Below are 106,386 nucleotides of genomic sequence, written 5' to 3' on the forward strand. Positions count from 1 at the left end.
TTTATTAGTTTGTGCTTCTCCGATCATTTTAACAATACAATCACCTTCTTGTGATTCCAGCTAGTGGTGTAAGAGTGAGCAACAAGACATATGTGGAGATTAATGGTGTGTCTGCCTGCTTTAGAAGATTCAACGCCACACATCAAATAGGATGCAATTGTAAGGAAGTGTTTTTCATATATAATACTGGCTTTAAAGCTAGAGGTAGTCCTTTGATGAAGCAGTTTGTATCCTTTACTGGAATATTATATCTAATTTTGTAGAGCTGTTAACAAGCTACAGAAGTAGCAAGCATTGTATGAAGAATCTTTTTATACACAAGCCTTTTGTAAGTTACAATAATTTTGTATAATTAATAGTCTTTATTGAAACATTCAATCCTTTCAAAAAATTTTCTTGTAGCTAAAGCATCTGGGAATGTAGGAGTTGTTTACTATGTAGAATCTACAGATGATATCGACTACATTGTCAACACAGCAAACCAGGCACCATATGCTATCCTAATGGGCCCTAAACTTTTTACACTGTAAGTATACAGTCACTGGCTGTCCTTATGGCCCCCGGCTGTTTACACTGTACGTATACAGTTGGTGGCTGTCCTGATGTGTCCCCGACTGTTTACACTGTACGTATACATTTGGTGACTGCCCTAATGGCCCCCGACTGTTTACACTGTATGTATACAGTCACTGACTGTCCTAATGGGCCCCCTAAATGTTTACACTGTAAGTATACAGTCACTGGCTGTCCTTATGGCCCCCGGCTGTTTACACTGTACGTATACAGTTGGTGACTGTCCTGATGAATCCCCCGGCTGTTTACACTGTTAGTATATTAGTCACTGTCAGATACTCCTATTCTCAATTGGGCCACAGATAATGGAGCTTTTGGTTAATATTTTTTTTATCCCTGTGTTGATGAAACATTATTTGTCTTGTTATCTTAAAATTAGCAAAATTGATGTAAAACTGAATCAGGTAACCTTTGTCTTGTGGTAAGTATTTTGTTAGTGGAAAATAAATACACTTGTTCTAAATACATTGATTTTCAATTGAACTTTTTTTTCAAAAAGATAACACATTATAATGATTATTATGGATGATGAGTTTTATTTTGACAGAAATGGATCCCAGTTACGTTTTTTATATATTAACTAAATTTAAAGAATTTGTAAGCAGTGAAACAATATAAGATTCACAACTAAAAGCTGTCTCTTTATTTCATCATAGGACAAATGTACAAAATTTATGGAACTCCGGAAAGATCAATGGAATGATGGTCATTCATTTGGACACAACTCCCATTCCAGATGCATTCTCTCCGGACACCACCTGTCCGAATGACCAGTATGGTAAGTGATCATCTAGCCAGACAGTTTGTAAAACTACAGCAATTCTGTAGATCACAGCAGGCTAACTCCCTTAATGATGTCATAGTTTACTGGGTGAAGTACCACCTTCCTAGTTACATTACATCATAATAAATTTAACATTACTCTACTGAGATACAAATTTTATTTTTTCCTTTCTCTGTTCTCCTAAAGTTCATCATCTCTCTGGCATCAACTCGGGCCAATAGCCATCATGGCTGACTTGTAATTTATATGAATAGAACATGATGGCATGAAGGACTAATAAGTTATTCAAATAAATGACCTCGGTCTACTTTCAAGATCATGTTGGCAGATGTATTGAAAGTCAAAAAACGAGTTCTTTGGTTACCCTTGACTTCCCCCAACTCCATTTGGTCGATGATGCTGGGATGAATGGCTATCAAATTTGTTAATAGTTAGCATAAATGATCTTGATAATTTCAAAAGTCATGGGAATCAGAAAATATTAACTCCGAATCTTTCACTTGGAGAAGCTGTAGTCAGGTGCTTTAGAATATAAGGTCCCATTAATTTGATGATATTTCAAGAAGTTATTGTTAATGAGTTAAATCCATCAACATAGGTCAGATGGCTTATTTACAAGATTTGTTAATTAAAGCTGGTGTTTAGATGGATGATCCGCTGCAACAAAGTATATATTGGGCTCAAGTATCAATGTGGATTGTGAAAGGACTGATTAGTTTATGCCATATCATGACATCTGTCGGCAAGTCCAGCATCTGTGTCTGTCGGCTTTTTAATAGCAATTGCTACTACTCAAAAGAACAGATTTTTTACCAAATTTGATCAGGAGCATCCTTTGGGGAAGGGGAACCATGTTTACATAAATTGTGGTTATGACTAGAGAGGCGGGGCCCTTAGGGCAAATAGAGCAATTTCTTTAAGATCCTTTTCCTTCTGTAGAAATAATTGGATTTTGTCAAAATTTTGTGCAGTTTTCCTTCGATAAAAAGGAATCAGTTTTGTGCGAACAGTTGGTCAGAATGCCCTGGGGCAGAAGGGTTGGTGTACAATAAGGGAAATAGAGCAAATTCGTTAAAATCAGTCTTTTGTAGGAAAGTCAGTATTATGTCCCAATTAGGTCTTGAGCATGCTTGGATGAGAAGAATTTAATTTTTTTTAGATTGTTGGAAATTTGTATAATGGTTGTATTATATACAGTCGCTGAATAACTTTTGTCTTCTTTTGTGATGCAGGTCTTTACCATGGTAACAGTAATTATAGCAACTGTAGACAGGGAGAGTGGAACTTTAATGGAAATAGCATGATGTTCCAGGACTATGCTTTCCCTATCTTTGTCATGAAGGATAAGTCTGAAGTGAATTACCTTATACATGATGTACGTATGGTAGAAATAATCATGTCCTATACAAAAAGTACAAAATAACAGAGTCCTATAAAATCACATACAAAGTCACAACCCTACACAAAATTATGGAAACCTTTGCAAAGTTACAGAACCCCACTTAAAATTACAGAAACCTTTACAAAGCCACAGAACCCCACACAAACTTACAGAAACCTTTGCAAAGTCACAGAACCCCACACAAAATTACAGAAAACATTACAAAGTCACAGAAACCCTACACAAAATTACAGAAACCTTTACAAAGTCACAGAAACCCACACAAAATTACAGAAACCTTTACAAAGTCACAGAAACCCACACAAAATTACAGAAACCTTTACAAAGTCACAGAACCCCACACAAAATTACAGAAACCTTTACAAAGCCACAGAAACCCACACAAAATTACAGAAACTTTTACAAAGTCACAGAACCTCTCACAAAATTACAGTCCCACTCAAAATAACAAAGTTCTGTAAAATTACAGAAAACATTACAAAGTCACAGAAACCCTACACAAAATTACAGAAACCTTTACAAAGTCACAGAAACCCACACAAAATTACAGAAACCTTTACAAAGTCACAGAAACCCACACAAAATTACAGAAACTTTTACAAAGTCACAGAACTGACACAAAATTACAGAAACCTTTACAAAGTTACAGAACCCCACACAAAATTACAGAAACCTTTACAAAGTCACAGAACCCCACACGAAATTACAGAAACCTTCACAAAGCCACAGAACTGACACAAAATTACAGAAACCTTTACAAAGTCACAGAACCAACACAAAATTATAGAAACCTTTACAAAGCCACAGAACCTCACACAAACTTATAGAAACTTTTTAAAAGTCACAGAACCCCACACGACATTATAGAAACCTTTACAAAGCCACAAAACTGTCACAAAATTACAGAAACCTTTAAAAAGCCACAGAACCAACACAAAATTACAGAAACCTTTACAAAGCCACAGAACCCCACACAAAATTACAGAAAACATTACAAAGTCACAGAAACCCACACAAAATTACAGAAACCTTTACAAAGCCACAGAACCCCACACAAAATTACAGAAAACATTACAAAGTCACAGAAACCCACACAAAATTACAGAAACCTTTACAAAGCCACAGAACCCCCACACAAATTAAAATTACTTAGTCCTGAAACAAAATGACAGAATTTCTACACAAAATCACAGAGTCCTGAACAAGATACATGCATATGTTGCAATCCAATATGTAAATTGAATTTTGTGCTACCAACAGTATAATTAAATTTTTGGGGAGTTCCAATACGTATATTTCAAGAAATCAATCCTCAGATTTCAGAAAAGTTGTTTATAGACAATTCAACAAAGGTACATATATAAGGCAGCTCTCTGAGGGATTAATGGAATATTCCAAATTTTGGATGGATATCAAATTCATGTCAGTAGTATTTATATATAATGGCACACGAATAAGAAACAAGATCGTTTGTATAATAACATCACAGATCAATAACACTAAAATTTCATATTAATTTCAGTGCTTTGAGAAGTTTAATAAGCCTCTCACCAAGGGACATCCAAGGGATTACCCTCTCTGTGCTGTGGAATTAAAGGTATACTGTGCAATGAAATGCTTGGTTGAAGCTGTTTGAATAGTTAATTCAGTGTTCCAAACTATGAAAACAAAACGAATGCTCTTTTTTACCATGTGATCCATATTAAGTATAAGATATGACAGATGTCAGGTAATTCAGTTGTTGATCAAGTTAGATTCACATAACAATCTGAGACAGTACTGTTAAAATAATAAGTCTAAAGCGATTTGTCAAATTGTGAATGGGCTGTGTTTCTAGGACAGTATGTCTGGATCCAAAGATTCTGTGACCTGTATCCGTCGTAACAACATGCAAGTGAATCTCAACCCTGAGACCTACTGTGATCCCTTGGGAGATAACAATATTGTAGCTCCCCTGAAGGCCGTACCCAGTACAAAGGATTATCCAGCAAACTCGGTCATAGTGGCAGCTGCTAGGGTAAGAAGGATCATTTTACATAGACAAGGTTCATAATTCTCTTATGAAATTGAACCAAATGTAAGATTCTGTTTTTCACATAATTTCAGTTACAGTGGAAATGACCATGCTTGAGATATGAATATTTGACCTGTTTAGAGAGGGTTCAATTTGTAGAAGTGACCTGATGGTCAGCTTGTACGAAAGTGTTACCAACTAATATATTTGCATACACACAAATCATTAGTGTTTCCTGTGTAGCATTACCTTGTAAGTGAAGAATTATATAACAAAACATAACCAATTATTTCATTTTCAGATGGATACGTTTTCCATGTTTGAAAATGAATACCCTGGAGCTGACAGTCATGTGACAGGTATTGTGGCACTACTTGCTGTGGCGGAGGCCATTGGTAAAGTGAAGGAGCGCATCATCCAGCAAAACAACTCCAAGGATATTCTATTTACCTTCTTGCAAGGGGTGAGTGTTTAACAGTTCAGGGCTATGCCTAAGGTTTAGGAACTGTATGTTCTCCACTGAGTGACATTTATCAAGTATGTTTAAACCTTTCCTGTCAGTTTTCCTATTGGTCAAGTACAAAAGAGTATTGATTAAAAATTAAGTGAAATAAGACAACATGGTGCCACAATATTGGTAATGAAGGGAATTTAATTTAGGTTTGCCGACTGACATGATGAATTTCAAAACTTTTCTTCACTATTACAGACAACAAGAAAATTGATCCAAAGGTTCTTTATTGTATATTGATTGACACAATGTTTAAGTCAGTTTGATTTCGTTTGTGAAATGACTTGTAAGACAGTCCTGTTGAAATTAAGTTGTCTGTCAGTTTGATTTGGTTTGTGAAATGACTTGTAAGGCAGTCCTGTTGAAATTAAGTTGTCTGTCAGTTTGATTTGGTTTGTTAAATGACTTGTAAGACAGTCCTGTTGAAATTAAGTTGTCTGTCAGTTTGATTTGGTTTGTTAAATGACTTGTAAGACAGTCCTGTTGAAATTAAGTTGTCTGTCAGTTTGATTTCGTTTGTGAAATGACTTGTAAGACAGTCCTGTTGAAATTAAGTTGTCTGTCAGTTTGATTTGGTTTGTTAAATGACTTGTAAGGCAGTCCTGTTGAAATTAAGTTGTCAAACTCAAAACCTCAAGTAATCCAAACTGACCAATACAATTGACCAAAAGGTTTGAAATGATTTCATAATGTGAGGTTATAACTTTTCCATAATATTACTATAAAAGCTAGGAATCCTACAGCTGACCTTCAATGGTAGTAACACTTTTTTGTCATCAAGGATTGTACAAGAGACGTAAGTTTCCGGGGCAGTCTGTAACAATGATTGTATCTCTGATTCAGGAGGCTTTTGATTACATTGGAAGCAGTCGAATTGTGTATGACATGGAAAATAAAAAGTTCCCTCAGGAGCCAGTTTCAGGCGAGACACACGTTCACCCTATAAACCTCGAGCACATCTCTCACTTTGTGGAGGTCAACCAGCTTGGTCTTCGTGACAAAGGCAAGTTGTGGATTCACACAGATCCTATCAGTGTGGACAGCAGCAGGACTATTTCTGATGAGGTGAGTTTTCATTATATTACTCTGAATCTATATTTTCAGTTATTAGAAAATGATCAATCATCAGGGTCAAAACTTCAAATAAAAAAAAACTTTCATTACATGTTTCTAAAACGCAGGTTATTATTAGAGCAAACTCTTCAGGTCCAGATTGGATATATTCAACAAAGAATTATGCGTGTCCATTGAGCAAGAGTTTGGCATATTAAGAAGATGTGATTTGCTATTAGATCTGCAAATTTTTAGGTCACCTGACCGAAGGGTCTGAAACTTACCTGAAATGATCGTGACATGATCCTGACCAAAGTTTGTTAATTTCGGGTTGGTCTGAAATTCAACATGGCCGTCATCTTGAAAACACATTTTCGACTTCTTCTCAAGTTCAAAATTTGAAATCTTGTATATTATGTCAGATGACCGTTAAGGCCCATGGGCCTCTTGTTTAACTTCAAATTAGGCTCAGTAAGTGTAATTGGTCCTAAACAAATTATGAGTCTATGCTGCATTCAAGATTGACAACATCATGTAAATTATGCGATTGCTACTTTTCTATAAGGGGTTTATGTACTGGTTTAGGTGCTCTGCCTGCTAGTTCTCTCAATGTGATATTGTACTCAGTTGTTTTTATAAACCATTGGTTTTCTAGTTGTTACTAAAGTACAGGAGTTGTCTTTACTGTATATGACAAAATAAGCACTTATTGTTTTCCCTTTTGTTTGTGTAGATTAATGAGATGATAAAAAACATCACAGATATAGCAGGACAAGTGGACTTAGACCTCGGTGAAACGGCTGCTACCAAACCTCTACCTCCATCTTCTGTCCAGCGATTCCTCAAGAAAAGGCAGTTCCCAGCTATTGTCATCACTGATCATGAGAACGAATTTACTAATAAGTATGAAAGTTACTCTCTATAATTGAGACATTTTTGCGTAACCCAGTTGTACTAATCAGTATGACAACGGCTCTGTAAAACTGAGGCACTTTTGGGTAACCCAGTTGTACTGATAAATATTACAACCTCATTCTGTAATTGAGGCACTTTTGGGTAACCCAGTTGTACTGATAAATATTACAACCTCATTCTGTAATTGAGGCACTTTTGGGTAACCCAGTTGTACTGATAAATATTACAACCTCTCTCTGTAATTGAGGCACTTTTGGGTAACCCAGTTGTACTGATAAATATTACAACCTCTCTCTGTAATTGAGGCACTTTTGGGTAACCCAGTTGTACTGATAAATATTACAACCTCATTCTGTAATTGAGGCACTTTTGGGTAACCCAGTTGTACTGATAAATATTACAACCTCTCTCTGTAATTGAGGCACTTTTGGGTAACCCAGTTGTACTGATAAATATTACAACCTCTCTCTGTAATTGAGGCACTTTTGGGTAACCCAGTTGTACTGATAAATATTACAACCTCTCTCTGTAATTGAGGCACTTTTACGTAACCAAGTTGAAATAATTTTAGCGAACTGTTCATCTTTTACATATTATACAAATTTGATGGAAAATGTATTCTAAACATTAAATGGCTATTGATGGTTATCTTAAATAAAATTGTCTGATTATTTTTCATGTGATGGGTTTTCTATCTCATTTAAAGTTACAAATATAGCTATTATTAGCCTTTCAGTAATTTCAGAACCTACTTTGATCATGGATTTTTATTGATGTTTACCCAAGAACAAAAGAAAAACAATAAAAAAAAGAAAATGTTCCAAAATAACCAAAACAGCTGTCACAGAATGTAGCACCCCTGTCACTCGTTGATTGTCATAAATTTATTTCTCAATATTTTTGTTGATTGTCTTGTCTTTGAATAATCTATGAATATTTTGTAGAATGTCTTTTAATAATTTCTCAATATTTTTGTGGAATGTCATTAAATAAATTCTCAATATTTTTGTGGAATGTCATTAAATAAATTCTCAATATTTTCGTGGAATGTCATTAAATAAATTCTCAATATTTTTGTGGAATATCATTAAATAAATTCTCAATATTTTTGTGGAATATCATTAAATAAATTCTCAATATTTTCGTTGATTGTCAGTGCTTTTGGTCATGTTTATTTATTGTTAGACACAAATTTAACTGTTGCCCTTGTGTGACAGGTACTACAACAGCAGATTTGACCGTGCAGTGACCATACAGGCCGATACATCTGATTATGATATACCTACAGAACAAGCAAAACAACTCACCAAGGTGGCCACCACTGTGGCTAGGTCACTCTTCCTCCTGGCAACAGGCGAGAATGCCACTGACATTGAGGCTGATGTAACAAAGGTATGTAACAATGCGTTTGATTGGCTGTATGTAAATACTCGCTTGAGTAGCTGGTAAATTATTGAGGAGATTACCTAGGTTGAATTATACAATGAATTCATTAATATACCATGTGAAGAATCTCCTGCTTGTCATATTTCATCAGACATTGATGGCGAGAATTAACAAATACATACTGCAGGTTGACTTCATCATCTTTTTTCACTCATATTGAGGCTTGCAGTACTCATCACTTAATTGTGAAAGGTGAAGTAAGAAAAATATTCCTGTTATAGCTGGTTATTTCTGCAAAAATGATAGTTTCACTTATTCCTGAGTATAACACATGTGAATATTGAGCATTGACAAGTCCATTAGTTTTAAATTAGTTTCTATGGCTCGTAAGAAGGTTAAATTGTTTAAGATCTCAAACCATTCTCTGTGATAGGAAACTGTGTAAGATCTCAAACCATTCTCTGTGATAGGAAACTGTGTAAGATCTCAAACCATTCTCTGTGATAGGAAACTGTGTAAGATCTCAAACTATTCTCTGTGATAGGAAACTGTGTAAGATCTCAAACCATTCTCTGTGATAGGAAACTGTGTAAGATCTCAAACTATTCTCTGTGATAGGAAACTGTGTAAGATCTCAAACCATTCTCTGTGATAGGAAACTGTGTAAGATCTCAAACCAATCTCTGTGATAGGAAACTGTGTAAGATCTCGAACCATTCTCTGTGATAGGAAACTGTGTAAGATCTCAAACCATTCTCTGTGATAGGAAACTGTGTAAGATCTCAAACCATTCTCTGTGATAGGAAACTGTGTAAGATCTCAAACCATTCTCTGTGATAGGAAACTGTGTAAGATCTCAAACCATTCTCTGTGATAGGAAACTGTGTAAGATCTCAAACCATTCTCTGTGATAGGAAACTGTGTAAGATCTCAAACCATTCTCTGTGATAGGAAACTGTGTAAGATCTCAAACCAATCTCTGTGATAGGAAACTGTGTAAGATCTCAAACCATTCTCTGTGATAGGAAACTGTGTAAGATCTCAAACCATTCTCTGTGATAGGAAACTGTGTAAGATCTCAAATCATTCTCTGTGATAGGAAACTGTGTAAGATCTCAAACCATTCTCTGTGAGGGGAAACTGTGTAAGATCTCAAACCAATCTCTGTGATAGGAAACTGTGTAAGATCTCGAACCATTCTCTGTGATAGGAAACTGTGTAAGATCTCAAACCATTCTCTGTGATAGGAAACTGTGTAAGATCTCAAACCATTCTCTGTGATAGGAAACTGTGTAAGATCTCAAATCATTCTCTGTGATAGGAAACTGTGTAAGATCTCAAACCATTCTCTGTGATAGGAAACTGTGTAAGATCTCAAACCATTCTCTGTGATAGGAAACTGTGTAAGATCTCAAACCATTCTCTGTGATAGGAAACTGTGTAAGATCTCGAACCATTCTCTGTGATAGGAAAGTGAATTTCATAATATAATAATTAATTTTGAAGAGAATCAAACAAAGTTAATTTAAAAGCATATCGAGTGTCTCTACTTTTTTGAGAAATATAGCTTTATTTCTCTGTACAAGACAAAGTGTTATAACCAAACCTGTAATATACCTACATCTAGGAGTGACCATCCCCCACAAATAATTCAGATTCTTCATTTTCGTTCACAGTTTACTATTAACTAAACTTTGTTAGTTTATTGCAAATTGTAAAAAGTTTTAGTCTAGCTCTAATCAGACAAAGTACAAGTGCTCGGCCAATGAGACTTGGGGCATGTGTAAATGTTAACTGTACAGGTAGAGTTGGTGATATTTTAATAATTTTGGTGTGTTTCTAGAAAAATTTTGTAAATTTTGAGAAATATAGTAATCTTTTAAAACAGCGTTGTGGTTATCAATAGTACATTAAATCCAGTAAATAAAGCATGTTTATTGTGATTGTATGGCAAGGAGAAGGGGAACACATGAGGTAAAAAATTGTGATTCTCGTTGTAATGTCTTTACAACTTACACGTAGTCTTGTGAAATAATTGAATACATAATAGTTTTTGATATCAGTAAATACTGTCCAAATTTATAAACCGTGCATTTTCCTTTCACAGGTACACCATATGCTGTATTGTTTCCTGGTCAACAAAAGCTGCGACCTTTTCCAGGAAATCATTGAGGAAGAAAACTTGAACACTCTATGTGAGACCACACTTTATTTCAATATGTCAAACCTCTTTGTAGTAAGGCTAAAAATTCAATAACATTGCAACTTTGATGATATTTTGATCGGAGTGTAATATGAGCCACCATTCCTTAGTACATTATATGTTGACGAGATGTCAGTCCTGACTGATACTAGGCATACCTTAACAATATCAATAAACTTGGTTAACACTCTATTAATAGTGATGATAACACTGTATTGGTATGTTTTAGTGGAAAGTTCTACACCCTATCCATTCTATGTGGGAGTTACCGCCACCGATAACCATGTGACCAGTCTGACAAAGCGCCTGTTAAGTCTGTATACAGGAGATCGACAGGAGAAAGTTATAAAGAAGGACTGTAATGTTCCAGAAAAATACAAGGTAGGAATATTGTGATGACCACTGCATTCTTCATTAAATTCAGTGACCCAGTGAGTCTGAATGTTTTTTATTGTCAAATGATTTTTACCTTGTTTGCAGTTAATAGTGCGAATTCCTCCCTAAAAAGATTTTTAGTGACCCGTGCAATGTCTGCATTCAGGCAGTGTTTTATATAAATTATAGAAGGGTGATACCTGTAAATCGTACATTGATAGAAAAAACGAACATTATCTGCTTAATTTCAAATGTTAAAAAATGGTCTGATTAGAAAAAATGAAAATGGCAACCATCTTGGATTTAGCAGGTAAAGATAATCAGTGGTATTTTTGTAAAGGAATGTTCAAATTTCTTATCATTAAGAGCAAATGCAAAGATGAGAAGAGAAAAGAAGGCAAAAGATATGAATGAATCTGCATACAGTTTGCAAACAATTTTTTTTCATACCCCAATGAAACTAAAAAAAATTACATCAATGCTTAACTATACTACCGAAGAAAAGAAACGCAAGTTCAGTTTTGGTGATATAACTTTTTTATCCGTAGACAAAATGTTGTGAAATTTGACACATAAATACCTCAGTGTACTGTCTAAATAATCGTCGGTTTAAATTCGGTCAACCATGACCACGGATGACGCTGCACGATTTGAACAGATTTTCCAACAAAGCGTGTGTACGTAGCACTACCACATGCTATCAACTTGAAAACCATACCAAATCCAAGTTTTGAACAGCACACATCCAGTGCACAACATTTCATTCCAAGGCGATTAAAAAGCAGCATGCCGTGAATGTCCGAAGTTGATAGGGGTAGGGCTTTTGCCGAATTCTACAGGGCCAATCACAACATCTCGTCGCCAAGCAATTTGAAGTCCATGAGTCAACAATAGCTCGATTAGTTGGGCGTCTCAGGGCCATGGGAAGATTAGCTGACCGTCCAAGGAGCAGATGTCCACGCCCCATCAAGATCAGGGCATATGTCTCTCACACCTATGTTACCGATTTCAGACAGCGACAGAGACGGCAAGTCATATTGTAGGCACTCATGGTCGCAGTGTGTGTACAAGAACAGTTAGGAATCGGTTGCGGGAGTTCAATTTAAGGCCATGACGTCCCTACATTGGTCCTCAACTTACACCCAGGCGACGTTAATGTCGAATGCAATGCTGCATTCACATGCACCAAATTGGATATGCCCGCTGGAGACTCGTATTATTCACGGACGAGTCTCGGTTCACGTACAGATCAGGTGGGCGTAAACGTTGCTATCGACGTCGCGGTGAGCGATATTTTAACACATGCGTTAAAGAAAACGACAGATTCCGGGGAGGGTCTGTTATGGTATGGACGGGGATTTCTCATGGTGTGAAAACACTTCTTGTGATCATCCAAGGCAATCTTACAGCCGTCCGATATCGGGATCAGGTCCTCATTCCTCATGTCCTTCCATTAATCCAAGTGCGAAACCTTACGATGCAAGAGGATAATAAGAGGCTAGGGTTTGTCGTAACTTCCTCAACCAAAACAATGTCCCAGTACTCAACTGGCCACCCTACAGTCCAGATCTGTCCCCGATCGAGCATTTGTGGGACGAGCTGGACAGGAGGCTCAGGAAGCATGTCAACGTCCCAAACAACAGCTCATGCAGGCCCTTCTTCAGGAGTGGAATAACATCCCACAAAGGACCATAAACAATTTGATGGGGTCAATGGTAAGGAGAGTTAGAACAGCGACTGCAGCTTGAGGTGGGCACAAACGCTATTGATTTTGATCAGGAAATGACGTAGGGTATCCACGTTTTAAACGCTATCCATGCCAATGCCATCTGTGTTAAGACAACAGAACTTGTCAAATTTTAATCAGTAATGAGGAATTGATATAAACATCTTAACAATGATATGATCATCCATAAAACATTTGAAATATTTACCACCAGACAAAAACTTGCGTTTCTTTTTTCCGTTAGTATACATTTTTAGCCCACCAGCATCAGATGTTGGGCTGTTAAAATCGTCTTGCATTTGCCATCCATTCATTGGTTTGAACAATTGTTGTTATCACTATTTTTTGAGAAATATTAGATGGATCTTCCTTTAATGTCATTTGAAGGTTCCTCATGGTTTGTGGTTGTGTTTTTTTTTCTATTTTGATACTGATTTGAATATCAAAATTGTTGCCAGGCAGCCATCTTGGGTTTAACACAGATACATGTAGTTGTGCGTCTTAGAGGATCAGTTGGTATTTACATGAAATATATAATCAATAGGCAAGCTACACTGCTCTCAAACAGTTCTTGTTTTAAATATATTGTCAATAGACAAGCTATGCTACTCTCCTACAAAAGAAAAGACCTTGATCGTTTTTCAAGGTCAGAGGGGTCAAATTTGTTAAAACATTAAAACAACTTCTTCTGACATACCAAAAGGCACAGAAGCAAGGTATTTGGGTTTCTAGGATGAAGCCAGACATAGTTTACAAAAAGAAATGACCTTGACCTTTACTCGATGTCACTGAATTTAAGTTTGTTAAAACCTTTAAGCAACTTCTTTTGACTATCCAAAAGGCAAAGAAGCATGACATTTGCCAGATGGGTTCCTAGGAAGAAGATGACTGACATTTGCTAAGAGAAATGACCTAGACCCATATTGATGGTCCTAGATCAAATTTATGAAACCTGACAAAGATTTCTGTGGTAAACCAAAAGTCTGAGAAGCATGGAAAGGTGTTTCTAGGTCAAAGCCCAACAAATTTTGAGAAAAATTAGATCTGGCAGTTACTTAAAATTCAGGACATACTTGTCACTGTTAAGAGGTGAGTATTAGAAGCTCATTATTGTTGAAATTGGTTAAAATTGATTGGATGTGCCCACTTTGTATGCCAATGGTTTATATGTCAATATATTTGTGATATGAACACCTGATTCTTTCATAATGTTGAAGTGTATATGAATATGTGTTTTCTATGAGTAAGTATAATTTTCTGTATCATAGGTGTACGAGTACACATGGATGGAAGGGCAGAAACAACCTGACAGTGAAAAACGTAATGGATTCTGTATGCGAAGCACTGTTAAGCTCACAACAGCAAAATCTCCAGCCTTCGATCTCACAGGTTTGTTTCCTGATCTGTAGGGTAAGGGGAGATAATTCTTTAGTCCACAATGCCATTCAGCATGACCTTGTGTCAAATCGCTTCTGAGTACCTTATACATGAATATAAACGTTTAACATAATTAAGATTACACTATGATGCTAATTGTGTGCAATATTTCCATGTTAATTGTGTACAATATTTCCATGTTAATTGTGTACAATATTTCCATGTTAATTGTGTGTACAATATTTCTATGTTAATTGTGTACAAAATTTCCATTTTATTGTGTACAATATTTCCATGTTAAAGATGTGTACAATATTTCCATGTTAATTGTGTACAAAATTTCCATGTTAATTGTGTACAAAATTTCCATGTTAATTGTGTACAATATTTCCATGTTAAAGATGTGTACAATATTTCCATGTTAATTGTGTACAAAATTTCCATGTTAATTGTGTGTGCAATATTTCCATGTTAATTGTGTGTACAATATTTCCATGTTAAAGATGTGTACAATATTTCCATGTTAATTGTGTACAATATTTCCATGTTAATTGTGTGTACAATATTTCCATGTTAATTGTGTACAATATTTCCATGTTAATTATGTGTACAATATTTCCATGTTAATTGTGTACAATATTTCCATGTTAATTGTGTGTACAATATTTCCATGCTAATTGTGTGTACAATATTTCCATGTTAACTGTGTGTACAAAATTTCCATGTTAAGTTAGTGCTGAATATTTCTGTAATTTCTTTATGTAGATAATGATATAGATAGTATTCCAGTGGACAGAGAGGTGCGTCAGGATGCTAAGGGCCTGGTGCTAACATTTATCCCCAGTGAACAAATGGAGGTATGTAGAATCTTGTTTTTAGGTTTTTCTTTGTATATCTTCACCACTGACACTCGAGCACTGACAAAATTCTTTCACAGTGTCTAAATTTCTATGAATTGCATTCATAATTTTTAATAAAAAATAACAATTTAATCTCCTGTGGAGTTCAACAAGTCTATTGTACAAGATCTAAAGGTTTAGATATTATAAATCTTGTGGTGGTGCTAGCTGTACACGAAGGGCCTGATGCTAACATTTATGCATAATGATATAGATAGTTTAGTGGTGGTGCTAGCTGTACACGAAGGGCCTGGTGCTAACATTTATACATAATGATATAGATAGTTGTGTGGTGGTGGTGCTAGCTGTACAGGAAGGGCCTTGTGCTAACATTTATACCTAATGATATAGATAGTTGTGTGGTGGTGGTGCTAGCTGTACAGGAAGGGCCTTGTGCTAACATTTATACATAATGATATAGATAGTTGTGTGGTTCACAATAGTCATCACAATTCACTTCTAAAGTTTCAGAGAAAATAGTCTGATTAATTCCTTTAGAAAACTAATCAGAACTGGTCATAAAATGTGTAGATACCTGTACTCTTCAACAAGGTGTTTATGATGACAGATGTAATATTAACATGTTGATACGCTTCACTGGTCAACTGTCTGTTTATGGTGATGGAGAATAAATGGTGACATGTTGATACGCTTCACTGGTCAACTGTCTGTTGATGGTGATGGAGAATAAATGGTGACATGTAGATTTGCTTCACTGGTCAACTGTCTGTTGATGTTGATGGAGAATTTATGATGACATGTAGATACGCTTCACTGGTCAACTGTCTGTTGATGTTGATGGAGAATTTATGATGACATGTATATACGCTTCACTGATTAACTGTCTGTTGACGTTGATGGAGAATTTATGATGACATGTAGATATGCTTCACTGGTCAACTGTCTGTTGATGTTGATGGAGAATTTATGATGACATGTAGATATGCTTCACTGGTCAACTGTCTGTTGATGTTGATGGAGAATTTATGATGACATGTAGATATGCTTCACTGGTCAACTGTCTGTTGATGTTGATGGAGAATAAATGGTGACATGTAGATACGCTTGACTGGTCAACTGTCTGTTGATGTTGATGGAGAATAAATGATGACATGTAGATACGCTTCACTGAACAACTGTCTGTTGATGGTATTTGTATACCAAACATGTCTGTCTGTAGTAGTTTTACTGTCTTAATAATTATAGATTTTCTTAATCAGTTATGACATCATGACATTAATATTTGATGATGTCTTAAATTTTAACACGCCAATGACCAGCATGACTGACACTTTTATATACAATCTTCCAATTCAGTTAATAGAAATAACATTGTATTTGACAAAATTTCATTTAGTCTGTTATGATTCTTTTGGTACAACCTGCACATACATATATTAGCATTTCTATCTGCAACTTTATGTTATTGAAAGGTAGGTAGAATCAATGTTTTGGGGTTGGATAATGAACTTTCTTGCCAAGGCACAAGGTTGTTCCATTGTCAGTCATAAAAACAAGCTTTCCAATGTGACATATTCCAGCTAGGCTCCACAGGTTGTAGAATAAATATTCCAGGATATTTTAGCTTTTTAGGTCACCATGAGACTTTATCTCAGGTGACCCGAAAAACTGAAAAAAAACAATTGGGAAATGCAATAGGTCACCATGACACTTTGTCTCAGGTGACCTAATTTGCTTTTGTCCAGCTTCATTTGTGTGTCCATAAACTTTTTACATTGTTAACTTCCTCTAGAAAACCCCTGAACTGATTGTAATGAAATTTAAAAATTGCCTTCCATGGTCAAACACTGTAAATTACATATGGTTTCCATCCTACAGGGGCCTGAGAAGATTGAAATTTCAAATAAACTTTTCAATATCTAAATATGGTAGGATTGAATATTCTAAATGGACGGAAGGGTCTCTTTAAATGCTTTTAGGAAATTGTGAATATCATGACTCAAGGGTCTCATATTTCCCCCTGGGGAAGGGGGGATTTTTTATGTAGTTTAATAGGTCACCCACTTATGTCATAAAACTTGTACAATAATGAGTTACAACTTCAGTAACATTCTCTTTTCTTAATAAGTCTTAACAATAGTTAGAACTGACACTGGACAGTAGATTCTCCCTGTCATAATGGTCAGTAAGTAGAACTGACACTGGACAGTAGATTCTCCCTGTCATAATGGTCAGTAAGTAGAACTGACACTGGACAGTAGATTCTCCCTGTCATAATGGTCAGTAAGTAGAACTGACACTGGACAGTAGATTCTCCCTGTCATAATGGTCAGTAAGTAGAACTGACACTGGACAGTTGCTGTCATAATGGTCAGTAAATAGAACTGACACTGGACAGTAGATTCTCCCTGTCATAATGGTCAGTAAGTAGAACTGACACTGGACATTTCCTGTCATAATGGTCAGTAAGTAGAACTGACACTGGACAGTTGATTCTCCCTGTCATAATGGTCAGTAAGTAGAACTGACACTGGACACTTGATTCTCCCTGTCATAATGGTCAGTAAGTAGAACTGACACTGGACATTTCCTGTCATAATGGTCAGTAAGTAGAACTGACACTGGACAGTTGATTCTCCCTGTCATAATGGTCAGTAAGTAGAACTGACACTGGACAGTTGATTGGACTCCCTGTCATAATGGTCAGTAAGTAGAACTGACACTGGACAGTTGATTCTCCCTGTCATAATGGTCAGTAAGTAGAACTGACACTGGACAGTTGATTCTCCCTGTCATAATGGTCAGTAAGTAGAACTGACACTGGACAGTTGATTCTCCCTGTCATAATGGTCAGTAAGTAGAACTGACACTGGACAGTTGATTCTCCCTGTCATAATGGTCAGTAAGTAGAACTGACACTGGACATTCTCCCTGTCATAATGGTCATTAGAACTGACACTGGACTGTCTGTCATAATGGTCAGTAAGTAGAACTGACACTGGACAGTTGATTCTCCCTGTCATAATGGTCAGTAAGTAGAACTGACACTGGACAGTTGATTCTCCCTGTCATAATGGTCAGTAAGTAGAACTGACACTGGACAGTTGATTCTCCCTGTCATAATGGTCAGTAAGTAGAACTGACACTGGACAGTTGATTCTCCCTGTCATAATGGTCAGTAAGTAGAACTGACAATTCTCCCTGTCATAATGGTCAGTAAGTGACACTGATTCTCCCTGTCATAATGGTCAGTAAGTAGAACTGACACTGGACAGTTGATTCTCCCTGTCATAATGGTCAGTAAGTAGAACTGACACTGGACAGTTGATTCTCCCTGTCATAATGGTCAGTAAGTAGAACTGACACTGGACATTCCCTGTCATAATGGTCAGTAAGTAGAACTGACACTGGACAGTTGAGAACTGACACTGGACAGTTGATTCTCCCTCTCATAATGGTCAGTAAGTAGAACTGACACTGGACCCTGTCATAATGGTCAGTAAGTAGAACTGACACTGGACATTCTCCCTGTCATAATGGTCATTCTCCCTGTCATAATGGTCAGTAAGTAGAACTGACACTGGACAGTTGATTCTCCCTGTCATAATGGTCAGTAAGTAGAACTGACACTGGACAGTTGATTCTGGACCCTGTCATAATGGTCAGTAAGTAGAACTGACACTGGACAGTTGATTCTCCCTGTCATAATGGTCAGTAAGTAGAACTGACTGGACTGGATTTCCTGTCATAAGTCAGTAATTGGACTCCCTGTCATAATGGTCAGTAAGTAGAACTGACACTGGACAGTTGATTCTCCCTGTCATAATGGTCAGTAAGTAGAACTGACACTGGACAGTTGATTCTCCCTGTCATAATGGTCAGTAAGTAGAACTGACACTGGACAGTTGATTCTCCCTGTCATAATGGTCAGTAAGTAGAACTGACACTGGACAGTTGATTCTCCCTGTCATAATGGTCAGTAAGTAGAACTGACACTGGACAGTTGATTCTCCCTGTCATAATGGTCAGTAAGTAGAACTGACACTGGACAGTTGATTCTCCCTGTCATAATGGTCAGTAAGTAGAACTGACACTGGACATTCCCTGTCATAATGGTCAGTAAGTAGAACTGACACTGGACAGTTGATTCTCCCTGTCATAATGGTCAGTAAGTAGAACTGACACTGGACATTTCCTGTCATAATGGTCAGTAAGTAGAACTGACACTGGACAGTTGATTCTCCCTGTCATAATGGTCAGTAAGTAGAACTGACACTGGACAGTTGATTCTCCCTGTCATAATGGTCAGTAAGTAGAACTGACACTGGACAGTTGATTTCCCTGTCATAATGGTCAGTAAGTAGAACTGACACTGGACAGTTGATTCATTCCCTGTCATAATGGTCAGTAAGTAGAACTGACACTGGACATTTCCTGTCATAATGGTCAGTAAGTAGAACTGACACTGGACAGTTGATTCTCCCTGTCATAATGGTCAGTAAGTAGAACTGACACTGGACAGTTGATTCTCCCTGTCATAATGGTCAGTAAGTAGAACTGACACTGGACATTTCCTGTCATAATGGTCAGTAAGTAGAACTGACACTGGACATTTCCTGTCATAATGGTCAGTAAGTAGAACTGACACTGGACAGTTGATTCTCCCTGTCATAATGGTCAGTAAGTAGAACTGACACTGGACATTTCCTGTCATAATGGTCAGTAAGTAGAACTGACACTGGACAGTTGATTCTCCCTGTCATAATGGTCAGTAAGTAGAACTGACACTGGACAGTTGATTCTCCCTGTCATAATGGTCAGTAAGTAGAACTGACACTGGACATTTCCTGTCATAATGGTCAGTAATTGACACTGGACATTTCCTGTCATAATGGTCAGTAAGTAGAACTGACACTGGACACTGGAATTGGACATTCCCTGTCATAATGGTCAGTAAGTAGAACTGACACTGGACATTCCCTGTCATAATGGTCAGTAAGTAGAACTGACACTGGACAGTTGATTCTCCCTCTCATAATGGTCAGTAAGTAGAACTGACACTGGACAGTAGATTCTCCCTGTCATAATGGTCAGTAAGTAGAACTGACACTGGACAGTTGATTCTCCCTGTCATAAGGGTCAGTAAGTAGAACTGACACTGGACAGTTGATTCTCCCTGTCATAATAGTCAGTAAGTAGAACTGACACTGGACACTTGATTCTCCCTGTCATAATGGTCAGTAAGTAGAACTGACACTGGGCAATTGAGCCTCCCTGTCATAATGGTTTGTAAGTTAAAGCTGTTATTGGGACAGCAGTAATGGTTGATCTGATGTTAGCTGTAGTACCTTTGTATTGCAGAAATTGTGTTGTTTTAATACTAGTTCCATTTGTAGTGCTTTCTTTGCTAATAAACTAATAAAATATTCAATAATATGAGTTCTTGTGTGGAAATGTTCACATTTGTTTTGTACGCTGTTAAATACCCAAGTCAAAAAGTGTTTACACAGAAAAATTTTGAGAGCAAGAGTATAATTATATATTTTTTATATACAGACTCTGCATATCTCCACATCATAAAAAACTCCATGGTGCCAATTTGAGCATTTCTTCACAGGCGAAAATAGTTAGTGAAAGTTTCTAATGATAACATAACTAATACACTTGAAAATATAATGAATTTTTCCCTTAGAAACAGAAACTGTTTTTAGAATGTTACTTTTTTCTCAGAAATAATGGCTTACATCTGCTGCTTTTCCTTCTATGAAATCTGTTTGTTTCATCAAATTGGAAATATTTAACCACTGCGAAACTATTTAATCTGTCTCTATAATCAGTTTGAACCTTTTGTCTGTATATCTAATCAGTTTGAATTATTTATCTGTGTATTTAATCAGTTTGAAACTTCAGTGTTGCATGATCCTGTATTTTGAAGCTAATCTGTTAAAAGTGTACCTACAGATTGGACCTTGACCACTGATCGTAACTGTTTCAAAGTGAAAGTAGAGATTATGATAATACTGACACCCCTATATAGAATTATATATTAAATTGATATAAAGTCATATGTGTAAAACTAAGATCTAATGATGTAAGGTTACCCAAAATATTCTGAAATAGATTTCTCTGTCATTTGACAATATTCTATCAACTCAGATTTTTTTTTTTTTTTTTTTGATCAAAGACAAATTTATAAATCTATAAAATAAATCTGCTACTTTATGTTTGCGGTTTTCTGAGGATATATAACAAAAGCTTATATCAGTGTACAGAATTTATTAGGTAGGATCAGAAATACTAGTGATATTTTTTCTGAGTAAGGAATTACATGTTTTGTTTATATTCTCTATATAAAAAGAAACACTTCAGAATGAAGGTCTTTAAGGGTTAAGTAACAGATTGGACAATAAACAATGTAGAAATAAATAGTAAACAATGTTGAAAGTTTTAAAATCTTCACTGTCCTTACATAGATATGATATATTGAATTTTCACGGTCAAGCTTCAGAATACTGTTGATTGTGTATAGTTCCTTAAGTGTCTTGTCATTTATTTTTGTGTTATGTGTTTAATTTAGTTGTTAGCAATGCCATGTATTGAAGTTTGATATTTGTATGATTGTGTTTATTTCCTTAAGTGTCTTGTCATTTATTTTTGTGTTATGTGTTTAATTTAGTTGTTAGCAATGCTATGTATTGAAGTTTGATATTTGTATAATTTACTTTCCTCCTCCATTCGCTCCATTTCCAGGTGGTGCTACTGTGCTCTGGTTTGGCCATATTTGTCATTTCAATGGCCATTTCATGTTTCATCAACAGGAAGTCTTCCATATTGTTCCAAACACCTCAGAACTCTCCAACAGAAAACTCCTGAATTTGAAACAAATATTAATAAAGAGGTGTGTTTTTCTTATTTGATAATTCTTTTTGAACCTCTTTTTTTTTTTTTCGTTGCCTATTAAGCATTCTTTGAAGCTTTTCTTCCAAAACATTCAATGCTTGGAGAGTGGGTTGGTTGCTAGTAGACAGGAACTATGAATTGCTAGGAGACAGGAGCTTTGGGCTCCTAGGAAATAAGTTTCTTGAGTTGCAAGACACTGGAGTCATAGATTTCAAGCAGATAGCAGCTATTGGTAGCTAGGAGAGAGGAGATGTGTTAATGGGAGACAGGAGCTATGGGTTGCATAGAGACAGGAATTATATGGGATGCTAGCAGACAGAAACTATGGATTGATAGAAAAGAGGAGCTATGGGTCATTAGGAGAAAGAGGTTTACAAGAGAAAGAAAACGTGGGGTGCTAGGAGATAGGAGTTATGGGATGGCAAGGAGACAGGAACTATGGTTTGATAAGATAGGAGCTTTTGGTTGGTAGGAGAAGGGAGCAGGGGGTTGCAAGGTGACATGAACTATGGGTTGCTAAGAGATGAGCTATGGATTGCTTGAAGAAATAAGTGGTAGTTTGCTAGGAGACAGGAGTTAGGAGTTGCTAGGAGAGAGGGACTATGGATTTCTAAGAGACAGGGACTATCATTTGTTAGCAGATAGAAGCTATGAATTGCTTGCATTGGGTTCAACATTATTCCATTTTAAGGAGGATCCACCATCTTAGTGGGCCAGATTAAGACAATATTCCATAAGAATCTTTCACTTTGTGATACAAACACCAAATTTGGCACAAATGGTGTTCAGGATGTACTTTTTAAGAAAAGTATGTTATCCAGATGAAAATCCAAGATGGAAACCAGTTTTCAAGATGGCCTCCTCATCAAATGCAAAAAAAAAAAAATGGTTTTTGAAGTAGAACTTGATGAACAGAAATGTGTTAATGACCCAAATATGAAAATGAAAGTATTCTGACTGGAAAGACTCAATGGTGTCAATTGAATTCCAATATGGCCGCCCGTTTTCAAAGACCCTTTAAAACTGCTTTGAATGGCGGCCATCTTGAAAATTGGTGGCCATTTTGTATTTTCAAGTGGATAACATACTTTTCTAGGATAGTAGGTTCTGAAGCACTTTTGTACCAAATATGGTGCTTGTATCACCAAGTGAAAGATTGTTTCAGCAATCTGTCCCACTATCTCTAGAATCTTGAGGAAAAGTGGTGCATGTTAGAGTCACTATTATGCATGAAAATTATTGCTTTAGCAATATTACAAATTTAGGTGTCACATACTATGACTCACAATAGTAAAGACTGTTTGTTAAACAAGTCAGATTTCAATCGCTACCTACTTCTTCCCCCCTTACCCTTCATTATCTCGGAGATATCACTGTTATCTCTGTTCTACACCTAACCCCTACCTACCTCTCCCCCTTACCCTTGTTATCTCTGTTCTAACCCCTACCTACCTCTCCCCCTTACCCTTGTTATCTCTGTTCTAACCCCTACCTACCTCTCCTCCTTACCCTTGTTATCTCTGTTCTACACCTAACCCCTACCTACCTCTCCCCCTTACCCTTGTTATCTCTGTTCTAACCCCTACCTACCTCTCCCCCTTACCCTTGTTATCTCTGTTCTACACCTAACCCCTACCTACCTCTCCCCCTTACCCTTGTTATCTCTGTTCTAACCCCTACCTACCTCTCCCCCTTACCCTTGTTATCTCTGTTCTAACCCCTACCTACCTCTCCCCCTTACCCTTGTTATCTCTGTTCTAACCCCTACCTACCTCTCCCCCTTACCCTTGTTATCTCTGTTCTACACCTAACCCCTACCTACCTCTCCCCCTTACCCTTGTTATCTCTGTTCTACCCTACCTACCTCTCTCCCCTTACCCTTGTATATCTCTGTACCCTCTTACTCTGTTCTACACCTAACCCCTACCTACCTCTCCCCCTTACCCTTGTTATCTCTGTTCTACACCTAACCCCTACCTACCTCTCCTTACCCTTGTTATCTCTGTTCTACACCTAACCCCTACCTACCTCTCCTTACCCTTGTTATCTCTGTTCTACACCTAACCCCTACCTACCTCTCCTCCTTACCCTTGTTATCTCTGTTCTACACCTAACCCCTACCTACCTCTCCTCCTTACCCTTGTTATCTCTGTTCTACACCTAACCCCTACCTACCTCTCCCCCTTACCCTTGTTATCTCTGTTCTACACCTAACCCCTACCTACCTCTCTCCCTTACCCTTGTTATCTCTGTTCTACACCTAACCCCTACCTACCTCTCCCCCTTACCCTTGTTATCTCTGTTCTACACCTAACCCCTACCTACCTCTCCTCCTTACCCTTGTTATCTCTGTTCTACACCTAACCCCTACCTACCTCTCCCCCCTTACCCTTGTTATCTCTGTTATCTCTGTTCTACACCTAACCCCTACCTACCTCTCCCCCCTTACCCTTGTTATCTCTGTTCTACACCTAACCCCTCCTCTCCTTACCCTTGTTATCTCTGTTCTACACCTAACCCCTACCTACCCTTGTTATCTACCTCTCTCCCTTACCCTTGTTATCTCTGTTCTACACCTAACCCCTACCTACCTCTCCTTACCCTTGTTATCTCTGTTCTACACCTAACCCCTACCTACCTCTCCTCCTTTCCCTTGTTATCTCTGTTCTACACCTAACCCCTACCTACCCCTCTCTCTCCTTACCCTTGTTATCTCTGTTCTAACCCCTACCTACCTCTCCTCCTTACCCTTGTTATCTCTGTTCTAACCCCTACCTACCTCTCCCTCTTACCCTTGTTATCACTGTTCAACACCTTCCTACCTCTCCCCCTTACCCTTGTTATCTCTGTTCTACACCTAACCCCTACCTACCTCTCTCCCTTACCCTTGTTCTAACCCCTACCTATCCCTCTCTGTTCTAACCCCTACCTACCTCTCTCCCTTACCCTTGTTATCTCTGTTCTACACCTAACCCCTACCTACCTCTCTCCCTTACCCTTGTTATCACTGTTCTACACCTAACCCCTACCTACCTCTCTCCCTTACCCTTGTTATCTCTGTTCTAACCCCTACCTAACCCTTGTTATCTCTGTTCTACACCTAACCCCTACCTACCTCTCTCCCTTACCCTTGTTATCTTTGTTCTATACCTAACCCCTACCTACCTCTCCTTACCCTTGTTATCTCTGTTCTAACCCCTACCTACCTCTCTCCCTTACCCTTGTTATCTCTGTTCTAACCCCTACCTACCCTCTCTCCTTACCCTTGTTATCTCTCCCCTTACCCTTGTTATCTCTAACCCCTACCTACCTCTCTCCCTTACCCTTGTTATCTCTGTTCTAACCCCTACCTACCTCTCTCCCTTACCCTTGTTATCTCTGTTCTAACCCCTACCTACCTCTCTCCCTTACCCTTGTTATCTCTGTTCTAACCCCTACCTACCTCTCTCCCTTACCCTTGTTATCTCTGTTCTAACCCCTACCTACCTCTCCCCCTTACCCATTTATGCTGTAGCCACTGCCTATTCAGCTTGAATGTGCTGTATACAATTATAATACCCCAGACTTGTTACAAAACCTGGTCATTTGTGAAAGATTGCTTTATTTGTCTGACTCATCTTGACCTTCAGTTGATGTTCTGTTTGATTCTTTATTTTGATATGCCTCTCGAAAATAGATAGAATAGAAGAAAACAGTATTAATGTCACTTTCAACCATGGAGATTAATTTACTATTGATTGATGCTTCATTGACACAATGTGTCATTACCAACAATTCGTGTTTGTTTACATGGACTAACACATGACTTTCCCATACCTGGTTCAGACTTGTTTATGTCACAAAAGTAAATTTAGAATAACAAAAACTATAGCTGTTAATTATTCTTTGCTCATCAGGTAGGTTTTTCTATAATCTTTTTATCATCTCCTCACATCATTTTTCATCTTGTGTACGTAGGATTATAGTACAACAGAAAAGGTTGTTTGTTCCCTAACCATCATTACATATGTAAATGTTAGAAAGCTTTTCACAAGTCATCTGATGAATGTGACATTGTAGTCATTGAAAATTCACACTCTAATCTTCTTCAGGTTGTGTTATAAGGGAATTCCATTCTGTTGACATTACCAGCCTAAAGAAAATGTCCCAAAAAAAGGGACTAGTATCTAAAACTTTACCAGATCTGTGCTAGATCTGTTACCAGATGTGTGTTGTTACCAGATGTGTGTTGTTACCACATAATTTTGTTGTTATCAGATGTATGTTGTTACCAAATGTTTGTGTTGTTACCAGATGTTTGTGTTGTAACCAGATGTTACCAGATGTTTGTTGTTATCAGATGTTTGTTGTTACCAGATGTTTGTTATTACCAGATGTTTGTTGTTAACAGATGTTTGTTGTTACCAGATGTTTTTGTTGTTACCAGATGTTTGTGTTGTTACCAGATGTGTGTTGTTACCAGATGTTTGTTGTTACCAGATGTGTGTTGTTACCAGATGTTTGTGTTGTTACCAGATGTTTGTGTTGTTACCAGATGTATGTTGTTACCAGATGTTTGTTGTTACCAGATGTTTGTGTTGTTACCAGATGTTTGTTGTTGTTACCGGGTGTTTGTTGTTACCAGATGTTACCAGATGTTTTTGTTGTTACCAGATGTTTGTGGTTACCAGATGTTTTTGTTGTTATCAGATGTATGTTGTTACCAGATGTTTGTGTTGTTACCAGATGTGTGTTGTTACCAGATGTTTGTGTTGTTACCAGATGTTTGTTGTTACCAGATGTTTTTGTGGTTACCAGATGTTTGTGTTGTTACCAGATGTTTTTGTTGTTACCAGATGTTTGTTGTTACCAGATGTTTGTTGTTACCAGATGTTTGTTGTTATCAGATGTATGTTGTTACCAGATGTTTGTGTTGTTACCAGATATTTGTTGTTACCAGATGTTTGTGTTGTTACCAGATGTTTGTGTTGTTACCAGATGTTTGTTGTTACCAGATGTTTTTTGTTACCAGATGTTTGTTGTTACCAGATGCTTGTGGTGAGAGAAGTAAGAAACTTCACCAAGTGTTTCTTATGAGTCAATTTAATTAACACACCGGAGTTTTGTTGTGAGAGAAATATTGTTAACAGATAACTCTTTGCTAATAAGTTCCACTACTGTACAATTGTTCAGTTTCATAGTTTTTTATTTCAGACAATCATCCTAGCATCTGGTGTTATCCTCACTCTGCTGTCACTGCTATTGGGGTACTTCATCAACGCCCGAGCTGGAATCATCTTCTCTCCAACACGGTCCTCCAGATACTTTTCGTATTGAAAATATTGCACATTAGTTAAAGGTACTCTCCAGGGAAGTGCAGTGATATTCCAACAGGTGCTGTGTCTGACACTCTAAAGCATGACTCATCTGTTGAGGATATATGATATCAGAATTTGTATGTGTAAGGCAGAATGTGGGTGTTTTCACCCAGATTTTCTTGGAAGTGTTGATAAATTCTGCCACGTAAGTGAAATGTATGTGATATTATGAAAGTTTCATGAATGAAAATATGAATTCATCCTAATCTCTAGGAGCATGTTCTCCTATTAAGAATACATTCCAGTGATTTCTCTATACCTATACAGCACCACTGGTGATTCAGATAGAGAGAAAATCATCCCTAAACAGAACTGGACCAACATTATTTTAAGTCAGTAAGTGATATTTTTACAATGTATTATGTGTTGTATTTATCATGGAGTAACAGAAATCACCTTCGTCAAGTTGATCAGACCACACTTAAAGTTATACAAAACTTATATAATGCAACCAGTGTTCTAATGGTTGAGTGACATGATATGATGAGAGAACCAACACTCTTGATGTTTAAGAAAGCGGCAATGTTCCTGAATGGATACCATGCGGTATTCACTAGAGTTCCATGTTATGTATGTAACATATTAGTAAAATGGCTATGGCCGAAGGGACTTTCTCTACAAAAGAACTAAGCGAATTAATATACGAAACCAGTAAGAGCCAAACACCTAAACGAAGAAGAATGGAAGAGGGAACATCGTAGGACCCACAAAATGAAACCTCAGGGGAGGATGAAACTACTCTAGATCAACCAGTGTTACTCCCCAAGAAAATATCCGGCCTTTTCACAATTATCACCGTTAAGTATGTTAATTATGACGTCATCATTTGAACCGCAAATCAGCACCTTATGGGTAAATTACATTGTAAAGTCGTCCCGATGACGGCCGCATAGCGGACGAAACATGTCGACGATTACCATACCAGAATAAAAAACAGAAACGTTCTTGGATGTTGAGATTCCATTATTTTACTAATAATGGCGGAATGGTAACTGATAAATAAAGGGATGAAAATTAAGTGATGATATCTAAGATACTGACTGCTTGGTTTACATTTTGGATACGGTGATGATAGACAAAATGTTAACCAGAATGTAAAGGTATCTGTATTCTAGTTACATTGGTGTCTATAACAGTGCTGTGTATAATTATCGTAATGTTACTGATATGTCCAGTACATTACCATTCATTCATTCATATGAGTGCTGAGATTTAAGTTTTAATCAGTGATGATGTCAGTATGTGTCTACATTTTCTATAAGTTATTGTGTCGCCTGCAGAGCAGGCGGACACTTAGGGATCACTTTGTCCATCGTCATGCGTCGGCGTCCATATGAAAGTTTTTTGGACTTTTTTCGTTTATGCTTTGAGTTATAGAAATGAAATTTGGTATATGGCTTCTTGTTGGAAGGGTACAGATTAAGTTTGATTTCTGTCTGTGTGTGACCCTTCTTGGCAGAGTTATGCCCCTTTGAACTTAGAAAATTGTCTTCTCATGGAATATTGTTTTCTGGACTTTCTTTGGTTATGCTTTGAGTTATTGAAATGAAATTTGGTATATGGCTTCTTGTTGGAAGGGCACAGATTAAGTTTGATTCCTGGCTGTCTGTAACCCTTCTTGGCAGAGTTATGCCCCTTTGAACTTAAAAAACTCTCTAGGAATATTGTTTTCTGGACTTTCTTTGGTTATGCTTTGAGTTATAGAAATGAAATTTGGTATATGGCTTCTTGTTGGAAGGGTACAGATTAGTTTTGACATCCAGTTTGATTTCCGGGTGACTGTAACATTTTATGCAGGCGACACATACAGTTCCGAGGAACTCTTGTTTAATGTAGAAATGATGTTAAATTTTTTAGTTATTATTTGATGAATATTGCTCGACAGTTGTATGTCTGCAACATATCTGTAACTTTAACAAGGTGAGATACTGGACTCCTACCTCCACACGTCCTGTAGAACATATAATGTAATAATAGGAATTCATTTGTAAATCAACCAATTAATGTTGTTTACTTTAAAGGCTTGAATTGTTCAGTAAATGAGGTATTTCTTAATGAGAGAGTTATTTATAAACAGGTTATTCTGTTTTGTTGTGTGAGATAGGTCATCTGTATTGAGTTATTGAATGAATGAGTTGTTTACAACTGAGAAATTTATTTTAATGAAAGAATTAGAAAAGTGAATGAAAGTTGACAGTATTTGAATGAATAAGTTATTAAGATATGAGAACATTGTTTAAGGGATTGACAGCCATACTGATGTTTATACTACATTGTCTAAATGCTTCCATCATACAGAACACCTGGCATTTAACAGGTGTAACAGCTAGTGTCATTTGTACTCATTTACATGTCTGTTATGTGTAGTAAATGTGATGTCTGTTGATCAGAGACAATTTGATAGAGAATTTGTTGTGTAAATGTGTGTAAAAGATAGTTGACACAAAGTGTAATTTAGTCTGAACACTAGTTTATGATAAGGATATATGAGAAATCAGCAGTGAGATAGTTAACACAGCAATGAGTTGATGTGTGTTGTTTTTGATTCTTATGTCCTGTCTACAGTTTAATGTAAAAATCCCACTCTGCTATAGAACAGTCATGTCTCGTTTTATAAATTAACAGCTTGGTTGTAATGGTTTCAGTCTTAAGATTTAAATCTTACTTCACAATTTCACAATTTCTCCTCTATTACATCATAAAGACGATGTATGCACTTAAAAATTCATTTAGCACTGTGTTAGAGTATTATCACTTTTTGGCAAATAAGTGCATGTGTAATAGCACGATCAAATTTTAGTGTAAGATTTTTAATATTTTTTGTGTGAAAAATGCTGAAGATAGACTGAGTACATTTACAATATTTGCTCACGTTCATTTTTGGAATACTTATAACTAAAATATAATAAATTGTGTGAAAAACATCTGTAATCTCTCTATTTTGATGTTTTGTAATTATTTATTTCTGAAACAGATACCTGGTATAACCTAGGGATGTTGCAAATTTTACTTTCTCACGAGATGTAGATATATAAATCTCTACATAAACTAAAGGATGTAGTCACATTTACAAGCACAAAATTTTTTTATTAGCTTTGTGTATAGTTTTCAGTGATCACAAGCTGGAATTTGTGTTTCACGGAATCCTCCTGTTCTGAAGTACCATCATGACGTGGAAATCACTACAATCCTAACCCACGTGTATCACAAAGTGAAATTCAGGGATGTTACAAATTAGAAAATTTCCGAGAATTCACAAATGAAATTTTACCAGATATTGTTAATAGGAATAGTAGTTATCATCATTATAATTAAAAATAGCATTAGAGAAAACACAATCTGTTTGAGTGATTAATTGTTGTACATGTGATGTTAATCTGTAATAAACTTCATCTTCAATTCAAGTTGTGTGTTTATCTGTTTTATAACACTATTAAAGATTTTTTCCTGCATTTGGTGCTGCCATTGTAGGAATTCACCTTCGACATATATTCTTGCTGTATTCCTGTATTCAGCAGTGATGAAAAACACTGTCCTAGCACATAGATTGGTTGAACAAAAGTACATTATGACTAACGTTTAGGAATAAAAATAATGGTTTCAGTATGTGATTAGGTTAAACAAACTCAGTACGCATAGCCTATTGAGACGGCCTTTCAGACAAAATTTACTGATCCTGGCCTTCTCATTGGCTGAAATATCGAAAAGAGTTAGAGCCCTCTAGTGGCAATTTTCTGCGTAAATAATGCCGCAATTTTTCAAATCGCTATTTTTTTATTTGTTGTAACCAACAAGTCTGTTTACAAAAATTCATCTATTCCTTTTTACATGCGTTAAAGTATGGAACTATATTTTTGCACAAAGCATTTATTTTGATGTACAACATCAAGCACAAGTCAGAATCAAATAAACAGAGATTGAATAGGTTTAACAAACTTGAAGTATTGTAAGTATGAATTTTTCAAAAATGTTGCATGAAAAACAAATTGCATTATCAGTGTCTCAAAATAAAAGCTCTTTTTTTCTTGAAACAGAAAGACAAAGGTTTTTATCAAATTATGACCAGTCTTGTATATTTACCTATGCATGTAGTTATCTGTTGTAAGAGTTAAGGGGACAATTTAAGTTGTCTGTTATAAGACTGATATATATCTACATCGTTCTATCTGTAGGTTTGATTTGAGTGTGACCCTATATGACCTTGTCCTAGATTTGATCTGAGTGTGACCCTGTATTTCATTGTCCTGTCTGTAGGTTTGATCTCAAAGTGTCCTTGTACGACATTGTCCTGTCTGTAGGTTTGATTTGAGTGTGACCCTATATGACATCTTCCTGTCTGTAGGTTTGATCTGCGTGTGACCCTATATGACATCGTCCTTCCTGTATGTTTGTTCTGAGTCTGACCCTATATGACATCGTCCTGTCTGTAGGTTTGATCTGAGTGTGACCCTATATGACATCATCCTGCCAGTAGGTTTGATCTGAGTGTGACCCTATATGACCTTGTCCTAGATTTGATCTTAGTGTGACATTCTATGACTGGTTCTGCCTGAGTGTTTGATAATGTGATTCTGCATGACCTTGTCCTAGATTTGATCTTAGTGTGACCCTGTATGACCTTGTCCTAGATTTGATCTTAGTGTGACCTTGTATGACCTCATCCTAGATTTGATCTTAGTGTGACCCTGTATGACCTTGTCCTAGATTTGATCTTAGTGTGACCCTGTATGACCTTGTCCTAGATTTGATCTTAGTGTGACCCTGTTTGACATCGTCATTCCTGCAGGTTTGATCTTTTGTGACCCTATATGACATCGTCCTGCCTGTAGGTTTGATCTGAGTGAGACCCTATATGACCTTGTCCTAGATTTGATCTTAGTGTGACCCTGTATGACCTTGTCCTAGATTTGATCTTAGTGGAACACTATATGACTTCATCCTAGGTTTGATTTTAGTGTGACCTTGTATGACATCGTCCTTCCTGTAGGTTTGATTTCAATGTGTCCTTGTATGACATTGTCCTGTCTGCAGGTTTGATCAAAGTGTCCTTGTATGACATTGTCCTGTCAGTAGGTTTGATCTCAAAGTGTCCTTGTATGACATTGTCCTGTCTGTATCTTTGATCTTAGTGTAATCCTGTATGACATTGTCCTGTCAGTAGGTTTGATCTCAAAGTGTCCTTGTATGACATTGTCTTGTCTGTATCTTTGATCTTGTGTGACCCTATATGACATTGTCCTGCCTGTAGGTTTGATCTCAAAGTGTCCTTGTATGACATTGTCCTGTCTGTATCTTTGATCTTAGTGTAATCCTGTATGACATTGTCCTGCCTGTAGGTTTGATCTCAAAGTGTCCTTGTATGACATTGTCCTGTCTGTATCTTTGATCTTAGTGTGACCCTATATGACATTGTCCTGCCTGTAGGTTTGATCTCAAAGTGTCCTTGTATGACATTGTCCTGTCTGTATCTTTGATCTTAGTGTGACCCTATATGACATTGTCCTGTCTGTAGTTTTGATCTTAGTGTAATCCTGTATGACATCGTCCTGCCTGTAGGTTTGATCTTAGTGTGACACTATGACATTGTCCTGTCTGTAGGTTTGATCTTAGTGTGACCCTGTATGACATTGTCCTGCCTATAGGTTTAATCTTAGTGTGACACTGTATGACATCGTCCCTCCTGTAGGTTTGATCTCAAAGTGTCCTTGTATGACATTGTCCTGTCTGTAGGTTTGATCTTAGTGTGAACCTGTATGAAATCGTCCTGTCTGTAGTTTTGATCTTAGTGTGATCCTGTATGACGTCATTCTTCATGTGATCGATCATAACCTCGCCCTATGTGTGATCGCATTGTAACCCTGAATTACCTCTTACTTTGTGTAGCCTTATGTGATCTCGCTCTGTGATAGGTTATGTCCCCTGTACTTGCTTTTTGTTCGGTTTCTTTTTAAAGGCGAACGCTGTCTCCAAACCCCAATGGGAGAAACAAGTTACTAAGTGATCTTGATAACACTCCGTATTCTCGGATCAAAGGATTTGGTCCAGAGAATTTTTAGAACAAGGGGATAGAAGAAGAATTCCCGATACTTTTTCTTCGTTCATGGTGTATTAGTTGTTTGCTTATAAGGTACCGTATTTTACCGCAAATTAGTCCCCACTCAGTTCAAAAAAGACTTGTCAAAAAGGGGAGGGGCTTATTTGCGGGCAATCCCCCTGTTCACGAGATGTACGTAGGTCTGAGCCCCTCGTGGTCAGAGTGGTAGGACAGAATAGGCTGAATACAACAAACATTTTTCCCTCTTCTGTATGGATTTTACAATGAGGTCCAAATTTTTATCTGTATTGTCTTTGGGTGAAGTGGAACCAAATGTGTACGAGCCATTTATCTTAGCATCATGGAGATTAAAAGATATTGGTTCCTTTATATTGATATCAGGGTCTTATCCAAATCAAGTCTTGAACCTTGAACATTATGCTCAACGACGCTCATTTTTACAAGCACATAGCCGTTTCGCATTCTGAACGGTTCTAACTAAAGTAATTGAATTTAAGCGTTACTGTGACCAGACGTCTGTTAAAACCGGGCGGGTGATACAGACATAATGGGCCTCTTATTCAAAATAGATATCTTGGAATTCATATGAATCATATAGACCACGTTCAAGTGTTGTAAGTGTTTAATCGTAAATATTTATTAGGCGGAAATAATATAGACAGGGAAATTGTCCCGCTTCAAGTAAACTGTCGAACAAACAACTAGGATCGTGTGTTAGATTGTTAAATTGTTACAACTTGGAACGTGTTAGTACAGCGAAATCGGTACAAACGCCAAACTGAAGTAAAACCAAGAACTGATACGACACAGTAAAACGTTATGAATTGTACCAAAACCCTGCGTCTCTACCTCCTAGTACTTGGTTCTCTCTCACATGGAATCTTGTGTGGTAAGTAATCAAAAAATATTTTTAACTTCGCATTTTTGCTTTCAGTTTTATCAAGTTTTGTTAGTTCGAATGATAGAGAGCATGCGCAGAGTGTTTACTGTCTCCGGAGTGTTATTATAGGAGTAAGCGGGAATGCATGAAAAGCCACGTAGACGCAGCCTTATACCTTCACGGTCGAACAGGCTTAGTTGGATTGCGTGACGCCATATGGATGTAGGAAAGTACCCACCTGGATCGAATAATATAGTCATCTCTCTCCGGAGGACTTGATAATTGGCTATATTCTGTCTGACTGGACAGTCTGCTATCTCATCCAGTTGTACGATTTTGTATATATTTTGTTGAAATGTCAAATAGGTGAAATGGACTAAGCATGATCTGTATAGATAGACTTGGCAGATCTGTATAGATAGACTTGGCAGATCTATATAGATAGACTTGGCAGATCTGTATAGATAGACTTGGCAGATCTATATAGATGGACTTGGCAGATCTGTATAGATAAACTTGGCAGATCTGTATAGATGGACTGGCGGATCTGTATAGATAGACTTGGCAGATCTGTATAGATAGACTTGGCAGATCTGTATAGATAAACTTGGCAGATCTGTATAGATGGACTGGCGGATCTGTATAGATAGACTTGGTAGATCTGTATAGATAGACTTGGCAGATCTGTATAGATGGACTGGCGGATCTGTATAGATAGACTTGGCAGATCTGTATAGATAGCCTTGGCAGATCTGTATAGATAGACTTGGCAGATCTGTATAGATGGACTGGCGTATCTGTATAGATAGACTTGACAGATCTGTATAGATAGACTTGACAGATCTGTATAGATGGACTTGGCAGATCTGTATAGATAGACTTGGCAGATCTATATAGATAGACTTGACAGATCTGTATAGATAGACTTGACAGATCTGTATAGATAGACTTGGCAGATCTGTATAGATGGACTTGGCAGATCTGTATAGATAGACTTAGCAAAATCTACTTTGCACCATAAGAAAGAAGTATGTTTTTTGATGTGACGTCCTTTATGCATTGTTATATAGAACGGACAAAGATGAAATGTGTAACTGGTTTCAGTACAGGAAATTTACGTACAAAATAAAATTGTAAAATATTTAAAAAGCACCATTTTCTGTGCAAAAATTTAAAAAGTGGTTTTGGGGGAAAATGCTTCAATATCATTTCTTCTTTTTTTAAAAGAAAACTAAACATGAATATGCTGACAATAACATGTTTGATATCATATCTGCAAAACAAGAAATCATAGATTTAAATACCTTGGGAACAGGGAATAAAAATGTGATAGCTTTGAGAAAGAACCTGCTCATTTTACCTTAACCGAAATTTTCTGAAAGTGAACAACTCAACTTCCTATTGAAGTCTATTCGTAATTATGTGCTAAAAACATTTTCAAACAGTATAAAAACTGTCCAAAAAGTAATTAGAAATTTTGTGCAAAATACTTAAAATTGATTGACAATATTGCTTTTTTAAGGAAAAACAAACTAAGGGGAAAATCTGATTTGGATTGGGGTATTGTAAAGTGAAGCGAAATAAAATGTTGACATTTGGGTTTTTTAGTACAAAGATTCTATCACCTACACTGATAAAACTCTAAAGTAGAATTTCAACTTTCAAAATGGCCGTCATGTTCTCTGATAACTACAAAAATTAAATGTTCTTACAACCACTGATTCAATATTCTAACAAGAATGCTAAATGATAGAATGAAGTTGGTTTACACATGAAACCACTTTATCTGGTTTTCAAATACTAGTAACTCGTTTCCGTCCTAGCTCTTTTGAATTTTGGATGCAAAGACTTACTGGTTTCCAAATGCACATAGTATCCTAAATAGTACAGGATAGTGACTATTTTGGCACATTCTAACATAGTTCTCTGTCCGACAGGACAGTGGCAATAATAATCTTTTATGTGATTAGGGGCGTCGGAACTGTCATGTTGGATCCAAGTATTGTACTTTACATTGCTCTCATGCCTCGAGTGGATCTGACATCGTACAAGGAGTGCCGATAGTTCTAGATCTCGTAGTCCCAATCATCACTGAGGTGCTCAATTTTGTCGCCAGCTGCCAATGATATGTGCCACTTTGTAAAGTCACATATATCCACAGTAGCACCTACTTTGATAAATCGTAACTTGGCCCTTCTGGTAAGATCTGCTCATTTTGCACATGCTGAGCTAAGTTGTTGAGAACACTAAGCCGCGCTTTCATTTTGGCAGCCAGTGCCCTATATTTAGCATCTTGATCTTGTTTTATAACATATATGGGTCCGCCGATTCCATTGAGGCAGACTTTTCTATTACATCAATAGATTAGTTGGAGGCAAGTTGTGTTTTGAAAAACAGACATTGCTTGAATGTCTAGGGTATGACTCCACTACCCATCTGTATTTAGTTATTGATCTGTCAAGGTTAGCTTATAGGTCGTTATGTTCAGTCTGCCCAGATTTTAGATAAGACTGTATATTTGTTGTCAAAACACGTGATCCGGAATCTGGCTAAACATCCCTTAAACCTCGATCAACAACGACATTGTCATCTTTCTCCAGTCAGTAGATACTATCCGTGATGTGTTTTGTAATCTTCGCATCATTATCGCTGCCAGGAAAAGGCCCTGCTGTGTCAAGAATGTAACCATCAGACAGGGCTATGCTCATCAACTTCAAATAGTGTTCCGCTTCTTCTGGCCTCTCTAGGAAGTTCTCTGGAGCTCATGATCAGAACTCCTAGAAATAAATATACATGTACCGTCAAATATGACAGTCGCTCATCGACCAAGAAATGCTTCTGAGAAGTTGACAGTGTTGTGCTCCAGAATATTCTCTCTTGTAAGATGTTCATGTCCAGGGAACAAAGGAATAATAATTAATTCTGATATGTCCGTCTTCATTTTTACCCGGAACAACAGTAGTGCATCCTCTTGGCTTGGAGTGTTAAGACCAGTGCCAATAGAGGATGCATAAACAGAAAGAATATTTTGAAACTTGTCCAACTTGTCCCGGCTTTACAATCTGCATCAGAAAGGAGAAACTGCGAGTAAATGGAGACTCTTTGATAGCATGTGTGATATCCCCAAAAGATCATTAATGGTTTCCTTTGATCAGGAAGGTAGCTGGGAAGTCAACATTTTTCTTTTATAAGCGCGGATATCAACGTTAGGGGGTTAAGGCCGTTCTCTAAGAGATGATGTGAACAAATACGTTAGGACCAAGGACACCACAGCTTGTGATGAAAGATGAGTTGGTGTCTTGCGCGCTTGGGCAATATAGTTTAGTTTTGATTGAAACATTTTGCGTGGGACGACTGGCCATAAAAAAGATCCTCTATGTTTAATAGTGGGATGTATCATCAGCATTAACGTATCGACCTTGAGGTTATGAGTTTCTTTTCTTGCTATTCTTTTAACACATACCAATCTCTTGCTCATCAGTAAAGTCAAATCAAATAACCAATTGTACTGGGGAAGCCTTATATTTCTGACAGATTTCTTGATTGTAATGTCTCCTAAAGACAACTTTACAACCCGTACCTACACATCTACGTCTCGTTGTGAGAACGGTACTGTGTTAGGTGTTTAAAGTCTCCGTCTTAGTAGAACGTGTAAAAGTTAATATGAAAAGAAAAAATCTATGATATTGGGGTATATGAAGTATACAATAGATTGCTGGAAAATTTGTAAAGTAAATATCGCTTATATGATATGTTGTATTTAACAACCTTATTACAATTGATAGAACAGTAATTCAAGGACATGTCGGCATTACTTGTATGAGTATTAGGGGTATATATTAGGAAAGGCACGTGTACATGAAGGTTTGGAGTCTAACAGGGTAGCTTCAACAAATCATTGGGGTGATACGCGTCAAAGCAAATAAACAATACTTTGCACAAATGGTGAAGTTTCGATTTTTGGGTAGGGTTACAGCAAGAGATATAGCTATCTATATGCTAAATGATTTTGAACGGACTGAATATGGAAAACATTTCAAAATGTCATTTGTTCACAAAACATGGACTTTATTTCTCACAAATTGTTAAAATAATTAATAATATTGGCGGCATACTCACTGTTTTAGTATGTTGGTATTAAGTTTATGTTATGGTTCAAATTTGCCTATTTCGTTAAAATGATTAATTATCTTTAATCTGTTTTGTGACACTCGGCGTTCATAGTTTAGTAATTTAGTTACATAATTAGTGACTTAGGCAAGTGAGCCATCGATAAATTTTGATTAAATGTAAAACTAAGGGAACCAATTTGATGGCACAAAGCAATGTATTGGTGAGTGGCCTCGAAGGGCGAAACAAATATTTAGGCCTCTATGGGAAATTAGTATTGACGGAAACCCCACATTTTAAACTTCTCGGATGAACCAACATATGTGTCTTACAATTATGAAATTTTGATTTCACCAGCGCGATTTGATATTTCCAAATATTATTCCATTTTAGTTTGCTCATCATACAAATTGGTGTTATGCTAATATATTTTTTATTATTGACTCAGTTAGTCATTTTTACCAACAGACTTATACCGGAAGTTATTGATCGACATCACAAATATGAATTCTGCAAAGACGTCGCGAGTTCCAAGTAGTGATATTGTAGATCTTGCATGGGAACGCATGATAAGTTTCATAAAACTCATTTGACATTCTATTAGACTGATACAGCCTTTTTTGTGACACTATGAAACTATGACGTCACAATGGAAAAGTGGAACCTTCAGCCACTACGTCATGTATAGTAACAGAGACGACATAGACAAATTTTATAACTTAGTGAACTAAATGGAATCTATAAATTGGAGTGGTTATCGATGTTATCATGGATTCTGTGAACATTTTCTCAATCATTCTTCTCATCCATGTTATTGGTGATCTACATACAAAGTGTTCACATGGACAGACATCATGTAGCGTAAAGCTAATACCACGTCTGTGATTACTTGAAAGAAAATAAGTACGTTATACCACTTCATATTTTAGAATACATCGCACCTGCTTCTATGATATTTTACTGCGAACTGCGATAGGGTCAATATTATATTGTATTCAATTCGATGGTCTTACGACAGGAAAATCTAATAAGGAAGGTAGTTATACCTTATCTAAATAGGATAAACACTACAATTTGAAATAGAGTTATGATTTAATGGCAAAACATATAAAAGTTGTTTCGATTGGTTTAAAACATTCAGACCTAAATTCTGTGTAGTAATTTACTAGACACGTTTAATCCCTTTAAATACTTGAACATATTTCCTTTTCAACTATTTTCCGCAAATTTTGTTTGTATACTTTGTCGCTAGACAGGAAGTATTATGTGTGGAAAATGGACGAGAGGTCACGTACGTGGAAGTTAGATAGAGGACTCGAGTGGAAAGACTTCACAACAGGTCATTCAGCTCTTCGTTCAATATAGTTTCGTTTCCGTTGACACGAGGGTCAAACAGGCTCTTTTAAAGTTAAGTGCCCTTTCACTTTACGTCAAGTTTGTTTAACATTAGGGTGAAGGAATATAATGATGCTTGGACAATAGAGACCTCAGCATCCTAGTGTTGAAGGCTATCCACAATACCAAGAGAGATTTATTGCAAAAGACAAGGTCCAAAATTGTTAAATAGCCCCCATCAATGTCTAAATGGCATATTTCGTACTGAATACAGACTAACTTTTATTTGAAGTAAAAATAAATAAATAGATTGATAAACTTGCATATGTAGAACTTAAAATCGGAGTACAAGTTGGCCACTTAAATGTTTTTTGGGACTTCTGTTGTAGAAGTAGATCTCTAAAATGTATTTCTGAGAATGCAAATCGGGTTCTCAAATTGGATTACAAGTAATCCCTTAATAAGCCACGAGTCAGCAGGAAGTATTAAATGTTAACAAATATTAGTTTTTACAATACATTAGAATAATCAGTTGCTAATATCACTTTAAAAATACAAAGGTAGAACGTTTTGTTTCATAATCGAACTACAATCACAGACGAAGCATCCTCAGATTAACAAAAATAACTCTGTCACTTTATCTAATCATGGAATGATTCCGAAACTCTGTGTCACTTTATCTAATCATGGAATGATTCCGAAACTCTGTGTCACTTTATCTAATCATGGAATGATTCCGTAACTCTGTGTCACTTTATCATGGAATGATTCCGTAACTCTGTGTCACTTTATCTAATCATGGAATGATTCTGTAATTCTGTGTCACTTTATCTAATCATGGAATGATTCTGTAATTCTGTGTCACTTTATCTAATCATGGAATGATTCTGTAATTCTGTGTCACTTTATCTAATCTTGGAATGATTCCGTAACTCTGTCACTTTATCTAATCATGGAATGATTCCGTAACTCTGTGTCACTTCATCTAATCATGGAATGATTCTGTAACTCTGTGTCACTTCATCTAATCATGGAATGATTCTGTAACTCTGTGTCACTTTATCTAATCTTGGAATGATTCCGTAACTCTGTGTCACTTCATCTAATCATGGAATGATTCTGTAACTCTGTGTCACTTTATCTAATCATGGAATGATTCTGTAATTCTGTGTCACTTGATCTAATCTTGGAATGATTCTGTAATTCTGAGTTATTTTCCCTAATCATGAAATGATTCTGTAACTCTGTGTCACTTTATCTGATCATGGAATGATTCTGTAATTCTGAGTCACTTTATCTAATCTTGGAATGATTCTGTAATTCTGTGTCACTTCATCTAATCATGGAATGATTCTGTAACTCTGTGTCACTTTATCTAATCATGGAATGATTCTGTAATTCTGTGTCACTTTATCTAATCATGGAATGATTCTGTAACTCTGTGTCACTTTATCTAATCTTGGAATGATTCCGTAACTCTGTGTCACTTCATCTAATCATGGAATGATTCTGTAACTCTGTGTCACTTTATCTAATCATGGAATGATTCTGTAATTCTGTGACACTTTATCTAATCTTGGAATGATTCTGTAATTCTGAGTTATTTTCCCTAATCATGAAATGATTCTGTAACTCTGTGTCACTTTATCTGATCATGGAATGATTCTGTAATTCTGAGTCACTTTATCTAATCTTGGAATGATTCTGTAATTCTGTGTCACTTTATCTAATCATGGAATGATTCTGTAATTCTGTGTCACTTTATCTAATCATGGAATGATTCTGTAACTCTGTGTCACTTTATCTAATCTTGGAATGATTCCGTAACTCTGTGTCACTTCATCTAATCATGGAATGATTCTGTAACTCTGTGTCACTTTATCTAATCATGAAATGATTCTGTAACTCTGTGTCACTTTATCTGATCATGGAATGATTCTGTAATTCTGAGTCACTTTATCTAATCTTGGAATGATTCTGTAATTCTGTGTCAGTTCATCTAATCATGGAATGATTCTGTAACTCTGTGTCACTTTATCTAATCATGGAATGATTCTGTAATTCTGTGTCACTTGATCTAATCTTGGAATGATTCTGTAATTCTGAGTCATTTTCCCTAATCATGAAATGATTCTGTAACCCTGTGTCACTTTATCTTATCATGAAATGATTCTGTAATTCTGAGTCATTTTCAGTAATCATGAAATGATTCTGTAACTCTGTGTCACTTTATCTAATCATGGAATGATTCTGTAACCCTGTGTCACTTTATCTAATCTTGGAATGATTCTGTATTTCTGAGTCATTTTCAGAAATCATGAAATGATTCTGTAACTCTGTGTCACTTTATCTTATCATGGAATGATTCTGTAACTCTGTGTCACTTTATCTTATCATGGAATGATTCTGTAACTCTGTGTCACTTTATCCAATCATGGAATGATTTTGTAATTCTGTGTCACTTTATCTAATCATGGAATGATTCTGTAACTCTGTGTCACTTTATCTAATCTTGGAATGATTCCGTAACTCTGTGTCACTTTATCTAATCATGAAATGATTCTGTAACTCTGTGTCACTTTATCTAATCATGGAATGATTCCGTAACTCTGTGTCACTTTATCTAATCATGGAATGATTCTGTAACTCTGTGTCACTTTATCTAATCATGGAATGATTTTGTAATTCTGTGTCACTTTATCTAATCATGGAATGATTTTGTAATTCTGTGTCACTTTATCTAATCATGGAATGATTCTGTAACCCTGTGTCACTTTATCTAATCTTGGAATGATTCTGTATTTCTGAGTCATTTTCAGAAATCATGAAATGATTCTGTAACTCTGTGTCACTTTATCTTATCATGGAATGATTCTGTAACTCTGTGTCACTTTATCTTATCATGGAATGATTCTGTAACTCTGTGTCACTTTATCCAATCATGGAATGATTTTGTAATTCTGTGTCACTTTATCTAATCATGGAATGATTCTGTAACTCTGTGTCACTTTATCTAATCTTGGAATGATTCCGTAACTCTGTGTCACTTTATCTAATCATGAAATGATTCTGTAACTCTGTGTCACTTTATCTAATCATGGAATGATTCCGTAACTCTGTGTCACTTTATCTAATCATGGAATGATTCTGTAACTCTGTGTCACTTTATCTAATCATGGAATGATTTTGTAATTCTGTGTCACTTTATCTAATCATGGAATGATTCTGTAACTCTGTGTCACTTTATCTAATCATGGAATGATTCCGTAACTCTGTGTCACTTTATCTAATCATGGAATGATTCTGTAACTCTGTGTCACTTTATCTAATCATGGAATGATTTTGTAATTCTGTGTCACTTTATCTAATCATGGAATGATTCTGTAACTCTGTGTCACTTTATCTAATCATGGAATGATTCCGTAACTCTGTGTCACTTTATCTAATCATGGAATGATTCTGTAACTCTGTGTCACTTTATCTAATCATGGAATGATTCTGTAACTCTGTGTCACTTTATCTAATCATGGAATGATTCTGTAACTCTACTGCATATGATGTAGTGTGTGTTTTGTATATTATGTAAAGTGTATTGCATATTATATAATGTGTGTACTGTATATTAGGTATTGTGTGTATTGAATATTCATATTTTATGGTAATTAGTTTAGTTTGTTTTTATCAAAAGCATCAGCTTTAAATGCAAAATATGAATTACTATGTGAAGGTATTTTTTATATTAGAAGCAGGTAATGCCACGCATGCGTTAATGGGAACATCAACAACTGATCCCACAGAAAAACCTACAATACATCTCAGCCCAAGGCCTATAGCCTCAGTAGAAATCGGCCACCCCTTGAAACTGACCATGAATATATTATCGGATATATCAACTTCATGGCGCCTCGAGTGGTCAAAAAGTAACACTGGTGTAAATGGTCTTGGGTCGGTCACGTCCTTTCAAATCACAACGTGTCAGGAGAGCGCTAGGATGTCGGACGCATGTCTGCTGAATTCAACACTGGTACGGTTTTATGTTAACAATGCGAATCACGGAGACGTCATCTACTGTGCTGTTTTTATACCAGGGAGCTGGACCTCTGACCAGACTAGGCTCACCACTTTTACTCGGGTATATGTCTACGGTACGTACTACACTAACCATCTCTACACAGTTGTACTAAAGTATATAACGATAAGCTGGTCAACAGTCCCGATAACTCTAACCATCTCTACAGAGATCTATGCCCTCGATAAGTTGTTCACATCGGTTTACCAAACATATCTAACAGATCGTAACGCAGTTTCTAACAGACACCCACTATTTAACAGACACACAGTATATCGCATAAGTGCAACCACTGCGATTGGAATAAGTTACACAGTAAACGATCTTTTAATCTATTCTAGTGCCCGTGGAATCTGTTCGTCTGCAAAGTTCATCTGGAGAAATCTCTGAAGGCCGACTGATAGTGAAAGAGGGAGACAATTTCACGTTACAATGTGACACATCATTAAGTCGCCCGGCGGCTACCATTTCATGGATCAAAGACTCTGTAGACACATCCTGGGCAGGCAGCAAGCCAACCGTATCAAACATCGATGGTTTGTTCTGGACTTCCCAAACCCTAACAATATTGGCTGAGCGGGACCACAGATCGGCGAAGACTTTCATAGTTTGTAATGCTGTTAACGGCAAATCAAACGCCACATCTTCTACACTTGAAATCATCACACTGAGTGAGTACCGACAGCCTTCTACAGTGACAATCGAGTAGTGAAGATCACGTGACTATCGGTACATCTCATTAGATCTTTATGCACGCTGATTGGATAAAATAGGTCAAGACAGTGTTACTCTATTATTGTACTGAGAACTGACCTCTCAGCACACGGTCAATATATCATTGTACTGAGAAGTAACAACTCAACACACGGTCACTCTATCATTGTACTGAGAACTAACTACTCAACACAGTGTTACTCTATCATTGTACTGAGAACTAACAACTCAAAACAGTGTTACTCTATCATTGTACTGAGAAGTAACTACTCAACACAGTGTTACTCTATCATTGTACTGAGAACTAACCTCTCAACACAGTGTTACTCTATCATTGTACTGAGAACTAACAACTCAACACAGTGTTACTCTATCATTGTACTGAGAACTAACCTCTCAGCACACGGTCACTCTATCATTGTACTGAGAACTAACTACTCAACACACGGTCACTCTATCATTGTACTGAGAACTAACTACTCAACACACGGTCACTATATCATTGTACTGAGAACTAACTACTCAACACACGGTCACTCTATCATTGTACTGAGAACTAACCTCTCAACACACGGTCACTCTATCATTGTACTGAGAACTAACCTCTCAGCACACGGTCACTCTATTATTGTACTGAGAACTGACCTCTCAACACACGGTCACTCTATCATTGTACTGAAAACTAACTACTCAACACAGTGTCACTCTATCATTGTACTGAAAACTAACCTCTCAACACACGGTCACTCTATCATTGTACTGAGAACTAACTACTCAACACAGTGTTACTCTATCATTGTACTGAGAACTAGCAACTCAACACAGTGTTACTCTATCATTGTACTGAGAACTAACTACTTAACACAGTGTTACTCTATCATTGTACTGAGAACTAACTACTCAACACACGGTCACTCTATCATTGAACTGAGAACTAACTACTCAACACACGGTCACTCTATCATTGTACTGAGAACTAACTACTCAACACACGGTCACTCTATCATTGTACTGAGAACTAACTACTTAACACAGTGTTACTCTATCATTGTACTGAGAACTAACTACTTAACACAGTGTTACTCTATCATTGTACTGAGAACTAACTACTCAACACAGTGTCACTCTATCATTGTACTGAGAACTAACCTCTCAACACACGGTCACTCTATCATTGTACTGAGAACTAACTACTCAACACACGGTCACTCTATCATTGTACTGAGAACTAACAACTCAAAACAGTGTTACTCTATCATTGTACTGAGAAGTAACTACTCAACACAGTGTTACTCTATCATTGTACTGAGAACTAACCTCTCAACACAGTGTTACTCTATCATTGTACTGAGAACTAACAACTAACACAGTGTTACTCTATCATTGTACTGAGAACTAACTACTCAACACACGGTCACTCTATCATTGTACTGAGAACTAACTACTCAACACAGTGTCACTCTATCATTGTACTGAGAACTAACCTCTCAACACACGGTCACTCTATCATTGTACTGAGAACTAACCTCTCAGCACACGGTCACTCTATCATTGTACTGAGAACTGACCTCTCAACACACGGTCACTCTATCATTGTACTGAGAACTAACTACTCAACACACGGTCACTCTATCATTGTACTGAGAACTAACCTCTCAACACAGTGTTACTCTATCATTGTACTGAGAACTAACTACTCAACACAGTGTCACTCTATCATTGTACTGAAAACTAACCTCTCAACACACGGTCACTCTATCATTGTACTGAGAGCTGACCTCTCAAAACAGTGTTACTCTATCATTGTACTGAGAACTAGCAACTCAACACAGTGTTACTCTATCATTGTACTGAGAACTAACTACTTAACACAGTGTTACTCTATCATTGTACTGAGAACTAACAACTTAACACACGGTCACTCTATCATTGTACTGAGAACTAACTACTCAACACACGGTCACTCTATCATTGTACTGAGAACTAACTACTCAACACACGGTCACTCTATCATTGTACTGAGAACTAACTACTCAACACACGGTCACTCTATCATTGTACTGAGAACTAACCTCTCAGCACACGGTCACTCTATCATTGTACTGAGAACTAACTACTCAACACACGGTCACTCTATCATTGTACTGAGAACTGACCTCTCAACACACGGTCACTCTATCATTGTACTGAGAACTAACTACTCAACACACGGTCACTCTATCATTGTACTGAGAACTAACTACTCAACACAGTGTTACTCTATCATTACTGAGAACTAACAACTCAACACAGTGTTACTCTATCATTGTACTGAGAACTAACAAATCAAAACAGAACACCTCTGTCATACAAGAGAGAAGTAAAAACTCGACACAGTGTTACTCTATCATTGTACTGAGAACTAACAACTGAGAGCTAACAACACAGTGTTACTCTATCATTGTACTGAGAACTAACCTCTCAGCACACGGTCACTCTATCATTGTACTGAGAACTAACCTCTCAACACACGGTCACTCTATCATTGTACTGAGAGCTGACCTCTCAAAACAGTGTTACTCTATCATTATACTGAGAACTAACAACTTAACACACGGTCACTCTATCATTGTACTGAGAACTAACTACTCAACACAGTGTTACTCTATCATTGTACTGAGAACTAACAACTCAACACAGTGTTACTCTATCATTGTACTGAGAACTAACTACTTAACACAGTGTTACTCTATCATTGTACTGAGAACTAACCTCTCCACACAGTGTTACTCTATCATTGTACTGAGAACTAACTACTTAACACAGTGTTACTCTATCATTGTACTGAGAACTAACAACTCAACACACGGTCACTCTATCATTGTACTGAGAACTAACTACTCAACACACGGTCACTCTATCATTGTACTGAGAACTAACTACTCAACACACGGTCACTCTATCATTGTACTGAGAACTAACTACTCAACACAGTGTTACTCTATCATTGTACTGAGAACTAACAACTCAAAACAGTGTTAACAGTGTTACTCTATCATTGTACTGAGAACTAACTACTCAACACAGTGTTACTCTATCATTGTACTGAGAACTAACTACTCAACACTCTGTCACTCTATCATTGTACTGAGAACTAACTACTCAACACACGGTCACTCTATCATTGTACTGAGAACTAACAACTCAACACACGGTCACTCTATCATTGTACTGAGAACTAACTCAACACACTCAACACAGTGTTACTCTATCATTGTACTGAGAACTAACTACTCAACACAGTGTCACTCTATCATTGTACTGAGAACTAACTGAGAACTCAAACACAGTGTCACTCTATCATTGTACTGAGAACTAACTACTCAACACAGTGTTACTCTATCATTGTACTGAGAACTAACTACTCAACACACGGTCACTCTATCATTGTACTGAGAACTAACTACTCAACACACGGTCACTCTATCATTGTACTGAGAACTAACCTCTCAACACACGGTCACTCTATCATTGTACTGAGAACTAACTCAACACACGGTCACTCTATCATTGTACTCAACACAGAACTAACTACTCAACACACGGTCACTCTATCATTGTACTGAGAACTAACTACTCAACACACGGTCACTCTATCATTGTACTGAGAACTAACTACTCAACACACGGTCACTCTATCATTGTACTGAGAACTAACTACTCAACACACGGTCACTCTATCATTGTACTGAGAACTAACTACTCAACACAGTGTCACTCTATCATTGTACTGAGAACTAACCTCTCAACACACGGTCACTCTATCATTGTACTGAGAGCTGACCTCTCAAAACAGTGTTACTCTATCATTATACTGAGAACTAACAACTACTAACACACGGTCACTCTATCATTGTACTGAGAACTAACCAACTCAGCACACGGTCACTCTATCATTGTACTGAGAACTAACTACTCAACACACGGTCACTCTATCATTGTACTGAGAACTAACCTCTCACACACACGGTCACTCTATCATTGTACTGAGAACTAAACTCAACACAACTCTATCATTGTACTGAGAACTCTCTCAACACACGGTCACTCTATCATTGTACTGAGAACTAACTACTCAACACAACACACTGAGAACTAACTACTCAACACACTCTATCATTGTACTGAGAACTGACTACTCAACACACGGTCAATCTATCATTGTACTGAGAACTAACCTCTCAACACACGGTCACTCTATCATTGTACTGAGAACTAACCTCTTAACACACGGTCACTCTATCATTGTACTGAGAAATGACTACTCAACACACGGTCACGTTATCATTGTACTGAAGAATTTCTGTCTACATTGTACTCTCTTGAATTTCTGTTGAGAACTAATTTCTTAACACAGGCACTACCCTGTACTGAGACCTACCCCTGTTTCTGTGGATTACTTGAACAAGGCGGATGTAAGATTGAGTTGGAGTATCGAACCTGAGTCACTGTACCGTGTAAGTTTTGACATGGTGATTGTTCCGGACACAGCTGGACTAACTGTCGGTCCTCCAACGAGACGAGGTGGAGGTAAGTATATCATTGATAAATCAGCGTTATGAATTACACCCCTGAAAAATGTTGAGAAAGGTAGCAGCTTCTTTTGTGTACATCCTTGATTACTACAGTGATCAGAAATTATAACTCACTTCTTATATGCATGATATCAGTACAAAGTCATTATACATGGCGAAAAAAAGGCTTGTTCTATTTGGAGCAATGTTTTGTCTTATAATTGATACATTTTATCCAATTCAATTATACATGGCGAAAAAAAGGCTTGTTCTATTTGGAGCAATGTTTTGTCTTATAATTGATACATTTTATCCAATTCAAGCCAACGTTATTATGCTATTTAGAAAATAGTATTTTCAATAAACCTTCCATACTAAGGCCTTTATACATTATTAGACTGTGAAGCAAATTGTGAAATGAAACAACATGAAATAGATATTAATTGCTAAGAATATCCTAACACAGTTTTTATATACTGACCAAGTGTAATACAATGACCTAATCATTATAACCGACTGGGTCACAATGTCCTACTTATTATAGCCGACTGGGTACAATGTCCCATTTATTATAACAGACTGGGTACAATGTCCTACTTATTATAACAGAACTGGGTCACAATGTCCTACTTATTATAACAGACTGGGGTACAATGTTCTACTTATTATAGCCGACTGGGTCACAATGTCCTACTTATTATAGCCGACTGGGTACAATGTCCTACTTATTATAGCCGACTGGGTCACAATGTCCTACATATTATAGCCGACTGGGTCACAATGTCCTACTTATTATAGCCGAATGGGTCACAATGTCCTACTTATTATAGCCGACTGGGTCACAATGTCCTACATATTATAGCCGACTGAGTACAATGTTCTACCTTTTATAGCCGACTGGGTCACAATGTCCTACTTATTATAGCCGACTGGGTCACAATGTCCTTCTTCTTATAACCGACTGGGTTACAATGTCCTACTTACAATGACCAAGTGGGGTCAATCGTCCTCCTTCTGATCCCCCAGTGGGGTAAAATATCCTCCTTAAAACGGTCGAGTGGGGTAAAATGTCCTGTTTATAACGATTGAGTGAGTACAATGTCCTCCCTACAATGACCAAGTGAGGAAAATTTTCCTCCTTATAATGCCTGAATGGGTACAATTTCCTCCTTATGATGCCTGAGTTGGGTACAATTCCCTTCTTATGATGCCTAAGGTGGGTACAATTTCCTCCTTATAATGCCTGAGTTGGGTACAATTTCCTCCTTATAATGCCTGAGTTGGGTACAATTTCCTCCTTAAAATGCCTGAGTTGGGTACAATTTCCTTTTTATAATGCCTGAGTTGGGTATAATTTCCTCCTTATAATGCCTGAGTTGGGTACAATTTCCTCCTTATAATGCCTGAGTTGGGTACAATTTCCTTCTTATAATGCCTGAGTTGGGTACAATTTCCTCCATATGATGCCTGAGTTGGGTACAATTCCCTTCTTATGATGCCTAAGGTGGGTACAATTTCCTTTTTATAATGCCTGAGTTGGGTACAATTTCCTCCATATGATGCCTGAGTTGGGTACAATTCCCTTCTTATGATGCCTAAGGTGGGTACAATTTCCTTTTTATAATGCCTGAGTTGGGTATAATTTCCTCCTTATAATGCCTGAGTTGGGTACAATTTCCTCCTTATAATGCCTGAGTTGGGTACAATTTCCTTCTTATAATGCCTGAGTTGGGTACAATTTCCTCCTTATGATGCCTGAGTTGGGTACAATTCCCTTCTTATGATGCCTAAGGTGGGTACAATTTCCTTTTTATAATGCCTGAGTTGGGTACAATTTCCTCCTTATAATGCCTGAGTTGGGTACAATTTCCTCCTTAAAATGCCTGAGTTGGGTACAATTTCCTTTTTATAATGCCTGAGTTGGGTATAATTTCCTCCTTATAATGCCTGAGTTGGGTACAATTTCCTCCTTATAATGCCTGAGTTGGGTACAATTTCCTTCTTATAATGCCTGAGTTGGGTACAATTTCCTCCATATAATGCCTGAATGGGTACAATTTCCTCCATATAATGCATGAGTTGGGTACAATTTCCATCTTATAATGCCTGAGTTGGGTACAATTTCCTCCATATAATGCCTGGATGGGTACAATTTCCTCCTGATGATGCCTGAGTTGGGTACAATTTCCTCCTTATAATGCCTGAGTTGGGTACAATTTCCTCCTTATAATGCCTGAGTTGGGTACAATTTCATTTTTATAATGCCTGAATTGGGTACTATTTCCTTTTTATAATGCCTGAATGGGTACAATTTCCTCCTTATAATGACTGAGTTGGGTACTATTTCCTCCTGATGATGACTGAGTTGGGTACTATTTCCTCCTTATAATGCCTGAATGGGTACAATTCCCTCCTTATAATGCCTGAGTTGGGTACTATTTCCTCCTTATGATGCCTGCGTTGGGTACAATTTCCTCCTTATAATGCCTGAGTTGGGTACAATTTCCTCCTTATAATGCCTGAGTCTGGTACTATTTCCTCCTTATAATGCCTGAGTTGGGTACAATTTCCTCCTTATAATGCCTGAGTTGGGTACAATTTCCTCCTTATAATGCCTGAGTTGGGTACAATTTCCTCCTTATTTCCTCCTTATAATGCATATAATGCATTAGTTGGGTATAATTTCCTCCTTATAATGCCTGAGTTGGATACAATTTCCTCCTTATAATGCCTGAGTTTGATACAATTTCCTTCTTATAATGCCTGAATTGGGTACAATTTCCTCCATATAATACCTGAGTTGGGTACTATTTCCTCCTTATAATGCCTGAGTTGGGTACAATTTCCTCCTTATAATGCCTGAGTTGGGTACAATTTCCTCCTTATAATGCCTGAGTTGGGTACTATATCCTACTTATAATGCCTGAATTTGGTACTATTTCCTCCTGATGATGCCTGATTGGGTACAATTTCCTCCTTATAATGCCTGATTGGGTACAATTTCCTCCTTATAATGCCTGAGTTGGGTACTATTTCCTCCTTATAATGCCTGAGTTGGGTACTATTTCCTCCTTATAATGCCTGAGTTGGGTACAATTTCCTCCTTATGATGCCTGAGTTGGGTACTATTTCCTCCTTATAATGCCTGAGTTGGGTATTACTTCCTCCTTATTATGCATGCGCTGGGTACAATTTCCTCCTGATAATGCCTGAGTTGGGTACTCTTTCCTCCTGATAATGCCTGAGTTGGGTACTATATCCTCCCTATGATGCATGCGTTGGGTACAATTTCCTCCATATAATGCATGAGTTGGGTACAATTTCCTCCCTATAATGCCTGAGTTGGGTACAATTTCCTCCTTATAATGCCTGAGTTGGGTTCCATTTCCTCCTTATCATGCCTGAGTTGGGTACTATTTCCTCCTTATAATACCTGAGTTGGGTACTATTTCCTACTGATGATGCCTGAGTTGGGTACTATTTCCTCCTTATAATGCATGAGTTGGGTACAATTTCCTCCTGCTGATGCCGGAGTTGGGTATAATTTCCTTCTGATAATGCCTGAGTTGGGTACTATTTCCTCCTTATAATGCCTGAGTTGGGTACTACTTCCTCCTTATTATGCATGCGTTGGGTACAATTTCCTCCTGATGATGCCTGAGTTGGGTACAATTTCCTCCTGATAATGCCTGAGTTGGGTACAATTTCCTCCTTATAATGCCTGAGTTGGGTATCATGCCTGTTGGGTACCATTTCCTCCTTATAATGCCTGAGTTGGGTACAATTTCCTCCTGATGATGCATGAGTTGGGTACAATTTCCTCCATATAATGCATGAGTTGGGTACAATTTCCTCCCTATAATGCCTGAGTTGGGTAGAATTTCCTCCTTATAATGACTGAGTTGGGTACAATTTCCTTCTTATAATGCCTGAATGGGTACAATTTCCTTCTTATAATGCCTGAGTTGGGTACAATTTCCTCCATATAATGCATGAGTTGGGTACAATTTCCTCCTCATGATGCCGGAGTTGGGTATAATTTCCTCCATATAATGCATTAGTTGGGTACAATTTCCTCCTGATAATGCCTGAGTTGGATAAAATTTTCTCCTTATAATGCCTGAGTTTGGTACAATTTCCTTCTTATAATGCCTGAGTTGGGTACAATTTCCTCCATATAATGCCTGAATGGGTACAATTTCCTCCATATAATGCATGAGTTGGGTACAATTTCCTTCTTATAATGCCTGAGTTGGGTACAATTTCCTCCATATAATGCCTGAATGGGTACAATTTCCTCCTTATGATGCCTGAGTTGGGTACAATTTCCTCCTTATAATGCCTGAGTTGGGTACAATTTCATTTTGATAATGCCTGAGTTGGGTACAATTTCCTCCTTAAAATGCCTGAGTTGGGTACAATTTCCTGCTTATAATGCATGTGTTGGGTACAATTTCCTTCTTATAATGCCTGTTGGGTACTATTTACTCCTTATAATGCCTGAGTTGGGTACAATTTCCTCTTGAGGAGGCTTGAGTTGGGTACAATTTCCTCCTGATAATGCCTGAGTTGGGTACTGTTTCCTCCTTATAATGCTTGAGTTGGGTACCATTTCCTCCTGATGATGCCTGAGTTGGGTACAATTTCATTTTGATAATGCCTGAGTTGGGTACAATTTCCTCCTGATAATGCCTGAGTTGGGTACTATTTCCTCCTTATAATGCCTGAGTTGGGTACTATTTCCTCCTTATAATGCCGGAGTTTGGTAAAATTTCTTCCTTATGGTGCCTGAGTTGGGTACTATTTCCTTCTTATAATGCCTGAGTTGGGTACTACTTCCTCCTTATGATGCATGCACTGGGTACAATTTCCTCCTGATGATGCCTGAGTTGGGTACAATTTCCTCCTGATAATGCCTGAGTTTGGTACTATTTCTTCCTGATGATGCCTGAGTTGGGTACAATTTCCTCCTTATAATGCCTGAGTTTGGTACTATTTCTTCCTGATGATGCCTGAGTTGGGTACTATTTCCTCCTTATAATGGCTGAGTTGGGTACAATTTCTTCCTTATAATGCCTGAGTTGGGTGCAATTTCCTCCTTATAATGCCTGAATGGGTACAATTTCCTCCTGATGATGCCTGAGTTGGGTACAATTTCCTCCTGATAATGCCTGAGTTGGGTACAATTTCCTCCTTATAATGCCTGAATGGGTACAATTTCCTGCTGATAATACCTGAGTTGGGTACTATTTCCTCCTGATAATGCCTGAGTTGCGTACAATTTCCTCCTTATAATGCCTGAGTTGGGTACAATTTCCTCCTTATAATGCCTGAGTTGGGTACAATTTCCTCCTTATAATGCCTGAGTTGGGTACTATTTCTTCCTTATAATGCCTGAGTTGGGTACTATTTCCTCCTTATAATGCCTGAATGGGTACAATTTCCTCCTGATAATGCCTATGTTGGGTACAATTTCCTCCATATAATGCATGAGTTAGGTACAATTTCCTTCTTATAATGCCTATGTTGAGTACAATTTCCTCCATATGATGCCTGAGTTTGGTACAATTTCCTCCTTATAATGCCTGAATGGGTACAATTTCCTCCTTATAATGCCTGAATTGGGTACAATTTCCTCCTTATAATGCCTGAGTTGGGTACTATTTCCTCCTTATAATGCCTGAGTTGGGTACAATTTCCTCCTTATAATGCCTGAGTTGGGTACTACTTCCTCCTTATAATGCCTGCGTTGGGTACCATTTCCTCTTGATGATGGCCATGTGGAGGTACCTTGTCCACCTTTTAATGGCCAATTGGGATACGATACCCTTCTTATAATGACCGAATGGGGTACATTATCCTTCTTACAACGACCAAATTGGGTACAATGTCCTCTATTCAATGACTGAGTGGGGTGCAAAATCCACTATACAATGACCGACTGGGATTTAATGTCCTCGATAATGACGTGTAGGTGCAATGGCCTCCTTCCAATGGCCAAGTCAGGTGCAATATCCTCTATTCAATGACTGAGTGGGGTGCAAAGTCCACTATACAATGACCGACTGGGATTTAATGTCCTCTTGATAACTACGTGTAGGTGCATTGTCCTCCTTCCAATGGCCAAGTCAGGTGCAATGTCATACTTATAATTACCGACTAGATACAATGTCTTTCTTACAATGGTTGATTGGGGTACGTTGGCCTCCTATAATGGCCAAGTTGGGTACAATGTCCTCTTTACAATTGCCGAATAAGGTTATATATTCTACATATAATGTCCTAATAGGGTACGCTATCCTCCTTATAATGGTCGAGTAGGGTGCAATGTCGTTCTAGCGATAGCCGAGTGGGGTACAATGTCCTCTTTATGACGTCCTAGTGGGGTACAATGTCGTTCTTACTATGGTTGAATGAGGTAGAATTCCTTCTTACGATGGCCGTGTGGGGAACAATATATGGCCAAGTCGTGTATATTTTCCTTTTTAATGGCCGAGTGGGTTAAAATGCCCACTTTACGATGGCTGAATAGAGTACAATGTTCTCTTCATGATGGTCCAGTTGGGGGGGAGTCCTCCATGAAATGGCCGAGTGGGGTGCATTGTCCTGTTTATACTGGCCGATTGGGGTAAAATGATCTTATGATATTTGAATGAGGTACAATTCCTTCCTTACAATAGTCATGTAGGGCTCCATATCCGCTATAATGACTAAGTGGGGTACAATGTCTTTATGATGACCAAGTGGCGTACATTGTTCTCCTTTTAATAAGCCTATTGGGGTACCCTGTCCTCCTTTTAATGACTGAGTTAGGTACAATGTCCCCTTTATGATGGCCAAGTAGAGTACAATGTCGTTCTAATAATAACCGAATGTGGTACAATGACCTCCTTACAATGGCCAAATGGGGTAAACTTTCCTTCGTACATTGACTGTGAGGGTATTATATCCTCTTAACGATGGCCAAGAGGGATAAAATGTCCTCTTATGATGACGAAATAAAGAACAAATGAATCATGACGACTACATAGATTGGTCAGATATTAGTCTTCTTATTCGTTATAAAGCATGGTACTATGTGTACCCTACGATTCGCAACCAGTGGAAAATTTTTCACTTGAGAAATGTCACAATTGTAAGCACTTAATTGTTATAGTGGGCGTGCTGTTCTCAAGCAAATTCACGGGTCTTCAACCGAACCAAATCTACAAGGTATCAGTCAGTGCCTTTAACGACCTCGGTAGCAGTGATGTTACAACTGTCTTCTTCAATATGGCTTCGGGTTAGTAGTCCATCTTCATGTTACATTTCCTGGAGAAACTGATCTTAATTTCATATACGACAAGTGAAAACACTGGTAAATATGATACTGTACATATGATCTGGTTCACGCGAGGGCGTTCCTTTCCATGCTGCCGCCATGGTAACAATCAACCGTGATTACAGGATATTTGTGTGTATTAACATGTTCAATTAACAGTTCTTTTGACATCTATAAAACATAATAAAACCACCCTGCTCTCCTATGAAAAGTTGTATGATAGGGGATAAAGGTGTATTGCCTTAATTTTAATTCCAATAACATAATAGCAATCTTTTCCACGTTTCTGTTTTTTTTATTATTATTATTGTTATAGGTAGTTATTGGACTTTGTATTCCTTTCAGTGTCTGAATTTCTAATTCGGTATCATTGTAGAGATCAATCATGTCCCAGAGTAACACATGGATACATTTCTGTATAATGATATTACTGATAGGAATTGTAATGTATGTATAGTTTTAGCTGAAACAGTTTCATAACAGACTTTCGTTCAACTTGAAAACGGGAAATGTGTGCCAGTCCAATAGCAGACTTTGCTGTGTCAACTCATAATCAAGTATTGAAGTGTAATGAGTGAAGAGCGATATAATTCCATGATACAATACATCATAATTAAGTAAATAGCATTTGTATGTATTGTATGATTTCAGATGAGACGGAAGCTGGATTACCATACTTCCTAGTCGGTTTGACTTTGATTGTTGTGGCAGTTGTTATGCTTTCTATATTTGGTGTTATAGGGATCCTGATGAAGGGAGGTAAGTGTTCTTACTCTACCCTACACAGGTCTGTAATTATTTAATTTACAAATGATACAGGTAAACGGCTACACTTTTTTTCAAAACCAAGCAAAATTTAAGAAAAAATGGTATTTTGTCATTTATATTTATAATTATGTTGAGTTGACATATGTATGTCTTGATTTTATCAAAATGATGGTCATTTCTAGTGTCTATTGTCCTCAAAACAGTCAAGGTCAAATATGGATGTGTGTCGTAAGGAGACATCGGCAGTTAGAATCATGTAAGTTCGAGTGTAAAGGGCAACACCATCTGTAACGGTCATATAAGTACAGGTATCTAGAGACACCATCAGCCAGGGTCATATAACAGGTATCTAGACCCATCATCAAACATGGTCGAAGGAGAACAGGTAGCTACAGACACCATCAGCCAGGGTCATATAACAGGTATCTAGAGACACCATCAGCCAGGGACATATAACAGGTATCTAGAGACACGATCAACCAGGGTCTTAGAAGAACAGGTATCTAGAGACATTTACAGCCACGGTCATATAAGTGCAGGTATCTAGAGACATCATCAAACATGGTCGTAGGAGAACAGGTAGCTAGAGACACCATCAGCCAGGGTCATATAACAGGTATCCAGAGACATCATCAAACAGGGTCATAGGAGAACAGGTATCTAGAGACACCATCAGCCAGGGTCATATAGGTACAGTTAGCTAGAGACATCATCAGCCAGGGTCATATAAGTACAGGTAGCTAGACACCAACAGCCAGGGTCATATAGGTACAGGTAGCTAGAGACACCATCAGCCAGGGTCATATAACAGGTATCTAGAGACACCATCAGCCAGGGTCATATAACATGTATCTAGAGACACCATCAGCCAGGGTCATATAAGTACAGGTATCTAGAGACACCATCAAACAGGGTCGTAGGAGAACAGGTATCTAGAGACACCATCAGCCAGGGTCATATAACAGGTATCCAGAGACATCATCAAACAGGGTCGTAGGAGAACAGGTATCTAGAGACACCATCAGCCAGGGTCATATAGGTACAGTTAGCTAGAGACATCATCAGCCAGGGTCATATAAGTACAGGTAGCTAGACACCAACAGCCAGGGTCATATAGGTACAGGTAGCTAGAGACACCATCAGCCAGGGTCATATAACAGGTATCTAGAGACACCATCAGCCAGGGTCATATAACATGTATCTAGAGACACCATCAGCCAGGGTCATATAAGTACAGGTATCTAGAGACACCATCAGTCAGGGTCATATAACAGGTATCTAGAGACACCATCAGCCAAGGTCATTTAGCAGGTATCTAGAGACACCATCAGCCAGGGTCATATAAGTACAGGTATCTGGAGACAACATCAGCCAAGGGTCATATAACAGGTATCTAGAGACACCATCAAACAGGGTCGTAGAAGAACAGGTAGCTAGAGACACCATCAGCCAGGGTCATATAACAGGTATCTAGAGACACCATCAGCCAGGGTCATATAAGTACAGGAATCTGAAGACACCATCAGCCAGAGTCATATAACAGGTATCTAGAGACACCATCAGCCAGGGTCATATAACAGGTATCTAGAGACACCATCAGCCAAGGTCATATAACAGGTACCTAGAGACACCATCAGGCAGGGTCATATAACAGGTATCTAGAGACACCATCGGCCAAGGTCATTTAGCAGGTATCTAGAGACACCATCAGCCAGGGTCGTATAAGTACAGGTATCTGGAGACACCATCAGCCAGGGTCATATAAGTACAGGTAGCTAGAGACACCATCAGCCAGGGTCATATAACAGGTATCTAGAGACACCATCAGCCAAGGTCATATAACAGGTACCTAGAGACACCATCAGTCAGGGTCATATAACAGGTATCTAGAGACACCATCAGCCAGGGTCATATAAGTACAGGTATCTAGAGACACCATCAGCCAGGGTCATATAAGTACAGGTAGCTAGAGACACCATCAGCCAGGGTCATATAACAGGTATCTAGAGACACCATCTGCCAAGGTCATATAACAGGTAGCTAGAGACACCATCAGTCAGGGTCATATAACAGGTATCTAGAGACACCATCGGCCAAGGTCATTTAGCAGGTATCTAGAGACACCATCAGCCAGGGTCGTATAAGTACAGGTATCTGGAGACACCATCAGCCAGGGTCATATAAGTACAGGTAGCTAGAGACACCATCAGCCAGGGTCATATAACAGGTATCTAGAGACACCATCAGCCAAGGTCATATAACAGGTACCTAGAGACACCATCAGTCAGGGTCATATAACAGGTATCTAGAGACACCATCGGCCAAGGTCATTTAGCAGGTATCTAGAGACACCATCAGCCAGGCTCATATAACATGTATCTAGAGACACCATCAGCCATGGTCATATAAGTACAGGTATCTAGAGACATCATCAACCAGGGTCGTAGGAGAACAGGTATCTAGAGACACCATCAGCCAGGGTCATATAGCAGGTATCTAGAGACACCATCAAACAGGGTCATATAAGTACAGGTATCTGGAGACACTATCAGCCAGGGTCATATAACAGATACCTAGAGACACCATCAAACAGGGTCATATAAGTACAGGTATCTGGAGACACCATCAGCCAGGCTCATATAACAGGTATCTAGAGACACCATCAAACAGAGTCGTAGGAGAACAGGTAGCTAGAGACACCATCAGCCAGGGTCATATAACAGGTATCTAGAGACACCATCAACCAGGGTCGTAGGAGAACAGGTATCTAGAGACACCATCAGCCAGGGTCATATAACAGGTATCTAGAGACACCATCAGCCAGGGTTATATAGGTACAGTTAGCTAGAGACATCATCAGCCAGGGTCATATAACAGGTATCTAGAGACACCATCAGCCAGGGTCATATAAGTACAGGTAGCTAGAGACACCATCAGCCAGGGTCATATAACAGGTATCTAGAGACACCATCAGCCAAGGTCATATAACAGGTATCTAGAGACACCATCAGTCAGGGTCATATAACAGGTATCTAGAGACACCATCAAACAGGGTCGTAGGAGAATAGGTAGCTAGAGACACCATCAGCCACGGTCATATAACAGGTATCTAGATACACCATCAGCCAAGGTCATATAACAGGTATCTAGAGACACCATCAGCCAGGGTCATATAACAGGTATCTAGAGACACCATCAGCCATGGTCATATAAGTACAGGTAGCTAGACACCAACAGCCAAGGTCATAAAGGTACAGGTAGCTAGAGACACCATCAGCCAGGGTCATATAACAGGTATCTAGAGACACCATCAACCAGGGTCATATAAAAGGTATCTAGAGACACCATCAGCCAGGGTCATATAACAGGTATCTAGAGACACCATCAGCCAGGGTCATATAACAGGTATCTAGAGACACCATCGGCCAAGGTAATTTAGCAGGTATCTAGAGACACCATCAGCCAGGGTCGTATAAGTACAGGTATCTGGAGACACCATCAGCCAGGGTCATATAAGTACAGGTAGCTAGAGACACCATCAGCCAGGGTCATATAACAGGTATCTAGAGACACCATCTGCCAAGGTCATATAACAGGTACCTAGAGACACCATCAGTCAGGGTCATATAACAGGTATCTAGAGACACCATCGGCCAAGGTCATTTAGTAGGTATCTAGAGACACCATCAGCCAGGGTCGTATAAGTACAGGTATCTGGAGACACCATCAGCCAGGGTCATATAAGTACAGGTAGCTAGAGACACCATCAGCCAGGGTCATATAACAGGTATCTAGAGACACCATCAGGCAAGGTCATATAACAGGTACCTAGAGACACCATCAGTCAGGGTTATATAACAGGTATCTAGAGACACCATCGGCCAAGGTCATTTAGCAGGTATCTAGAGACACCATCAGCCAGGGTCGTATAAGTACAGGTATCTGGAGACACCATCAGCCAGGGTCATATAACAGGTATCTAGAGACACCATCAAACAGGGTCGTAGGAGAACAGGTAGCTAGAGACACCATCAGCCAGGGTAATATAACAGGTATCTAGAGACACCATCAGCCAAGGTCATATAACAGGTAACTAGAGACACCATCAGTCAGGGTCATATAACAGGTATCTAGAGACACCATCAAACAGGGTCGTAGGAGAATAGGTAGCTAGAGACACCATCAGCCACGGTCATATAACAGGTATCTAGATACACCATCAGCCAAGGTCATATAACAGGTATCTAGAGACACCATCAGCCAGGGTCATATAACAGGTATCTAGAGACACCATCAGCCATGGTCGTAGGAGAACAGGTAGCTAGAAATACCATCAGCCAGGGTCATATAACAGGTATCTAGAGACACCATCAGCCAGGGTCATATAACAGGTATGTAAAGACATTAACAGCCATCGTCATACAAGGACAGGTATCTAGAGACCAGCCAGGGTCATATAAGTACAGTTAGCTAGAGACACCATCAGCCAGGGTAATATAACAGGTATCTAGAGACACCATCAGCCAAGGTCATATAACAGGTATCTAGAGACACCATCAAACAGGGTCGTAGGAGAATAGGTAGCTAGAGACACCATCAGCCACGGTCATATAACAGGTATCTAGATACACCATCAGCCAAGGTCATATAACAGGTATCTAGAGACACCATCAGCCAGGGTCATATAACAGGTATCTAGAGACACCATCAGCCATGGTCATATAAGTACAGGTAGCTAGACACCAACAGCCAAGGTCATAAAGGTACAGGTAGCTAGAGACACCATCAGCCAGGGTCATATAACAGGTATCTAGAGACACCATCAGCCAGGGTCATATAACAGGTATCTAGAGACACCATCAGCCAGGGTCATATAACAGGTATCTAGAGACACCATCAGCCAGGGTCATATAAGTACAGGTATCTAGAGACACCATCAGCCAGGGTCATATAAGTACAGGTAGCTAGAGACACCATCAGCCAAGGTCATATAACAGGTACCTAGAGACACCATCAGTCAGGGTCATATAACAGGTATCTAGAGACACCATCGGCCAAGGTCATTTAGCAGGTATCTAGAGACACCATCAGCCAGGGTCGTATAAGTACAGGTATCTGGAGACACCATCAGCCAGGGTCATATAACAGGTATCTAGAGACACCATCAAACAGGGTCGTAGGAGAACAGGTAGCTAGAGACACCATCAGCCACGATCATATAACAGGTATCTAGATACACCATTAGCCAAGGTCATATAACAGGTATCTAGAGACACCATCAGCCAGGGTCATATAACAGGTATCTACAGACATCATCAAACATGGTCGTAGGAGAACAGGTAGCTAGAAATACCATCAGCCAGGGTCATATAACAGGTATCTAGAGACACCATCAGCCAGGGTCATATAACAGGTATGTAAAGACATTAACAGCCATCGTCATACAAGGACAGGTATCTAGAGACACCATTAACCAGGGTCTTAGGAGAACAGGTATCTAGAGACATTTACAGCCAAGGTCATATAACAGGTATCTAGAGACGCCATCAGCCAGGGTCATATAACAGGTATCTAGAGACACCATCAGCCAGGGTCATATAACAGGTATCTAGAGACACCATCAGCCAGGGTCATATAACAGGTATCTAGAGACACCATCAGCCAGGGTCATATAACAGGTATCTAGAGACATCATCAGCCAGGGTCATATAAGTACATGTATCTAGAGACACCATCAGCCAGGGTCATATAACAGGTATCTAGAGACACCATCAGCCAGGGTCATATAACAGGTATCTAGAGACACCATCAAACAGGGTCGTAGGAGAAGAGGTAGCTAGAGACACCATCATCCAGGCTCATATAACAGGTATCTAGAGACACCATCAGCCAGGGTCATATAACAGGTATCTGGAGACACCATCAGGTAGGGTCATATAACAGGTATCTAAAGACATTAACAGCCATGGTCATATCACTACAGGTATTTAGAGAAATCATCAACCAGGGTCGTAGGAGAACAGGTAGCTAGAGACACCATCAGCCAGGGTCATATAACAGGTATCTAGAGACACCATCAGCCAGGGTCATATAACAGGTATCTAGAGACACCATCAGCCAAGGTCGTAGGAGAACAGGTATCTAGAGACACCATCAGCCAGGGTCATATAACTGGTATCTGGAGACACCATCAGCCAGGGCCATCTAAGTACAGGTATCTAGAGTCATATAGGTACAGCCAGACTCATATAACAGGTATCTAGAGACACCATCAGCCAGGGTCATATAACAGGTATCTAGAGACACCATCAGCCATGGTCATATAAGTACAGGTATCTAGAGACATCATCAAGCAGGGTCGTAGGAGAACAGGTATCTAGAGACATCAACAGCCAGGGTCATATAAGGACAGGTATCTAGAGACACCATCAGCCAGGGTCATATAACAGGTATCTAGAGACACCATCAGCCAAGGTCATATAAGTACAGGTATCTGGAGACACCCTCAGCCAGGGTTATATAAGTACAGGTATCTGGAGACACCATCAGCCAGGGTCATATAACAGGTATCTATAGACACCATCAGCCAGGGTCATATAGGTACAGTTAGCTAGAGACATCATCAGCCAGGGTCATATAAGTACAAATAGCTAGACACCAACAGCCAGGGTCATATAGGTACAGGTAGCTAGAGACACCATCAGCCAGGGTCATATAACAGGTATCTAGAGACACCATCAGCCAGGGTCATATAACAGGTATCTAGAGACACCATTAGCCAGGGTCATATAACAGGTATCTAGAGACACCATCAACCAGGGTCTTAGGAGATCAGGTATTTAGAGACACCATCAGCCAAGGTCATATAAGTACAGGTATCTGGAGACACCATCAGCTAGGGTCATATAACAGGTATCTAGAGACGCCATCAAACAGGGTCGTAGGAGAACAGGTAGCTAGAGACACCATCAGCCACGGTCATATAACAGGTATCTAGATACACCATCAGCCAAGGTCATATAACAGGTATCTAGAGACACCATCAGCCAGGGTCATATAACAGGTATCTAGAGACACTATCAGCCATGGTCATATAAGTACAGGAATCTAGAGACATCATCAAACATGGTCGTTAGAGAACAGGTAGGTAGAGACACCATCAGCCAGACTCATATAACAGGTATCTAGAGACATCAACAGCCAGGGTCATATAGGTACAGGTATCTGGAGACACCATCAGCCAGGGCCATCTAAGTACAGGTATCTAGAGACACCATCAAACAGGGTCGTTAGAGAACAGGTAGGTAGAGACACCATCAGCCAGACTCATATAACAGGTATCTAGAGATACCATCAGCCAGGGTCATATAACAGGTATCTGGAGACACCATCAGCCATGGTCATATAAGTACAGGTATCTAGAGACATCATCAACCAGGGTCGTAGGAGAACAGGTATCTAGAGACATCAACAGCCAGGGTCATATAAGGACAGGTATCTAGAGACACCATCAGCCAGGGTCATATTAGAACAGGTATCTAGAGACACCATCAGCCAGGGTCATATAACAGGTATCTAGAGACACCATCAAACAGGGTCGTAGGAGAACAGGTAGCTAGAGACACCATCAGCCAGGATCATATAACAGGTATCTAGATACACCATCAGCCAGGGTCGTATAACAGGTATCTAAAGACATTAACAGCCATGGTCATATAAGTACAGGTATCTAGAGACATCATCAACCAGGGCCGTAGGAGATCAGGTTGCTAGAGACACCATCAGCCAGGGTCATAATACAGGTATCTAGAGACACCATCAGCCAGGGTCATATAACAGGTATCTAAAGACACCATCAGCCAGGGTCATATTTGGACAAGTATCTAGAGACACCATCAAACAGGGTCTTAGGAGAACAGGTATTTAGAAACACCATCAGCCAGGGTCATATAAGTACAGGCATCTGGAGACACCATCAGCCAGGGTCATATAACAGGTATCTAGAGACACCATCAAACAGGGTCGTAGGAGAACAGGTAGCTAGAGACACCATCAGCCACGGTCATATAACAGGTATCTAGAGACACCATCAGCCAGGGTCATATAAGTACATGTATCTAGAGACACCATCAGCCAGGGTCATATAGGTACAGGTATCTGGAGACATCATCAGCCAGGGCCATCTAAGTACAGGTATCTAGAGACACCATCAAACAGGGTCGTAGGAGAACAGGTAGCTAGAGACACCATCATCCAGGCTCATATAACAGGTATCTAGAGACACCATCAGGCAGGGTCATATAACAGGTATCTAGAGACACCATCAGCCAAGGTCATATAAGTACAGGTATCTGGAGACACCCTCAGCCAGGGTTATATAAGTACAGGTATCTGGAGACACCATCAGCCAGGGTCATATAACAGGTATCTATAGACACCATCAGCCAGGGTCATATAGGTACAGTTAGCTAGAGACATCATCAGCCAGGGTCATATAAGTACAAATAGCTAGACACCAACCGCCAGGGTCATATAGGTACAGGTAGCTATAGACACCATCAGCCAGGGTCATATAACAGGTATCTAGAGACACCATCAGCCAGGGTCATATAACAGGTGTCTAGAGACACCATTAGCCAGGGTCATATAACAGGTATCTAGAGACACCATCAAACAGGGTCTTAGGAGAACAGGTATTTAGAGACACCATCAGCCAAGGTCATATAAGTACAGGTATCTGGAGACACCATCAGCTAGGGTCATATAACAGGTATCTAGAGACGCCATCAAACAGGGTCGTAGGAGAACAGGTAGCTAGAGACACCATCAGCCACGGTCATATAACAGGTATCTAGATACACCATCAGCCAAGGTCATATAACAGGTATCTAGAGACACCATCAGCCAGGGTCATATAACAGGTATCTAGAGACACCATCAGCCATGGTCATATAAGTACAGGTATCTAGAGACATCATCAAACATGGTCGTAGGAGAACAGGTATCTAGAGACACCATCAGCCAGGGTCATATAACAGGTATGTAAAGACATTAACAGCCATGGTCATATAAGGACAGGTATCTAGAGACACCATCAACCAGGGTCTTAGGAGAACAGGTATCTAGAGACATCAACAGCCAGGGTCATATAAGTACAGGTATCTAGAGACACCATCAGCCAGGGTCGTAGGAGAACAGGTATCTAGAGACATCAACAGCCAGGGTCATATAAGGACAGGTATCTAGAGACACCATCAGCCAGGGTCATATTAAAACAGGTATCTAGAGACATCATCAGCCAGGGTCATGTAACAGGTATCTAGTGACACCATCAAACAGGGTCGTAGGAGATCAGGTTGCTAGAGACACCATCAGCCAGGGTCATAATACAGGTATCTAGAGACACCATCAGCCAGGGTCATATAACAGGTATCTAAAGACATTAACAGCCAGGGTCATTAAGTACAGGTATCTAGAGACACCATCAAACAGGGTCGTAGGAGAACAGGTAGCTAGAGACACCATCATCCAGGCTCATATAACAGGTATCTAGAGACACCATCAGCCAGGGTCATATAACAGGTATCTGGAGACACCATCAGACAGGGTCATATAACAGGTATCTAGAGACACCATCAGCCAGGGTCATATAACAGGTATCTAGAGACACCATCAGCCAAGATCATATAAATACAGGTATCTGGAGACACCCTCAGCCAGGCTTATGTAAGTACAGGTATCTGGAGACACCATCAGCCAGGGTCATATAACAGGTATCTATAGACACCATCAGCCAGGGTCATATAGGTACAGTTAGCTAGAGACATCATCAGCCAGGGTCATATAAGTACAAATAGCTAGACACCAACAGCCAGGGTCATATAGGTACAGGTAGCTAGAGACACCATCAGCCAGGGTCATATAACAGGTATCTAGAGACACCATCAGCCAGGGTCATATAACAGGTATCTAGAGACACCATTAGCCAGGGTCATATAACAGGTATCTAGAGACACCATCAACCAGGGTCTTAGGAGAACAGGTATTTAGAGACACCATCAGCCAGGGTCATATAAGTACAGGTATCTGGAGACACCATCAGCCAGGGTCATATAACAGGTATCTAGAGAAGCCATCAAACAGGGTCGTAGGAGAACAGGTAGCTAGAGACACCATCAGCCACGGTCATATAACAGGTATCTAGATACACCTTCAGCCAAGGTCATATAACAGGTATCTAGAGACACCATCAGCCAGGGTCATATAACAGGTATCTAGAGACACCATCAGCCACGGTCATATAAGTACAGGTATCTAGAGACATCATCAAACATGGTCGTAGGAGAACAGGTATCTAGAGACACCATCAGCCAGGGTCATATAACAGGTATGTAAAGACATTAACAGCCATGGTCATATAAGGACAGGTATCTAGAGACACCATCAACCAGGGTCTTAGGAGAACAGGTATCTAGAGACATCAACAGCCAGGGTCATATAAGTACAGGTATCTAGAGACACATTCAGCCAGGGTCGTAGGAGAACAGGTATCTAGAGACATCAACAGCCAGGGTCATATAAGGACAGGTATCTAGAGACACCATCAGCCAGGGTCATATTAGAACAGGTATCTAGAGACATCATCAGCCAGGGTCATATAACAGGTATCTAGTGACACCATCAAACAGGGTCGTAGGAGAACAGGTATCTAGAGACACCATCAGCCAGGGTCATATAACAAGTATCTAAAGATATTAACAGCCATGGTCATATAAGTACAGGTATCTAGAGACATCATCAACCAGGGCCGTAGGAGATCAGGTAGCTAGAGACACCATCAGCCAGGGTCATAATACAGGTATCTAGAGACACCATCAGCCAGGGTCATATAACAGGTATCTAAAGACATTAACAGCCATGGTCATATAAGTATAGGTATCTAGAGACACCATCAGCCAGGGTCATATAAGTACAGGTATCTAGAGACACCATCAGCCAGGGTCATATAACAGGTATCTAGAGACACCATCAGCCAGGGTCATATAACAGGTATCTAGAGACATCATCAACCAGGGTCGTAGGAGAACAGGTATCTAGAGACACAAACAGCCAGGGTCATATATGGACAGGTATCTAGAGACACCATCAACCATGGTCTTAGGAGAACAAGTATTTAGAGACACCATCAGCCAGGGTCATATAAGTACAGTTATCTGGAGACACCATCAGCCAGGGTCATATAACAGGTATCTAGAGACACCATCAAACAGGATCATATAACAGGTATCTAGCGACACTATCAGGCAGGGTCATATAACAGGTATCTAGAGACACCATCAGCCAGGGTCATATAACAGGTATCTAAAGACATTAACAGCCATGGTCATATAAGTACAGGTATCTAGAGACATCATCAACCAGGGCCGTAGGAGATCAGGTAGCTAGAGACACCATCAGCCAGGGTCATATAACAGGTATCTAGAGACACCATCAGCCAAGGTCATATAAGTACAGGTATCTGGAGACACCCTCAGCCAGGCTTATATAAGTACAGGTATCTGGAGACACCATCAGCCAGGGTCATATAACAGGTATCTATAGACACCATCAGCCAGGGTCATATAGGTACAGTTAGCTAGAGACATCATCAGCCAGGGTCATATAAGTACAAATAGCTAGACACCAACAGCCAGGGTCATATAGGTACAGGTAGCTAGAGACACCATCAGCCATGGTCATATAACAGGTATCTAGAGACACCATCAGCCAGGGTCATATAACAGGTATCTAGAGACACCATTAGCCAGGGTCATATAACAGGTATCTAGAGACACCATCAACCAGGGTCTTAGGAGAACAGGTATCTAGAGACATCAACAGCCAGGGTCATATAAGTACAGGTATCTAGAGACACATTCAGCCAGGGTCGTAGGAGAACAGGTATCTAGAGACATCAACAGCCAGGGTCATATAAGTACAGGTATCTGGAGACACCCTCAGCCAGGCTTATATAAGTACAGGTATCTGGAGACACCATCAGCCAGGGTCATATAACAGGTATCTATAGACACCATCAGCCAGGGTCATATAGGTACAGTTAGCTAGAGACATCATCAGCCAGGGTCATATAAGTACAAATAGCTAGACACCAACAGCCAGGGTCATATAGGTACAGGTAGCTAGAGACACCATCAGCCAGGGTCATATAACAGGTATCTAGAGACACCATCAGCCAGGGTCATATAACAGGTATCTAGAGACACCATTAGCCAGGGTCATATAACAGGTATCTAGAGACACCATCAACCAGGGTCTTAGGAGAACAGGTATTTAGAGACACCATCAGCCAGGGTCATATAAGTACAGGTATCTGGAGACACCATCAGCCAGGGTCATATAACAGGTATCTAGAGACGCCATCAAACAGGGTCGTAGGAGAACAGGTAGCTAGAGACACCATCAGCCACGGTCATATAACAGGTATCTAGAGACACCATCAGCCACGGTCATATAAGTACAGGTATCTAGAGACATCATCAAACATGGTCGTAGGAGAACAGGTATCTAGAGACACCATCAGCCAGGGTCATATAACAGGTATGTAAAGACATTAACAGCCATGGTCATATAAGGACAGGTATCTAGAGACACCATCAACCAGGGTCTTAGGAGAACAGGTATCTAGAGACATCAACAGCCAGGGTCATATAAGGACAGGTATCTAGAGACACCATCAGCCAGGGTCATATTAGAACAGGTATCTAGAGACATCATCAGCCAGGGTCATATAACAGGTATCTAGTGACACCATCAAACAGGGTCGTAGGAGAACAGGTATCTAGAGACACCATCAGCCAGGGTCATATTACAAGTATCTAAAGATATTAACAGCCATGGTCATATAAGTACAGGTATCTAGAGACATCATCAACCAGGGCCGTAGGAGATCAGGTAGCTAGAGACACCATCAGCCAGGGTCATAATACAGGTATCTAGAGACACCATCAGCCAGGGTCATATAACAGGTATCTAAAGACATTAACAGCCATGGTCATATAAGTATAGGTATCTAGAGACACCATCAGCCAGGGTCATATAAGTACAGGTATCTAGAGACACCATCAGCCAGGGTCATATAACAGGTATCTAGAGACACCATCAGCCAGGGTCGTAGGAGAACAGGTATCTAGAGACACAAACAGCCAGGGTCATATATGGACAGGTATCTAGAGACACCATCAACCATGGTCTTAGGAGAACAGGTATTTAGAGACACCATCAGCCAGGGTCATATAAGTACAGTTATCTGGAGACACCATCAGCCAGGGTCATATAACAGGTATCTAGAGACACCATCAAACAGGGCCGTAGGAGAACAGGTAGCTAGAGACACCATCAGCCAGGGTCATATAACAGGTATCTAGAGAAATCATCAACCAGGGCCGTAGGAAATCAGGTTGCTAGAGACATCAACAGCCAGGGTCATATAAGAACAGGTATATAGACACCATCAAACAGGGTCATATAACAGGTATCTAGAGACATCAACAGCCAGGGTCATATAACAGGTATCTAGAGACACCATCAGCCAGGCTCATATAACAGGTATCTAGAGACACCATCAGCCAGGGTCATATAACAGGTATCTAGAGACATCAACAGCCAGGGTCATATAACAGGTATCTAGAGACACCATCAGCCAGGCTCATATAACAGGTATCTAGAGACACCATCAGCCAGGGTCATATAACAGGTATCTAGAGACATCAACAGCCAGGGTCATATAACAGGTATCTAGAGACATCATCAACCAGGGTCATATAAGTACAGGTAGCTTGGCACCAACAGCCAGGGTCATATAGGTACAGGTAGCTAGAGACATCATCAACCAGGGTTATATAAGAACAGGTATCTAGAAATACTGTTGTAAACATAGATGAATTTTAGGAGAATGATGCGTAAATATATAATACAGAACAGGTCTGTATGATATAGTTTGCAATCACACCGAGAGCGTAGAAACCATGTCTTTTCTCAGGTATGACCGGGTGCAAACTACACTCGATATTGTAACGCACCGTCGTACATCACCTTCGGGACGAGTTGACATATGATCGAGCGTGTCGCGATGGCCAATTCGTCCAAGATAACGTCAACACAATGCGCCGTGTGCATCCAGAGATCCTTTTCCACAACAGCCAGGGTCATATAAGGACAAGGTTGTCTAGTCAGGATTACATAAGAACCGATGTCTATGTCGTCAACAGTCGGGGTGATATGAGGACAGGTGTCTCTGATCGGGATCATATATGAACGAATGCTTATAGAAGACGCTTTCAGCCAGAACACTATGAGGACGGTTATCTATGGAGACACTAACAGCCATGGTCAGATGAGGGCGGGTGTCTATGGAGACACTAACAGCCATGGTCAGATGAGGACGGGTGTCTATGGAGACACTGACAGCCATGGTCAGATGGGGGCGGGTGTCTATGGAGACACTAACAGCCAAGGTCAGATGAAGACGTGTGTCTATGGAGACACTGACAGCCATGGTCAGATGAGGACAGGTGTCTGTGGAGACACTGACAGCCATGGTCAGATGAAGACGGGTGTTCCATTTTCAAATCATTTAACAATACCTTCTTGTTTCAGGGTATTTAGTAAGAATCGGGAAGTTCTGTGGACTTAAGTCAGTGTGTTATTCACGTGAGGATGAACAACCAGACACAGTGTATCAGGACTTGGAAAACCTAGGACGAACAGATGCTATTGTTATTGGTAAGTAGTATTGTATTAGGTACAGTATGAATGAATAACGTGCTATTTTGTTATGTCATACATACATTTCATATAAAACGGACACCCATTCAAGATAAATTTTGCCTCTGTCTGTAAATTAGAAGAAACTTACTACAATTCATAATATATTTTTGATATGTGAATGACACATTCACTTTACACTTATGTAATCCATAAGCGGGTGCAAAGGCCTGCTGTCGCCATTTTCATGGCATTCCCAGGCCTTGTTTCACGCTCAAGATTGTTTTGTTTTCTTTGTTTTTAGAAAAAAGACTTCGGAAAGCAAGGTATGATATAAATTTGAGTCGGAACACAGTTATTATTATTAATTTTCATGGAACACAATATCTCTTTTGATATGAAATCGGCCACCGATCCTTATTATTATTCTTCTTCTTCAGAAAAGGCGATTGCGAGTCAAAAGCTAATTTAGGATTGGTGTCTGGTGTGTACAACTCCATTGCTTTAAGTATAGGTATGTGGTATAGTTTGATAAAAGTATATGATACACTTTAAATGTAAATATGTTGTACACGTCAAATGTAGGTATCTTGTACACTTTAAATGTAAATATGTTGTACACGTCAAATGTAGGTATCTTGTACACGTTAAATGTAAATATGTTGTACACGTCAAATGTACGTATGTTGTACACGTTAAATGTAGGTATGTTGTACACGTTAAATGTAGGTATGTTGTACACGTTAAATGTAGGTATGTTGTACACGTCAAATGTAGGTATGTTGTACACGTTAAATGTAGGTATGTTGTATACTTCGAATGTAGGTATGTTGTACACGTTAAATGTAGGTATGTTGTACACGTTAAATGTAGGTATGTTGTACACGTCAAATGTAGGTATGTTGTACACGTTAAATGTAGGTATGTTGTACACGTCAAATGTAGGTATGTTGTACACGTTAAATGTAGGTATGTTGTACACGTTAAATGTAGGTATGTTGTACACTTCAAATGTAGGTATGTTGTACACGTTAAATGTAGGTATGTTGTACACGTTAAATGTAGGTATGTTGTACACGTTAAATGTAGGTATGTTGTACACGTTAAATGTAGGTATGTTGTACGCGTTAAATGTAGGTATGTTGTACACGTTAAATGTAGGTATGTTGTACACGTCAAATGTAGGTATGTTGTACACGTTAAATGTAGGTATGTTGTACACGTTAAATGTAGGTATGTTGTACACTTCAAATGTAGGTATGTTTACTACAAATGTAGGTATGTTGTACACGTTAAATGTAGGTATGTTATACACGTTAAATATAGGTATGTTGTACACGTCAAATGTAGGTATGTTTTACACGTTAAATGTAGGTATGTTGTACACGTTAAATGTAGGTATGTTGTACACGTTAAATGTAGGTATGTTGTATACTTCGAATGTAGGTATGTTTTACACGTTAAATGTAGGATATGTTGTATACTTCGAATGTAGGTATGTTGTACACGTTAAATGTAGGTATGTTGTACACGTTAAATGTAGGTATGTTGTACGCGTTAAATGTAGGTATAATGTACACGTTAAATGTAGGTATGTTGTACACGTTAAATGTAGGTATGTTGTACGCGTTAAATGTAGGTATGCTGTACACGTTAAATGTAGGTATGTTGTACACGTTAAATGTAGGTATGTTGTACACGTTAAATGTAGGTATGTTGTACGCGTTAAATGTAGGTATAATGTACACGTTAAATGTAGGTATGTTGTACACGTTAAATGTAGGTATGTTGTACACGTTAAATGTAGGTATGTTGTACACGTTAAATGTAGGTATGTTGTACACGTTAAATGTAGGTATGTTGTACACGTTAAATGTAGGTATGTTGTACACGTTAAATGTAGGTATGTTGTACGCGTTAAATGTAGGTATGTTGTACACGTTAAATGTAGGTATGTTGTACACTTCAAATGTAGGTATGTTGTACACGTTAAATGTAGGTATGTTGTACACGTTAAATGTAGGTATGTTGTACACGTTAAATGTAGGTATGTTGTACACGTTAAATGTAGGTATGTTGTACACGTTAAATGTAGGTATGTTGTACACGTTAAATGTAGGTATGTTGTACACGTTAAATGTAGGTATGTTGTACACGTTAAATGTAGGTATGTTGTACACGTTAAATGTAGGTATGTTGTATACTTCAAATGTAGGTATGTTGTACACGTTAAATGTAGGTGTGTTGTACACGTTAAATGTAGGTATGTTTACCACAAAAGTAGGTATGTTTACTACAAATGTAGGTATGTTGTACACGTTAAATGTAGGTATGTTGTACACGTTAAATGTAGGTATGTTGTACACTTCAAATGTAGGTATGTTGTACACGTTAAATGTAGGTATGTTGTACACGTTAAATGTAGGTATGTTGTACGCGTTAAATGTAGGTATGTTGTACACGTTAAATGTAGGTATGTTGTACACGTTAAATGTAGGTATGTTGTATACTTCAAATGTAGGTATGTTGTACACGTTAAATGTAGGTATGTTGTATACTTCAAATGTAGGTATGTTGTGCACATCAAATGTAGGTATGTTGTATACGTTAAATGTAGGTATGTTGTACACGTTAAATGTAGGTATGTTGTACGCGTTAAATGTAGGTATGTTGTACACGTTAAATGTAGGTATGTTGTACACTTCAAATGTAGGTATGTTGTATACTTCAAATGTAGGTATGTTGTATACTTTAAATGTAGGTATGTTGTACACGTTAAATGTAGGTATGTTGTACACGTCAAATGTAGGTATGTTGTACACGTTAAATGTAGGTATGTTGTACACGTTAAATGTAGGTATGTTGTACACGTTAAATGTAGGTATGTTGTACACTTCAAATGTAGGTACGCTTCAAATGTAGGTATGTTGTACGCGTTAAATGTAGGTATGTTGTATACTTCAAATGTAGGTATGTTGTATACTTTAAATGTAGGTATGTTGTATACTGGGCCAAATGACACAGTTGGGTGAAGGGGAATCAAATTGTTTGAATGGTAGGTCTCGCGCACCCTGGGGCCTGAAGGGAAGGACCCAATGGGGTAATAGAGCAATGTTTTAAAAATCCTACCCCTCCTGTAGGAATGATTGGATTTTGCTCAAATTTGGTTTGAAGTATTCTTGACTGAAAGGGAATGAAGCTTGTATAAACGGTGGGTCTCGGCATCCTGGGGCGATGAAGGTAGGCCCAAAAATGGATATTTGGCAAATCATTTAAAATCCTACTACTCCAGTAGCAATGATTGGATTTTGCCCAAATTTGGTCTACAGCATTTTTGGGTGAATAGGGATTATTACTGTATAAACGGTGGATAATGACCCCTTAGGCATTAGGGGCAGGGCCTTAAGATGAAAATTTTGCAAGTTCTTTGTAATCCTACTTCTCCAGTAGGGCTGCTTTGATATATTCCCAAATTTGGTCTAAAGCATATTTTGGTGAATGGAAATCAAATTTGTATAAACAATGGGTCTCGCCCCTCTTGGGACAGAATGGGCTTGGCGCAATAGGGAAAATAGAGCAAATCCTTTAAATTCCTACTTCTCGTGTAGCAATGATTAAATTTTACCCAAATTTGGTGAGAATCATGTTTTGGTGAAGAGGAATCAATTTGGTATACATAGTGGATATCGGCCTCCTAGGCAGGAGTTGAGGTGCTCGATATGGGAAAGTAGAACAAATGCTTTAAAACCATCCTCCTCCTGTAGGAATGATTGGAATTTTCCTAAATTTGATCTGAAGCATTTATTAGGTGAAGGGGAATCAATTTTATATAAATCGTTCATCTCGGCCCCTAGGGGCCTGAGAGGCTAGGCCTAATAGGGGATATATCTTTGAAGCTATCATTATTGAAGCATAACCATGCATAGCATTGCCGGGCATAAAGAGATAAACACAATTGTGATTTAAGAATTGACATTGGGGTCGTCCCTACTCCTAGATATTCAATGTTTCGTGGTAATATCTTTGAAACGGTTGAGATCCCCACTCCTGAACCGTACAAGGAAATGCTGGACATTAAGAGATAAACCCATTCATAATGTCAGAACTGGCCTTGGGGTGTGGACCTACCCTTCTGGACAATTTCTCGGTGATATATTTGAAACAGTTGAAATCCGCACCCCATAACCATATGCTTGGCATCAAGAGATAAACACATTTTGTTATTGACGAATTGATCCTTGGGTGTGGCACACCTCAAGTGGACATTATTTCTGTGTTAAATTTTTGATATAGTTGCGATATCAACCCGATAACCATATAAACTATAGGAATCAAAACAGAACGACAGTAATGATATAAGAATTTAACCATTGGTCTTAACCCATCAAAGAGTTTAAGTGACTGAGTTTTAATTCGGAAATATTTGAAATAGCCAACCTATAGTCATGTATAACCATTGTTGGGTTTTAGGGTCCAGGCGAGCGATACAGGCCTTATTAGCCTCTTGTTTATATGTTATGAAAGATTATTAACTATTGTCCATTAACAAACTTTCCCTGATATATCAACTACATATAGACATCATTTTAGGAATTTCTAAATTAATATAGCCTTTACAAAATTGTTACATTTTTCACAAAGACCCCTTATGTAATACACCCCTTACAAGTTCCCTAATGTATTCATGCCTTACATGTACCCCAAAGGTAATACACCCTTACATGTACCCAAAGGTAATGCATCCCTTAAAAGCATACATAATTGATACATTCCTTACAAGTATCCTTAATGTAATATACCTTTTAAAAGTACCCAAATGTTATACAACCCTTATAAGTACACATAATTAATACATTCCTTACAAGTACCTCTAATGTAACACACCCCTAACAAGTACCCTTAATGTGAGATTTTCCTTACAAGTATTGCTAATATAACACACCCCTAACAAGTACCCCTAATGTAACACACCCCTTACAAGTACCCCTAATGTAACACACCCCTTACAAGTACCCCTAATGTAACACACTCCTTACAAGTACCCCTAATGTAACACACCCCTAACAAGTACCCCTAATGTAACACACCCCTAACAAGTACCCCTAATGTGAGACATTCCTTACAAGTATTGCTAATGTAACACACCCCTAACAAGTACCCCTAATGTAACACACACCTAACAAGTACCCCTAATGTAACACACCCCTAACAAGTACCCCTAATGTAACACACCCCTTACAAGTATCCCTAACAAGTACCCCTAATGTAACACACCCCTTACAAGTACCCCTAACAAGTACCCCTAATGCAATACACCCCTAACAAGTACCCCTAATACAATACACCCCTAACAAGTACCCCTAATGCAATACACCCCTAACAAGTACCCCTAATGTAACACACCCCTAACAAGTACCCCTAATGTGAGACATTCCTTACAAGTATTGCTAATGTAACACACCCCTAACAAGTACCCCTAATGTAATACACCCCTAACAAGTACCCCTAATGTAACACACCCCTTACAAGTACCCCTAACAAGTACCCCTAATGCAATACATCCCTAACAAGTACCCCTAATACAATACACCCCTGACAAGTACCCCTAATGCAATACACCCCTAACAAGTACCCCTAATGTAACACACCCCTTACAAGTATTGCTAATGTAACACACCCCTAACAAGTACCCTAATGTAACACACCCCTAACAAGTACCCCTAATGTAACACACCCCTAACAAGTACCCCTAATGTGAGACATTCCTTACAAGTACCCCTAATTTAAAACACTCCTTATAGGTATCTCTAATCCATACACATCTAGAAATACCTACAATGTAATACACTCCAAATATTATGCATCTTTACAAGTATTGCTAATATAATATACCTCTTACAAGTACCTCTAATGTAATACATATCTTTCAATTACCCCTAATGTAAAACGCACCATAAAAGTACGTACCCTTAAATAAATACGCGAACCACAAATACCTCCAATGTTGAACACACCTAAAAATACGTTTATCATCAAACCTCACTATAGATACCCTTATTGTCAAATTTAAACCCCCTTTACAAGTTCCCCAAATGCTAAATATCTTTTAAAATAAAAGTAACTTTTGACATAAGAGCGACTTTGGGTTCTATAAAAATGAATCATTGAAACGTTTTGACTTGTAGCTCTGACAATATTTATGACGACATTCCTGCTGCTGAGTCAGTTCGATTCTGTTCTTCCGGTTTCGGTTCAGCAGCAGCAGCAGAAGCAAAGGTCACATTAAGTGTTCCGAAAGCTAATGTGGAGGTTAGTATAATGACCTAGAGTCAAGAAGTCATGAAGATTATTTTAGTGAAAGGTGTGTGCTGGCCTTTGTTTGAAACGTGTATACCGGATGGAGATTAGTATTATATGCTTTATGGTCGATGGATTGATATATCATTGTACTATTTAAATTACAGTTCTGGAAATGAGGAAGTCAAAATGAAAATCAGTAACTTGTCTGATGTCATCTTTTTCAAATGTGATATACATGAATGTGATGGGTATTCGGAGTGCACGTAAATTGTTATCTCAATGGAGCTTGCAGGAACGTTAGAATACTAACACAGTGAAGTACAAGGGAATACTGTTATATATCACACCTTCCGTAGAGCTCAAGCATAAAATATTCTCATGAAAACATGAGCACATAAAACAGAATAACACGATTTGTTATGGAGGTGTATGAGTTGTGTTTTATGTCTTCTAGTTAACGCTTAATAACATGGTTTAATATGGAGGTGTTGTGTTTTATGTCTATTAGTTAACGCTTAATAATATGGTTTAATATGGAGGTGTTGTGTTTTATGTCTATTAGTTAACGCTTAATAACATGGTTTAATATGGAGGTGTTGTGTTTCATGTCTATTAGTTAATAGGGAGGTTTTGTGTTTTATGTCCTTTAGTTAACGCTTCATAACATGATTTAACATGGAGGTGTTGTGTTTTATGTCTATTAGTTAACGCTCAATAACATGGTTTAATATGGAGGTGTTGTGTTTTATGTCTGTTAGTTAACGCTTAATAATATGGTTTAATATGGAGGTGTTGTGTTTTATGTCTATTAGATAACGCTTAATAACATGGTTTAATATGGGGGTGTTGTGTTTCATGTCTATTAGTTAAAAGGGAGGTTTTGTGTTTTATGTCCTTTAGTTAACGCTTCATAACATGATTTAGCATGGAGGTGTTGTGTTTTATGTCTATTAGTTAACGCTCAATAACATGGTTTAATATGGAGGTGTTGTGTTTTATGTCTATTAGTTAACGCTTAATAACATGGTTTAATATGGGGGTGTTGTGTTTCATGTCTATTAGTTAATAGGGAGGTTTTGTGTTTTATGTCTATTAGTTAACGCTTAATAACATGGTTTAATATGGAGGTGTTGTGTTTTATGTCTATTAGTTAACACTTAATAACATGGTTTAATATGGAGGTTTTGTGTTTTACGTCTTTTAGTTAACACTTAATAACACGATTCAATATAGAGGTGTTGTGTTTATGTCTATTAGTTTACGCTTAATAACATGGTTTAATATGAAGGTTTTGTGTTTTATGTCTATTAGTTAACGCTTAATAACATGATTTGATATTGAGGTGTTGTGTTTATGTTTATTAGTTAACGCTTAATAACATGATTTAACATGGAGGAGTTGTGGTTTATGTCTATAAGCTAACGCTTATTAACATGATTTAACATGGAGGTTTTGAGTTTTATGTCCGTTAGTTAACGCTTAATAACATGGTTTAATATGGAGGTGTTGTGTTTATGTCTATTAGTTAACGCTTAATAACATGGTTTAATATGGAGGTGTTGTGTTTATGTCTATTAGTTAACGCTTAATAACATGGTTTAATATGGAGGTGTTGTGTTTAATGTCTATTAGTTAACGCTTAATAACATGGTTTAATATGGAGGTGTTGTGTTTAATGTCAATTAGTTAACGCTCAATAACATGGTTCAATTTGGAGGTGTTGTGTTTTATGACTATTAGTTATCGCTTAATAACATGGTTTGATATGGGGGTGTTGTGTTTTATGTCTGTTAGTTAACGCTTAATAACATGGTTTGATATGGGGGTGTTGTGTTTTATGTCTGTTAGTTAACGCTTAATAATATGGTTTAATATGGAGGTGTTGTGTTTTATGTCTATTAGATAACGCTTAATAACATGGTTTAATATGGGGGTGTTGTGTTTCATGTCTATTAGTTAATAGGGAGGTTTTGTGTTTTATGTCCGTAAGTTAACGCTTAATAACATGAGTTCAATATATGGAGGTGTTGTGTTTTATGTCTATTAGTTAACACTTAATAACATGGTTTAATATGGAGGTGTTGTGTTTTATGTCTGTTAGTTAACGCTTAATAATATGGTTTAATATGGAGGTGTTGTGTTTTATGTCTATTAGATAACGCTTAATAACATGGTTTAATATGGGGGTGTTGTGTTTCATGTCTATTAGTTAATAGGGAGGTTTTGTGTTTTATGTCCGTAAGTTAACGCTTAATAACATGATTCAATATAGAGGTGTTGTGTTTCTATTAGTTAACACTTAATAACATGGTTTAATATGGAGGTGTTGTGTTTTATGTCTGTTGGTTAACGCTTAATAACATGGTTTAATATGGAGGTGTTGTGTTTTATGTCTGTTAGTTAACGCTTAATAATATGTTTTAATATGGAGGTGTTGTGTTTTATGTCTATTAGATAACGCTTAATAACATGGTTTAATATGGGAGTGTTGTGTTTCATGTCTATTAGTTAATAGGGAGGTTTTGTGTTTTATGTCCGTAAGTTAACGCTTAATAACATGATTCAATCTAGAGGTGTTGTGTTTTATGTCTGTTAGTTAACGCTTAATAATATGGTTTAATATGGAGGTGTTGTGTTTTATGTCTATTAGTTAATAGGGAGGTTTTGTGTTTTATGTCTCTTAGTTAACGCTTAATAACATGATTCAATATAGAGGTGTTGTGTTTTATGTCTATTAGTTAACACTTAATAACATAGTTTAATATGGAGGTGTTGTGTTTTATGTCTGTTGGTTAACGCTTAATAACATGGTTTAATATGGAGGTGTTGTGTTTTATGTCTATTAGTTAACGCTTAATAACATGGTTTAATATGGGGGTGTTGTGTTTTATGTCTATTAGTTAACGCTTAATAATATGGTTTAATATGGAGGTGTTGTGTTTTATGTCTATTAGTTAACGCTTAATAACATGGTTTAATATGGAGGTGTTGTGTTTCATGTCTATTAGTTAATAGGGAGGTTTTGTGTTTTATGTCCTTTAGTTAACGCTTCATAACATGATTTAACATGGAGGTGTTGTGTTTTATGTCTATTAGTTAACGCTCAATAACATGATTTAATATGGAGGTGTTGTGTTTTATGTCTATTAGTTAACGCTTAATAACATGGTTTAATATGGGGGTGTTGTGTTTTATGTCTATTAGTGTTTTATGTCTATTAACGCTTAATAACATGGTTTAATATGGAGGTTTTGTGTTTTATGTCTTTTAGTTAACACTTAATAACACGATTCAATATAGAGGTGTTGTGTTTATGTCTATTAGTTAACGCTTAATAACATGGTTTAATATGAAGGTTTTGTGTTTTATGTCTATTAGCTAACGCTTAATAACATGATTTGTTATTGAGGTGTTGTGTTTATGTTTATTAGTTAACGCTTAATAACATGATTTAACATGGAGGAGTTGTGGTTTATGTCTATAAGCTAACGCTTATTAACATGATTTAACATGGAGGTTTTGTGTTTTATGTCCGTTAGTTAACGCTTAATAACATGGTTTAATATGGAGGTGTTGTGTTTATGTCTATTAGTTAACGCTTAATAACATGGTTTGATATGGGGGTGTTGTTGTGTTTTATGTCTGTTAGTTAACGCTTAATAACATGGTTTAATTTGGAGGTGTTGTGTTTTATGTCTATTAGTTAACGCTTAATAACATGGTTTAATATGGAGGTTTTGTGTTTTATGTCTTTTAGTTAACACTTAATAACACGATTCAATATAGAGGTGTTGTGTTTATGTCTATTAGTTAACGCTTAATAACATGGTTTAATATGAAGGTTTTGTGTTTTATGTGTTTAATAACATGATTCAATATAGAGGTGTTGTGTTTATGTTTATTAGTTAACGCTTAATAACATGATTTAACATGGTTGTGGTTTATGTCCGTTGTTAACGATGGTTTAATATGGAGGTGTTGTGTTTATGTCTATTAGTTAACGCTTAATAACATGGTTTAATATGGAGGTGTTGTGTTTAATGTCTATTAGTTGTGTTTAATATGGAGGTGTTGTGTTTAATGTCAATTAGTTAACGCTCAATAACATGGTTCAATTTGGAGGTGTTGTGTTTTATGACTATTAGTTATCGCTTAATAACATGGTTTGATATGGGGGTGTTGTGGAGGTGTTGTAGTTTTTATGTCTGTTAGTTAACGCTTAATAACATGGTTTGATATGGGGGTGTTGTGTTTTATGTCTGTTAGTTAACGCTTAATAATATGGTTTAATATGGAGGTGTTGTGTTTTATGTCTATTAGATAACGCTTAATAACATGGTTTAATATGGGGGTGTTGTGTTTCATGTCTATTAGTTGATAGGGAGGTTTTGTGTTTTATGTCCGTAAGTTAACGCTTAATAACATGATTCAATATAGAGGTGTTGTGTTTTATGTCTATTAGTTAACACTTAATAACATGGTTTAATATGGAGGTGTTGTGTTTTATGTCTGTTAGTTAACGCTTAATAATATGGTTTAATATGGAGGTGTTGTGTTTCATGTCTATTAGTTAATAGGGAGGTTTTGTGTTTTATGTCCGTAAGTTAACGCTTAATAACATGATTCAATATAGAGGTGTTGTGTTTTAGGTGTTGTGTTTTGTTTCAATATGGGGGTGTTGTGTTTTGTTGGAGGTGTTGTGTTTTATGTCTATTAGTTAACGCTTAATAACATGGTTTAATATGGAGGTGTTGTGTTTATGTCTATTAGTTAACGCTTAATAACATGGTTCAATATGGAGGTGTTGTGTTTTATAGTTAACACTTAATCTATTAGTTAACGCTTAATAACATGGTTTAATATGGAGGTGTTGTGTTTTATGTATATTAGTTATCGCTTCATAACATGGTTTAATATGGGGGTGTTGTGTTTTATGTCTATTAGTTAACGCTTAATAATATGGTTTAATATGGAGGTGTTGTGTTTTATGTCTATTAGTTAACGCTTAATAACATGGTTTAATATGGAGGTGTTGTGTTTCATGTCTATTAGTTAATAGGGAGGTTTTGTGTTTTATGTCCTTTAGTTAACGCTTCATAACATGATTTAACATGGAGGTGTTGTGTTTTATGTCTATTAGTTAACGCTCAATAACATGATTTAATATGGAGGTGTTGTGTTTTATGTCTATTAGTTAACGCTTAATAACATGGTTTAATATGGGGGTGTTGTGTTTTATGTCTATTAGTTAACGCTTAATAACATGGTTTAATATGGAGGTTTTGTGTTTTATGTCTTTTAGTTAACACTTAATAACACGATTCAATATAGAGGTGTTGTGTTTATGTCTATTAGTTAACGCTTAATAACATGGTTTAATATGAAGGTTTTGTGTTTTATGTCTATTAGCTAACGCTTAATAACATGATTTGTTATTGAGGTGTTGTGTTTATGTTTATTAGTTAACGCTTAATAACATGATTTAACATGGAGGAGTTGTGGTTTATGTCTATAAGCTAACGCTTATTAACATGATTTAACATGGAGGTTTTGTGTTTTATGTCCGTTAGTTAACGCTTAATAACATGGTTTAATATGGAGGTGTTGTGTTTAATGTCAATTAGTTAACGCTCAATAACATGGTTCAATTTGGAGGTGTTGTGTTTTATGACTATTAGTTATCGCTTAATAACATGGTTCAATTTGGAGGTGTTGTGTTTTATGACTATTAGTTATCGCTTAATAATATGGTTTGATATGGAGGTGTTGTGTTTTATGTCTATTAGTTAACGCTTAATAACATGGTTTGATATGGGGGTGTTGTGTTTTATGTCTGTTAGTTAACGCTTAATAACATGGTTTAATTTGGAGGTGTGTTTTATGACTATTAGTTATCGCTTAATAGCATGGTTTAATATGGAGGTGTTGTGTTTTATGTCTATTAGTTAACGCTTAATAACATGGTTTAATATGGAGGTGTTGTGTTTAATGTCAATTAGTTAACGCTCAATAACATGGTTCAATTTGGAGGTGTTGTGTTTTATGACTATTAGTTATCGCTTAATAACATGGTTTAATATGGAGGTGTTGTGTTTTATGTCTATTAGTTAACGTTTAATAACATGGTTTAATATGGAGGTGTTGTGTTTAATGTCAATTAGTTAACGCTCAATAACATGGTTTAATATGGGGGTGTTGTGTTTTATGTCTATTAGTTAACGCTTAATAATATGGTTTAATATGGAGGTGTTGTGTTTTATGTCTATTAGTTATCGCTTAATAATATGGTTTGATATGGAGGTGTTGTGTTTTATGTCTATTAGTTAACGCTTAATAACATGGTTTAATATGGGGGTGTTGTGTTTTATGTCTATTAGTTAACGCTTAATAATATGGTTTAATATGGAGGTGTTGTGTTTTATGTCTATTAGTTAACGCTTAATAACATGGTTTAATATGGAGGTGTTGTGTTTCATGTCTATTAGTTAATAGGGAGGTTTTGTGTTTTATGTCCTTTAGTTAACGCTTCATAACATGATTTAACATGGAGGTGTTGTGTTTTATGTCTATTAGTTAACGCTTAATAACATGGTTTAATATGGAGGTTTTGTGTTTTATGTCTTTTAGTTAACACTTAATAACACGATTCAATATAGAGGTGTTGTGTTTATGTCTATTAGTTAACGCTTAATAACATGGTTTAATATGAAGGTTTTGTGTTTTATGTCTATTAGCTAACGCTTAATAACATGATTTGTTATTGAGGTGTTGTGTTTATGTTTATTAGTTAACGCTTAATAACATGATTTAACATGGAGGAGTTGTGGTTTATGTCTATAAGCTAACGCTTATTAACATGATTTAACATGGAGGTTTTGTGTTTTATGTCCGTTAGTTAACGCTTAATAACATGGTTTAATATGGAGGTGTTGTGTTTATGTCTATTAGTTAACGCTTAATAACATGGTTTGATATGGGGGTGTTGTTGTGTTTTATGTCTGTTAGTTAACGCTTAATAACATGGTTTAATTTGGAGGTGTTGTGTTTTATGTCTATTAGTTAACGCTTAATAACATGGTTTAATATGGAGGTTTTGTGTTTTATGTCTTTTAGTTAACACTTAATAACACGATTCAATATAGAGGTGTTGTGTTTATGTCTATTAGTTAACGCTTAATAACATGGTTTAATATGAAGGTTTTGTGTTTTATGTCTTTTAGTTAACACTTAATAACATGATTCAATATAGAGGTGTTGTGTTTATGTTTATTAGTTAACGCTTAATAACATGATTTAACATGGAGGAGTTGTGGTTTATGTCCGTTAGTTAACGCTTAATAACATGGTTTAATATGGAGGTGTTGTGTTTATGTCTATTAGTTAACGCTTAATAACATGGTTTAATATGGAGGTGTTGTGTTTAATGTCTATTAGTTAACGCTTAATAACATGGTTTAATATGGAGGTGTTGTGTTTAATGTCAATTAGTTAACGCTCAATAACATGGTTCAATTTGGAGGTGTTGTGTTTTATGACTATTAGTTATCGCTTAATAACATGGTTTGATATGGGGGTGTTGTGTTTTATGTCTGTTAGTTAACGCTTAATAACATGGTTTGATATGGGGGTGTTGTGTTTTATGTCTGTTAGTTAACGCTTAATAATATGGTTTAATATGGAGGTGTTGTGTTTTATGTCTATTAGATAACGCTTAATAACATGGTTTAATATGGGGGTGTTGTGTTTCATGTCTTTTAGTTGATAGGGAGGTTTTGTGTTTTATGTCCGTAAGTTAACGCTTAATAACATGATTCAATATAGAGGTGTTGTGTTTTATGTCTATTAGTTAACACTTAATAACATGGTTTAATATGGAGGTGTTGTGTTTTATGTCTGTTAGTTAACGCTTAATAATATGGTTTAATATGGAGGTGTTGTGTTTTATGTCTATTAGATAACGCTTAATAACATGGTTTAATATGGGGGTGTTGTGTTTCATGTCTATTAGTTAATAGGGAGGTTTTGTGTTTTATGTCCGTAAGTTAACGCTTAATAACATGATTCAATATAGAGGTGTTGTGTTTTATGTCTATTAGTTAACACTTAATAACATAGTTTAATATGGAGGTGTTGTGTTTTATGTCTGTTGGTTAACGCTTAATAACATGGTTTAATATGGAGGTGTTGTGTTTTATGTCTATTAGTTAACGCTTAATAACATGGTTTAATATGGGGGTGTTGTGTTTTATGTCTATTAGTTAACGCTTAATAATATGGTTTAATATGGAGGTGTTGTGTTTTATGTCTATTAGTTAACGCTTAATAACATGGTTTAATATGGAGGTGTTGTGTTTCATGTCTATTAGTTAATAGGGAGGTTTTGTGTTTTATGTCCTTTAGTTAACGCTTCATAACATGATTTAACATGGAGGTGTTGTGTTTTATGTCTATTAGTTAACGCTCAATAACATGGTTTAATATGGAGGTGTTGTGTTTTATGTCTATTAGTTAACGCTTAATAACATGGTTTAATATGGGGGTGTTGTGTTTTATGTCTATTAGTTAACGCTTAATAACATGGTTTAATATGGAGGTTTTGTGTTTTATGTCTTTTAGTTAACACTTAATAACACGATTCAATATAGAGGTGTTGTGTTTATGTCTATTAGTTAACGCTTAATAACATGGTTTAATATGAAGGTTTTGTGTTTTATGTCTATTAGCTAACGCTTAATAACATGATTTGATATTGAGGTGTTGTGTTTATGTTTATTAGTTAACGCTTAATAACATGATTTAACATGGATGAGTTGTGGTTTATGTCTATAAGCTAACGCTTATTAACATGATTTAACATGGAGGTTTTGTGTTTTATGTCCGTTAGTTAACGCTTAATAACATGGTTTAATATGGAGGTGTTGTGTTTAATGTCAATTAGTTAACGCTCAATAACATGGTTCAATTTGGAGGTGTTGTGTTTTATGACTATTAGTTATCGCTTAATAACATGGTTCAATTTGGAGGTGTTGTGTTTTATGACTATTAGTTATCGCTTAATAATATGGTTTGATATGGAGGTGTTGTGTTTTATGTCTATTAGTTAACGCTTAATAACATGGTTTGATATGGGGGTGTTGTGTTTTATGTCTGTTAGTTAACGCTTAATAACATGGTTTAATTTGGAGGTGTGTTTTATGACTATTAGTTATCGCTTAATAGCATGGTTTAATATGGAGGTGTTGTGTTTTATGTCTATTAGTTAACGCTTAATAACATGGTTTAATATGGAGGTGTTGTGTTTAATGTCAATTAGTTAACGCTCAATAACATGGTTCAATTTGGAGGTGTTGTGTTTTATGACTATTAGTTATCGCTTAATAACATGGTTTAATATGGAGGTGTTGTGTTTTATGTCTATTAGTTAACGTTTAATAACATGGTTTAATATGGAGGTGTTGTGTTTAATGTCAATTAGTTAACGCTCAATAACATGGTTCAATTTGGAGGTGTTGTGTTTTATGACTATTAGTTATCGCTTAATAATATGGTTTGATATGGAGGTGTTGTGTTTTATGTCTATTAGTTAACGCTTAATAACATGGTTTGATATGGGGGTGTTGTGTTTTATGTCTGTTAGTTAACGCTTAATAACATGGTTTGATATGGAGGTGTTGTGTTTTATGTCTATTAGTTAACGCTTTAAAGGTTTCATTATGCGCTGATTGCGCACTCACCTTCGCCTGGAACTGACGGGGAAAGTGTATGTGATATTTTGCCCGACCACACGGGTTTTTACGGGATACTGCAGTTTTTTCCCTGAGTTGGACCTTTAGCGCTTCCATCCAGTCCGAGAAGAAAGTTGTAAAATAAATAAAGTTTATTAAAATGTTTCATCTATTTCCAAACAGAAAAAGAAACCACCTATCCTTAAGAAGCCTCCAAGTCGTAAATATAAAGAATCTGCTGCCGGTCAAGACAATCTGACCCAGGAACCAAATCTCGCGGAAACACCGTCCAATCAGAACACTGATACACCTGAAAAAGGTAAACATAGGCAAGGAAACTGCCCCCGAAAACATGATAAGCGATGACACCGCTCCTTTAATGAAACTTATCACGTAAGGTTTTGTGAGAATATTATTGAGAATGATCTATAAATGTGAATGTTAAACAGGTAGTAAGTAATGAAAGGCTGCTTGTCAGAAGGAGATAAACAGGTGTCGACGGTAGCAGCTGTTATGAAAGGAATAGGCGAGATCGAGAACAACGTTGCTATGTAACATCAGGTTAAAACTGAATGCTATAAAGTTGAGATAATTCTGGCGATAACATCCTGTACACGGTAGACACCCATATAAAATTTGCCAGAATTTTCAGACGGTGGTCGATTTAAACATAAATTTATCGTCAACCTTACAACAAGAGACACGAGTCATTTCAACTTATTTACATCTTCTCCCAATAGATATTTACATATTGAAAACAATTAATATGATGGAAACATGCATATATCTACAATAAGTATTATCATTAAATACTTACAAGTACACAAAGCATAATCTACTAATGAATATTAATTGATTAATACATTAATAAATAAAATGTTTCAGCCTGGTCAGATGGTTCATTGCTATTTTACCTATCTTTGTGAGTCTTGAAGGGACAGTTCTCCTTGCCAGATTTCTTAATTTGGTTTGAACATTTAACACGTATCACTATATGGCATGAATCATAATAAAAACAAAATGATTTCCTCCCCATACCCCTGATTAATGCAAATATTCAAGACAAGTTTTTCTTACATATAATAAATAGTTTTTTTCAAATTGCTTCTGGCTTTTATAAATGTAGATTGTAATACATGTTGCTGCCCAATATAAGTATTCATTTTTGTACTGGTGTATTTCTTCCAATATTACATATCCATTTGTAAAGAAAAACGGTGGTGAGTGTGCTTTCGTACATCTGAGTTTTTGATCGTTTGTCAGTTTATGTTGTAAAGAATCACTAACGTAGATAAGTCTGTGTATAAGATTAGAGTTCTCCATATTTTCTAGAAACCAACTGGTTAATAAAAAGTATATTTACTGTTATATTCTTGACGAATCATGGATGAGAAGAGAATCATTTAGATAGTATATGCTCTAGTTTTCAGACACTCACACACAGTTCAAATATCAAAAGACTCAGGGTACACTTAAGAGCTGCATCCAGCCCAATTCAAATGGCGATGTTGTTATTTGTCAGATAATACACATTCTTTCTTTATACAGGTTGCCTATCAGAAATGTAAGTGTTGTCATTTTGTAATATACACATGTATATACACTTTAATGCATGCATTGTCCGCTGTGTTTAAGTTCTTTTACTTTTTACTAACTTTGAACTAACATTTTCTAGCTCGCCTTGTCCGAAGGGCCAAGTGAGTTACAGGGATAACTTCTTCTACAAAACGTTTCTAGTAATGAACTTCTGAGGGAAATTTGGCCAAATCTGGTCAGAAGCATCCTGAGGGAATGGGAACATATTGTATAAAAAGTGTGCCCTGGCACCTCAGGGCCTGATGGGCGGGGCCCAAAAGAGGGACATTTGCTAGTTCTTTATAATCCTTCTGTAGGAATGATTGGATTTTGCACAAATTTGATCAGAATTATCTTTGGATGAAGGGAAATCAATTTTGTATAAACAATGGGTCTTGGGTCATTCGGGCGGGAGGGGCAGGGCCCAATAGGGGACATAGAGCAACTTCTTTAAAATCTTACTCCTCTTGTTGGAATGATTGGATTTTATCCAAATTGTGTATGAACCATGTTTGGATGAAGAGGAATCAATTTTGTTTAAACCATGGGTCCCACCCTCTGGGGCAGAAGGGTTTGGCCCAATAGGGGAAATAGAACAAGTTCTTTAAAATCCCACTCCTGTAGGAATTATTGGATTTTGCCCAAATGTGATTTAAAGTGTTGTTGGGTGAGAGGAAATAAATTTTGTGTAAACGGTGGATAAAGGGGCATTAATTATGTGTTAATTTTTTTATATAGTTGAAATACCAACCCAATAACCATATAAACTCATATTGGGAGTTAAAAGAGAAAGTCATGATATTACTCATTCGTCTTGCTCCATCAAAGAGGATAAATGACTTAGCCTTAAATTGGAAATATTTGAAATAACCGACAACCTAAGATCCAGGTCGCCGATACATGTCCTTATGGGCCTCGTGTTCTGATGGTTGATTTCGACATCAAGTTTGATGCAGGTTTGATAACGTGATAACTCTTAATATACTTTATATACTAAATATATTTTTCTACGCAAATTTTCGTTAATTATTTTGCTTTTCTCAAATCTAGAAGTATTAAAGATTTTCAGTTTATTAGTTAAGGGAGAAAGTATATATGATAAATATATTTTTTATCGAAACCAAATTTTACTGAAGCGAAATTTTGTTGTGACACTAAAGCTGAACATAATAATGTTTAGACTTTATACAGCTTACACTCTCTGTTATTGCTATACGCTATATAAGACAAAACGATATACTTTTCATGCTGTAGAAAAGAGGACGTGCTCCCAGAAAATGTTACTGTACACTGTGAATACATGGAGATGCGGGTTCCACGTAAGTAACAATAAAAAAATGTTTGATGACCTCATTCACTCTACTTTCTCTATTTTAGGATTTGAGTTCAAGATATATGGACATATTGCATCGTAATTGTAAACTATTTACGGATTTCACAATATGATAATGGAAAAGTGGTTGCGTTTTCAATTTTACAACAAAACTGATATGAATGGTAGCGAGATCTTTAAACTTTGTGTTTATGGTCTAGAAGATTTAATTTTACCATATAAAGCGAAGATACTTCTATACCAAAATACCGATATAGTACATTAATGACGAGTACCAAAATAAGGAAAATTAATTATATTTTATAATTATCATTCTGACCTTACTTTGTAGAACCGCCCAAGGAAAACGAATACGTCGATGTGCAGAGAACACGGAAAGAGCCTGTAGACCCTTAAAGACGCTAGCTATTAGGGACTAATGATTTATGATATACAAACCCACTCAATTAACCTTCTAGGGAAGCATAAGGTGTGGGGACCGCTAATAACCTTTCAACGAATTCAACATGAGATATCATGATCCTTCTTAATATCAAAGCTCTTTTTACTAACTGAAAATCGGTTGCAACACCATTCTAATTAATCATTAATACTCTATTGCTTGAATAGCGCCGAAGGTCTAAGGTCAACATCTCTGATATTTACTGATATTTGATTTATGATATTGTTGACACCTGAAACATTAAATACAGCTGTTGCATTCTCAAAATTGTTCTTGTTATTTTTTTTCCGGATTTTCATACCCAAAAGTCAATAATACATTAAAATATAATTACTACGTCCAGCAACACACAGAAACACAATGGCATATTAGGAATCATGACGTCAGTCTTAATCATACCCTTTACTTGTAAACAAAGATAATCATCATGCTTACGTTATGTGTCTTTATCATTTGTATGGAGCTCTGCAAAATTTATTTGAATGTCTATGTCTTTCAATAAGGGACACTAAAAGGTGTCATATCATTTAATATAACACAATGTTATTTCAACGTCTATATTGCCAAAGCAGATTAAAGACCGTAATTTTTTTCTTGTAACAGTTGTAATTGTGATTCAACAGTCGTTACCTCCAAGTCTTTTCGTCATTCATTTGATGATCGCAGTACATGCTAAACCCTCATAATCGTAATCTAGAGAGCTAGCAGAATTTCTGCAAACTTATCTGTCACTCTTTCTTTTGCTATGTTTATCCCTAACACTCTTTTAACTATTTATTCAACGGGATTAACGTGCTGTATTACTTCAGCTTTTCATGGTGATATATAAGGTAACATACGTAACCGTGTGAATATCGTCCAGTCTTACCCTCTGTCTGTAGATATTTTAATCGAACTTAACACAAAGGTCAATTACGACAACATCAGACAAGGTAACCGATGTACATTATATTTAACCTCTATGTTATGCTAACTGTATAGGGACGAATATTTAACCTTTATGTTATGCTAACTGTATAGGAACGAATATTTAACCTCTATATAATGTCGACTGAATAGGGACGAATATTCAACTTCTATGTTATGCTGACTATAGGGACGAATATTTAACCTCTCTGTTATGCTGACTGTATAGGAACGAATATTTAACTTCTGTGTTATGCTGATTGTATAGGAACGAATATTTAACTCCTATGTAATGCTGACTGTATAGGGACGAATATTTAACCTTTATGTTATGCTAACTGTATAGGAACGAATATTTAACCTCTATATAATGTCGACTGAATAGGGACGAATATTTAACCTTTATGTTATGCTAACTGTATAGGAACGAATATTTAACTTCTATGTGATGATGACTGTATTGGGACGAATATTTAACTCCTATGTAATGCTGACTGTATTGGGACGAATATTCAACCTTTATGTTATGCTAACTGTATAGGAACGAATATTTAACTTCTATGTGATGATGACTGTATTGGGACGAATATTTAACTCCTATGTAATGCTGACTGTATAGGAACGAATATTTAACCTCTATGTCATGCTGACTGTATCTCTTTTTAATATTAAAGACAGTCATACGGGTAATTATCTTTTGATTGTGATATATTATCAGATTATAACGACGAAGTGCTATCGGTGTCATGTTAACGATAAGTGTTTTCTTACAATCACTTACGTTTCATTTTGATCTATTTTGGCTCAAAAATGAGTCGAATTGTCATGGGTGATGCATTAAGTTTAAAGGTCAATGAGAATTGAACAAATTTGTAGAAAATATCCTTGCTTTAGCATCGATGTATTTAATCGTGAGAAGACGAATATTTCAACAAGAGATCAGAGATCTTTGGAAATTTAATTCAAAACTTTACCACAATGAGACCGAACAGAAAAACATAAGGCTTCAGATGTTGGGACGAAGGCTTGTATTATACAGTAGCTCACCTAGAGCGGTTCGTCAAAAAATGCAAATTCTTGTAAAATGTTACGTTAAATTCCGTCTTGTTGAGATAGCCGTCTCTTGTTCTGTTATAAATTAACTCCTCCATACAATCTAAAGTGAGGGGTTGAAAGTCCCAGTAAAACTTGTTTGCAAATAGTTCATTTCTGCTGAAAAGTACAGGCAGATCTCCAATACCAAATATACAAATTTGTCGAACTATTTTTCCGGCACAAGGACTGCTTCTCCAGTTCTTGAATCTTGAATTCATTATGTATGGTTCTTCATATCCTAAAACAGTAAAACATGTATTTCTATAAGCGTTATCAGCCTGACATCTGTAGCATGGATGCGTCACAGTCTAGAAACATTTAAACAAGGAAAATAATCGCAATCCAAAAAGTACCTACGTCTCAGGCTAGACTGGCCACAGTCTCTGGAATATTTACATTATAGACATGCATATATGTACGGAAGCGTATTTCGGCCACGTTGTGTTTTTTAACTCGAAATTTCGAGTTAGTAATTCAAAATTTTGAGATATTAACCAGAAATTTCGAGATAGCAACTCGAAATTTTGAGTTAGTAATCCGAAATTTTGAGATATTAACCAGAAATTTCGAGAGAGCAACTCGATATTTTGAGTTAGTAATCCGAAATTTTGAGATATTAAACCGAAATTTCGCGATAGCAACTCCGAATGTTTTAGTTAGTAAGTAGAAATTACGAGTTGTTATTACTAACTCAAAATTTCGGATTACTTACTCAAAATTTCGAGTTGCTATCTCGAAATTTCGAGATAAAATAATCACAACGTGTCCGGAATACGCTTCCGTACATATATGTCTAGTTCACAAGTTTCAAACTAGATGGAGAATAACCAATATAGGCAGTTCTTTACAAAACATTGGGGCTGGTAGCCAGTGTAATCACAGAAGAATAAAGCAGATATCTTACCGTTAGCAGAACCCAGGATACCTAGCTGAGGGTTGTGATTTAGAGAGGCAAAGTAAGTTTCATCTGGAACTAATGTCTTTTTGCACCAATTCAAAAAGTCTTGTGCTGTTTGGTTGTGAAGGACATAATCGACAAAATGTCTGTTGACAGTGATATGAACGGAGCCCTTCCCCACAACAACGCCACTAGGGGGCGACCCTGCGTTAGCCCATCGTTTTTTATTTGCCCTGAAATATAAAACGAGAAGGAATTATTAAATGACCACATTTCAGGGTTTTCTATTGTAAGTAAATAAGACGATTATAATAGATTTTTCTCTTGTGAGTAGACCAGTACAGTTATGATAGACTTTTTTTTTATTGTGAAACGCCTAGGACAGTTTTGATAGATTTCCTATTGTGAGTACCCTTGGATGGTTATGATAGATTTTCTATTGTGAGTACCCCTGGATGGTTATGATAGATTTTCTATTGTGAGTACAAAGGATGGTTATGATAGATTTTATATTGTGAGTACCCCTGGATGGTTATGATATATTTTATATTGTGAGTACCCTTGGATGGTTATGATAGATTTTCTATTGTGAGTACCCTTGGATGGTTATGATAGATTTTCTATTGTGAGTACCCTTGGATGGTTATGATAGATTTTCTATTGTGAGTACCCTTGGATGGTTATGATAGATTTTCTATTGTGAGTACCCCTGGATGGTTATGATAGATTTTCTATTGTGAGTACCCTTGGATGGTTATGATAGATTTTCTATTGTGAGTACCCTTGGATGGTTATGATAGATTTTCTATTGTGAGTACCCCTGGATGGTTATGATAGATTTTCTATTGTGAGTACCCTTGGATGGTTATGATAGATTTTCTATTGTGAGCACCCCTGGGTGGTTATGATAGATTTTCTATTGTGAGTACCCCTGGATGGTTATGATAGATTTTCTATTGTGAGTACCCCTGGATGGTTATGATAGATTTTCTATTGTGAGTACCCCTGGATGGTTATGATAGATTTTCTATTGTGAGTACCCCTGGGTGGTTATGATAGATTTTCTATTGTGAGTACCCCTGGGTGGTTATGATAGATTTTCTATTGTGAGTACCCCTGGATGGTTATGATAGATTTTCTATTGTGAGTACCCTTGGATGGTTATGATATATTTTATATTGTGAGTACCCTTTGGTGGTTATGATAGATTTTCTATTGTGAGTACCCTTGGATGGTTATGATATATTTTATATTGTGAGTACCCTTAGATGGTTATGATAGATTTTCTATTGTGAGTACAAAGGATGGTTATGATAGATTTTATATTGTGAGTACCCCTGGGTGGTTATGATAGATTTTCTATTGTGAGTACCCCTGGATGGTTATGATATATTTTATATTGTGAGTACCCTTAGATGGTTATGATAGATTTTCTATTGTGAGTACAAAGGATGGTTATGATAGATTTTCTATTGTGAGTACCCTTGGATGGTTATGATATATTTTATGTTGTGAGTACCCCTGGATGGTTATGATAGATTTTCTATTGTGAGTACCCCTGGGTGATTATGATAGATTTTCTATTGTGAGTACCCCTGGGTGGTTATGATAGATTTTCTATTGTGAGTACCCTTGGGTGGTTTTGATATATTTTCTATTGTGAGTACCCCTGGGTAATTGTGATAGATTTTCTATTGTGAGTACCCCTGGGTGGTTATGATAGATTTTCTATTGTGAGTACCCCTGGGTAATTGTGATAGATTTTCTATTGTGAGTACCCCTGGGTGGTTATGATAGATTTTCTATTGTGAGTACCCCTGGGTAATTGTGATAGATTTTCTATTGTGAGTACCCCTGGATGGTTATGATATATTTGCTATTGTGAGTACCCCTGGATGGTTTTGATAGATTTTCTATTGTGAGTACCCCTGGGTGGTTATGATAGACTTATTTACTGTGAGTACAAAGGATGGTTATGATAGATTTTCTATTGTGAGTACCCCTGGATGGTTATGATATATTTTCTATTGTGAGTACCCATGGGTGGTTATGATAGATTTTCTATTGTGAGTACCCTTTGGTGGTTATGATAGATTTTCTATTGTGAGTACCCCTGGGTGGTTATGATAGATTTTCTATTGTGAGTACCATTGGATGGTTATGATATATTTTCTATTGTGAGTACCCCTGGGTGGTTATGATATATTTTATATTGTGAGTACACTTTGGTGGTTATGATAGATTTTCTATTGTGAGTACCCTTTGATGGTTATGATAGACTTATTTACTGTGAGTACAAAGGATGGTTATGATAGATTTTCTATTGTGAGTACCCTTGGATGTTTATGATAGATTTTCTATTGTGAGTACCCCTGGATGGTTATGATAGATTTTCTATTGTGAGTACCCCTGGATGTTTATGATAGATTTTCTATTGTGAGTACCCTTGGATGGTTATGATAGATTTTCTATTGTGAGTACCCCTGGATGGTTATGATATATTTTCTATTGTGAGTACAAATGATGGTTATGAATTGATTTATATCGATAACGTGATCGTTTCATGTCCTTACATAGTAGCATGACAGTGAAATATCATAAGATAAGTACGGTTGCATATTTCTATATCGTTCGCAAACTATTCGCTCTCCATGGAAAGATAGTTGTTTGTAAGCATCATTATCGCTGACGAATATTTGGCTATTTCAGTTGACCTGTAACTATTTACATTAGATGTTTAACTAATGTACCTTACACACCAGATTCATGAACCTTTACGGGAAATTGTTGTCACTTTTTCTTTTCAGTATTAAATTTTTTTGCTGATTAATGCGTAAAGCATTGCCCTTAAATAAAATATTGTCGTCGGGCTCAAATTTCGTTATTTTTCAAAAAAATAATTATTTCTTGAACACTTCATTTCGTTAATAAATGTTTGTCAACAAAACTGCATGTACTAACTTTGACAGTTTGAAATGGATTCGTGGTCATCGTTATCAACGAAATTAACGATAATAAATCCCACACGGACATTTGATTTTACAATTTTCTCTACAGACCAAGTACGTATAAGATCGAATATGTGTTGATAACAGTATCTTGTACGTTCAGACAGTAACATACTTTTCATCATTAAGGAATATATTAGTCTGTGTATTACTACCCAAATAGAAAAGTTACAGGGACTTGTCGTGATCGCTATTACCCCGATAGATTGTTCTATGAACTGGACAATGAGATGTTAAGCCTTTGCGTGTTTCTAATAAATGCAATGAAGTTTTCTACGTAATAGACCTACAGTAGTCAAAACTTTGGTCCCAGAAGGACTTTGGTGTAGTTTTATCAATTATTTAGTAATACTGAAACATATGACTTTTATATCATAGAAAAACCCATATGAAAGTGTTACCTCTTCACTGTGCCACCGACGTCATTTGTGCCGTTATATATTTTCAAGATCTTGACAATTTCTGCGTTTGTTCTCAGGGGAAATTCTTGTCCTGTCAGATTAATAAAGTATTTCCATGTTTTGTAAGTCCATAGTTCTTTCATACAAATAAGTTCTGGTTCCAGTACTGTGAATGTGCCCCAGCGTACATCTACCGATCTACTGGTTATAAACACATTGTCAAAGCAGGCAGCAATTTGTGACATTGTCTTCTTAAAATCCTGATCAGCTTTCAAATCGATATGTATGCAATAAAAGTTTTGAGGCCTGTATATAGCTCTTAAAAGTCTTTCGACCTGGACTAAATTCTTGTAAACCAATATACTGTATGCAATGGGGAAAGATTTTTCTTCCTGTGTCAGATAGCTTGTGATATAGCCATGTTTCAAAGTTGAACAGTTTTGCACTCGTGTATGGTAAAATTCCATCGTCTGTCGTATAGATTCCTTGGTGTACATCACTGCACGTTTTTGTTCCGATGAATTACCAGCAAAAAGCAATGGACAATTAATTGGTACGACACTTGTTAGAGCAGGGAATTCGAAATGAAATTTTTCCGTATGGAACTGATTAGTGTGATCAACAGATGACCTCCGACTGGCTGTTGTTTCATAACTCTCCCTGGACAGGAGAAATTCTTGGTTGGAATATTTGGTATATCCGTATATATGTTTTATATTGACCGGTGAATGTAGATTAAGAAATTGCAGAAATAAAATAACAAAAGCAGCTATGAATGTGAAAAACAGGAAACGTCGAGTAATTTTCTGGAACATCATGTTTCTACCAGAACAAAGACATTTATAGCAATTTGAATCACACCGTATGAAAATGGACGGTTTGATGTTGATATGGTTAACAGTTTCCCAGTCGTCTTTCTGAAAGATAAAGGCTAGGTTATTTAAACATTTCAAAGACTTACATATCAATGATGTCAAACAGCAATTGCTTATATCTATGTAGCAAAGACAACGTAATACAACAGAATAACGATTCCTGTCGTATTCTTTAAAAATACCTCAATATATTTCCTGACTTTGATTAATTAATTATTGAAATCCATGAATCGATATCTGACGACGAATTATATGTCATCCGGATTAAAATATCGTCTATCATTTCATTTTCATATTTTTGTTTTCCAATTTCTGTTATTGACTCATTTATCTGTTTCTTCTCATGAATTGTTATTCTGACGTATTCTTAAAAACAGTTTTGTTGTACAGTTTTTATAAAACCTGATCCTGGTATGTTCGCTTTATTTCAAATATGGAAGATTTATCATTAGATATATTTAAATGTCTTAATATATATATATATATTTATAATTCAAAAAAGATAAAAACTTTGTGTATTGTATATATAGAAAATCAAAACATTAGCAAAACAAATTAAATCGTATAAAATCGCTAACGTTTTCCGGCCTAGTGGCCATTTTCAGGCGATTTCATTTGCCATGTTAATGTTTTGATCTTCTATATATATAAATATATATATAAAGAAAAAATATATATATACACTTCGTTTTCTAGTGCTCTCTTTGTTTATATTTATCATTCCTTTTATTTACATTGGGTGTATAAATATTGTATTATTTGCTCATAATTCCAATTCTGAATTAATATTCTGCTGTTAAGGTACATGTTAATCTAACCTGTAGTTTTCATAGTTTGCTTCATTTCTTCTTTTCCCCGAGAAACCTAACGTGCTGATTTGTAAAGGTGATATATTTTCCGAACAGTAACACATTAAAATATTGTGTACTGATTATAATAAGGTACATATACCTGGCATTATTTCACAAAAACAAACATTAACTTATGGTGATATTTGTTTACAAGTCAGTTTGTGTATTTAGTATTATCAGTTCAATCAACGTCTTCCATTAACCCGAGAGTAAAAATTCCTCTGTCTCAATTAATACTAGCATTTGCTCACAATAATTTTAATTTCATGTCTTGTGATTGTATCCAGCATTAAGTTTCGCTTTGTTATGCATTTATGTAATACAATAGATTTTTAAACTTCATTTGACCGATTTTAAACCATTTATTAAACAAATGTAAGAGCTCAGTGGCAGGAGGATTGGAATACCTATACCAATAACAAAATGCACTCCGTTAAACCTGTTATCAGTGAATGGTTTCCAGGCTATAGAGGCAACCATCAAGACGAAGTTGTCCTTGCCCGTCTTCGGATGGGTCATAAATACCTTACACATTTATATATGTTGAAAGGCGAAGATAATCCTTGGTGCATAGGATGTGATGAGCCATTCACCGTTAAACATTTTTATTGGACAGCTGTGACCTTCTGTCTACTCGAAAACATTTTTATCGTAACATTACATGTTTAAAATCCCTGTTTAAAACAGTTGATGTTTGTAAAATTCTACATTACCTGAAAGATGTTGGTCTTTATAATAGACTATGACGTACCATTTTTATCTTTTGTGTTATTATACCCATTTAAGATTTTTAACATTTGTCTTTTACCTTTTGGTTTGTTTTAATGTTATTTCCTTTTGGATCGCTGTGTGTTTTACCGTTTGATGGCCCTAATGACCTTTTATGTGTTGATGGGCCGTTAAGAATCTAATAATAATAATAATAACTATAAATTTTCAGTGTTCTTGTTACAGCTAAATGTGCAAACAAATGCTGTATTACAGTTACCATTTCTTACAAAGTTTTGCGGACGTCTGAGTTAACGCTAATTATAGGTAACTTATTTTAAGCTATTTTTCCTTTATTTACTTATTTTGTGAGTTTGTTATGATTTCGATTATAAATTAACAATATTGTCTCTATTAACATTAGACTGTAATATTACCATATCACGCAATTTACCTGTTCTATACAGATTATACATACTGTGCCTTATAATGTTCTTTTAATCAAAATATCTGATATGCTATATCCGGGACTCTGCATTGAAAATTTACCTTTATTTTTCACATTTTTGCACGACAAACGACTTCATGAAGTACAGTCACATGACTTAAAACGTTTAATCATCTCTTAAATTTAAACATGTTCTTATTTGATATTAAAAAAATATCCAGAAATTAGTATATTTGGGATATACAATCTTTTTGGCAAGTGTTTTTTAAATATTATTAAATAAAACGGAATTCAACGAAATAAAGAGCAGTTTCAACGTAAAATAAAACACGACCAAACAGACATTTATGAGATAAATGTTGACCAAAATAATAGTTACCTGATGAAATAGGCGGTGCTTCAATATCACGGGAAATATCTGGTATTCCGATGTAAGGTTTCCACTAACCTGATGTCAAATACTTGGTAGCCTAGGCATGTTCAGTCACAATGATCAAGTATTTAATGAAAAATGTTATCGATAAATAAAGCTGCCTAGTAAAACGATACGGGGTTGTCGTGTTGTTAGCTGATAAGATGGAACTTGAACCACTAGTTGCGTGCCTGACAAATTGGGACTACTTCTAGGTAGACTGATGAACCATCTGTTTATATCAATATCTAAATGTCATATTCCTGAATAGTGAATTGGCTCCATTTCCATTCAAACCGTAACTAACGATTTCGGATCAATTTAGGAAATTAAAAAAAATATGAAATTTTATACATTAAAAAAATTGCTTATTTATTTCGTTGCTCACGTGGACTGGTGATGAGACGTGAACATTGTGTGAAGTGAATACAGTGTGAACCATTTGCACGAAGTCCTCCTTCCTTCACTAGTTCAAGTAACAAACAGACCACATTTAAGTTACCATTTTAAAACCACCACGCCAGTTGTATGCACTTCAGATGATTCTACAATACAATGTAGTATCAGTTTAAGTTTGTACATATCTAAACACTCGCAATCCAAATTCAAAAAACTTTCTTTTTTTCGTCGACTTTTTCCATATCTCCAAAGGGTCTACAAAAACAATTGACGTAAGCTGAAACATACTGCACTAAAAGGCATCTTTATCCAAAGAAAACTTGATAATTTTATAATCAATCCTTTAAAGGGAAGAAAACCGGAAGTGTAAATATACTTAACAAAAAGGCCTGATTAAAGATATATATCAATACATGAAAAATCTTGACAGGTGTTTTATCCTCGCTACGCTATGGATCGTCGTTATAACATATAATATTTCACCTGTCTTCAAATTATTGAAACAGTAGTCGAGTTAAATCTAGATACAATTGAATTATACTAAGATTCAGTTCAACTATACGTAGGTTCAATTTCATTATACATAGATTCCTTGTAAAAAGTCTAAGCATCGATATCATTCCGGTAGCGTGTATTCTCAAATACACATCAACATAAAAAAATAATTGGATGAAACTTCGATATTTGTTGATTGAGATAGCATCTATGACTGAAAGACGAGGATGGAAAGTGAATAGTTTCACCATAAACAAGAGGTGAAGTCCTGTTTGTCCGAAAACTGAAAAAACGATCACCTAGTTGTCCAACAAACTTGTTTAATTAATTTAGCCAGTGTGCTGTTATCTATTTAATGTCTACAAAATGTTTTGTTTTAAAATCAACAACTTATTATGAAAATAAGATATGAATTTAAGTTTAAGTTAATTTGGTTATAATCTTTCCTAACATAAGTTTCTATATCATGTTAATATATCTTTAGTTAGACATATGGGACAATTATTGATTTTTGACAATTTTGCAAATTACTTTAGATAATTAAGTGAAAATATGTATAAAGAGATATATTTCAATGACTTGTGTAAATGTAAATGTTATTATTTGTGTGTATATTGTCAATTTAATATGCTATTGCATACGGAATTAAATGAAATTGAAAATTGACTTCTTTTTCACAATGTAATCACTAGATAGCTTTGTTGATAGTATTTACATTAGAGGTGAAATGTTATCACTACTTAGCAACAGTAGGTGATTGTAATTTCTATAGGAGTGAAATCACCAAGTTTGTAAGGTGAACTACGGAAGCTTATTCCGGCCACGTTGTGTTTTATTTTATCTCGAAATTTCGAGACAGTACCTCGAAATTTTGGGTTAGTAACTAGAAATTGAAAGATAACAACTCGAGTTAGTAATCCGAAATTTTGAGTTAGTAAGTTGAAATTTCGGGATATTAACCCGAAATTTCGAGATGAAATAAAACACAAAGTGGCCGGAATACGCTTCCGTAGTGAACACATAAGCCATATGCTGAATACCCCACCTAAATTTTCATTTATATTACAGTATCCAGAATAATCATTGAACATTGATTGCTATCTACCAAATATAAAACCAGTTTACTGCAAACAGACATTGTGGTAGGGTTCTGCTTTAGACTGTATATCAGTACGTTGTGGTAGGATTCTGCTCCAGACTGTATATCAGTACTTGGTTGCAGGACTGCTCCCGGCTGTATAACGCTACTTGGTGGTAGGACTCTGCTCCAGGCTGTATATCTGTACTTGGTGGTAGGACTGCTCCCGGCTGTATACCGCTACTTGGTGGTAGGACTCTGCTCAAGGCTGTATATCAGTACTTGGTGGTAGGACTGCTCCCGGCTGTATACCGCTACTTGGTGGTAGGACTCTGCTCCAGGCTGTATATCTGTACTTGGTGGTAGGACTCTGCTCCAAGCTGTATATTTGTACTTGGTGGTAGGACTCTGCTCCAGGCTGTATATGCCCTGCAACACTACGAATGACGTTACTGTAAAATTTGGTCGCCAACACAATTATAAACCCGACCTTTTCCAAGGAGTTCAGAAGTTCATGAACAACATAAAGAAGAGCTGTATGGCGGAATTCAAACCCATACCCGTCATCTACGTTGAAAAAGTCGCCAAACTGAAGACATGGAATTGGATTACTGAGAGACAACCTACATATCCTGCAAGACATCCCTCAACAACTGCAGAAGCAGACTATTGCGAAATATTCTGAAATCCTCAAATCTTCAGTAGATATCATCTTGGAGGATGAACCGACAAAAATCAACAGCTGCGACCAGTTTTTCCTGTTTGATGACAACACAGACAACTTATGCGTTTTAACCTTTGCCAATGTTAGTAATCTGAAAGCCTTGACAATAACTGACACAGTCTACTGTGACGGAATGTTTTACACCTGACTCAAGCTTTTCAAGCAGTTAACACCATCTACGCCATGAAAGGCCACCAAATGTACCCGCTTGTATTTGCACACCTGCCAGTCAAGTCTGAATCCATCTACACTAGACTCCTAGAGAAGCTGAAATCCGTAACGGAGGAGCAACAACGCTAGGAACTACAGTAATACACGTCCAAAGACTGGTACGCTGTGTTACTGTTCTCCTTCTCCTTGCCCTGCATCATGTAGACTACTGGTTCAATGCATTGGATGACCGCGATCTCGTGGAACTACCCGTAGACATCATCGCATTCATTTACTACATCACCATTCAATTGATAGAAGGTAAACTACCCGTAGACACCAAGGCATTCAGTGACATCACCACTTTATGGACAGAAAACTACAGACTTATTTGAGGCCAGTTTAACATCGATGGAACAAGAGTTATTAACAATTTAAAAGGTTGTCACGCCGCCACGATACAGAAGAGAATCACCTTGCGTACATCCCGAGGTCACCTTGCTGTCGGAAAATTTCTGGTACCAAAGCGACGGCGATACCAACTTCTGGATAATCGCATTAATTGAATGCTACCCATCCACTAAATAATAAAATCAGGTGAAAGGGCTGAACATCTACTGACTATAGAGTAAAACAATCACAAAAAGTTCAATAGACCATAAGTCAATACAATAGTGATGTAAATTATGGTGTTCGGTATCGCAATATGTAACTGCAACACTGTATATGGTTTTTTTTTCAAATAAGTGACATATCTAACCAAACCTTTCAACAAAAGTGTTTTAATTGATCTGATAAGACATAAAAAGGAAGGTGTTTTAATTGATCTGATAAGACATAAACAAGGAAAGTGTTTTAATTGATCCGATAAGACATAAACAAGGAAAGTGTTTTAATTGATCTGATAAGACATAAACAAGGAAAGTGTTTTAATTGATCCGATAAGACATAAACAAGGAAAGTGTTTTAATTGATCTGATAAGATCTGATAAGACATAAACAAGGAAAGTGTTTTTATTGATCTGATAAGACATAAACAAGGAAAGTGTTTTAATTGATCTGATAAGACATAAACAAGGAAAGTGTTTTAATTGATCTGATAAGACATAAACAAGGAGGGTGTTTTAATTGATCTGATAAGACATAAACAAGGAAAGTGTTTTAATTGATCTGATAAGACATAAAAAGGAAGGTGTTTTAATTGATCTGATAAGACATAAACAAGGAAAGTGTTTTAATTGATCTGATAAGACATAAAAAGGAAGGTGTTTTAATTGATCTGATAAGATATAAACCGAGGAAAGTGTTTTAAGACATAAACAAGATTAATCTGATTTAACATAAACAACAAAAATTAAATTATATAAGATATAATAAAAGTAATATGATAAACACAAACATGATAGATGTTTCAATTAATCGAACAAAGCTACAACTTAGAAGTGTTACTATTGATCTGAAGAGACATAATCAAAAAATTTGTATGAGAACTAAGTTTGCTTGATAACGAAGGAATCCCCACCTATACAATATGTCATCCTATCTACGGCAGTCAGTTTGCCTATTTTATGATGAAGGCACGGACCTTCCCGTATATACCAGATTCCTGAACTACTCAAAAATTCCTATCAACAATGTTTTATTGCTGGCTTCTTTAGCTGTTCAACCAAACATTTGTCCAAACTTTATCTACAATTTTTAGTACTATCAAATCTGGGTCACACTCTTACTGTGATGGTGATTATTCAAGAAATAGAATTACTAGTATGTGGATTTTGAGAAACTCCACAGAGCTTTTGACCAATATTCAACACCCTCTTCTAAAATATATCTTTTAAAGGAATATTTGTTTTTTTCCCGTCTGTAAACAAGCATACCTCATTTTGTACTGATGGAAAGCCTTCGTTCTCTTGTCTTTTCCACGAACGGAGAACGGCAGGACGAACATACGGATGCATTGTCTTAAAATAGGTACGAAATCATAAAACGGATCGAGTTTCAGGATGACAACACTTTATTCAAGTCTTAAACACATTATGGACATACCAATGAGAACTAACTGTGCCGCTCCTTTGGCTGACCTTGTTTTTGTTTTCATACGAGGCTGACAATAATAAATATAACGAACAGCTTATTCAGTTAGGTAACAAAGAACTTGTTTGTTCCTTCAATTTCGTTTCAGATATGTTGATGACATCTTGTCTTTAAATAACAAGACATTAACCGAGTCCATCGTATATGCCCATTTAAATTGGAAATCAAGGACACAGCAGACTCTCGTACATCAGGCGCATATCTCGACAATTTTCTTTGTGCGATATGAAGATAGAAGAGTTTATTGCTCGTTAATTTGCCTGTAGGTTTCGTTACTGTATACATCGTTGTCATGAGAACGCGACATTACTTTTAATTCAACAAGATTTACAGGGCGGGTGCAGAAGCAGACTTTTTCAGGAGTCTTTGTGTAAATTTTCTGATTCATATGTTGCCCTAGTTTTATTTAATGGGTTTGGATTACAATGATGTTCACATGCCGATATTTTCTTGTTGATCTAACTG

The 106,386-nt window shown here is 37.2% G+C and overlaps 3 protein-coding genes across 3 annotated transcripts in view; 2 read left to right on the forward strand and 1 right to left on the reverse strand.

The window, feature by feature from the left end:
- The window catches only part of LOC132547838 (nicastrin-like), a 16,293-nt gene extending 1,942 nt beyond the window's left edge, over window positions 1-14,351 (forward strand). The window contains exons 2-14 of the mRNA XM_060211645.1: window positions 61-159; window positions 403-526; window positions 1,230-1,351; window positions 2,590-2,732; window positions 4,282-4,356; window positions 4,597-4,776; window positions 5,075-5,236; window positions 6,128-6,349; window positions 7,071-7,240; window positions 8,470-8,644; window positions 10,746-10,833; window positions 11,071-11,222; window positions 14,211-14,351. Coding sequence (XP_060067628.1) covers window positions 61-159; window positions 403-526; window positions 1,230-1,351; window positions 2,590-2,732; window positions 4,282-4,356; window positions 4,597-4,776; window positions 5,075-5,236; window positions 6,128-6,349; window positions 7,071-7,240; window positions 8,470-8,644; window positions 10,746-10,833; window positions 11,071-11,222; window positions 14,211-14,351 — 1,853 coding nt within the window. The remainder of the gene's footprint in view (window positions 1-60; window positions 160-402; window positions 527-1,229; window positions 1,352-2,589; window positions 2,733-4,281; window positions 4,357-4,596; window positions 4,777-5,074; window positions 5,237-6,127; window positions 6,350-7,070; window positions 7,241-8,469; window positions 8,645-10,745; window positions 10,834-11,070; window positions 11,223-14,210) is intronic.
- A 19,880-nt stretch (window positions 14,352-34,231) lies between these two features.
- LOC132547844 (uncharacterized) lies at window positions 34,232-91,646 on the forward strand. The gene is made up of 14 exons (XM_060211652.1): window positions 34,232-34,380; window positions 43,560-43,961; window positions 44,227-44,590; window positions 48,996-49,168; window positions 56,309-56,434; window positions 57,125-57,232; window positions 71,897-72,022; window positions 72,309-72,330; window positions 72,445-72,525; window positions 78,190-78,313; window positions 88,213-88,348; window positions 89,578-89,593; window positions 90,859-90,923; window positions 91,269-91,646. The coding sequence occupies exons 1-14, from the start codon at window positions 34,311-34,313 to the stop codon at window positions 91,331-91,333; spliced, it is 1,878 nt and encodes a 625-aa protein (XP_060067635.1). The 5' UTR covers window positions 34,232-34,310; the 3' UTR covers window positions 91,334-91,646.
- Window positions 91,647-93,328: 1,682 nt separating this feature from the next.
- Window positions 93,329-98,505, reverse strand: LOC132547855 (beta-1,3-galactosyl-O-glycosyl-glycoprotein beta-1,6-N-acetylglucosaminyltransferase-like). Its single transcript, XM_060211661.1, has 3 exons — window positions 97,688-98,505; window positions 94,285-94,511; window positions 93,329-93,618 (listed from the first exon to the last, which is right to left on the reverse strand). Exons 1-3 carry the CDS (start codon window positions 98,503-98,505, stop codon window positions 93,329-93,331), a joined length of 1,335 nt encoding a protein of 444 aa, XP_060067644.1.
- Window positions 98,506-106,386: the final 7,881 nt, after the last annotated feature.

Source organism: Ylistrum balloti, unplaced genomic scaffold, assembly GCF_031769215.1.
Source record: "Ylistrum balloti isolate Yb309-2 unplaced genomic scaffold, AGI_CSIRO_Ybal_v1 Utg369614, whole genome shotgun sequence".
Lineage (NCBI taxonomy): Eukaryota > Metazoa > Mollusca > Bivalvia > Pectinida > Pectinidae > Ylistrum > Ylistrum balloti.

What these genes read in the sequence shown, in the direction of transcription:
- LOC132547855 (XM_060211661.1), bottom strand. Translation starts at nt 98,505, where the DNA reads ATGATGTTCCAGAAAATTACTCGACGTTTCCTGTTTTTCACATTCATA. An exon ending in GTCGGTGGCACAGTGAAGAG is followed by an intron (nt 94,512 to 97,687) that starts GTAACACTTTCA and finishes TTTATATTTCAG; the next exon opens with GGCAAATAAAAAACGATGGG. An exon ending in TATCCTGGGTTCTGCTAACG is followed by an intron (nt 93,619 to 94,284) that starts GTAAGATATCTG and finishes TTACTGTTTTAG; the next exon opens with GATATGAAGAACCATACATA.
- LOC132547844 (XM_060211652.1), top strand. Translation starts at nt 34,311, where the DNA reads ATGAATTGTACCAAAACCCTGCGTCTCTACCTCCTAGTACTTGGTTCT. An exon ending in CTTCTTCAATATGGCTTCGG is followed by an intron (nt 56,435 to 57,124) that starts GTTAGTAGTCCA and finishes GTATGATTTCAG; the next exon opens with ATGAGACGGAAGCTGGATTA. An exon ending in AGGGATCCTGATGAAGGGAG is followed by an intron (nt 57,233 to 71,896) that starts GTAAGTGTTCTT and finishes TTCTTGTTTCAG; the next exon opens with GGTATTTAGTAAGAATCGGG.